The 144,179-nt window shown below is 41.6% G+C and overlaps 3 protein-coding genes across 4 annotated transcripts; 2 read left to right on the top strand and 1 right to left on the bottom strand.

Annotated features, from left to right (window-relative positions):
- Positions 1 to 59,817: 59,817 nt before the first annotated feature.
- On the bottom strand, positions 59,818 to 122,792 carry PI4KA (phosphatidylinositol 4-kinase alpha). The gene is made up of 55 exons (XM_086474342.1): positions 122,571 to 122,792; positions 119,865 to 119,981; positions 118,539 to 118,632; positions 117,807 to 117,895; positions 117,232 to 117,304; positions 116,642 to 116,901; positions 115,882 to 115,948; positions 113,787 to 113,935; positions 113,115 to 113,180; positions 111,995 to 112,091; positions 111,386 to 111,577; positions 110,538 to 110,638; positions 109,811 to 109,940; positions 108,705 to 108,837; positions 107,961 to 108,056; positions 107,055 to 107,238; positions 106,239 to 106,342; positions 105,086 to 105,254; positions 101,587 to 101,637; positions 88,399 to 88,507; positions 87,949 to 88,085; positions 86,877 to 87,010; positions 85,739 to 85,821; positions 85,405 to 85,475; positions 85,163 to 85,287; positions 84,628 to 84,709; positions 83,827 to 83,910; positions 83,390 to 83,479; positions 82,060 to 82,179; positions 80,330 to 80,422; positions 79,821 to 79,977; positions 79,438 to 79,565; positions 78,038 to 78,196; positions 77,628 to 77,779; positions 77,057 to 77,164; positions 76,348 to 76,475; positions 76,147 to 76,266; positions 75,414 to 75,493; positions 75,099 to 75,292; positions 74,267 to 74,357; positions 73,298 to 73,465; positions 72,715 to 72,768; positions 71,350 to 71,470; positions 70,929 to 71,058; positions 68,738 to 68,808; positions 67,841 to 67,913; positions 67,658 to 67,728; positions 66,937 to 67,046; positions 66,242 to 66,346; positions 65,658 to 65,783; positions 65,225 to 65,345; positions 64,396 to 64,555; positions 63,046 to 63,135; positions 62,100 to 62,183; positions 59,818 to 60,222 (listed from the first exon to the last, which is right to left on the bottom strand). Exons 1-55 carry the CDS (start codon positions 122,790 to 122,792, stop codon positions 60,171 to 60,173), a joined length of 6,375 nt encoding a protein of 2,124 aa, XP_086330468.1. The 3' UTR covers positions 59,818 to 60,170.
- Positions 91,262 to 98,303, top strand: SERPIND1 (serpin family D member 1). Its single transcript, XM_009950383.2, has 4 exons — positions 91,262 to 92,117; positions 95,939 to 96,212; positions 97,558 to 97,702; positions 98,112 to 98,303. The coding sequence occupies exons 1-4, from the start codon at positions 91,262 to 91,264 to the stop codon at positions 98,301 to 98,303; spliced, it is 1,467 nt and encodes a 488-aa protein (XP_009948685.2).
- A 531-nt stretch (positions 122,793 to 123,323) lies between the features above and the next one.
- Positions 123,324 to 129,244, top strand: SNAP29 (synaptosome associated protein 29). 2 transcript variants are annotated; one of them, XM_086474337.1, is made up of 5 exons: positions 123,324 to 123,542; positions 125,099 to 125,295; positions 126,039 to 126,124; positions 127,202 to 127,285; positions 128,945 to 129,244. In XM_086474337.1, the coding sequence occupies exons 1-5, from the start codon at positions 123,324 to 123,326 to the stop codon at positions 129,100 to 129,102; spliced, it is 744 nt and encodes a 247-aa protein (XP_086330463.1). In that variant the 3' UTR covers positions 129,103 to 129,244. The 2 variants fall into 2 exon arrangements, with proteins under 2 accessions (XP_086330463.1, XP_086330462.1); XM_086474336.1 differs by having other exon boundaries at positions 127,181 to 127,285.
- Positions 129,245 to 144,179: the final 14,935 nt, after the last annotated feature.

Raw genomic sequence — 144,179 nt, 5'->3', positions numbered from 1 at the left:
AGGGCATGTCAGCCACGTCAGGCATCCATCTGGTATAACAAAAATGATCTCCAACATGTTCTGTCAATCTTTAAACCTACTCACTATGGCACAGCTTAGCCGGATAACCCCCTGAAATGCCAGGTAACATTTTCAGAGACAGACATACATGCAAACTCAAGAGAAAAACAGGGGCTGGAAGGAGTTTCCAAATATAAATCACATTGTTGCTGACCAATAATTGTGCCAGACCACCTTAAACGGACACTGTGCCCATCTGCTCTTCCCCTCTCCTCCCCCACACCTCCTCCCTCAGGGTTGTAAACCATCCTGCAATATTTAAAGTAGCATTGTTCACCTTCTTCTGAAGCCCCTGGACCGTTTGAGTGGCTATATATTCTCTCTGTGCTGTTTGTTATTCCTGAGGACATGCACATTGCTGAACATACTAATAAAAATTTCATAAAAGAGGTTGCCAAAGGGGTGTGTATAAGGGGATTTGTAAAGCTCGCTCACACACACACACACTCACTCACTCTCCATTCACCATTAAGAAACGGCTGCAGCAGGCAAAAGCAAGCACCTCTGTACAACAAAAAGAAACGGCTCTGCTCCTGAATGGGACCAGGCAGTCTTAGGTAACAGAGCAAAGATCTGTATCATCCAGTGATTCAATACAAGCAAACACAGAAGCGTGTTCCTTTGCAATCCCCACCAAGTTAACTGAAAGAGGAGCTAGCAAGAAAATGCCTGTACAAGCCATGCCAGTATAATAGTGCTGTGTCTGCATGTTGGTGTACTGCCTACTTACTCACCCCCAGTGAGCCTGCTTGTGCCTTTCCTGAGTGCAGATTAAAAGGACAAGGAGTAACTGACTAGAAATGTATTTGGGAAGAGTACTTTTTTTTTTTTTTTTTTTTTTTTTTTGGTGCTGAACTGTTGGCTTTAGAGACTGAAATCCCATTCACCCACTACATGCCGCACACAGGCGAGCAGCCCATCTCAGCCACATGCTGCCACCTTCATGGGAGGGATCTGCCTGGGCCTGCTGGGCTCCTCTCTGCGGGGTGTCTCCCGAGACTGCCAACATCAGCCTGGTCTCTCCACAGATCATTGAGATGTCTGAGACCTTCCAAGTTCACTTCCTTTAAGGTGACCAACCATACCGAGGTCTCCGTGGCTTCTTATTGCTAACTACTTTAGCTTAGGATTGTTGATCTTTACTTTATAATGTTCATTGTCTGCAGCCTGGGACTCAGCAGAGTAGCACTGGGGCTGATACTTAACTCTAAGCATGTACAAATTTTAAAAAGAGCTAAATAATAGCTTGAAGCACTGAGCAAAACCACTAGCCTCACAGACTGTCCTGCCTCAAAGCTAACAGAATTAGGCCTCATATGGCTGGAGGCATCTAGGAAAGCTGAGGTGCTATGGAATGCTTTCTGGTGATGCGTTTGATTCCTTTTTCCCTTTGCATCTTTCCCTAGGTGAGCAATGCTTTGCTTAGCAGATTTAACACTCACTTTCAACAACTCTGAATTGTTAGCTCAGATTTTCTATACCGCACATAAGATTTTATGCATCTCTTAAAACTCTGTAAACTGGTCTGTGCACAATATTCAGCAGATGCTGTGCTCCACCTCTGAGTGACTTCCGTGTCGGTGGTAAAATCACACACATTTTATCTGAGCTATATCTCTGCCTCCTGGATGGAAAACACAGTATAAATGTATGTCATTATAATCAAATACAACCAGAAAAGAAACAAAACCCCTACAAATGCATGTTTTGACTGTACTAAAAAGGTAGAGCATTTATAGAATTGTAAATAAATGACCTAGTGAAGTCAGGGTCTTTGTTAAACCAGACAGTAGGAAATCATTGCAGCGCAGGTTATTGCCCTCACAGCGAGTAACAGCCTGTGTGGAATGGTTATGGCAGAGCATTCAGTTACACATTAGGGATGTTTTTATTATAACGCATATTTACAGGCTTCACGATCTGTCTTGTAAATACATATTAAGGAAATGTAAGCAGTCAGCTTTGAGAGCTGGGCCTTAAATATTTGCCAGTTTTACCTCGGATAAACAGGGACAGTCTCACAGGATGGAGAGCTTTCTTTGTAGTTGCCACAATAGGAAACGCCCAGAAAGGATAGCAGGTATTTAAGCAAGCAGCAAGCTTAACAGAACCAACTGTCTTAACGCTTAGGAAAGAGGACTTACACACAAAAAGGCGGATGTTCCAGTGATGAAGCGTACTCCATTCTTTGAAATGCATTTATACAGACATGGGCATTTGGGTGGGCTGGTGGTCGGGTGCCTGAACCTCCAGGGATTCTTGCGTAACACCAGGATGCTATTTCTGCTCAGTTTTCCACCCAAGTCTCATGCACGATCACTCCTGTACCATAGCAAGCATTAGTAATTATTACACAGGCAAGCAGATGCACACTGCGTGTAGTGCCTTGGCCACAATTTTACTAATGTGCAAGAATATATTCACTGAGAAGAACAAATTCTTTTCCAGATTACAATCTGTATGTGCTGAATATTCCATATCCATTCACCAGCCCAGCAAGCTCCACGTGTGTATATTTAAACACAAAATGCACAGATGTTTGCTGTAATTTGCCTCGCTGAACATCATGTCTGTCTAATCCCTTTTGAAGGTCAAATATATTTTAATATTTTGGCAAATGCCTTTGGAACCAACTTAATTAAACATCACAGTTAAATTGGGCAGTAAGTTTTCCTCAAAAATGCTTACAACAACTAGCCTGAACAATTAACTACAGGCTTAGACCGATGCAGCTGGAGAACTGGAGCTGGGGTGACTGTGCTGTGCCAGACCCGTGCTGGTTCTGAGCAAGAGCAGCGTGAGTGCCTGCGCTGCACTCCGGGCAGTGCATCACACAACCGGTGACAAGGAGCAACATCAGAAGGCACTGAGGCAGAGCATGGCAAAAAGAGTAAAAGCTGGAAAATTTAAAAAGTGAACCAGCAAGGAAGCTCAGCAATGCTCTAAGGGCAGCTCATCTACAAAATGTCTGAGAATCAGTCAAGAGCAACACACAAACATTAAGGTCAATGAAGTGTTAGCGCTCCCAGGAAGGGAGCCAAGAGCTGGGACTGGAACTCAGTTGTTCTTAGAAGATAGTGCCTTCATGTGAAATATATACATAGAAAAACGTATGCTCATCTCATGGTATACATATGTAACAGTGCGGATGCACTGCTTCGCTACATGAGTGCTCAAGCAAGACACCTTTTGCATGTCAGCAGGAGTTTATGCAGGGTTTTCACGTGACATGTACATCTTATTTTCACACGTCAGCTCAACAGCGTGCATGAACACCAGATTGCAGGCACATGTGCACATGCATGTGCTCTTCTGAAATATTCTGGCAAGTATGAAAGCTTTAGGAAAACGTTCTGTCAGACATTATGTTCACAGATGTAGATGCAATGCCTCTTCCAACTTAGAGAAACCAGTCCAGACATCATCTTTCCATATAAAAAGCCAAAACTGGAGTGTTAAAAATTCAGCATTAACATCATATCCAGTATTTTAATTGTTATCACTTGACCCTTTGGTCCATGCTTTTTCAAGGCAGCTTCTTTTTTATTAATATCTCAGCACACTGTGCGACACAACTTGAGTGCATCCTAATTTAATTTTAATTAGTGCCAACTTTTGCTTTCCTCACTAATGAAACAGTGCTCATTACAAAGTGTAATTGAAGACCCCTAGAGGGAGGGGCGCCTGGAGACCTCATTGTGTTGGTACCCGGCATCCTGCCCAATAAAATTCCCTTCTGAACGAAAGCAGTTTTATCATTAATTCATACTGCAGGGGGGCTAACTAGTTGCCAGCCGCTGAGTTCATACTGCTCTTAGGAAGAGCCCAAAGCCTGTTTGTTTTCTCCTAAGAAACAATTCCAATTTTCTAATGACTAAAATACTTACATCGTAAATCCTTCTGTCTCGTTGTTAAAAGTATCTTTGAACATCCGCTGTTATGAAAGTATGCCTCTTCATTAGAAGCAGACTATTCATGAACTTTTTTGTGTGTGTTTTTAATTGAGCTTGAATGATACAAATATTGAGTTGTGGTTAACTCCATTAAAAAAAAAAAAAAAGAAAGAGAGAAGGAAACGTGCTCTGTTTACAAGCACTCTAAGACGACCCGGGCAATCACAGTAAGAAACAAATAAACTCAGAAGAGCAGGCCAGGCAGGTGGTTAAGTGACCACCTTTGGATGCGCACGTGGACTGCCACGAGGAAAGAGGTCTGTATGCCCAGAGCACCCCCAGACACTCCGTTTCTTTGCTCCATAGGTGTGTAATCATGGTAACTGAAGAGAAAAATTCTTCAGATGACTGCATGTACATTGCTTATGGTAGACTCAGGACTTTCTGTAATTTTGGCTTCAAAAGTTTCCCCTCTCAGTTACCAGACAGAACACAGAACTGCCATCACAGTCTCTCTGAGTAATGACAGATTATTTACTGAGATTTGTTCAGAAACAGTTACTGCACTTTAGATTCACCTTCTGCTTCATTCCAAGCCTCTACAACAGGACAGGACCAAGCAAAATGGGGCCTCCAAGTTCATCAGAGCTATCACTGGGAACGGTAGAGGAGTTCTGGAACAAAGTCCCTTAATCTGGGCAGCTGGCACCATGTCTTGAAAGAGCTGAGGGTGCATGTGCCAACAGACACACAAATCCATCCAGGAAGGGGATACAGATTTATATACAAAACTGATCTACATTTGCACTAAAACTTTCACTTCACCCGCACAGGATTAAGTTTTACCTATCACGCACTGGGATTAGAGACGTTTATCTAGTGTAACTCAAGCAGTATTTGCGTGAAAAAGGCACCTCCCGCAAACACCCTTTTTGCTGGCACAGATCATAAATTGCTGATTATGATCTTCCCCAAACCAGCAGCAGAGACATACATTTTACCTAGAGCAGTGGGGACTGGAAGGTCTTTTCCCTGTCTGGTTGTAAGCAAAACTACAGCTTGTATTCAAATAAATATCTGAAATGATGGCAAAATGACCTCTTTTGGTTGCTAACCCTACAATGCTTCTCAGAGCAAAGGCCTCCCAGTCAGGTGCATGCATGCTGATTTGTAACACTCCCTGCCATCCCATTTCCAGGGCAACAATTGCCACAAAGGTGACTGTTTACCAAATTAGTGCTGCCTGAGTTGTATGCAACAAGCATCCTCTAGGCTGAGATACAGCTTAATATCACTGAGAATGTGGCCAGAGTGTATGTATAGTGTGCACAAAACATGAAGGAAAATGGCATGTTTACACAAATCCAGTCTATCTCCCTAACCTCAAATTAATGTCTCTTCATTAACTTTCCTGAGATGACCCTGTATAACGCAACAGCAGAATAAGAAGATCCATGGACAATCGTGCATTCAGATGACTCCATTTCCAGTGTAGTCTGGAAGCCTAACTACAATTTAATTGCATCTCATAACAGAAAAATCTCTGTGTTCGTGTGTCCATTATAAACTTGGGCTTTGGTGATAAGAAAGTTGGGGGAGACCCAGGGAAGGGATTTTGCCTACTGACTCACAGCACTCATCACCAGCAAAATACCATTAGCGAAACTCAGTCCCTTTAATAATGAAGTGTCTGATAGACACTGCTGCTGTGGTTCTGCTATTAATCTTGTCCTGACGCTGTTACATTAGGGGGTGTAAACTATCTTTTCTCTCCACTCATTATGGAAACTGTGCAATTCACATCCTCCCAGGAGTGCTCCAATTAGCCAAGCCTGCATCACACTCAGCTTTCCATCAACTCGCTGTATTATGCTGCACTAGAAAAGGGAACCTCCGACTACAGGCATGCACAGAAACAGCCTGCGGTAGCCTATCGCTGCTGACTCTTCACATACATTCTCTCTAAAGCTGCAGGTTTTGGTCTCATCAGCAATTCCTGAATCTTTACACAAGAAAAACGAATCCAACAATAAAATATTTTTAAGTAGCTAAGAAACACACATGATTCTTGATTATAGCAGAACTAGGGGTGAAGGCAAAGGCTGTGTGTGACCTTAACCAGGTTACTTTTACCTATCAAGCAAGATTTTGTACTGTCCAGCACTACTACTGAAAGACACACTCCACAGTCTGATTAATGCCCTCTTCCTTTCATGGCACAGTCAGTCAGCAAATAGTTAACTCGGTGTTTTGTGCCTCTGCCACATTTTGGCAGGTTTTATCTCACCTCTTGGGCTTTCCTAACTTGCACTTCAAAGTACACCTACCCCTGCCGTGGTGTTTTACATGAACAAGTGGGTACTAAGAAGAGATTAGATTTGCTTTTGCTTTGTTTTGCTCCTTCTCAGTCTGAAAGCAAACTATTTCTGCAATGTTTCCATAGTTAATTTAATTCTGGATAGCAAGCACAAAATTATTGTGGCTCTCCTAGGTGAGATCGAGTAGAGGTTATGGATTTAATTCACAAGTGAACTATCCTCTCCATGGGAGCTAAAGCCTGCTTCACCTGAGGATGGTTTCAGTAGCTAGAAACGTCTCTGTTAGTCTCTGGTCACACCTCTTGCTGTGCATGCAGCAGCCAAATGATGATGCTAATTCCCTAGCCCAAGCTCTGCCACTGCCTTTCTGATCTGCTAGGCTAACTACATTTGCAGCTGCTTCCAAACTCAATGCTGCTTGTTGAGGAGCTGGGCTGGGGAGGGCAGAGGCTTATTGCTCCTTCCTGTGGCTCAACTACAGCTCCAGCAGGACATGCAAATGTAAATCACAGCTTCTGGCTGCTCTTCGTTGTTGCCATTGCTTTAGGCTGTTTAGGGGACAGCAGAAGGAAGTATATAAAATAGTATTTACGATTTCAACCTTTAGAAGTTAGTTTCAAGCTATGCTGAAAGTAGGAAGAAACAACTACTGATGCAAAGCAATGCAGAGCTGTTGATTGCAGAGCCTGCACCTCCTGGGCACTGAGCATCCCAGTCACTTCAGCATACGCTGACCGTGGAGCTGGGTCAGTGTCAGCCACATACCCCCCTTCACCCGCTGCGCACACTGCAGCACAGCCGGGGAAGCAGAAAGCATGCTCCAAAGGATGCTCCGGAGACTGAGCAGCCCACAGACATTACTGAACCTGTATCCTCTGGTGCGTGTACTCCAGAAAGATAGCAAGAGGGATTTTATCTATTTATTATTTTTTAAAACAGCCTCTCTCCAACGCATAACTTTTAAAGCAAATTCTAATCCTGGTACCACTTCATATATCCCAGCCACACAGCCTTCCCGAATGGCTGGTGACAAAGCCCAGGTCTGAGACTTTTTTTGTAAGGAATAGCTGTTACTAGCATTCTCTAAGTGCTCAGCTCTCCTTAGTTTGAAATGCAAAGTATGCATATGTGCATTAGCAAAATGGCACATTCCACTGCGTGGGAGTGAACCACTCTGGAGGTGACATTGGGCAGGGGTTACATGTGTATGGAGCAGCCAGCTGATGTGTGAATCCATTACTGTTATCAGCAACGCATTCAAATGACCTACTTTTTAACACTGTCACAACTACCCAACAGAAGGATTCAGTAAACTGCTAGCATGCAATTCTCTATCTACAGTGACAGAATAATAACCCATGCAGATACATAGCAGGCTAATCCTCTTCAGGTATAGCTACATTTTTCTATGTAAAGCTATCAAAGAAAGGTAGAAGCAGCCAAGACAGACCTTTTTAATCCTCTGAGTGCTTTTTTCCAGCATGGAGTCACCAGGTCACCATACAAGATGGTGCTGTAAATGGCAAGTGCCAGAGATCCCAGGTTCTCATACAAGCTGAGGATGTAGAAACTCATTCAGCAGCACCAAAGCACACAGACGGTTTATCACTATTCCTCTGTTTTGCTATTCATTGTGACTTTACATTTCTATGAATGAACTTTCTGCATAAACAGCAACTGTCTTGCTCTCAAGTCAGCATAGCCCGCTGAAAAACATACTACAGAGCTCCAACTCTTACAAGGAGACATTATTGTTTGTCATGTTCCTTACAAGTTCCTATTTGAGACTGAAAGAATGAAGTTGCATTTCACCTGCAGAAATGTATAAATGCAGCCACCACATGCTTTTAAGCATATCTTGACATAATGCCTTTAATGCAACTCTCCCATTTTAATTTAATCCATTAAAAAATATTAAATCATAGCTTTTGGTTATCCTAAAAGTAGAACAATTGTATTGACTGTAGAAGGACGATAAAAAACCAGTAGTTGTATCACAAGTGTGTTGCAAATGCATTAAGAATATGTTAAAAAGACAACTATAAATCTTCAGCATTTGCCAGAGATGGGTTTAAGTAATGAAGTAATCAAATGAAACAATCCCACTGACTTCAATAGGTCCAAGTTTTCAACCCAGGTCTTACTGAGATCAGGTCCTGTATATGTCACACACTGCTGAGCCAGAGCTACAGACAATCCTGATCATCTTCCAGCTACATCTGTAGAAATACAAGTCCTGCCTTCTGTTTAAAGGTACAAGACAACAGGCACTTGGGAGACTGTCACTGAGGGGGGCTGAGCCAAGCTACCCATGGGTTATCAAGGAACTGAGTGCCTGGCACAGATATAGCACCTCTGGATTGAAGTCAAAAAGGGTATGAAAATACAAGAGGAGGAGCAGACTCAAAATTATCTTTTCTTAAGTAATACCATTCTGGGAAGCATCTCCTCTCCTCTGCTCACAGCATTTTGAGGAACAGAGGCCTTTTGGAAATAGAAATCAGTCTGCCCACTACTCATTTAGGAGCGAGGGCAGTGACATAGACTGCAGCACTCAGGCTGCAACAATGGTAAGACAATGATTCATTTGACCCTCCACTTTTGGCCAATAAGCACTAATCAGGGGGTGGGGAATCAAAACATTTCTTCTTTAGAGAAAAAAAAAAAAGACCGAAGCAAGCATTTCCTATGTAGGGTACTGAAAAGTCCTATGTGGTCGTATGGCCCTTGAAGGCTGTAAGCATATAAAGGTGTCTATGTACGACTTACACCAACAATCATGTTTAATGTCATGAAGTATGCACAAAAAGCAAGTAGAGCTAAGAGCAGCATGAGAAAACAAATGTTTAGCTCCAGCATAATAAACACAAATATTCAAACAGACACAATGAAGACCTGTTGCCTTTGTGCACACATGCATCTTCACTGCCACACGCACACATACCACCCCTCCCATTAACAGAAAACCCTCTCTTCTCCATTTGTCCTTTTCTTGCTCTTGTTCTTCCTGGGATTGCAAACATAGTTTATCAAATGGCCATTTCAGGCCAGAACACGCCCCTGCAGTGGGATGTTTTACTCCCTAAAGGTGTTAAAATGTAACACATGCAAGAAGGGGTTCAGCTCACATGGAAACAGGGCACTGGCACCAGCAAATGCTGGTCAAAGGGAAAAAGGGGCTTTCTAGTACCGCACACCCCTGCAGTTACAAGCAAGAGGTGTGGGAAAGCTTGTCACACTGTAATTACGCACAAAATACGTCAGGTACTAGCAGCACGACAGCACCAACTACCTTTGAGTTGATTATCTGAGTGCAAGACTTACTACAACTGCAGTAGGAAAGCAAACCGGTTGAAGTCAGATTACACATTACTCCAAGCTTAGAAATAGCATTCCAGATCCTTCACCTATCAGACCTAAGAGCAGCTTTATTCTACAACCAGAGTGTACAAAGCCCCAAACCTTACAAACCACTTGCACCACATGAAACCTTTGTATGCAGCCTGCTAAACACCCTCCTCAACACAGTGAACTCATCAGATTGCAGTGTCCCTGAAGGGTTTTTTTCATCTGCACCGGGAGCAGGGATTGAATTTCTTTGCCTGTTGGCGGTCAGAGTGGGCCAGCCCAGCCCCTGCAGCTGCCAGCCAGAGCCCAAACACTGCCTGCTCCTCGCACGTTCATGCCAGACCAGAAGCTGCTACTGCACGAAAAGGTGGCAGAGATGCTGTTACTGACACTGACGCTCTTGACACATGCTGTATTCTATCCCCTGCAAATAAAGGGTCTGTTTTGCAGGCTGTTTGTTATCTGCTCCTCCAGACAGCTGTCCACAAACCAAAGTTTGTGAGTCTGTCTTGACCGTGCTGATCAGATTCGAATTAGCAACCTAAGGTTGCAAGGCCAATTACAAAGGGATTTTTCCACAGGGTTTCTTAAAATTAAGTCACAAGCAAAAAATGCAGCTTAGTCCTTCAAAAGCTGCAATTTGCTAAGGCCCTAAGGGCATTTTGGCAAATTCTTCACAACTTTCCTTAAATAATCTACCTCTCTGTGCTGCCAAATCTCAAGGTAAACTTCTGTTCCACAGATGCCTTGTCAGTATAAGCCTGGTATTGTGCAGATTGCAGTCTGCACAGCTAGATGTGCAAACCAGGTCAGACAGCTCAGTTCTCCATACCACAGCCACTAGAACTGCTCAGGTCAGGGCTGGGAAGAAGACAGACTTCTTGGGAGTTGATGGAGGCTGCAGAGCTGGGGTGAGTAGATGCCCAGAGTTAAATGTTCAAATGACGTAAAGCTTGCTTGTCTCTCAGAGCTCTGCCATTTCACCACGTGGTTCTTGCCCTTAGTACTCCCACTAACAGTTAGTTCCAAATTAAAGAGCACTTCTTTGTGTTCTGCATAACAAGGACCTCCCTTTATCAGAAGAGAGACAGGCCCTTGTGCTTTCATTTACGTTTTCCATACAACCCCGTTATGCTTGGGATTTTGGAACTTGGTTTTATGGTAGGAACTTTGGTGCTTCCTACATGCCTGTCATCCTTCTGGGATGCTGGAACTGCCAGGCCTCAGGAAACTCTGGAAACATCATTCTTTACTGTATAACTCTCATATTTCACAATATACATTTTCCCTAAACTTTCTCTTCCCAGAGGCATCACACGCTTTCCAGCTTTATGCCACTTCTCCTTAAGTTCTGTTGTGCAACCTCTAATTTTTGTAGGTACTCAGCATTTGCACAAAATTAATTAATGCTTTCACTATTATAAATATGTCTTCCAAAGTGGTTTTCCTTTCCAAATCTAACTCTCATTTCAAAATGGATCATTTTGATTCAATTTCTGTAAGTTGCATTCCAAACTTCTCATGCCTCTAGTATTATTATCTAATGAATCTGCAATGGTTTTGCACCAAATCCAAGTAGGAATATGTTAAAAGCTTTATGTACAAGCATTTCAGTTCTCAAATTCCCCTTTGTGCTCCCTTTCACTTTTATAATAACTGTAATCATGCTACATGAAAAGGAGACTAAAACGGCCAGTTCACACAGTAGGACTTGCTCTGGCATGAGCCAGCTTTGGAGATGATACGAGCACAGACCAAGAGACAGCTTTGAAGATGACACAAAATGATGAGTCTGTATTAGAAGTAGCTGTATCTTTTTATTGGTAAACCCCACTCCTTTTTTCTTGATAAATGAGGACTGCTTCTTTCTATGAAATCGACACTGCACAACAAAACAGTGGTAGAACAGCTGTGAAGCCTCCTCTGGTTATGCCCCTTAACTTGTCTAAATGTCTCTTTTAAAGCAGAGGGAGGAGATAAAACATCCACATTCCCTAAACACGTGTGTAATACGTAACCCCAAGACATATGCATGCACTCACCTAGCACAGCAACATCCAGAGAACATGTGTTTATTCTCTCCACGACCTATTTTCCAAACGATGGAAGATTTAAAGTTTCTAATTTTTTCCTTTCCCTTGATGAAGGATTTTCACTTTCTTAACCCCCAGGGAAGTACGGTCACAGAAACAGCAGCAGGGCACTGTAAATCTTTGAAACTAATAATTATTAAACACATAAATCTATTTAATGCCTAGAGCCCCTAAACACACTGACTGGATAATATGAGAGCAAGAGAGCCACACACAGCAAAAGGGTCTTGCCATCCTTCCAGACACGAGGCTGGAACTGCATTTCAGCGACTGGGCTTCACTTGCTAGAACAGTTACTGGCCAGGAGCCTTGGGAAACCTTGGGCTTTCAGCTTTTCATTCCACACTACCAGCAGCTCAGCTGGAGTCCCTGGCAGGGAGCTGTTAGCAGAAGCTGGGAACCAGACCTCCTGAGTTGTTTCAATGACCATGATTCCCCATCCATGCCAAGCCCTTAGCAATTCTGGGCCCCTAAACAGGAAACAAAGGAACTGCCACGCCCAAGGCAATAGCAGGGACACCTGACGTGGGGCTCTACAGACTCCCTGCTTCAAACCTGGATCAGATGGTGCCAGTGCCAGTCTCCTGCACTAGTGCTCAGAGGGCTCTGGCCGAAGGAAGTCTCCTCCCTCAGCTTCACAGCACCTGGTTCCCTCTCCATTCTTCAGCACCTAAGACAAAGCTGTGCTAACCTGCTCGATTTTCTACCAGGCCAAAGTGGGTACTTCCCTCTCACCAAAAAATGGCCTGGGTGCCAAGCATGATATTTAGGAGAGGTGGATTTGAGATATAGAGTTTTCCTCCACCAATACTCTGGGAAAATGGGGAACAAGTGCTGCATCCTCTGTCAGGAAGCAGCTTCTGGACTAGGTACAACAATGTGGTAATGTGACCAAAGAACAAGCACCCTGCAGTAGCCATGAGATAATTAAAGTCTCTTTCACTGACCCGAGGCTAGAAGGAAGGGTAATAGACCTTTATAGGTTGTATCTTCCCATCATAGTTCCCCTTTTCAGTCCCCAAGCCTGCACATTTAACTACAGTAGCCTTTTGCCAGAGAATGCAGTTGTTGCATTTCTAATTTATCTGTCTTCACTAGCATGTTACTTGGCTTCCAGCAAGCAGCAGCAGATTTCAGCAAGCACCCTTCCCGTGCAGTAGTCAAAATGGTATCTGGTGTGATGCAGCAACTGTTTACTACGCCAAAAAGCTTGAAAGTAGCATCTCTGCAGATCTCTTCCTCTTCCCCCACCCCTCAAAACACAGAAAAAAGCAAAAGTCTGCTTTCCGGAACAACCTTCCTATTGACTTGGATGGGACATAAACAGATCTGCAAGACTCTAGCTGGAGACAGGGATGAGGTAAGAAAAAGTTTCACACAAGCAAATTCAGTACCTGAACACTGGGGGCATGTCCTGCCTGTGCCTCACACATTCCGATACTAAAAAAATAAAATTAAAGATCACTCTGTGCCTATTCTCAGCTATGAGTAAAGTACTGCCAGGTTCTCATCAGGTCTGTGACCACCACACTTGCAAAACAAATCTCATTACAGACTTTGCTTTTCTCTCCATACATCAATCCACATCCACCCCATTCATGTGCCAGGTACACAAGTCCAGAGCAGAGTCATTGTTAAATAGACTTTCCTAAAAACCAAACAGCTTTGTTTCATAAGAAAAAGTCTGTTATCTTCTTAGAATAAAACATTTGCATTCTGATTTTACAGTAGGAATTACTGGTGAATTTAAAAATATATTTTACTATTTGGCTCACGAAGAAAAATTAAGATTGAGGTGCATTAAGAAACATGATACCTGTCGCTATCATCCCAGTAAAAAAAGATAAAATTCTAATGTGTAAATCTAGTGTGCCTTAACAGCTATTTAATTTTGGACACAACTGCTATGACAGTAACAAATTTGTATACCTAAAAGGTACAGTTAGGTATTTTTGGATGGTTTTCCATTCCTTTCTTTATTTGGATTCCTTTAAAGTTTTACCTCAATTCTGAATTCTCTGGGTATGTAATGCACACTTCTGGAACAACACATACTGCAGCATTTTACTCTTAAATTACTGATACAAAGTCTCAACTTCAGCTCCATTTTAGCACAGACTTCTCCTGCCATTATGATCCTGAATGTTGATAGAATTTTGCAACTGAGGACTGTCTCTTACTATTTGCAATAAAGAGAAACACCAAGAATGAAAGATGCTCTAAGCAGAACTGCACTTAGAAGAAAGCTACCCCTGGCACTTTGGTAAATCTTAAAAAGAAAAAACAACCCAGTGTAGACTTTGACAGCGAGGTCTAGGATATCAAAATTCAAGTGTGTTTCATGAATTTGAGAAGAAGATTGGACAAGATGACCTTCAGTGGTTTCCACTAACTCAAAGTATTCTATGATTTATGAGAATATCTTCTGGTTTGGCCATTGTAGAATTTGTTTCCATCTACTTATTTACTTCTCTGTCTATCAGTCTTCTCATTTCAGCAGAAGGAAACCAAAAAAATGTTCCATGTTGCTCTGAATCCCACCACTGGAGAAGTTCTAGATGGTCTGGAGCGGGTGCTCCTCCCGTCTGTAATGGAAACATGCTGACTGCAACTGACTGCACTTTGAACAGGCAGATCAAACGCTGTGAGTGACAGGTTGAGAAAAGGAAACAATCATCTCCATATTTTGTTGTAGGATTTTTTTCCAAGAAAATATGAAAGTGAAATGTGGTGGACAGGTCCAAGGAGACGGAATTTAATCCGCTTTTGAAGTTGTTTGTGGATGGCAAGAAAAAATGTGAAAAGGATTTTTGGACAGATCTCCTATTTTGCAAGCTAATGGAATTTGCTGAAACAAGACCACCAGCTGCTTTGCTTATAATAGTTTGCACTAGATTTCAATACATTCATTTCCTTCTAATAGATGCCGACTCCATTCCATACTGAAGATGGACCTCGTCCAGTGCTCCAGGTGCAAACATCCCTTTACTCTAATGGGAACTGGAGGCTACATTTTTCAGTATGGAGAGTCTGATGAATCAAACAAACCCCTCAAATCAATGACCTTTACCTTCTGAGTGTGTGCAAGGAGATTGTGATTAGAATTCTGTGACCTGGAATCCTGAAAAATAAATCATGAATTTCCTGTGTAGGAATGGGCAAGATAAAAAAGATATTTGATTTTTTTTTTTTAAAACATTTATAATGTCTATTTTTAAGCAAACATTTCTTGGAAGTCTGAAAATGTTCAGATCTCTCTTTCCAAACCATCCATTACTTATCGGCTGGTTTCCTGAGAAAACAAGTCTTACACAATCCTGCTCTACATGCAAGTGCATGATTGTGCAAGTCTCCCCATTAATAAATGTGTGATTTATTAATATTTATTATTATACCATATACTACATATTGTTTATTAGTAACAACTCATTGGCCAATATCAACTACATTTGACAGATACGGAGATCTCAAAGATACTCAAATCTGGTTCTAGCAAAAACTGGTTTGGCTAATTCTGCAGTTTTGCACATAACTACTCTGCATTTTTTTACACGTCTTTTCTGATCCAAGTCAAGACTGTCCATGAAGACACCTAGAACTGATGGGACTGTCAGTCTACTGGTCTCTGTTGAGCCAGAAAGGCTAGCTAAGTTCTTATGTAAACGTAGCTTAACTAACCCAAATTTTCACATCCATCCTCCTCTGCTAATGAGCCCAGAAGAGAACAGTGAGAATAATGAGAGCTTAAGCAAGTCTCTTTTGCAAGCAAAAATTACAGGAATTGACATTATTCAGTTTATACTCCTCATGAATAAGAAAACCCTACAGAGAATTATGACAGAAGTACTCAAATGCAGAAAAGGATGTGGCAATGGGAGGAGGCATTCTATTCTCCAAGTCCATAGTGGTCATTAGAAAAATGGATGTAAACCAAACCAATGACAATCCAGGTAAGGAAGCCATTTCTTATGGTAAGGAATAATGAAGCAATAGGACTGGACTGTTTGGGAGGCTGCAAAAGCTCTGTCCCTGGAGAGCTCTAAGAACAGGCTGGACATCTCCCAGGAATGGCACCAGGAAAGCTACGCCTGCCCTAAGACAAAAGAGAATCAAAAGTTATTCTTCAGAGTTCCCTTACAGCTCAATTTGTCTATGCTTCTGCGAGCAGCAGAGTGAGTTGGGAAAAGGCACAAAAGGAAAGAAAGAAATAGAATAGTAAAGGCATTTAAAGAAGGAGAAGCAGGCAGAAGACTAGAAAATGAGATACATTAAATGAGTCTAAGCATGATTTGTTCAGTGCTGAAGAGACAACTGAACAAGAGGACTCCCTCAGACCACACCCAACCACAGCTGCAGGCCAGCAAGCCTCTTCCAGTGCAGGATATGGAGCCCAGAGCAAGGGCAAGGCCAGTTCAGAAAACTATCCATCATTCTCTTCGTTGCCCTCCAGCTTTATAGCAAAAGCTTCCAAGGTTCACCTGTCTGTACAGTACAGGGATACCCTGAGAATCTCTGTCATCCTTCATCTGACACATGTCACTGTGTCCCAATGTCACCTTTCCTAGGCTCTGAGCTGGCCTCCCAGCAAGCTGCGAGCAACCCCCCCAGAGAATGTGCTTGTAGTCTCCAGTTGTAACACATGGAGAAAGTAAAGACACAACCTGGGACCTACAGAAACATGGTTTAGGTTCCAATTCTGACACACCTCACTTGTAGCACCATAGAATCACAGAATCATTTAGCCTGGAACAGACCTTTAAGATCATTGCGTTCAACTGTAAATCCAACACTGCCAAGCCCACCACTAAACCATGTCCCTAAGTGCCACATCTATATGTCTTCTGAAAACCTCCAGGGATGGTGACTCAACCACTTCCCCGGACAGCCTGTTCCAATCCTTGATAACTCTTCTGGTGAAGAAATTTTTCCTAATATCCAATCTAAACCTCTCCTGGCGCAACTTGAGGCCATAACCGTGCTGTAACTGCTCTGCGCTCCAGGCCCCCATCGGGAACCCGGGCATAGTATTTCTTGGTGTGAATAGGTGATGTGAGTCCAAACTCACAAACCCCTGGAGATGCCCTTGGGACTCCCGGAGCAAAAGGGCTCTGTAAACGTTCCAGGAGCATGTTTTGCACATCAAGATGCTGCCACCTAATGGCAAGAGAGGACAAGCAGCACCTGGGGAAATCGCCGACTGCCATTTGCAAACTTGCAGAGGCTGGGTTTTCTTTGCCCATAGAGATGCCTTGAATTTAGCTTAACTCTGCCAGAAATCCCATTCGCTCTCCCCTCACTGCTGTACCTTCTAGTGTGCACACAGATCCCTGAATACCATCCTCCCCACAGTGTTATTTACTAGTCACACAGTAAGTCATTGTTACTGCCTCCAACTCCGTCCCTTCCACGCATCCTAGCCAGTAAAACTTCCCCTGCCGTGTCACATACACATTAAATATCCATCCCTGTGATCCACGCATGATCGATCTCCCCATCCCACATTACAGTCATGATTAACCTTCTCCCACTACGTCACATATTCAATACACCTCCTTTGCCTCCTTCACTCAGACAAAATGAATCTCCTTAGTATTGTCAATAATAATTTTCTTTATATCCTGCACAACAACATGAGGCAACCTGACAGAGCATTCGGGCAATAATTCAATCTTAGCTTCCCACCGACGTTCATTAAACTGAATATAACTTCACCAGAGCTGCCACTGAATTATACCCTCATATCCTTGTGGGAATTGTATATTATTCCCTGGGGAATGGCAGCAACGCAGCTGAAGATGAAATAATTCGTTTTAAAAATCCCAGGACTGTATCTGATAGCAGATTATTTCTTCATCTCATTACTCATTTTGTGTATTAGTAATTAGCAGGGGTTATTTCCTCCATTCCCTCCACCTTTTTGTTTCACTTCATGTCTGATAACATTAATCCATGGGAGATAAGATGCTGCAAGATTTTAACACAGCTGAAATGACCGAGATCTTCACTAGAGGAAGGCAAACCCTAGGAAATTCAAATTCATTTCGGCAAAACCCAAAAATCACCCCTCACCACTCACCCCCTGTATTTTGGCACCTGTCCTTTCCCCTAGAGAACAAGCCTCCCCTGGCCCTACAGTGCGGTGCTGCTCCTGCCGCTGCATCTCCGGCCTGAATTTCTCTTGCTTGCTTTTGCAGAGAATCTTATGGTTCACCCAACCCTAATGATAAGCACAAGATTTTTTCCCAGTCCACCGTGGTTTCTTGTGAGGGCTTTGGAAGCTATTCTGTGCTGGGGATGGGCAGAGTTTGCTATGTGCCACAGAGGCAGTACCTGTACACAGTGAAAAGAAATCAAAGAAATGCAACTGAATTTGTCTTCCTGCCTTGTGCTGCTTCGTCCAGTCTCCCTGGCCTTTGAGGAGTTTCCTTTAGCCGGCACATACAACCCCACTTCCTACAACAGGACTACGCTGCCTTCAGCAAGATGGCCACTGGTCACAAAGCAGCTGTGAACCACACTCTAACATGCCAGTATCAACCCTGATCACAAAACTGTTTCCCAGTCTCCACCAAAGCAAACAGGGCTAAAGAGCTGATCGACAGCTCTGCCGGGCTGTGAGCAGCAACTGCCAGGCTCTGCCTTTTGCTTCTTTTTCATGGGCTGTCTCTTCCTGTGGTGTTTGGGGACAGAGCCCAAACATTCCCCCCCACGTCACTCTCCCACTCCAGGACACGTTGCCTGCTGTTAAACCTTATCCTGCTGAATACCATGTGTTTGATATTAATTACATGTCCGAGCCCCATGAAAGTCATTGAAATTTAATGAGATGCAGGGATGGAACCACTGAGCCAATGGCATTCATTAAGGGTTGCCATGGAGATCAGTTTGCCAGGCTTGACCCACATTAAGTGCCACTGGTCACCTCCCAAACAGACAAAAACATGAAATTAAAAAAAAAAATTGGAGCCAATTCCTGAGAGGTTTGAGCACTATGGGCTCTGATGGCCTTCAGTCAGTGCAGCTGAGGCTCAGCAGAGTTCAGCGCATGGCCCATGGCTCTGTCAGGGAATGGGGCTCTAACAGAAGTCAGGAGGTGCTCCTGAGTGGCATCTGCAGAAAGGAGGAAAAAACCCCACAAACTCACTGACACAATGAAGCCAGTGAGCTTTTGCACTTCCCTTCCACAAGTGGTGCAGCTGAACAGGGCTGTCATTTGAAACGCATTTTGTGCTCTATTTCCAAAATGATGGTGTTCCTAGCAAATATTGGTATTGCAGCTCTGAGTCCAGGGAGATGGGGTGAGACAGGGAGAGAGGGGAGTGAAAGAAAAGAGGTTGTAACTCAGCACAGAAACACTAAGATGGAGAAATTTTAAAAGAGAAAGCTTCAGTGAGAACCAAGGATGCCCTGCGACACATGCCCTGCACAGGGGTTGGGGAAAGCTGACGTTTCTTCCTGGCTCAGCCACAGATTCTGCACAGCCTTGGCCAAACCCCTTAATTGCCATGTCCCCCATTCCAAAATCAGGGTCACAACACATCCTTCTTCCCTGTCCTTGGCTACTGAGATAGAAACCAAATCAAAGTAGAAAGAGTCCTGCCTGTGTGCTTTTCTAGCGCCTAGTGAGAGGCAGCCTGACCTCAGGCAGCTCCTTTGTAGTCTCTCAGTATAAATAATAATAATAAACCAGAATTAATTAGGCAGCTCACCAATCTGCCTACTTTCCAGCCCACCACAAAGCTGTAAGAATTGGACTAAGGTGTAGCTGCAGGAGTGGCTGGGTGGTGGGGGCAGCAGAGGAAGCAGCAGAAGGCCAGCTGTGGAGCAGTACACACACAGCCCTGACACCCAGGCAGTGTTTTTATCTCTCAAGTAAATCCGGTGCCACTACAGAGCAGCCCCGTACACAGAGCCTGCTGCAGGTGATACAGCATAGCAGCAGCAGAGCTGTCTTTGATTCCCAAACATATTTTAATATTTTAATTTTTGACCTTAGTCCAGGCACTTACATACCAGAAAACACATACAACTGTCACATCCCAAGTTCTAGAAGAGACCTACAAGAACATGATAGTTTGAGCCAGGCTTCAATGAAATGAAAAACGCCCTCATCACAAAGGCAAAAATCTAAGTTACAATTTATAAGGCAACTAACCCCTAAGCGCAGAGGCCATCCTTTGAAGCACAACCCAAAAACCAGAGAGAAATTGCAACAAACTTATCTGAGTACATCTGGTTCACCTAACCCATCTGCAGCCCTGGGAAAGAACCCCATTGCCAAAAATGGCTGAAACCTTATCCTTACAGCCTACGGGGGTTCAGATAATTATATCTGACATGAAAACTTGTAGCACATACAAAAAAACTGGAGGGGGAAGAAAAGGTCAACTGTATAAAGATGCAATCACTATGGAAGGGGCCAAGTTACAGCATGGTGAGCTCTTTAAACAGCCAAGATAAATAAGATACAATTAGGGTTACATTGGCTCACCCTTTTGAGATCCCATATGTGGGTGTATGAACCTTAAAAAAAAGGGCCAAGTTATCAGGACTTGCTGCTTATTTAACTTGGCCCATTTCAAAGCTCAGCCTGTTCTAACTTCATTCCATTTTTGCAGCAAACATCCCACTTCCAATATTTTTGTACTTGTCAAGTGCTTTCTGATCACATCTCTCTTCTTTTTATTGTTTTCATTAGAAAGAGAAAAGTGCTGAGAAAGGAAAGTGAATCTGAACTCAGGGCCTCCTACACCAAAGTCAGCAAACCTTATCCCTTTGTGCCAGCCAGCCCAGGGTCTTTGGTCAAAAATGAAAGCACAAGAATTTCCAGCATGTTTAATTACCAACCACAGGGAGCCTGGTACAGCCCCACGAATGAAACAACAACATATTGAAACTGGCAAAGGCAAATCAACTGAAAATATTTTGCGGAAGGGCCACAGCGTTGAAGCCCACTTCTGGAATGATGCAGAATTTCATGGGAACACGATGTCGGCATTCAAATCCTGGCTCCTGCAGAGCTCCTCAGACTCATGCCTTGGGATCAGCATTCCCCAGCCTCTGCAGAGATTCAGAGACAAATCTAGTATTTTTACACAGCTACCACACTGAAAGGGGCTTGTGTGCAGCAGCAAGGTTAATACGGAACACTTGTTATAGCTCTGTCCTCTTCAGTGTTCTTCAAAACTTCAAAAAACAGTTAGAAAACTCTAGTTAGACTATATGTAGTTGTTACCAATCAGGCTATTTGAGATGCTTCCTGCTATCTTAGTATCACCAGCACCGCCACTGAAACAGACAGGAGGCTGACTCCATTGCCTGCTTCAGTTCCTATACGACACTCCACCGATGCATCAAGAACCATTTCTGCAAATCTTGGAAGTGTCTTCTTCATTCACGTGTGAAAGAGTACCTGGTTACGTGATGGTGGGAGGACCATGGTGACAACCGTTTGGGGCACAGATCACAGATCAGGAGGGAGGCCATAGTGATACAATGCAAATGTGGTGAGCTCTACCCTAGCTGCAGGGAACAGAGGAATCAGTGGTGCAAATCTTTTGCTCAGCATCTCAGATTTAACAAGTCTGTTAACGTTGCACACCTAGCAATGGCATGGGACTTCCTTGCTACACATACACAGGAAGTCTGCCGTGAGCAGCCCCACAAAGACTTTAGCAACATGCTACTGTGGAGCCCAGGAGGGTATGCAACACCACACATGCTCTCATTTTGATAACTCAAATCCACTAAATTGCATGAGTTCTGGTAGCTCCTCAATGCTTTCATACACAACAGGACAGGCAAACTCACTGGCAAATTCATTCGAGAGTGTTTCGTCTTATCACAGCACAGAAAGCTATGGGATGTGAACCCAGACAAATTCACAGTGCGGCTGGTGGTGAAGAAAGCAGCACAGTCAGCTCACCTGCAGGTTTGCAGTGTGGCTATTTAGAACAGGCCAAGGAGGATGCTAACACAAAAAAAGCCATTAATTCTGCAGCAAAGACATACTATAAGGGCAGTCTGATATGTACGGAGCACTGCATGCAGAATCACACCGTAAGTGTGCTGGCCCTGTCACTGACACAGCAGTGCCCTGCAGGACAGCACGGCCCCTCTGCTGGCTGTCAGTTTGGTAAGGGCCTGCAAATATTACTGCCAGAATCAGAGCCCCAGAACAACAACACTGCATGGTTTTCTGTGCAGGGCTCCAAATTATGAAAACTGGGTGAAAGTACTGCTAAATGCACATTTTATTCATTGCACACTGTCTTTCAGCAGGGTTCATTAATTTATAAAGTTAGCTATGTTTTATGGAAGAGCAGTCTGCATCTTTCTCTAGCATTCTTCGTTACCTGTTCCGCCCTGTGGAGTCTTAGTCCTTTATCAGGTTTGTGTCTCTGCACCTGATTTCAAGAAGCTGCCCGGTGACCGGGTAAGTGCTCTGCCTTCCTTGCCTTAAAAATATGTTGTTTTAACAGTGGCTTTCCTTCTCAATGAAGGGCAAAATTCTCATCCCCTGTGCACCAATGCCACCCCATGGAAGAGAAGGGGGAGTCTGCTCTCAGTAAAGCACAGACAGTAAAGACAGGCAAGCTGGGAAGGGCTAACGGAGCTCTTCGGAAGAAAAGTGTGACCAAGGGCCTCAGCCTGGGCCTAGAGCTAGATATGTACATCTGCTGAACTTCTCTGTACCCAGCACGTCTTCCTGGGCCGCAGGCACACCCAGGCAGGCTGCCCTACTGCAGCAGAGGGCCAAACCCCCTCCACCTCTCTTGGCCTGCGATCACCTGCTCACTCAGTTCAACCCACAGCCCAGCAGGATGAAAAGTGTTCCTGCGTTTTTAATGGCAGTGCCAGGTTCAAGTGGTCCCTGCTACACCAGGTATTGCCCATTGAGCTGGGTGGAGAAAAGCAGAGATAAAGGAGCTGAAAAGGTCTGAGCCAGAGGGCAGCATACAATGAGCCACCCCAGGCTGCTGGAGGCCCTTCAGGGCCATCTGGCCCTCACACCAGCACCAACCTCCCCCTCCTCCCACCACACACTCCCCCCCTCCTTCTCTGGCAAAAAGGCTGGCTGCTTCCAATTGTGGGGAGGAGCAACTGCCATATGGGCTCACGGCTGGGAGACTGGAGGGACACCCAATAGGGCAGACAGATGAAGGTGGAGATAAAGCCAAGCATGCCAGGGAAAAACATATACCCTCCCCACCTCCTTGCCTCTTCTGCCAGATATTTAGGAATCAACATCTCTGCCCTGTTTAATTAAACAAGAGAAGACCTACCCTACTGTCAGCTCTCCCTGTCCCAAGCCAGGCAGGCATTTTTCTTGTTAAGCTCCCCCCTCCTGCCCAGCACTCCCCAGAGCCACCAGCACAGGGACAGGGATGCAGCTCAGACCAACCAGAACAGAAGTACCCAGAGGAGGAGAACCCAGCCATGCAGCCCCTCTTCCCCTCTCCATTCATCACTGTCAAGCTGCAATAATTGACCATTTGCATCCCTGATTTCACACAGCCATACCCCCAACTCCCCACAAATTAGCAGTCCACCTATATTTACAGACTAACATGCCTGCTAGATACCTGCTTGTGATGAAGGCTGAAGGGGGGGGGGGGGGGGGCGGGCAGAAGAATGTAATGTTTCTATCCTGCTGGTGTCTGACAAAAAGTTCTGGCTCTGAAACTGCCAGCAACACTGGGCTTCATTCTTTGTGTTTCCCCCATCCCATAGTGTAAGGCATTCCAAGTGATGCTACTGCTGTTGTTGGGAGTTTGTTCTGCTTGTTTGCATCGTTTACACTTTTATCTCCTTCCCCTGTGAGCACTCATGGAGGTGTCTCCATTTAGTATGCAGGCCTGGTTGGCCAGTTGCCATAGCAATCCATTGCAGTCCTCATAATATTGCAGGAAGCAAGATCAAAAAAGCAGGATTGTAATAAAGCAAAAAAAAACAAAACAAGAAAAAAAAAAGAGGGAAAGAAGAAGGAGGACAGGGATCTCTCCCACTCCTGCCCCACCACACACCCAGGCACTTTGCAAGAGCACATTGTTTTGAGACTGGAGTGAAAGATGAACACAGTTTCAACAGCCGCACTGCCAAAAAGCCAGATACGCACAGGGAAGAAACAGGTGTCACTCATTTAGAAGTGCAGCACCACGCTCAGCATGCACACAGCCTCTGTTCCCTAGAACGCTTTATACACCACTTTTTCTCCCTCTGCTAAATTATGTACTACTTGCCTAGAGACAAGGCTTTACCCAGTACCCCCTTACCACACAGAGGCACAACTTTGCTCTAAGGACAGCTAATGCCTAAGCAGTGTGTTTATTCATATTGTCCACCTCTGCTCAAGAGGGAGCAGCTCACAAGCTACAGTTTGCAAAGGCTGATGTTGGCCTTCAGTGACCGGAGGCCAAGCGAAACAATCTTATCCCTTTATTTCACTACAGCAATCTCATTTGCTGTTTTTCCTGGATGGGCTTCAGATGCCCATTTGAATCAAGTCTATACTGCTGTACAAATAAGAACTAATCGAGCCCTTTACACAGTGGCCTCCAAAGCGGTCCACAGATACATCAGCCAAATCACTACCATGTATAGCTAAGTCCCAGACAAACAAGCCGTTCCTGTGAAGGAGTTCAGCACAGGAATGTAACAAACACACACCAAAACATCCGATTTGACAACAGTTCCAAAACAAAGATTAGCGTGCCTGGCCTTGGGGATGCTGCAGCTGATGCTTATGTCAGCACAAAAGCGGCGTCAGTCAGTGCCGTTTGGTGTCTGCTCCGACATGTACTGCTAACCACATGCATACTGTGGATCTGTGAGGTTACGAGGCACCTAAATGAAAAGAGAATACAGCCAGCGCTACCTGAAAAACAGACCAGGGCTCATCACCAAGACCAGGCTCTCAGCCCTGCCTCCCCTGAGCCCAGAGCCTTCACCCAAGTCTTCCTTCACCTATCTTTCTCTTTCATTTTGAATATTCTGATTTACCTACAAAAATATTAAAAGGAGAATTTTTTTTTTTTTAATTTCACATTATATAAGCAGCTTCAGGAAGCAAGTGGATGAAGACTCCATCCCCAGTGGAGGGCACGTGGCTAACGGGTAGATTTAATTTATATGAAGCTCACCGCTCTGTCGGAAGCCCTGCTTGGCATATTAAACTGGTGTCTTACATCTCCTTCCAGTTCCAGAAATATTCATTTCCCACATCATAAAGACCCATCCATGAATAATAATATTAATAATTAAGCGCCTGACTCTAGGGCTATACTTTGAGCATCATAACACTCTAATCATTTGCTTATCCCATGATAATTACACTCCTCCATCCTATTTCTACATTCTGCCTTATTGGTTAACCATTTATTTGCTAGGGTGTTTTTTTAAGACTCCAGCCAAGTTTTCACACCCCAAGCCTCACCCTCCTAGCAAACTGACGAGGCATGTGCTCCAGATTCAAAATTATTTCTTTTAAAAATGAAAGCTATTTGTGCCACCATGAAAAGCAAGGAGGAAGAAATCTACTTACTCCTGCTACTTTTTAACTGCAGCACAGAAACAGCACTTTGTACTCCTTAGAGTCTAAGTGGCAGCATTCCCAAAGACAGCTGCCCCAAGGCTCTGCTGAAAACTGTCATTGCCGCCAGGCTCACAAAGAGGGGTGGATCAGCAATACAGGGCAGTACAGATGTCCCAACAATGTGCTAGTATAGAAAGAGCCACACTCATTTCAGCTCCTTCCTGTACTGAGGAGAAGTAAGCAAAGCAGTGGGAAGGGAGAAGGATGAGTCTCTGCCATATTGAGCCAGGCAGATAATTCCAGCTAAGCTTGCTCAGCACTAGGGAGGAACTAGAAGCAATACAGCTGTGTTAATATGGCATTCTGCCTGCACTAATTAGGTTTTCTGAGAAGCATGGTCTATCTTGCACAGGCTGACCTGAAAAGGCCATTGGTGAAGTGGTTGCTTAGTTCAGTGTTGTTTTTTTCAAGCCCATTCCTGTAAAAAATATGCAGAACTGGGACCACCTTTCCCATGCTATGGTAAATACACTAGCTACTGCACTGATTTCAACTAAAAATACAGTTACATGCAACTCAGGACAAGAAAAGGCTTACTGCCTGCTTCCACACACACTCCTTTTCTGTGGTACTTAACCTTCCATGTTTTTCCCACCAAAGCCTGCAACTGCAGCACAGAAATCCAAGATTCTCAACTATCTCCTTATCCATGGAATTCCTGCAAGGCCCAGCTCCATAGAGAAAGAAATCTCTCGACAGGCAAAGACTAGACTCCTCATTACATGTAATCTCACAGCAAGTAAGGCATCATTTCTGAAGGAGCTTCAGAAATGGAGAAGGTTCATTAAAAGCAAGTGGATAGCAGTCTGCAAAGCCATCAATACGAAAAAAACAGCAGCAGAGAAGCCAGAACAAAATGGGTAATACTAACTAGTACTTCAAAACCAGAATGTATCAAAAAGTTTAGTGGTCACCAAGAGTGTTTAAGAAAATAACATGAAAGTAGCAAGACCACCAAAAAAGTTCTGATAAGACAAAAAGGCTGGTGTGTCAGGAAGGATCTCTAATGCTGGAAAAAACTACTTTTGTAATTGTTTCCAACTCCACAGAACAAACACGAAAAACACAGACACTGGCTCTTATGACTGAATTAAATCAGAGATTGGTGGTATGGCTTGTTTCTTTCGTCTGTTAAATAAAGTACCAAAAGAAACCTGTTTCTTGCTGATGCTCCCCCAAAACCAGGGAGTAAGAACACTTATTCCAAAAATGATGGGATTCTACATGCTTCCTTGTGTAGAACTTTAATTTATCAAACAATTACTAGTTACATATGGATGAGGACAGGTCAGATCCTGCAAACTTCAGCGATAAAAATAACCTCTTCTGCAAAGCCTGTTGAGATAAAGAACTGATGAAAAGACTGGATGCCAACGCAGGATGACCCATTTGAAGAGACCATGCTTTGGCCAGCACTGAAACAAGGTAAGAAAGGGAAGAAAAACACATTTTTCAAGAAGATGTGAAAATAAGAGAGGCCAGTTTTATAAAACTGTGACCTACAGACTCCAGCACTGACACTAACAGACAAGTATCAGAGCAACTTCTCATCAGATTTCAGCGCCTTGAGGTACTGACATACACAGAGCTACTTCCCAGAAATGATTAACCCTGTTCATTGGTTCCACGTAGAGCACATTAGGTTTTCTAAAGGAAGCAAATGCCTGTATAGCCTCTGGTTCCCCACACCTCTAAAAGCAAGTCACACAATGTCAAACAGCAACACGACTGCTCCTGTCTGGAGCTCTGCCTAGGGCTCGGTCTGCACTAGAAAGCTGCACCCCTTTGTTACACCGACACACACACAAACCTCCCCAGCCAGGCAGACCCTGTCTTAAAGGCATTCTATGCAGATTTCGCTATTCCTATAGGGAAAATAGGACAGTCACCTCTCACAGTGCTGCCCAGAGCACAGTGATATGCAGAGGCATGTTACCCTTCTTTTTTCCTCCTTTGAAACACCATCATGCTGCCCCTCCCCTCTTCTTTTTAGTCAAACAGCTGCACATAAATGCCTGGAAGGACCTCGAAGGGGCTGCTGCTTCCCACAGAAGCAAAACACCACCCATCAGCTGCAGGAAGTCAGAGCCCAGAAGCAGGAGCCGAGCGGCTGCTCACTGGAAGCAGCTGATGGCTGAATTTTGCCTCCCTGCAAGGCAGACATTCTTCCTGACTCCTCCTAAGCTCAGAGAGTATCCTCACCTCCTCCTGCCTGGCTTGGAATACAGCCTGCTAATAACATATATATCATTACACCTGCCTTTGTAGTATGAAGTTTTACCACTGCAACCATACCAGCAAGAAGTCATATTGCCTAACCAGAATTTCAGTTAAATCGTTAAAATTTCAAGCCAAGCCTAAGTAAAACTATTTAAAACCAAACCCAACAGTAATAGATACTTCCAAACATTGTTTTAACAGTGTAACACAGCCTAACAGAGTAACGAGGGGAAGCCAACAGAGGAACTCAAAGATATCATAGGGGTGATATTTTGATAACTCATACCAGATTCTGCAATGAAACTGGGATGGGGCAATGAAAACCATCAACTATCCATCAGTGGCTTTTGTCAGCAGCCATTCAGCTCTATCTGACACAGGACAGTCCTCCCACTAGTTATCCCAGGCTTCGTCTCAAGCTGTGCACTAAAACAATATTTTACATTGTTTAAACACAAACCAAAGTATATACGTTGCATAAATGATACACAAGCAAGCCTGCTCCTTTGCATCCAGGAGAAGGCAAACTTGAACATAAGCAAAAGACCAGCACCTGACAGCCATGAGGACCTGAGGCTAAAACCCAACTGTTGCTTTATACTTTTAATTGTCTGGTAATACGTATTCAATGCAGTCTGCTGTCTCGTTGTATACACAAAACTGTAAGAGCTTCAGGGCAGAGGCCGTAGGTTTTTCTATTTTATACAGTGCCTACAACAACAATACAGTAGTAAGGGAAAACCAAATAATTAAGTTGTTATAGTAATAATGACAGACCTGAGAAGCAGTGATTCTGGCTGTGTCAGAGCTGCATAAATCCATTTAACACTCACACAGATCTTCTAACCTCCCTGGCCTATTACAGAGCCTAGCTCTTGAGGGCAGAAAATTGGGAGATAAACTAATGCGCTGAGGGCTAGCAGTCCTAGTAGGTCGGCACACAGCTGCTAGTCAGGGTGATATGATGGGTCAGTCAAGGACGCAAATGAGTCCACTTCAAAATTCCTACTCTGAATGCTGTGAGTTAAATCCCTCTAACCTACAGAGGGCAGAACTGAGCACCAGAAAGACAAAAGGGATTTTCTTTTCATGAATGGAGGAACTGGTAATAAATTCTCAGACCTGCAAGCTAAGTCAGCCTTGGCACACTCATCACTGACATTGCACAACACAACAGCTTTCCTCTCAATGAAGTTACAGTCTCAACACTTCCTTCGGAGGCTGCTTCCACTCAGACAGTTAATTAAAATCAACAACACAGGGCTCCATGTAGCTGTCTTCCAGAAACCAGAGTGTAAACACCATCAGTTTTCAGACCAAAAAGATGAACAGTCAGTGAGGCAAATTCAGCCACATGTTCAACTCTTGACTCTTTACTACTGGTGCATCAACTCCATTAATAAAAGATCTTCCAGTCTAAGTTACCACAAGACTGTGACCCCATCACTTTCAGTGGAACACAAGCCAGAGAGGACACACCGTGTAATCATCTGTTGAGAATTTTTAAGCAGAGCACAGTTCAGATTCATAGATAATGCAGAGATGAGAGGAAAGAGTAAAAGCTTTTTGTTGTTGTTTCTATCAGCTAATATGTTGTCTGGTAGGCTAGAAATCCTATGAACATTTAAGTCTACTTTGATTTAAGCAACAACTGCTCTGACCTGACCACACTCGGTTAATGACAGGCACAAAAGGTGGGCGGAACAGAAGAAGGAGATAAGACAACAAATAAAATGAGAACCTTTTGCATTCTAAGCAGTTACCACATTTCTCTACACCCCAGGAGTGAAGGGACCCTTTCTGTGGTTGTTCATCTGTGGGACCTGTTCATTGTTTGTATGACAACACCTACAGTCACGTTAGAGAACCACCTGTTGCAGTGCTTGGCACTGCAAGAGATTTGGACTCATGCCTGGACAGGATATAGTGTTTTAAAACAAACTAGATAGGGCAGCAAACACCGATCACAACTGCACCTGCTAAAAACTCCAGCCAAAGACTAAAGCCCTACCTACCTTGTTAGATGTCACACTAACATGCTACAGTCCTTGGCTCTGATATCTTAAGATTTCAACAGATGGGTGGGGAACAGGCATGCAGTTGAGGAGCTAAAGGCACAAGAATAGACCAGAAACAGGGCTGAGAAAGAGCTCAAGCCTTGTGTACTAGCTCAGGGTTTCACCAAGACACTACACTGCCACTGCCTGATTCATGTTTTGCCTTGCAGAGTGCAAGGGTAAGACTGCACCATCACTACTTGCCTGCACTGTTTTCTCCAACCAGTCCAGCCTGTGTTGTGTCAATGAGTGCCTCCAGCAAATAGGAAAACGGGGCAAGTCCTCTCCTGTACAAAGCATCAGGAAAAAATAAGTATCAATTATCAGGTCTGTGACTGTCGTTTCAATAGCTGGTCACCTATGGGAGGACCAAGTTCCCTGGAAGAAGCAGCAACTGACGCAACCCTGAAAGCCAAAGAGCAAAAGATCACAAGGCTCAACGAAAGTCCCTGTCCTGAAGGGGTCTGATACAGGGCCCAGTAGCCACCAATCTCTGGTACACACATTATTTGTCTCATTACTAAGTCAATGGGTGCTGGCCACCCTGGCCTACCCACAGAGCCAACGGCCCCAAAGCAGGATGCAGCCAGGCACACACAAGCCGTGTGCAGAAGTAGCTCTGGGCAGGTGACAAGACCCTGGACCCAGGTTTAGCAGGGGGCTTTGCTCTTTCCTCTGTGAGCCCCAGCCTCCCATGCAGCCGCCCATACTGCCAGTGATGGTGCCCACTTCCAAGGCCAAGAGGGACACTAGTACCTGGCTCCTTCCACTCAGGGAGGCAAAGCACGTAGCAGAGCTGCAGGGCAACAGCAGACAAAGGTTGCTTCCCCCTTGCAAGGAGAAATCTGTCCCACATCCCTACCATGAGCCTCCCTGCAGCATTTGCTGTGCAAGGGAACTGCAAGGTCAGGTGGGAGGTGTGAGAACAAAATTGCTGTTCTTCCTTGGAGAAGCAAGCATCAAAATGCTGCAGCTTGCCAGGGTGGCTGCAGGTGAAGCTGGCTTACCCTTGCCACTCAGAGCTGTTTTAGCTGCTGTGAATTTAACAAGAGTAGTATTAAAATAACTATGCTGATTTATAAAAGCAGGCAGGCTAAGTGACATTTCTATTACAGAGCACACACCACTGGGAGATTCCCTGACGCTGCAGCAAAGCAATGTAATCTGCGTTACGATGCACTGTTCTCTCTGCAGCATGTACAAGACAGCTGTGCTCTACTGTAACAGCGCGGTTTGATTCTCCCCCCTCTAGAGCTGGGGGAAGTTTTGTTACAAGCTTTGGCTGTAATAAGATCAAGCACTAAATCCATGAGCACTTGCATTCACTAGCCTGTTCATCTTGTATAATCAGTGTTATATATCTTGTGCATGATGCTGTCTCTGCAACAGCCTGCAGCACGCTGTTCTTTCTCACAGCTCAGTCTGAAACAAGGGCATTCTCTTTGAAGGATGTTGCATATAACTGCGTTATAACATCATTTCCGTTTTACACTGTACGGCTGAGATTTTCAGCCACTGAAGCATGGGACCACTGAAGTTAACGAAAGGCTCACGTTACAGTTATTTAGACTCCTTCAAAAATCTCAGCAACGTATTGGAATCTCTTCCATCGATTCCTCTCCTACCCATTACAAAGACTGCTGCTGTACAGTATTGTATGTATTAACAAACATAACAAAACAATGAGGTCAGATGCCCTTAATCACACAAGTTTAAATCCAGAGTTACTTTGATAAAATCAATTGGATTATCGATATTTACAATATATACAGGGGAGCAGAATTTGACCCCTAATCTCTATCACATGGGCTGCTGCCCTGCAGCAAACTGCAGGTCCTAGTAATCTGTTCAGATGCCATCAGTGCAATCTGCAGCAAGTGGTCTGCATCTGGCAAATTAGTATAACGATCAAACACCGAGCAGTAAAACCAATTAATGCTCACATCCAAGGCATGCACTGTCCTCTACAGCAATAAAACATGCACAGAACCTCTGCAGTATGTTGCACAAACTCTATGTACATGTCAACTGAAGCCTCAGACTCAGCATACCCTCCCTGCAATACACCACCAGCTTTATTCTGCCTGACTCTTAACATTCACTGGGCCCAATTCTCCCCTTCTCATCTAAGGTATGAGCGTGATGGTGTGCTCACTTCTTCCTAGCTGGACAATCAGGATCATTCTGGATTGAGCTGGTACCCATGGCTGCAGAATCAGATCTGCTAATAGGAATGGAAGTTGTGGAATGCATTCTTCTACCTTTTGTGCCCCTTTCTAGTAATGCTGTGTACCGAGCTTTCTGAAATGTTCCTTGAATGTACATAGGTCTCATCTGTACCAAAACACTTTGTTATTTTTCAATGACTAGAGATTTTGAAAAACAACACTTTCTTGCCTTTTTCCACAAAAAAAAAAAAATCAAAAATTTTAGTCTTTTTCTCACTATGACTCAGAGGGAAAAAATTGTAAATGAAAGCCACAAAGAAAAAAAACTCACATTCTCATAAAGACACTAAGCTCTACTCTAGATGCCTGCGGATTCTGATGGTGCCCATACCAGTACAAAGATGGCAGCAGCACGTGTTCAATCAGACCATACTTTAAAGCTATTCTATCCCACAGTCAAAAGGCATACATGGTGTAAATCATAATCCCAAAGACTGACACTAAAATTGCCTTAGATGTCTCACAACTGGATATAGCTTAGCTTTTACATATTAATTTGGATGAAAAAGCTCTGCTTTTCTAGAATTCAAACTGCAAGAAAAATGCAGGGGCATGACTTTTATGCAGGTAGGTGGGCTCTTTTTCCATCCCAGACCACTGCTGAGTTAAAGGTTTATAAACCACAGCAAGCTCGCCTCTATCACTATTAGAAAATGATGCCATCTTAAAATAGCACAAAGGCAGGTCTCAAAGAAAATAGCATGGTTTCTTCCATATACTCGCCTGTGTATGCGCCATTCTCATATTAAACAGACGGACAGAACAATACTATTATAGCATCACTGTTTGTCTACAGATATAAATGTGGTATCTGAATGCTGATACCACTTGGCTACAGTGCCTCCATTGTATGCGTCTCCTTTTCAGCCCCTGCTCACCACAAATTAATTACTTCCTAAATGACAGTATGTTCATTTAGCTTGTATGTGAGAGGCCTGTGCTTTGAAAGAAATCCTTCTATACGAGATTTTGGTGCTGGGGAAGGCTGCTCTTGGCCAGTGCAGATTTGCTGCACTGACTATTGGAGAAGAAAAGCTTCCGGATACTCAAGTATTTATCACAAAACATGACGAATTAACATCAACATTCAAACAAGTTCAGAAAAACGGTTTCCCCTTCAAGCACGCTCAGGTTTCCTTCCCATTCCAAATTCAACAGAGGTGAGCACCAGGTGGGATGGCCACAGGCAGGCTGCCAGCGCAGCATAGCTCCACCCGCCTGAACAGCAGCGCCTTTGCCCTGCTTTGAGGGACTGAAATTCTGTTCAGGGGCTCAGGATTTCATGCACTCTGGGATTTCAGTGCTTCATAAACCGGAATTTTTTTGCTTGCTTTCCTTTTTGTTAAACAATCCCTTGCGAAGATGTAAACGTGGGGAGCTTCACAGCTGCCAAACTGCAGAACAATCTGCCCAGAGGGAAAGCTCCTTCCTGGCATGCACAACTCAGAGGTTTATGCCTTAGCATATAGGGTTCTTGTAACTTTACCATTTTATTTCGCTTTATCCTTTTTAATTCAACTGTTGAGGTTCTCAGCATTTAGAGACAATGAGGGGGTCTCAAGATCATGAGTGCAGGTTCAGCATTCAATTAATTTCCACAAGGAGTTCAACGCCCAGCTTGGTTTTTCTCCCTTTCAGTTCTTTGAATCCTGCTGAACTCCTGTCCCAGCAGCGTGTGTCAGAACGTCTTCTTTAGCCATTTGAAAAATGTTGCCTTTCAAAGTTATCCAACATCTCCTTTCCTCTTCTACCGTAAAATGCAGAAAGGGGAGTTCCTTACCATCATCGTACTAGTCCTCATTTCACATGCATCTACAACAACTCTCCATTATTACCTCCCTCTCCAACCTAAATAATCTCTCTTTTTCTGCAAAAGCTGCCTCATGTTTCTAAGAATAATCACTTCTCCCTGGAAACTTTCTATTTTTATAATGCTTTTGTGAACACAGAATGACTGAGAACAGACCCAGAGCCCAGGTTAAAGCCGGAAAGGAAATGTCCAGATCTTAAGCAGGAGCAGCTCTGGCTGCTGAGACTGCTGACAGTCTAAATCAACAGTTATCAACCTTTTCCAGGTTGCAGAGCCTAAAAATTTCCCAGTGGCTGTCCTAGGCTTTGTACAGCAAATCTAAGCACACTGACAACAGGCTCACTTTCCTTTGCGCTCTCAGAAGAGCCTCCGGGAGCCTCCAGCCCGCAGATTATAAATCACTAAATCAATTGCCTTAAAAAGAGGTGCAAGCTTCTCATTCAGCTCAACAAGGTGTTAACACTACAGCGCAGCAACAGCAACGTGCGTGTCAGCACTCCTAACCAGCCTGACAGAACGATGACCCAACAGAAACAACAGACAATTTTGCAATTGTGCAAGGATTTGGGGAATGCAGCTGGTGTCAACATCTGTATTTTTCAGCCCAACCTCTGACATTGGAGTCCTAATTCAGAGCAAGGAGTTTAGTGAAATTCTCTTTCTCTTCTCTTCCTATGGCCTATATATGTAAATTTTTATGCAAATACCTGACATTTAAAGGTAAAAATTCCAATCCATATAATAATTATATATACTTTTTTAAAAACAGTTTTTAAAGACCTATAATTACGAGATAAAAGAGAGAGCATATAACTATTATAGTTAATGTCCTACATAAGTTAAAATGGGTATTGTAGTTAAGAAAAGGTTTGTCTTTTCAAGTTCTGATTCAGCAAGATGCTTAAGCATGTAGATAATTTTAAACATATAAATAAAAATGGTTGAGAAATATTGGTTGCTTTTCTAAACAAAATACTGGGCGAGTTTTTAAATTCCATTAAAATGTTTCATTTCACTATCCATAAACCAGATCTTTAAAAAAAAGCATTTTCAAAACTAAAAAGTGTCCTCCCAGCAAACAAAATTTCTATTTTCATTTTTGCCTTCAAAACAGAAGCAACAGAGCAGAAAGTTTCCGTGAATAAAATTCAGCCTAAAAAAAAATAATCTATTTTTCCATTTCTCCCCTGGAAGCTCTTCTGTGAGCATTAACTGTGCTTAAATGCTCTGCTGAAACACAGGCTAGACAGGGTTTCCTCAGGCAGGCATGTTAGGGCCGGTCCCTGTAGCCTCTGTGCTGACCCCATAAGCTGGCTACCCGTCTGCAGCGCAGCGTCCCCAAGGCACTCGGTGATTGCTGAGCGCTGCAGCCCAGCCCCTGCGCGGGGTCCCAGCTGCTGGTCACCTCCAGTTCATGCGTGCCTGGCCTAACCCACGCTGCGGCGCGGGGCTCGCTCTCTTCACTGGTGTGTGCCGCGAGCCAACATCCCGTGTTGGATGTCGCACAGATGAGCAGGAGGCAGCCAAGGGGAGAACGCCAGGCTCCAGCCCAGCCACGAATAACTTACATTTGCCTAGAAGCATGGGTAAATCCATGGGCAAATCAAGTGATATCAACAAGAAGAAACAATGATGAGATGTGCTAAAGGAAACAGACAGTGTGAACGGCCTCCCTCCCATCAGTCCTGGTGAGCCTCTCTACTGGGGCACCAGGCATTCACAGAGCCATCAGGCTGCAGAGGCTTCAGCCAGGTCGCTTGTCTTCCCTTCCCGGATTCACACCTACCACATTGCTTGCCTTTGCTTTGAACTCCAACAGACAATTAGGCTATCCCCTCCTCAAGAATGAGCTAGGGAATGAACACGAAAAACGTACACAAAATTCAGCCAGGCCAGTGACAACCTGAGGATGGGGGGGGAGGGAGAAGGATTTATTCATTTTCATGACAATAGCCACAGAGAAAAGAAATGGTCTCCTGCCTCTCCCCAGGGACTTGAATTGAATTCCCAGGGCTGCCAATCAGATCAAGAATTTAACAGCATTTATTCTGTGGGGAGGCTGTCTGGAGCCAGCGCGTCAGCATCTGGATGATGCCCTGAGCCTGCACAAGCAGAGCAGCCAGAACCATGAATCTGTCTCGCTTGCCGTGCAATGAGAGATTCTGGACACATGCACAGAAAAGCAGTTTCTCTCTCATTTATGGCAACATAAAGCTGGAGAGTCAGGGAAGCCTGTACTATTTCACTAAAACTCAAATGGTAGGACAGAAGCTTCAGAACAGAAATCATTGGCATTTGGACACACGGTGTTGCTGTAGACCCCACTCCCACAAGCCAGGATCTTGACTTAGACTCCATGACTGGCAATAGACTGGTTTAAGTGGTTCCCATTTGGAACAGCGCCTTTGCATCAATGCAGGCAGGGAAAGAGACCCAGCACGTTATGAGGCTGGCTCTTCTCGTGGGATGGTTTGCAAAGAGTTAAATTGCAGCTTACATGACTTTTAGCCCACTGCTTGCAAAATTAATTCATGTTTCAGGCTGTAGAGAACATGAACCATTCAGAGTGCCAGGGGGATGATAAGCTCTTAGGGTCAATTACTGCACAGATGTGTCCCAGTTCGGTTGCCACTGATTTTAATAATAATTCCACATATATATTTCTCTATATTTAGCCTACATAAGCTAGTTGCAGACAAGTCTGTAATCTATGGTAGTTTTCCCCTAAATATCACAGAGCTAGAATATTTATTACTACAAAGTTTGCAAGGCTGTTTCTACAGAAACAAACAGGACTATATGGATATTTCTGATATTCACTAGCAGTTGAATCTCTCCCTTGCTGCAGTCATTTCTTCCACTGTCAGTAAATGCTTCACAAGAAAAAGAAAAATCACAGTGTAAAAAATGCCAAGTGCCCTTTTGTTCTTTACTGGAGCATTTCTAGCAGTGGCATTTTCAGGTGTTGCTTAAGGGGTGGCATAGCTAATGCAAGACGCCATATTCTACTGAAAATCCTGGAAAGTTTTCCTGCCAGTAAGAGACTGTTCCCAATTTCCTCAGAAACTGGAGAGCCACAGGAAAGGATTTCCCACTGCAGACACAAGAACTAGTCTCAGACTGAAAAGAATTCCTGTAGCATTTCAGGAGACAATCAGCTAACAAGAACTGCCAAGTACACATGTAGTGAATTACACAGAGGTATCACAAAGGTATCATTGGTGTTGCCCCATCTTTCCAGTGCACCACCTCTGGACCAGAATGTAAGACAACTTCATATTCCATCTGATGCAGGAAAATTTTCAGCTACTACCAAGGACTCCAACACAGTAGTACTAGTGATGACAATGGATGCCATAACTTACTATGTTGCATATTTCCCTATAATAAACTGAAAATATTTTGATAACATCTATAAATGGGTGCATGCCATCCATTGGACATTCCTCATATTTCTTTTTTAAGGAAAGAATGCTTCTGTATAGAAAGTAAGAGTTGGGGGGGGAGGTTTCATGGAGAGCACCATGGAAAAGGTTATGCAAATAACTGCCAAGAAAGGCAGGCTGTATTTTAGTGCAACTTACAGACTGATCCAAACTGAGAACTCTGTATTATTGTTATTCACCCATTTAAGGTCCTATTTTCACTTCAGTTTCCATAGAAACCTGTTGTCCTAAATCTGCAGCACTTATAGCCTTTTAGTGTCATGGGTTCTTTCTTTACAGCTCTAATTACACCATCATCCACAAGGGGAAATGGCTGGGATGCTTTTCCCACCACAGAAACATTCAGGAAGTGCTGTTCTGTAGACAGAGGGAATATAAAACCTAATCATAAACCTTCAGACATCGTCCTTTTTGGACAATTCCCCTATGTCACAGCTGTATGGTTTATTGTTTGGGTTTTGAACATGGGCCATGGCAGAAATAAGAATGGAATTTGCAGAGGAAAAAAGAATTTTAAGATTTGGGTTAGCTTTTGCCTTTTCTCTGTCTTTTCTGGTCTACGCTAAAGAGTAATTATATATGACTGAAGAAACTGGAAAAATACTTGTAAACTAACTACTCTGGTGTCACATGGATATTAAATACATAAGCTTGAACAAGGCTGTCAAGGCATATGGTCCAGAAAGGCCTCCCACGGCCAAAGGAATGAAGCTTATGTGCCCTTTTATTCATTTAATTCAGCTCCCAGGTCTGCATGCAATTTTCTTCTCAGCATATGAGGGGTTAAGGTTCCCACCTATGCATTCCAGATAGACTCAATAAGACTTTTTCAGTGTGCTAATACAAAACACCCAGAGACCTTTGTCTTTCTACATGCTGGTAAAATGCCTGTTGTGCTATGCAGATTATTATTGTTATTATTATTTCTGGCGCTGTCACTTCTAGCTATGGTGCTTCAAAGCAATGATATTAAAAACATGAAGGCAGGCAGCCCTTTAGAAATGAGGAATTGCAACAGAAACGTCAAGAACTTTTTATAGCACCTCTTATTGAAACATCTGGAGGAAGTATCATCGAATGGTTCATGAAGACAACTAAAAAGCCAGGACACCAACGTTCTGTTTCTAGGTCTGTCACTGCCACTGACTTCACATAACCTTGAGCGAGCACCTCAAAAGTTATATAAAAGTGGTACCTACCCGAGTTTGTCTCTTTATGACAGGTAAAGAAGTCACCTAAGATTTGCTGAAACTTTCCTTTATAAGCCATAACAAAAGACATGCCTACACGCAGACAGGTTTCTGCTATCACTCCAGTGGTACAAAGGTGTTTAAGGACACGGCCAGTCACCAGCACCTACCTCCCCCAGCTGCTCGCTTTCTCCTCCCACCTCTTCTGTCCTTACAGAGGTAGTGTTTCTACCGCTTTGCCAAATGAACACTTCTTGTGAGCACTCCCTAATTTTTTTCAGGCAGAGCCAACAGGTTTGCTGCGGCCAACAACTGGAACTGCTTGACAGTCACTCAGCTTTGCCTGGGGCTCCTCTGGTGATCAGTGTAGAGAGTAACATCAGTTGGTGACTAGCACAGCTGAATCTGGAAGACAATGTTTGCCTCTAATCTGACTGTGATTCAAGTGTTTTCTTCAGGGGAAGAAAATCATGTTAATGAATTTGCATTTGTTAATATGCCCTCATATGTGCATAATTTTATATAGACTAGAGGCTGTCCCAGTGCTTTTGACAAAGAAACCTACTCCTTACCAACATAATTTATGCAGATATAGAAGTACAGATCAAGTTTTGAAGCCTGGTACTCCTCTGTTTTGCTGGCAGACAGATGCCTCCTTGCTCCAGTCCCAAGAATGCTTAAATTGAGGTCAGTTGTACATCCCACAGACAAGCCGTCTCATGGATACCCATAGACAAGCCGTCTCATGGATAGTCCATGATGATGGATATAGTGAGACACAAAGCAGTTACTTAAAGTATTATCAGGTACTTACAGTAAATTTAAAAAAGGAGATGATGAGGAAGAGAAGAATATTTGCTGTTCTCTTAGTCTTAAATCAGATTTGAAACAGGAAGAAAATATTTAAACTGAATTTTCCCCTTTAACTAAGCTTAAAAACCCAAGCCTTCTCCCCCTCTTCGCCTACCCTGAAAAGTCTTCTTGGTAAACCCTGACTCTCAGTAATAGCATCTCCAACATGCAGGTTACTGTGCAGATATAGAACTTCTGCCATGGTCTTCCCAACAAGGTCTTCTGACATTATTCACACTGCATAAAGTGTATCTGATAAAACTAGAGGCTTATAAAACCAGTCTTTCTAGTGGACATCTTATCTAGCAGCAGTTTGGACTGCTCTGCCAAACAGCACCACCCAGGTCCAGGTGACATCATGAGCAACAGCTGGAGCACTGAAGCTCTTCTTTCTTTTTTTGTATTTAGGAGGTGCTCTGTGCTCTAAGTGTGCCCTCTTCAAGTGGGCAGCGCACCTTATTACGAGAGGAGAAAAAAAGATCACCTGTGGCTTTCCCAACATCAAAAATAATAGCATCATGTATGGGGCAACAGCAGTGCTGTTTAATGGTTCCATAATGACCAGAAAAAGACCTAGATCTCCAAATCTACTTCATCTGGCATTTCAACTAAAATGATTAGAAAAAAAAGCTGTTGAGACAATGGTAATCCTAAAGTGGTAGGTGGAGAGGACACAGAACACAACACTGTCTTTTTGCTATATTCACAACACAGTATGGTCCTCGCACCTTAGCATCTCCCTATCACCACACGGATCTCAAGCCAAAATAGCAGGAACATAAAAATCCTGACATCCTGACTATACACACATTCCTCAGAGCAAACGTAGCAAAAGAAACATCACAGTTATTTACTTGGCTATTGGAATCAACCTCTTTGTCATTGCTGCGCTCTTGCCATGATTTCTGTGAATAATGACGCCTCAAAGATGCTTCCCATGATTGTCTGCATCAGCAGAAAGCCAGTTGCCTAAGTCTTTACAGAAATAAAACAACAAAACTAATCCCGGCAAAATCTGCGCATAACTCTTTTCAAGATTAGGGCATGTAAAACATTAGTCATTTAACCACAAACAGTGAGCACAGTTACCAAGTGCAGGCAGCCGTTTAAAAGACAGCCTATAACAACCCAAAAAGCTCATTCCCCACCCTTCAAAGTGGCACAGAACTCCAACAACTTTTGAATAACGAGCAAGTTCAAGAAGAAAATTCCACAAAGAGTAGGGCTACATTTGTCAGGTAAATTATCTTTTCGTTTGGTATCCTACATCCTGACACTCTCCAGAAGCAAGGAGCCGCCATAATTTACCAATATTTCCTGAACACGATGTGCTTCCAAGTCAAAGAGAGATCGTGCTAACCCCACCAGCTAAGGCTTTTAATCCCGAAGAGCCGTGTGCAGTCTGATACAACCTTGCCCTCTGATGAGGCTGTTACCTGTTCCAAGTGTTTGCAGATGTTTTCCAGCTGTGTCTGAGGCTGCCATTATGACTTTGTTGTTAATTACATTTGAAAGGTTTCCTTTAAAAATAGTTCAGGCCCACTTAAGCTACAAGTATCGGGGGCGAGGTAGAATGCAGGCTCAGCATTCACAGCCTGCTCTGCCAGTTGTCGCCATGCAAAACCAGAACAGGTCTCACATATGACAAGCAGGATGTGGGAACCAAATCACTGCTCAGGCACTGGCCACCCTTGCAAAGCTATCTCCAAACTATGCCTTGGGAGAAAAAGAGGTCACTGAATTGCTTGTCTCCAACTAGCATATGCTTCAACATTGAAGCAGCCTGTGCCATGGGGTGCATTATACAGGGACATGGCACTGGCTGGAAACTACTCAGGAACAAAAGGAGAAAATGTGCATGTTCTCAGTGTTGGGAAAAGCAGGAATGTGGCAGTAACCTTTCACGCAGGAGAGGTTATACACAAACCAGCCACTACAGATACAGGCATTAGCTCATCCTACAGGGAAAGGAACGGCACGGGGGGAACCCCTTGTTTCTTATTTCTGGGGTGACTATTAACAACAACACTGTCCTCCTCAGGGCCAATGAACCCCTTTTTCACGCATGCTGGATGGGGAGATTAAATTCCAGAATTAATATAAACATGGGAGACTCCTCTCTGCACCCTCAGCCAACACCTCAGAGTGAGCCTGTGCTCTGCACTGGCAAGAATGCTCAGCCTCACAGATCTTCATACTGCATTTACTGCCTATGTCCACAAAGGCACAGTCATCCTTTTATTTGGTCCCATTTCCTGATATGACGCACTGTGGAGGATGCAACCATGGAGGGGTCTTAGGATGTACAAGAGGGGCTGCGCTGAGTGTTAGGAGCATGTGTGAAAACATTTGAGCTCGCAAGAGAGACCCAGCAGCTCCAAAATGGAGTTTTTCCTTCACCATTCTAGTTAATTATGGCTTACCTCACTTCTCCCCATCAGAAATCCCCTCTGTCCTTTCCACTACTGTGCTATTAAGTGTATCACACTCAGCACTGACAGGTGACAAATGAAGCGTAAGTTGGTTCACCACACTGACCCTTCTTGGCAGGGTTTACCGTGCTGGGCCTGACCTTTTCTTACAGGCTAAGCAAATTTCCCTTCTCTGATATTCACCTCACAGGGTGCTGCTTTGTGGCAAAGCACCGGAGTAGAAGCTTCTCACTTCCCACTATGGGGTTAGGAGTCCTCCTCTCCTGGCACCTCAGCCAAAATCATCAGGAAAGAGCAGATACAGCACAACATGAGGAATATTCTTCTGATAAGGGAATGATAACAATAAGATTTTTTTCTAAACACAGGAGAAAGGGGCTGAGGGGAAATCAGAGCATTGCTGCAACAGCACCCTGCAATGCCACCCATCCCCTCCAAGCAAAGGTACTGTGTCTCATAAAATACTGAATTTTCTGTACAGCTTCCAGCAAACACAAGTTTTCCAAAAGAACTGGTCAGTAATAGCCTGCTTTCATGACAGCTTGCAAAGAAGGGAGTAGGAGACGTGATTTGTGCCTGGTACAAAAACAAACCACAAAGACATCCCATGCAGCAGATGCACACAAAGCTGAGCCCTGCACATCAGAATGCTCCCCAGAGGAGGAGTCAAAGAATCAAAGCAAAGGAGCAGTGATACAAATAGCCTGACTTTTCAAACACATCAAAGGCCATAAACCAAGTCCCTCTCAACCCCAGGGACCAAGATAGAAAAGATCTAATAAAGAATTCAAATGCCATAATCACATAATCCAATAAGCTACAGTTAAACCAAAACACCTCTTTAGCAAACATCCGAGAGTGGGAGAGGAAACAGCTCCAAAGTGCTAGGCATGGATGGCTCCCTTCACTTCTCCCTGTTAACACATCACCTCCTGTCAGTGGGACAGATCCAAAGGTTTGTTCTTGGTATCAAATTCCCACGTGGGGAAAATGGAAAAGGGAGAAGAGCATCTCAACAAAAAGAAACAGCACTGATGGACCAACCAGCCTCTGAGAGCTGAGCAGTGCAGAATGCGTGCTGGACTGACTTGCCATGAAGGAAGCTGGTTAAGATGTCTATGGAGGAAAGGTGAGAAAGGGTAGATGTTGGGAAAGAAAAAGTGAAGAAAAACATCCTCTCCAGACTGCTGCCAAGGTTAAGTCTCTGTCTGTATCCTCCCACAGTACTCCACCCCTTGTTTTCATTTTATTCTGGATACCCTCCTTCCTCTCTTCCAGTCTCATATGATCTTTTCTCCCTTGTCATGTCTGAACCTCTCCCTCTTGTACTATCTGGGACTCCCTCAGTCATTCCACCCAAGTACCTGCTCCCCCAGGTGCATCTCTTCCATCACCTCCCTGCCAAGTCTGCCAAGCAGGAAAATGACCTTTACTTTGCTGTTGTACAGCAGTGGCAGCTGCACTGAGTATTACAAGTCTGAGGCAGGATGACCCTGATGCTCGCGTACGGCTACCTGCTTGGTTACACAAGCCATAGAGACATGATCTCCCTTCGACACTGGTATTGGTATCAGCCAGGAACGTTGTCTCGCCTTTGACACACTAGGTAGGACGATCCCCTTCTCCTTCCAAGCTCAGACATGTGGACAGGAGCAGACGTAGGGGGAAATTCTGACCTCATCTGAGGAAGACAGATCCAGACTTAAAATCCTTCAACAGAAAGACCATCCCTGGTCTACCTTGAGTAATCAGGGAGAAGAAGTTTTGCTGACGTATGCATCCCTTCATTATTTGCTTTTATACCAGCTCTCAAGTACAGTCAGTGAGCAGAGAGCAGTAAATCTCTCTGAAACACAGCAGGGGATGGCAGCACCAGAGCGGGTCATTTCCTCTTGCTGAGACTAGGGGAGGCAAACACCATTCAATAGGTACAAAGGCAAAGGAAGAGGGGCCCTCAGCTCCTCTGATACGTTTGTATATATAGATGCTTCTGCAGAATCCTAATATTGTCCAGTGAATCTGTACATAAGTAGTAGAATTAACATTTGTAAATACCTCAACCTTGTGCTGCCAGAATTCCACCCTTATGACTTTCCGGAATTCCTGTGCAGTCTCCTGTTGTTAGCCCCTCTTCTACTGTACAAGCCATGTACTAATCCCCATTTTTCTCTGAGAGTATAATATTCCCATGAGATACCTTATAAATTGCTTTGCTGAAATCTAGCTAGACGACGTCTGCTGATGATCCAAGACAGTTAAGTCTTCTTATTAAAGAAATACATTAAATTAGTTGTAGACATGAGGACAGTTCAGAACTGGTTGACTCGAATGTTGCTGCAGAGCCTTACAACATGACATGTACGCTCATGCCAGCAACAGTTTTGGATCCAATGCCTTAGTTTTCATAGCAAGTGCAAAGTGTAGGCACCTGCACAAAATGCTGGCAAAGCATGAGGAAGAATACTAGAGTCCAGTGAAAAAACACTTTTTCTTTTCTGTAAGTAATCATTATGGAGGGTTCCACAGCTCAACGCAGCCATTACAATTCTAAGAGTGGGAATTAACTTATTGGAAAAGGTTGGGCAGTAACCCAGACACATGACCCCCAACTGGAATAAAGCCAGAAAGGGTCATCAACTCTTGCTTTATGCAATATGAAATCACTTACTGTTGATGCAAAACATGACAGTACTTGCATAGGTTATTCAAGAAAATTCCATTACCTTGATGTGCCACATACATATCTCTGCAATAGAGCAGTGTGTGTGAGCATGTTCACACCAATTGTACAGTGAATTTCAGAAAGAGGGATATAGCAGAAATGGGAAGGAAATGGTGAATTGTTGTATATGATCTTTTACATGGTGAGTTATCAGTTGATTTATGTAGCAAGAGTCCCACAGAGTTAGTTCATGATAAATTCATGAGGCATGTGCTTTTGATCACGCAGTGCTCTTCTCATGTCTTGCCATTTCCAGCTCCCTCTTTATCCACCTTCTGGAGCCAGTATTCTACCTCAGACGGTAAACTGATGCTATAGACAATAAGGACTAGTCTGCATCAGCTGCCTCTTCTGACATGCCACATTCTGGAAGAGATGCCTCAAGAAGTGAGAAGTGTGGGAGACAGTAGTGCAAGCAGGCTGACTGAAGGGTTAAGTCTCTCCTAATACACTCAAGCATACATATCCTATGTGGAAGAAAGGGCTGGCAGGGACCAGCTTTCAATCAGCCTAAGACAAAATTGCTTTGTACTGTACATGCATGATTAAAGCACTCGCAGGTTCGCAAGTCGCTTAGTGGACGGACGACTTTCCCTGCTAACCAGGCGAGATGAAAACTTCCAGGGAAAAGCCAATACGATAGAAACAGTATAGATTCAAAAGGTGTATCAGCTCCTTGTTTAGGCCTCAGAGGCCATAAATTCAGCAGTCTGAACTCATCCCCAGTTTATAGCTATACTGCATGAGCTTGGCTATGCCTAAGGACTAACTGGAGACATTGCAACCAGCATGGAGCCCAGCACAGGTTAACCACCAGATACCTAACCAGCCTTTTGGAAAGGTCGGGCAGCCCACACACTGGTACTCTACTGCTTTGATAGGCACCTTTCAGATCAGCATTAAGGATGAGTTGGAGCACATCGTGGCATTCCCCAGTTCTCAGCCTCAGTTCTGCTCTCACTGAAGCCAGCAGTAATCTTTGTGAGCATTGCTTGTGAGCAATGGAAGCAGGGAAGATAACCCTTCTCAAAGCCCATACTGCTTTATCGTTTGCAACTGCTCAGTACCCAGAAACAGTGTTCCAAAGCTAGTTTTAGGGCACAAAAGCATCCCTGGGTTATCTTTATTGGGACACCTACACAGTAGGAAGAGCCAGGATGGCATTACTACAGTGGCATGACAAAGTGATGTAACGTAGAGAGCAACCCAAACTGTCATATCTACAAATCAGAATCTGCTTCTGCACCTTGGCAAATAGTGACCCACAGGAAGACTGCTGCTTTTCAGCACAGGCAGAGAGTGATGGGAAGAACGGAGTCTTGGGAAGACCTCTGGCATTTGAGCCAACTGCTACTGCCTGAAGAACTCTGATGAGCGCACGTTCCAGAGTCACAAGTTTGTGCCCGCCACATGGTACGGAACACTGGCTTGGAGAAAACAACCATACTGGAGCATGCATGCTCTAGTAAGAGAGTAACAAGACCAGATATATCACAGAATGATCTATGTCTCATTTTCCCCATCTGTAAGACTTTATACCTGAGAGATGCAGAGACAGGAGAGGAACTGCACGAGCTAAGGACTGTGTGCTAAGCTTCAACGTTCTTGCTGGGAGGGGTATGCCAACCAGGAGACATTTCCTTACATCAAACACCCAGTGCACCACCATTTAGTAAAGAGAGGTCCTTTGGTGTCCAGATACTCAGCTCTGATTTAGTGTGTGGTACAAGAACACCAGTCCTTTTACACGTCCTCAGTAACTGTGGCACTTTGGGAGACACAGTAATTAGCATAATTGCCAATTCAGCCTCTAATAATGTACAATGTGCTCATTAACCCAATTAACCCCACACAGCACAACAACTATCACAAACAACGCAACTGATGTGGTGGAGGGGAATGGCCGCTTGACAGCCCTGCCACATCCCAGCGTGCTGACATGACACTTGCAAGGGCTGAAGGCAACTCCCAGAGGCAGGACCCCCACTCAGCTTGGAGATGGGCCACGCTGCCACCTGAGCTGGTGTTAGCCATGCACTCAGCTTTCTTCAGCCCTGTCTCAGGGCAACAGAGGAGTTTTTCCTCCCACAAGGTTTTGCCTGGAATGGGTGGTATATTTAATTAAGCACTATGCATCAACACCCCCATATGCACACCCCATTTCTCCACCCCCCCGTCTCCCTGGAAGAGTCTCAGGTGGGATTCACTTGCCTGCTTTTGCTGCTGCTTAATTCAGTCAGGCTAGTAAATAATTCAGCAGGCACTCAGCCAACAAACAAACAGGCAGGCAGCACAAATGGCCAGACAGGGAGATGGAAGAATGAGAGACAGAAAGAAAAAACAAATGGGAGAGTAACAGCCTTTGCCGAAGCTCCTTTTCTACAAGGCAGGACTTCAAGCAAGAAGCCATGCCTACTTCTTCATTCCCTGCAGATACACTCTCACCTAAAGAAGTAGGGAGTCTGTCTGTCTGACACTGCCATGACCTACTGACAACTCCCTGGTTGAGGCCCCACTGAATGGCTCCCCAGCCTTTTGATGCACTTTCAGGGAGAGCTTCAGTGCCCTGCTTAAGCTCTTTGGCTTTGAAGTCTCTCTGTGATGTGCACCAGCAGCTCTTGGGCTAGAGCTGGGCACACGGGAGTCTGCATCATTGACTCAAACCTGCTTAGGCCTCTCTTTCCCCAGCTGTAAAAGAGAAGATTACAATCTGTCCCCACTGGGGAAGTTACAGGAGTAATGCTAGGAGCCCAACAGCTCTTCTGATGAAATGCCAAGCCTTGGCACTTCCAGTCCAGGGGTCACAGAGCAATTTCAACATAAGACTCTTCACATCACTCTGCGTTACAAATAGGCAAACAGACCCAGGCTGTTTTGCTGACCTTCCCAACACAATGCAGCCCATCAAGTGACACTACTGAGAAGAGCTTCTCATTTTGGCAGCTCTATGCACCACTCACATCATTTAGGTTATCTGCATGAGCAACCTGCGGGACTCATGCATCCATGAGGAAAGCGAACTTTGTAGAAGCTGGCTGGAGAGTGGATGCAGTATGGTGTTAAAATAGCACCAGTGAAATTTAGCTAGCAAATAAGACACTAACTCCTGATTTTAGCTGGAGGACCCAGTGCAAGGCCAAGCTGTTACCCACTTTGTTATCCTGTGTGTGGGATATCCTAGATGTGGGAACAAACTATCAGGCACAGGCAGCAGAACAAAGGGAAGACCATGTTGATTCTCACAAGTGTTGCCCCTCTTCTCTAAATGAAAAGAGCTCTCTGACTTTCCAACAGATTCCTGCGTTGCTTCTTTATCACATCAGCATGCAGAAAGTGAGCAGGCAGCAAGCACTAACTTGCAGAGTATCAGTTCTCAGGCAAGAGATTCCCTACCCCCAGCCAAACAGAAAGCTACAAGCATTACAGGAATCTGCACCAAAGAGGCTTGCTGTAGTGACATTTCATCCTGCTAAATGGTCTCATTTGGCCTCCCAGACATTCTGCAGGAGTTGGCTTTTCAGAGGGTGTTCAGGCCCATGAGTAAAAGTCAGTCACAGAATAAATCCACATCTATAAGCACTGATGATGCTTCAGTAACACTGCTATTTCCTGCAAGGCGCAAGGTTCTTCATATTCAAGGTGTTCAGTGCTCCCAGCCCAGAGGTTTGGAGTTTCCTCACTCCAGTGTCTGCGCTGGAGACTGTCATTCCTCCACCACTGGGGAAAGCTACTTTGAATACTGTAAACCTGGCAGATCAGGGGTGGGGGCAGGGAAGCTAAGAGATACAGGGATTATTCTTTTCCCTGTCCACACTCTGCACATGGCAGTGGAAGAAGAAAGGTGAGGTGTTAGAAGGGACACCTACAGAATGGTCTCAACATTCACAGAGACCACGGCCCATTAATTCTGGAGCAGAGCTGCACAGAGCCCTGGAGGGTGCTTGTGGCAGCTCCACTCAGCTCCCTCAAACATCTGCTCCAGAGGTACTTTGCAAGCAAAGGAAAGAAGTTGTGCCTGTGGTACATTGGCCCTTTGGAACAGAAGCTCACAGAGGACTTCAGGAAAACATTAAGAGTAGCATAAGTTTAGACAACATAGTGCCGAGTGCTGAATACAGCTGTATCTTATGTCTTTGGACACAGAAAGAAATCTGTGCAGTATGACACACTGCTTGGAAAGTAGTAATTTTCTTCAAGCAACAAAGACTTTCAATCAAAAAAAAATTTCGCAATAAATTTTGGAAAGCTTATCAGGGATGAAAGTTACCTGACTTTCTGCCAGGAGAAGCATCACATGAGACTGACTGCGCTCCTACTTTCTTCCCCTTGTGATAATTCAGTGAACACACCTGAATACCACTCCTGCTGTTCCAGACTTGGACAGGAACAACTTGATACAGACAACACAACCTTACTACAACTGGCATTTTAGGCCATGAGTACCCATTTGTTTTACTTCTATTACCTACCCATACCTTTTGCCTCCCCTGATCTGTCCTCCTCAGTTTTACGTAACACTTGTGGCAGAGAACATTGGGCTGAACTATCTCGATGGAAAGAGGAAAGTTTGCCTCTTATTTCTCCTGCCCAGAGTTCTGCCCCTCCCACCAAACAATGTCTAATCATGTGAAGGGACATAAGAATGAAGTGTCTAAACTGTAGGTAAAAATACGCAATCTCTCCTTAAAATCAGCTACTGTGCTGGAGCCTTGCAAGGTAACGTGTACCTGTATTTCAAAAAGGCCCTCAGGGTTTTCTGGAGATCTAGAGACTCAAACACTGTAAACTGGTAAATTAATTTAAATCCTAATTAAAAATAGGAATAGCGATATCACTGTTCTGTGATGGGCTATGAACAGAGTTCTTGTAAAATGAATCCTTTCGAATTCTCTGACTGCATCAGTGAATATAGCAAAAGACATAGTATCATCAAGCACCAGAAATACAAATTCTAGCCTTACATAAAAGCTAACTTCCACAAAAAACATATTTGGACCACAGCAAAGCTTCAGGCTGATTCAAGGTTAACACTATTCTGTCTACAAAAACAAACAATAAACCAAAACATTTGTAGTAGAGTTTTCTGTGATGCTTAACCTTACAATAGTAATGAAGCTTTTATGAATGTTATTGCAAGAGTTTTCTACATACATAACAACAAATTAGCTTCAGATAAACATATTAATATGGCTGGTTTGTTTTAGCTAGCCACCTGAGCATCCTATGAAAATATCACTGTGTGATGTTAATAACTCAGGAACTCTCACGTACTACAAGTTTGCCAAAATAACACCCAAATCTCCAAGCACTATTGGGAGTCACAGTGTTACCAAAAAGACTCATTTCAAACTGCTGGGATCCCTCTAGGCCAAGATTAGTGTGGGCCACAAGGACAACAGGCACTTCGGGGTAGCTTACACACAATGTGCTTGTTAGGTAAATGCCCTTCCTCTGTGCTGACTCCTTGCTAGAAGGTATTTAACCAGTTTGCGTGTGAGGATTGTTGCTGGGTTGGTAGTGGAAAGACATGAATTTCAAAGGAGGTGACAGAGCATTGTACAAACACCTCTTAGATTATCAATTCCCTGAACCTATCCTTGGAGCCACATAATTACATGATTGTTGCCAAACTTTGAGATGCAGAAATACGCTTTGCATGAGTAGAAGACACGCAAGTTGGTTTATTAACATGCTTCATGTTACCATCCTCTGAGTCTCATTGAAAGTGACAGAAAAAAGCAATGGAAGGGTGACTTGAGTAGGTGTGCATACACAGTAATTACAGGAGAAAGAAGCTTTTTCAGGCTAGGGAACACCTAAGCATTTCCTCTGCCAACAAAAAAAAAAAAAAAAAAGTAGCGGCAACAGGCACTGCTCGATGAACAGCTGCAGAGTTGTACCTGATCGACCCTGTCCAATTTAAAGGGTGAGAGCCCAGAAAGACACTCCAGGAGAAGCAGATACCTTCTGCTGGTGGGTACTGAGTCAGTCAGTTGATCAGAAAGCAAAGTGCTCCTGAAGACAAGGCTGCCCCCGTAGCGGCTGAGCCACCATTACACGATGGTGAGCTGTTAAGCCAGGTGTGGTGTCAGCGTGGCCAGGCAGGCAGGAGGACTCCCTGTCAGGAGGTTAATTACCTGCCACCCACAGTGACAACGGGTTAAAAGGGAAGCGGGGCTACTGCTGACCAGGTCTGGATACTACTTTTGGGTTCGTGCCTGGACCCACCTTGGGTTAGCAATGAAGTCACGTGAAACCTTCTTGCAGCAGTTCTCAGCAGGGTCGTGCAAACCCCTTCTGGTTTTGGCTCAGGCAGGCTCATATTCCCTGAACCTCGGTCTGAGATTTTGTTTCAAATACACACAGGCCCTCCAAGCATAACCACAGCCAAGATCAGCCTGGTTGCAAGTCAAATGTTCGGATGGTTTCCACCCCAAATCATAAATCCCACCCTGTCACCTGGAACTGAGCCCATTCTGCTCAAACCTCAGCCTGCATTTCGGGGAAACTTGACCCCGGTTCACTGAAAGGTTTGCAAATCCAGCCCGTGTTCTGGGTTTGTAACAAACCCTCCGAAACAGGCAAAATGCCCTCGGTTTTAGGGTTTGTCTGGACCTTGTTGCCAGAGTCATGGTGTCATCTAGCGGTGACGTCTTGTATGGGCACACACAGAGTACCCACCTCCACTTCCCAAACTTCCCCTCAGAGTGCAGTGCAATTGCAGCTCCAGCAAATAACTTTCTCCCAAAGTACAGCAACTTTTTGAGAGGCAAAACAGCCCCACCACTTCAGCAAAAGTCATTTGCAGCTCGACGAGAGCTTTTTGCAAAGGCTCCCTAATAAAGCGAAGGGCAAGTTTTCCTACCACTTCTACACAATTAGTAGACACAATCTCCTGAGAAAAGGGCAAATCATGATAACTTTGAAGGACAGCAATCAGCAGCAGGCTCAGTTATAAACAAGTTTTAAATTCGAGAGCCATTCTCAGTGTAAAAGTTGCATCTGCTGAAATGTCACTTTTACCTATACTGTTACCAATAATGCTCAAAAATCCTAGTAATAGATATTAGAGGAAAAAAAGACTATAATTTCAGTTTGTACTTTGAGACTCCCCTTGCATAGGTCTTCAAACATGCTCAGTTTTCAAGAAATGGCAGCTGGTTTTTCAATTCCCGATTTATATCCTATTAGGTTCAAGTTCCCTAAGAATCGGGGAGCCTCAGCAGCTCCCAAATTCAGAGCATATCTTTTGCGAGAAATCAAGCTCCCTATGTCTCACTTCGACCATTTCTAAAGGGATTTGGCCCACCATATGTCCCATGCAACGGGGTTGTGGCAACATGAATTCCTGCTCTTCAGTGAAACTGGGAACTGATGTACCTGCTCTTAAGCCTGCTTTGGTTTTAAGGAATCTTCAGTGAGATATAAGTTTAGGAGTATTACCTTTCAGCTGAGACAAGCTGGAGCACAAATATGACTGGTTTTCCAGGCTCAGCTGATGTGCAGGAAGTCAGTTGCCACTAGCCCTGTTCTCATAGCCTCAGGCACTGCACTGGGTCACTGGTCCACAAGCTCATAAGAGATACATCTCAAAGGAAAGAAAACTCTCTTCAAATTGGAAGAAGGATCACAGTGTCAGCAGAGAGGCAGGGAAAAAATTAATTTCAGCATTGTCCTGGAAACCAACTGGGTTTTCAGGTTCCTGAGGTCTTTCTCAGGTTTCATCACACATCCAGCTCAAGTGTTTCCTTGGCTGGTTCGTTTTCCTACCTACAGCTTAATCCCGCCCTCTGATCTGTCTGCAAGCTAATGAGCTTGAAATTACCGTCTATTTGTGTGCCCCTCTGTTTGAGCTCTGATCTGTGGCACAACCACAGCTGTAGCTGGACTTGCTTCTTTATTGTTTGGGGTTGCAGCCTAAAGGCCAGGCTTGATGCTAAAAACATGGAAATTCAAATCGCAGCTTACATGTGGGGTAAGAGGGAGAAAGCACTTTTCAGAGCCCAGATTTCTGCTGGGATCCCTAGACAGTGATTTTAAGCCTAGTAACAGCACAGACCATGTCTCTCTTCACAGCAGAGGATTCCAAACACCTGATCCCACCTTTGTCACAGACAGCACGGGGAAGACTATTAACTACTACTTGCCTGGACTCAAAATGACCACAAGAATTATTCATAATCAATGAGCTCTTTATAGCTGCACCGAAGTGTCATCTCCTCTTGGACCCATTTTCTGCCTATTCTGTGAGGCTTACAGATTTCACAGTACCATCTACCCACTATGCCTACTGCGAAAGTGAAGCCCAAGGCAATTTGCTCAAAGGTAAGAGAGAATGCTAAACTATTGTTATGTGGGGAGGTTTTTATTTTTTAGTAAGTACTCACGAACTTTAAAACAATGGACAACTTACACCAGAGCCTGCATACAGAGTACCTTTCACCCCAAAGCAGCTCCCCAAAAACGTACATGCACGGAACCACAGAAATGCAGCCGCCTCTGGAGCAGAATACAGCTGCTGCTCATCCAACACAGTGCGATAATATCAAGAACTACTGCACTGCCTACCACAAACCTCTGTTTTTTTTGGTAAATGCACTATGGATTTCTACATGCTTGCTATACCGGAGGAGACCCATATATTTAAAGGCTTCACCTGAGACAACAATGCAGAGTCAGCAAAATGCATTTCCTTTATGTCCCTTAGAAGGTCAAAAACCTCCGCAGCAGAACACGCAGGAATACAAACTGCCAGGCTCTTGAGCAATTTCATATCTGATATTCAGGTACTCGCTAGCTCTACCACTCAGTGCCTGCCGTGATAGATATGTCACAACTAAAGGTCACGGCAAGGTTTTCCCTGCCAGACTTGCTCGCCTTACAGGAGCGGCAGAGTTGTTTCTCCTCCGTTGCTCCGTCCACGTGTCCCAGGCACCATGGCTTGTTTCGGAGTGCCCTCTGCCGCCCAGCCCACAGAGCTGCGAGGCTGCAGCTAATGAGGCCAAGAAAATTAGCGGGATCTCAGTTAAGGACAGACAGCAGCCAGCACCATTCAGCCTCACATGCAGCTCAGAGGCCCCGTGCTAGAGCTGAGACCTGAGCTCAGTAGCTGGCTCTACCTACCAGAGATCTAGAGGCACCAGGTTTGGAAAGCACTGCCACCCACCCAGGCTGCACAGACAGTTGATTTTCAAGTCCGTTTCCTGGGGCAACTGTACCTCAGCTCACCTCCCACACCTCACAAAGCTCTTGCCCAGTTCTTCTCATCTGGGATCCAGGACAGAAAAGGCAGCAGATGCCCCTTGCACTGGCACTGCTGGGATCCTTCCTTTGCAGCCATGGGAGGCAGCTTTACCCTTTACTTCCACCCAGCCCAAATCATCCGGCGATGAGCAACTCCTGTCTCCAAAGGAAAATAGGACTTTCATCCTGCCCTACCCCAAGACATGGAGCCAGGAATCCCTCTGGGCGTCAGGGGGCCTCTGGAAACTGCACAGAAACAGTTTCTATCTAGGTGGTGAGAGATCAGATATTCTAGAAGGTTCTACTAATTTACAACCTCTGATACTTGGCAACATTGTTAAGTCAGTCAATTATCCTCACAGCCCCAAGAATCCTTACCTTACCCTCACCAATACTCTTTCTGTTCAAACTGGTGCAGCCAGCCAGGCCTGACACTAAGATTCAAGTTTCTGACTCTCAGTGCCAGAACATAATGTGTTCCTGCAATTTGTTACTTACCTGGGTTAATAAAGTTCTTTTAAGCACAATACCCATAAGTAGCTTTATTAGATCACTCACTCACTACAGTCAGCTACCAAGCAGGCACAGCACTGTCCTGCACAAGAAACTGCTTTGCAATATGTACAGGATTCTCCGTGCAATGAGGTCGGGTACTGCAAAGCTGTTAGGTCTGTGCTCCGAAGAGTAATGTGACGTTCTCAGCAAGGAAATGGTTTGCAAGTGTGCATGAGGAGATGCACACATACGGACTTCATCTGTATGCACTGTAAAAAAGCTTAGATGCAGCAGTCAAAATAGAACTCACCCAGTCTTGCAGTGGGGGAGAGAACTATGTGATAGCAATATATGATTTTATCTCTCATCTTTTTGTTATCCAGAGGCATATTCCTCCCTGTAAGTTACCTCTTAGAGGTCCTCCCCCTCTACAAGGACGGAATTCTAGGACTCACCACTTCTTACATCATGATCAAAGTCACCACCCGACATGTTCACTCCTCATTAATACACGCAGCTGGGACTGTCTCCTAGATTTGCTACAATTCAGGCATTTTTTTTCCATCCCACAGCGAAGCACAATTTGTTTTGCCAGGCTTGTCACTGCAAAGCAGAGACAACTTGCTTAAGAACAGACCAAGACACATTCCTAGCTCTGTATGTGTCACCAATGAGGGGGTTTTAGTTCCCAAAGGTGTGGCGGGGGTGTCAGGGTATGTGACACAGTCTTTGTGTAGGCACTTAGACCCACACTCCCAACAATCACTCGCAATTCCCTTCCCCTTTTGGCTGCCATGCTTCCCTTGGGAAGAGACACCTCAATGCAGTCAGGGAGGTAACTTCTCCCTTCAGTGAACTGCCAGCTGCCGTTGTCTGCTTGTGTGATGACTGTGATAGCTTATCTATGTCACTGTGTCATCATCATCCCTGCTCTGCTCTTCCCAGGCAGGCAGCAAAGCCACAGATAACGTTCATAAACCTTAACGCAAGCATGTTTGCAGTTTCTTGCTGCTACAGTACGTGCCGAGGCTAACCCTGGCTGTGTTGACCCTGGAGAGGGGCGTGTCAGAATAACAACTCTCACAGCCACACTATCACTGCTATCAGGCAACCGATATTGTACCAGAAACAAACATAAAGGCATTGCCTAGAACTACAAAGCTCTAGTAATAGGGCTGCTGCAGTTGCAACGGCCCATCAGAAAAACAGTCCTTTTGGGGAGGCTGTGCTATTTAATAAGCCAGCTGATGCCAGGACTGCGTGTTATCACAGCTCATCTGCTTTTCCTAGCTAAGTAGCTTATCTAATAAATACACTATGTCACCTTACAAGTCTTGCCTCTTCAGGATTATAACTCCTGTGACCTCCCAAATGCAGAATCCTTATGAAAGCAGACAAGGCACAAGAAACTTCAAACAAACAACCCTCCCCTGACATACTGGAAGTAAGAGCCTGGGGTAAGTATCCTTCACATCAGGCCTGGAAACTGCAGCAGCACCTCAAAAAGTTACTTCAAGGTACTTTCAGTAACAAGGTTCTGTCAGAGAGCCTCTATATAGAAATAACCCCTGTGACGCTGTCTTTGAGTGTGCCATGTGCTGCCCAGCAGATTTTACTCCTTTCTACATGGGACAGGCAAAAATGCCATGTCTTAACAACAAACTGCACAGGCACGGTATGTTTCATAAGGTCAAACACTAGTCATGTTTTTAAGCTGTATCTACATTCAGGACAAATTCTTTTGTTTACTGCTCTTTTTTTTTGACAACACTCATGTGGAAGCAAGTGGAAAGGAGGGACATACTTACACAGAAAAGGAAAAAAAGTCTAATCTAAACTGTTCTGTTGGCTGCGATCCCTTCCCCCTCTCCAGCATTTTCCAAAGAGGACTCCAGCTCCTCTTCCCGTGTTTGCTCATTTCATCGCACTGCTCCTCCAACGAGTTCCCATTCTCTGCCCGTATCAACCCTGATGCTACGCAGCATGTGCTGCGTGTCCGCAGGGGGTACCACGACCCTCCGTACCAGCCAGAACATCACACAGGCACACTGCGCTAATGGAGGCGGATTGCTGCGCTTCAGTCTCGAACACACATAATGAGATTAGCATTTGAATGGCGCTGATCAAGTTACCAGTAGCACTGCACCCTCGGTCCATCAGATGCAAATGAATCACTATAAATTTTGCTCCTTTCTTAAGGGCTCTTTATATGCACGGCCAACACAGAAAGAACTGCAGCGGGTATAGCCAGGGAAGTCTGTCTCTCACCATGACCTGGAATTTCTGAGAGCGGAGAAATGATAGGAGGACCTTTTCTTAGATAATTTTTTTTTTTTTTTTAAAGAACAATTTTTTACCCTCTTTTCGATGCCTCTCTTCTCCCAAGGCTGCAGAGGCATCAGGATGTACTCTGGCATAAGGTTCAGGGACAAAACCCTTCAGAATACTTCTGTGTAGGTCTTAATTCTATCTATCTATTCTTAATTACCTGAGTGACTTCTGAAAGTCCTGCCAGCCTCCTTGTGTAAAGGACGTATCCGTCCCTGGTGGGAGCATGAAGGTGAAATAAGTCTATGCCGTCTTCAACTACACTGATGCAGTATCTTCGAAGTGCTTGCAATATTCTGGAGCATTTTAGTAGCCTCACCTCCTCAGTCTCCCTGGAGGAAGATACAGAACACATCCCATTTACAAATAATCATCTTTAGGGTACTGCCTTGCATGATTAAATGTGAACTGCCTAATCCCCTCTGTATCTCAATGGATGTCCAATTATATGGGAGTTTTCTCCTACCTCTGTGCTGTGGGCAGGAACCCTGAGGGGAGGGGAAGGAGGCACAGTTAGCTTGTGGAAATGAAATCTGCAATGTCAGCAGGTAAGCTTTGGCATACACCATCACCAGAAACAACAGTGAGAAAAGGAGTCACAAGGGCTCATCATTCCTACTAACATGGAATTTTAACACATTCACAACATTCTGCAAGCTTCACAGCAGAAGAACGATAAAATCTCAAATGCAGCCATCTTATAGTTTTTAAGAGCGTACCATAAACAAGCTTGTTTTTGTGGTAACTCCAGCTGACCTCTACATGCAACTGCCTCCAGCTGCTTTAATTTCTCTGAACTTGACAGAAGAAACTAAGACTATGTCAGCCCTCCACACAGCTTGACTAAAGTACGTAAGATGAGCAAGCACTGTGAAGCACACTCAAACTCATTCACTTCCTGATACAAAACCCCAGATGGCTTTAATTGCACTCTAGCAAATTCTATGCATCCTATGCTAGAACACACAGAAATTGCTATGTGGGTTGAGTTTTGCAACTGGGAGCAACTTTCTGAAGCCTAGCATTAGCAGAGCTCCTTTTATTAGTCCAAATATTACTATTCACGAGCTAACAGTCACTTTTAGCCCTAGATATTTCTAACAATACTACCACAAGCATTTGTTACAAGTTTACACCTAACAGAGTTCATTTATCCTGTACTCATTCAAGAGAGCAACTTCTGATGCCATCTCCATTTATGCTAGCTCTTAACTAACCCTCTCATCATAAGGCTGCTTGAGACACTCATTTGGGTTTTCACTTTACACAGTGCATTTACTTTGAGGTGCAGGAAAAGAAAACACATGCACATAAGCATTAACTTGAATTAGCAAAATATTAGAACTTCTCACCACCTGCCCCGAGAGGAGAAGAAGCAGCCTTCATATCTCATCACTCTACCTGCTCCCCATTACAGGAAAGGTGTGAGGAAGAATACCCCATTTGTAGTGTCAATCAGCTCTTCTTCCTATGGAGCCTGAACAGGTACAACTAGCCATAGGCAGAGAGCACAAAAATTACTCCATGTTCCAGTTGCTTCTATAATAAAGCTGAACTAAATCAATAATTAAAGCCAGTTCTTGCACGTCTCCCCAGTGAACCTCTGAACGTTTTTAGAAAGCCAGTCGCATCTCTCCATTCTGTTAATGAAAAAAAGGGGCTGAGAGGCCACCTTGCTGTGAGCCACCCACCACATAGGCAACAGACAGCAGCACAAGACCCATTTTAACACCCGTGGCAAAAGCCTGAACCATTTTTGAATGAAACATGCAGGCTGCAGCCTTCCATACAGGAAAAGGGCCAGGCCTGCCACTGCACCGCACACAAAGACCTCACCTCACAGGCAGAGCCAAAACATGCTGCCCTTGCTGCCCCCTCTCCTGCCCAGCTTCCCTGAGCTGTAAGCACACCAGTGCATCTCCCCACTGCCTCAGCTGCCTTCTCTGGCAGGGATGTCCTTAGCCAGCCCGGCTTTGGGCTGGCTGTCACCCTAAGCAGCTCCAGCTGCCCTGGGCCAAGGGGACACACTGGGAGTTCCCTCAGCAAAGCAGAAACTCACCCTGGGAGACTTCTGTACTGACTCAAAGGTGCCCAAAAGGGCACACTACCAAGGGGAAGACATGGGTGGACCACATCATCGGCCCTACAGGGCAGGCACCCGTCTGCCCCCTCACACTCGGACCACCCTGCGCCCTGGAAGGCTCGGCCTGCCGCCAAGGCCCAGCTCTCAGGCAACCCCAGGGGCCCAGCCTGGGCAGCTACAGCCCACGGCCCTTCCCCTCGGGGCCACGGCTGCCTCTTAGAGGCTGAGGCCCTCGTGTGAACAACCACCTGGTCCTCAGGGCTGACCAGCCCTCAAGACACACCCAGCTTCGCAGGGCCGGGCCCCCTCACGGCTCGGCCCTTCCTCAGGGCTGGACCCACCTCACGGCGCGGCCCCACCTCAGGGCTGAACCACCTCACGGCGCGGCCCCTCCTCAGGGCTCGGTCTCCCTCACGACACCTCCGCCGCTCAGCGTTGAGCCTTCTTCAGGCTCGAGCCCCCTCGGGGCACCACTCCTCCTCGGTAGCTGGGCCCCGGGTGCAGCGCGGCCCCGCCTCAGGGCTGAGCCCGCCTCAGCGCGGCTGCCCCTCAGCGTCGAACCCCCTCCGGGCGCGTGCCCGCCTCGGCGCTGCGCCCCCTCCGGGCGGCCCCCTCGCCGCGCCCCAGCGCCTCGTCAGCGCGGAGGGCCCGGACGGCCCTGGCGGGCGCTACAAGGCCCCGTGCCCCGGTCCCGGTCCCGGTAGCCGCTTCCCTGAGCGGGCAGGGACGGGACCCCTAGGGAAAACGTCCCCAAGGAGGGCACTGCCGTACGTTTTCAAGAGCACATGCCAGAACGACAGGCACGCAGAAAGGGAAAGAAGTTCTCGAAGAGTCGTGGCCCAGCCCAGGGCTCCTTCGCAAGTAGCACCGAGGGAGCTTTACCTTGGTCCTACAGTTCAGCTCCTCGTTACGTAAGTCTTGCATAGAACATTTCTTTTACGAAAAAAATAAATGCCAGTTAAGATGGAGAAAAAGCTGAAGAAGAAATCTGATTTATCCATTAGAAAGAAAGGTCATCGTATAATGAACAGTACGCAAATGTGCAGAATGATGTAGTGTAGAAACTAGAACGCAGCACATGGCAAAAGATTTGCAACAGACACAAAGTCTAAGGTCTTTTATTATATTTTATAGATTAAATATATCTGCAGTAGAGTCTCTTTTTTTAAAACACACAAAAGGAAAAAATACATTCTTCATGTACATATGAAATACTGACCACGTAGCAGGGACCATGTACAGTGCAAAGTACGAACACAGCTACATAGACATCACCACCTTGGATGATTATCTGGCTTTTTCTACAGTAAAATTAGAACAAGTTAACATTTCTGCTTCCAAAGAAAAATCCATACCCTTCCCTTCCATGGCAATTTTGTGGGATTGTGCAGGAAAGGGTGGTTGGTTTTTGTTTTCTTTTTAAAGGTATTATAAAATCCTTGCATTGCATGAGAAATTATCAAACTCCACCAGCTTTACCTCTTTCACACATTCATAATCGTAGTACAATTTTTATTGTGATTGCAGCCCAACTCTAGAAATCCAGGGAAAAACAGACATATATATAACCTGGTAAAGAGAAAGGAATGAATCAGACCAGTTGTTGCAATGTCCAGAAAAAATGTACCCACATGTACACACACATACACGAAAGATGGAAGATAGCGAGGTGTGACTGAGCATCTCCTATTTATTACAAGTTTGGAGCGAGGGCACGGGGTTGCATGTTTCACTTCGGCAGTGAGTCTCTAGTGTCTCTCAGTATGGGATGTCATTCTGGTAGTACTGGATCATGTCATATGTCCTGCTCCTAGAGAAGAAAAGCAACGCCAGAGGTTAAGTAAGAGTTTAAAAAAACACTGCACCCATTGTCACTGAAACAAACATCACAATCCTACACAAACAAAACATGGTAAAGGAAATCAGCTGCTAATCAAAACTAGCCCTATATGCTTTGAAGGCATTGTGAAGGCCCAGTTACTGTTATGAACAGCACAAAACATCCTGCTCTTGTTTAAATTTTTATTTTTTTTTAAAAAAAAAAAGTATTTCCATGCTTCTCTGTGTGGCAACAGCAGCTTGGATCCTGTGTTTGGAGAAGCCTGCAGCACCTCACATTGCATTGGGACTTTATTTCAGGAGAAGGAACCACATAATGAATGAAGCGAGATCATCAGGGCTGCATGAAGACAGGATTATGTGGAAATAAAAGTAACCTTAATTAAGGACAATTCTAGTAACGAAAATAAAAGTGCAGGGGAAATAACAGCATTAATAGCACCATCTCTGACGAGCGAATGAACAAACAAATCTAAGCCTCGTTACAGATAATTCGATTATCCATGGGCAGAGCTTATTCAGGTCACAGACTAACCACGCCACAGGTAGAGAAGCTCAAGCTTGTCAGAACTAAGCTGTCTCTGGGCATTCACAAAACAGTGTGACTGCCTTTGTAACCCTCAATATTAATCTGAGATTCTGAGCAGATGCACCAGGAGGCACTAGAAAATCCAGTTCACTTCTGGCAGGGCTCTATCTGAGCCAGTGAGCCTTACTGGTCTCAAGCTGACCCTGTATGGAACTACACAAGAGTTTGTATTAGACTCTCCAATCTATCCCACAGTCTGTATTATCTGGGTTAACAATAAAACACGCGCTTAAGATGTTTAAGTATTATACTTATTGCATTTAAAGTAGTAAATATAATAAAATTACATTTTACATGTAATTTATTTTCACAAGTTTTACACAAGATACCAAATTATTTGTATACTTGAAGGGAAAACACCTACAGTTGATTGGCTAGCTGGTGATTAAGTTGATTTTTAAATTGCTAATTATTTGATAGAACTGATTGTTACATTCAGCACACTCAACAGTAGATGACAAATAAACATGGCCCAGCTATAAAGATACTCAAAAAACCACACTGCCAGTGTTCTATACTTGAGGCACTTTCCCTAGCCAATATTATACAGTAAGTAACATACGGTCTAACAAAATGATTAATATGTTAATACAGTATCAAGTCATGAAGAAAAAATTAGTAGAAAGATTAGAACTCATTTCTAGAAAAAAGTCAAATACACTTTTGCACAGAATAGCAGCTTTGAATTTCAGGAGAATATTCAGGCAACTTAATGCCTACAAGCAATTATAAAAAAGATTTTGAAAAATCACTGTAGGTCCTTCTCCTTATAAAATAAAAGGGAATAAGCTTCAAGATCAATTCCTCTTCATTCTGACCAGAAGGCATGCTATTCCTGTTGCCATTCAACACCATTTTTTACTATTTATCCCTTTATTCATAGAGGTGACCCTACCAAGGGGAGGTAAAAGGAGGTATCACAAGTAGACATATAACCCTAATAGTACAAGTGGCCATGCTCTAACATAGGAGTCAAAATGCTTAACTTTTGGGCCAGAGATTCACTCTGACAGAAAATCCTCTATTCTTTACACTAGCCAGCCTTGTTATTTGACCAGGCTGGTCTTAAGCCTTCCTTCCCAGTGTAAAAGGCAGGAGATGCAGCATGCTCAGAAGCAAAGCTGCTATCCTCTATGATCTAAATATCGACAACTCAAAAATGTTTGGTCTCTGACTGATAAAACTCTACTTTCTAGCTCTGCTCAAAGCTGGGTGACCTTCCTTTAGCCACAGCGAGAAGACATGCATAGATGCCAAACCTGTTGCTGAGGAAACAATTCTGTATGATCTTGATGATGAAAGTTGCAGCCTCCCGTTCAGTCATATTGGGGCTGAACCTGTTTCTATATGCAGAAAATCACAAAAAGCAAGAGTGAAATTAGCGAGGTTTCCTTTGAGCACATTACAAATGTGTCTTTGCACAAGCTTAGCCAGGTGGTGATTTCACCTGCTGCAAGTACCTACTTCTCGTAAGACTACCTCGTAGAAATTATGTAATGTTTTAATAAGCACTTGCCATTAGTCTTATAGCGGAGACAGAGCCTGTGAGCTTTTCATCAGTCCAGTGGTAACTCCAGGAACAGCAGATCCCTCTTTCTAGGCAGCTGCTGCTTTTAAAATATTTTTGTACCTAGTAGTACCCTTGAGCTCCAGCCCATCATACTTTATGAATCTGAGCTTATCTTTAGGAAACTCTAGGAATTTATATGCAGGAAATGCTGAGGTAACTCTGCTCACTCTGGAGGCATAAGCCTGAAGGGCTGTTTAAAGTGTCACATTAGAATTTGTATTTGCCTGAGCGGTTGGATGTTACAACATAGTCCCATTCAGAACTGCATTATCTGTAGAATGAATTTTAAGATGCTGTTCTTCAGGTCCAACACCATTTCAGAGGGCATCACACTCTGCAACACATTACCTCTCAATTAAAGCAGATCTTTCCTTTAGTCTTATTCTGCTAGTCCTACGAACTTAAAGATAATCCACATACTTGCACAGTCATTGAACAGCTTAAACTTATTTCTATGAAAAGGCCTCTGGAATTCCTACTTTCTGAGATATTCTATAAACACAAGTTACCATTTTTCCAACATCAAGATATACATCTAAGTAGCATGACCCCTATACTCACTGCACAAGTTGTGACAGTACACATTCTGTGAGGAATACATGAACAGTTTCCAGTTCATACATACGCTGACTTACTTCAACAGCTTGATTGTCTGACCGCGGAAACAGGGCAGGCCTGTATCCAACATTAATGTAACCAGTGAGACTACAGCATCCATGTAAGGCCTAGAGAAAAAGAGGACGAAAAGGTTACAGCGCTCAAACTCCCGCAGCCTTAGTAGGTAAAGCAGGCAAGCTAAGGAGTTCCACAAGGTGGATCACACCTTTTTCTGTAATTAAATCAACACATATAATCCTCTTACATTTGCTGGTGGAGCTACACCATTGCTTGCAATCTGTCACTTTAATTAAATTTCACTCCTTTACCTTGGGCTACCAGATACTCAGAATGGTGCAAGATGAATGGTCTCAAGGAAGATTATACAAAGCAATGCCTTAGTAAACAACATTTGTTTGGCATCAGAAAGGTGAATCAGAGCATCAAAACAGTACAAAAAGCTGAAACCAGCAATATCACAATAATAGATTATCTTCTAACGCCTAATTACTCCATGTAATTCTTTATTACATCAGACAGCTTCCTTTCTCCTTCCTCTCCTCCTACTTAGAACATTTATCACCTACCAAGCTATTACTCTACTACTTGGGTGACATTTTTGCCTTGACACAAAACTTTCTCCAGACCATTCCCCCTCAAGAAACCAAGTTGATCTTGACTCCAAGACAGACCCTTCTGGGGCTAATAGCTAAAGATACTTTGATTCTGTAAGATAACATCAATACTACTTGTGATCGAATGAGCATTTATCTGGACTCTACTGTAGTGACCTCCTCCTACCCACATGCAACAGCCTCTTCACATAGATTTATTAGTGCTCCTGCGTGTTAAAGCAAAACCTATTTGCTTGGTATGGCATAAGGTGAAGTTGCAAATCTTTATGGTGACGGGCTGGCAATCACAGCTGAAGAACTGAGCTACCAAAACCCCTGCGTATTTCACAACAGAAAATTGTAGCACGTTTTCACATCTCCTACCTAATTAACTCTAGCCGAAATGGTGATTAATGTGATTGTCCTATTTGGGAAAACAAGAAACATTTTGATTCTCCTGTAGTTTCTAACTACAAAGAATTAACAGCATACTAAATTATGTGAGCAAATGTGTAACAACACAAAAGTTACAAAAGTAACAACACATTCATAAACTGAATATAATATATAAAATTTTCCAATATAACATAAGAACAGAAAAAAAACCCCACAAAGTCAGGCTGTAAAACCGCAGGATTATTAAGTTGTCTCAAAGTTCGCAAGATCTATCAGGACAGGCTCAGACCTCCTACACAGAAATGTTTATTATTATTCTTCTCATCTGATTTTAGGCATGCAAGCACTTCCACTTTTCAGCATTTAAGAACACCTTACCTGACTGCCAGATAGCCTCTGACACACATCTCCATAAACCATTTGAACGGAGTTGCCTCCATTTTTCCTCCCATTATCATCACCATCTCATCAGTCAGCTTAATGTCAGGCTCCCAGCCCAGATTTCCACCAGGTGAGCTTTCAAACATGAATCCAAAATCTGTGGACAAAAGATAAGCTGCCTGATAGACTTTGTTGGTTAACTGTGTGCTGTCAAAGCTTATGGAACAAGAGAGGTGTTTCATGTATTAATACCTACTTTTTCTACCAACATTTCAACTCCAACTGAAAAAAAGCTTTGGTGAAGTGTAAGAACACCAACAAAAGAATCATCACCATGACATTAGACTAGACTTAAGAATGATGACATCAAATAAAAAAAATCCTTGCTGAAACATCTGTGCAGTTCCAGAAAAGCAAAGCTAAAGCAGAGGTTACAGCCTCACATAATTATATAAATTTAGTTGTCAATCTAATTCATACTCATACAGTGATGAAAGGAACCCAAAGATTATTTATATACTTATATATACACACATATGTATATATGCATGCATAAGTATGTATGCATGCAAAATACATACATAGGTGGGTATATTCTTCCCTGAAGCTGGTAAAACTTTGCAAAGCTAAATTTACACAGAAGCGGCCAACACAAATATACATACAATACTGAGCAGGCATGAAAAGATCCCGTGTATGTTTACAAACTGTGAAATCAGTATATAGACTGATCTCAAAAGGGAACTGTCTTACTGTCTTCCATGAGCAATGCTTTATAGCAGAAGGAAAAGGTAACTACTGAAATTTGAATGTGGATATGACTGACCAATATGAATGATGTGTCCCTTTTTGTCCAGCATGATGTTGCCATTATGTCTGTCTTTAATCTGGAGCAGAAACAGGAGAAGACTATACGCAGCCATACTGCGGATGAAATTATAGCGAGCCTGTACAAATCACAAGAACACAGAGAATTTAATAACTCTCCATCCCAGGAGCACATACAGCTGAATAAAGGGGTTTTTTTTCCCATTTTTTCCATTCATGATTAGTTTGAAGCAATGTTCAATGATATTCTCCATACATCTTCAGCTGCAATAACTCCTTTAGCTAACTCACTCATAGCTCAAAATGGACTATCAGCATCAGAAACCAGATACAGCACTATGGTAGTCATTATCCAATTATTTGTCATTATTTCTTACAGCTAGAATGTTTCTCAGTTGAGATTTTGCTGTGCTTGCCAACTGATGCTTTACCTTCTGGAATGCAAGGGTAGACTCATCTCCATATTGCCTTGTAAAGTAATCATACATCCCGGAGTCTGTCTGCCTGCCCAGCTGGTCACGGGATGTGCAGTCAGGAATGCATTCAATAACACCGCACTGAAGGGGAAGAGAAACAGGTCTGTAAAGCACACTCCCAAGATATATTTTGTTCACGGCTCTTGGCAGTCATACAGGTCCCCTGGGAAACGTGGGGCAGCCTATAGATCACTGAATGCAGAATTTCTAGTTTATTCATAAAAAAAGCATATCCAGTTTTTTAGGATTTCCATGCAACATAAGACAAGCTCTGTGACTTTCCACTGACTTGCACAACGTAGTCCCAAATATCAAACACACACAAATAGCCACAGGCAGCAAAATTTCAGAGCCACAAACTTTAGAAAAGCAGGAAGCAGGAGAGGAAAGACTCTTTTTGTCGCTGGTACTCCAAATGTTTGCATAAGTAATGTGGGCAGTATTCCCTTGCGGTATGGAATTTTTACGTGTGCTGGAAGAGAAAGTATTTTTTAATTAAGAACCATTTTCTACAGCACTACAGTTAATTGCCCACTTACCCCAGGAGCTGTGGCCACCACTCTGTATGGAAACACAAAAAGATCCAGGCCTACCAGCTGAAATATGTTCTTGAACAGATCGATGATTTGTAAAGCTAACATGTCCTGTTATACAAGAAAAAAATTGCACAAGCATTACAGGGGTTATAGATCGTAAGTTAGATTACAAAAATGCTCTGAAGAACTCTGAAGTGAACATTAAGTTACCCCAGCAGGTCTGCAGATGTGTGCTTGTGCATGCACTATGGCTCTGGGGGAAATCAAAAAGGGAAAAGATAAATGCTGTTTAAGTGGGTAGCAAGCAACACCGAAGAGTTAACTGCTGACCTATGAAGAACAGATTTTTTCCATCACTCTTTGATAAGCCAGTATTCCCTCTTAATCAAAACCAATCAAACTTTAATGTACAAGATATCACCTCGGAAACTACTGCTATGTCATCAATAGTTCAATCAAAAAATAAATTCTGAAAAAGAATTTTAAGTCACGGCAAACTGTCTTAAAAAATAAAAAAGGCCTTTGTTTCCAAACTAGAATTTCTCTAGGGGTACAACACAGTTCTCTCCCTCAGTCCATAACAGTGGAGATTCTCAAAATTCCAAAGAAAAATATTTATATAAAGAAATTATTTTCTTCTCTGTTGTTGCCACCTACAAATCTATCTTCTGTAACTGCAAAGCCCAATAGCTTTGTACCTGTCTGCAGTCATCGCCCACTTTAAAGATAGCTGCTTGCCAACAGATTTTCTTACTGTCCACCCCTTCTTCTGCACTTTCATCTATGGAATCAGAACGACAACGCAGACCTGCAAGAAGGGTACAAAGCAAAACCCAGACATTTTAATTAGTTACTCTAATTAGTAACTTTCTATCATGTCAAGCCCTCTGCCTTCAAAACCACAACATTTCACTGCAGGTGCACTAGGGATGTTTCTGCCCTGCAAGGTGAATGCCATAAGATAGTTCCCTTTGTCTACTGGAGTGGGAACGTACCAAAATCATGTTCATGATTTACCTGATAAACGCCTGAATTGCATTAAGCTAGTCAGCTAGAGCATCCCACAAAAATTATTATGAGAAAAAACTGCCAAAACCTGGAGTTTGCTACAGTCTAAAAACCAGGGAAAGGCAATGAATTTATATGTTAGTCTAAAATAACTGTTAAAATTTCTTCAAGACACCTATATGGCTTCCTTCCTGGGACTTAAAAAAAATTGCAAAAAAACAGATTTAGGTTTTCAGAATTTTCTTCTCTCTTCCTTTGATCCAGTTTCATTTCTGAGCCGAACGATTGCAGATAAAGTTCAACATGGAAATAATTTTACTGCAGGAGTACAGGTCACTAACAGCAGGCAATTTTAAAGGAACTGCTGACTCTTCAATTGGTAGTGTCAATGATTAAGATGCAGTTACTAACCTTCTTTTTCAAGCTCACTAACTCCACATCGTTTCACTTTAAATTTGGCCAGGTAGGGTGCTTTTGCGGCACTAAATTGTAATAAAAGCAAAGATGATGATGAGTGCAAGTTAGCCAAAAAAGAATTTCTAGAAAAATACGTAAATACAATGAATTAACTTAATGGGAGAATATAACATGTACCTCTGCATAGGAGTTCCTGATTTGTAATCAATGTCCAGAACAATAGCTTCAGGATTGCTGGGCAAGTAACAGCCTGCAAAATGGAGCAGATAGCTGAGAACAAGTCCATTGGCTAGTGTGACAATGCAAGTTTGAGAATAACTGATGTTAGTGTCTGTAACTTCCATACATAGTTTTGAATGAAATAAAAAGTTAGAGACAAACTGAAGATTACAGCCTGTGAGCCACGAAGGATGCAGCAGCCATTGCATCAGTGAGTGACTGCCAGAAACTAACAGAACACAGTTTTGAACTAATACTGCAGAAACAGGACTTCTCTCACAATAGTCCCTAGTAAGATGTGGCAGCATGTCCCGGTGCACTAGTGAGGGCCCTTAGGAACCAACAAGCTGTACCAGAATTGCGACCTGTTAGACAGAGATCAGGAAAAGCTTTCATCGAACTTCATTTTAAAGAGAAGATTCAGATTGGGAAAACATATGTTCAAGACTTGTAAGCACCTTCAGACAATGATGTTTCATGGGAATGTCTGATGGCAGAAAAAGGAGAATGAGATAACGTAACTTCTCAAAAGTGTCTCATCTTTTTAAAAAAGAAGGTGGTCCAAAGAAAAAGAACTTATTTATCTTCCTTCTTCAGACATAAGTTTCCACTTTTATCTATGATGTGTGTTATCTAACTTGTTCTTGGGCAAGTTTTGATGCACCATACAGAAATAGTAAAAAGATTTGAATCGTTTCAAGAGAAAAACAATCCAACTGTAACAGAAGAACAGCCACCAGCATCAGAACTAAGAGCTGCCACTTGCAGAGATTTCAAGATTTGCTTGCAGAAAACAAAAGTACTCATGTTGAATGCAAAAAGCCTACTATATGACACGATTAAGTCACTTCTTACCAGGCTGCACTTTCACCTCAGATAGAGCACTCAAACAAGCTTTTTTCCTTTCATCTCCTTTAGGGAATGGCCTAGAAAGATGAATGATATTTTATTTATCTGCATACTATATATTATTCTATCTACTAACCTCAAATTTGTTTCAAATTTATACAAACTTCACTAAAATGTTTCTTCTTGTAACAACAAAGATCCCTTCCTGCATCACTTCTAGAGCACTTACATACCCAACCAGAACAATGTCTATCTTAATGAAGGTTATAGTCTTTGCTTTGTAGGTTTAACATTGATTTGACATACAGGTTGTTGACACACCCAAACAACATGAGATGTGAATGAAATATATGAAGGTTCCTCCTCATACAGAAATTTGAGCATGATTCTACCTTTGTAAGCACTGTTATAGTTACACCAATATAATTTTCCCTTGTGAACTTATTCTAGAATAAGAACATTGCTAACTGGAAAAGGACAAGCCAGCAAAACGGCTCTGCAATTACATGCCTAATTTGTTCACATACTCAGCATGACTGCAAGTGTCAACTGGATAATTGGTAACATGGTTAACGATCAGTACGTACAATTGCCCAATTTGCACAGGCACTTGCGTTACCCATCTGTTGAAGTCAGTCACACAATTGCATGCTCACCTGGTGTAGCAGAGTGCAACTGAAAGGTATTACTTATGCTCTTCTTTTAACCAGTACAGCAGATTACTGAAGCAGCAACATAACACTTATTGAAACCATCACAGACAATACATTCATTCATTTATGCCACCTACAAAGCAAACGGCATCTCCTCTATGTTGTCTTTACACCAGAGATGCACAAAAGCCAGATTCATTTAAGGCTGGGGTGCAAAACACAAAGCTTGCAAAGCACAATTATTATCTGTTGCTTAGTTATGCCTTCATACTAACAAACAGTGGATTGATTTCATTCTAAGTATCAACATACACAGATCCTAACCTCCCCTTTTAACTCATCCTACTGGGTGAAAACATCTTAACATGCACATAGAAGGCACCTAATATTTGATTGTTTCTGTGATGTCAGTGTCCTTTAGCCTGATGCCCTTATACTGGTGGTTTGCAAAGTTTCATTTTAAAGGAGTTATGTTCCAGGACATACATTTTATATCACTTTCAAATCCTCCCATACAGCAGGAATGTTTTAAAAATATGCAAAGAAACCACACTTACAGATTTAGAGCTTGTGGGCTGAGCTCCTGCCATCCACTGGCAAGCTTTACAAAAGTTAAATTACACATCTTACTGCAGTCTTTACAGTCAACAGAATCTCTCTATGAGGAGGACTTGCAGTTTTAAGAGAAGTTTATGACATCAAATCTTTCTCCATAACCACAATTTAGGAATGAAGGAAAGACTGACATACGCAAAAAGAACAACTGTCTTTGTATTACACTGCACAATGAAATCTCTTTGACAAGAGGAAAAGACAATTTCAAGGAGTTTTAGCAGAAGGTAAACCATTTAACTATGCTTTTTGTTTTGTGGTGTTTTCTGTTTTGTTTCCTTTTTTGTTTTCAAATGCCACAGAAAATGTTGAGAAGTTATAATAAGCAAAAAAAAGAGACAGTCAGTTTGGTAGACTTGAACAGAGAAGTGCTGTCTTTCCTCCCTGAACCAAGCTCTGCTTACTTTTCAGGAGAACATTGGCAGCATATCAAAAACCCCCACATTTATGATGCAGGTGACAACAAGACTGATTGGATTTCAACTAGGACAAGTGCACCAATTGCTTTACCCATTTGATTCCTGTATCAGTGCATTTTTCCATGGAACCTCATTCCACTGTTACCAACCACAAGGTATTTGACAAAATCAATTTAAAAACTAAAGTTCAAGTTTAGAATCATCTGCTTCCGAAGTAAAATGTCACAGCTGTTTTGGACAGACTGCTAGCTCAGAGAAAGAGCACTGAGATCAGGGCAGATATGAATTATCCCTAAAAGTCAAACTAAAATGAGCCTTTGCATACTACTACGACTCTTAAGTTACATTTAAGGAAAAAAATCCATTTCTTACATAATAAGTTATTAATTCTTTTTTTTCCTGAAAACACTATCCCTATACCCCTAAAAGCAACTTGGCCTCTTTACCAGGACACTGGTAATCAAGAGAACAGCAAGCCCCCAAAACCCCACAATTCTGAAGTACAGCACTTACTTGATAATGGCTGAAACATTGGTGATTTTATTGAAGAAATCAAATTCCCGTTGGTAGAACTCCTTGGCTGGGCCAGATAACGAGCCAGTTATCTCCTCTACTAGCTGCTCCAGAAGTTCCCCAATGTCAGCTGCATGTGAAAAAGGAAGCATTTGTGTCAGAAGCTTACTGCAGAAAGCTAGATGATACGGGTGATGGAAATAGTCACCTTCAGACAGTATTTTAGAAAAGGTACTGATGCAAGCATTGCTGCATCCCTTGTGATGCATTCTGTCAGGTAGAATACTTCCACAGAATGGGTCCTACCTCTATAAATGAAAGTTCCCAGGATTCCTCCCACCAAAAGAGAAGCAGGAAGGAGATTCAGTCTGAACTGAGACAAGGAAAGGAGTCAAGATATACCTTATTTTAAAGCACTCACGATCTTTTTGGTGTCCTTCTTCATCCAGGTAGATATTAGTTTTCATGTTCCAGATGAACTGGTGAGCCAAGAGCTGGGATTTGGCAGCTGCCCACAGGATGTATTCTCTGACATAACCCATCTGCAACCATATCCAGTCCAGTAACAATCAAAGACCATTGCAACTCTAGCAGACACAGGTATTACCGCTTCTAACAGCTGTTCTTCAAACTCAAACGTATTTAATGGATGGAAAGAAGACCTCTGCACTCTCAGTCACATTGCTAAAAAGACCTTTGAAGAATGACAGTGTATTTTAACAGGTACTGAATTGACCTAAACTGTTTTCAGCTTTATTACTGACCTATTCTGTTATTCTAACTGACCTTCCCACTTCTGTGCCATTTTCAATCTTTTCGGATTACAAATCTCTTTGAACTTAGGGCATCTCCTAGTATGTGTACAAGGCACAGTGCAACAGAGACACTGGTCTTGCTTGGCATCACTAATAGCTCCTGTAATACCAGAAATCTAGACAGTGTCACATGGACTACACATTTTGGAGGCAAGACCTGCACGTGCTGGCACAATTCCACAGAAATTTCAGAAAGTAAGAACAAACTTACAAAAGAAGTTGAAGTGTACGAGGGAATCCTACTCATTCCAGAAGTTGCATTCCCTTTCCTGTACTTGCAGACACTTCTGTAGTCTGCAGGTGTTTATGTTTGACTGATATTAACAGACAAGATGTCTAATGTTCACGCTCTGCGTTGCAGAGGATACTTATCTACACACAAAGTTCTCACTAACAAATACAGTCACCTACAGTACTGGCTGGGGATGTCTTCACCTGAAAATAATGCACTGACCAGAGATCATATCCCTTGTGGGCGGATAACAATGACCTTACATTAATGAACTCTGAACTTGGTCATCAAGCTTTGCTTATGGCTTCTGCAAGATGAAGCTAAAATGCAATTTCATATACATGACAGAGCACAAGACAACCCTAGATGTCTTCTCTGGTTACCTCCACAGCAAAATGATTAAAGACAGTGATTTAATTTCCTTACTGCTCGTCTCATGCAGACCTTCAAAAGCTTTATTCAGACAAAGTCCTCATCTGGGGTTTCCCACAACAAAATCTCTTTCCTGACAGGTGAGCTACACAGCCTCTGGTTTCTCAAATTTACCTGTCCATAAAAGAGGTGTATCCAAAGCAAGCCAGCCTCTAGAGACAACATGTTTTCTTCTGTGTATTACAGATATAGGACAATAATAAGCAGCATTAGTTTAACCTTAAATTTTGTCTGATTTGCAGCTTTAAGTCTAAAAGTTGCTTTAAAAAATCTGTTTTGTTCATATGCAGCTGTTCCATATCCTCACCTTGTCATAACGAAGCGCCTGCACAATCTGTGGAATGTAGAATAAAATGGCATCCTGAAAGAGAAAAGATGGCAGGGTTTTTACTGTTGTTCTTTTAGTAGTCGGAAGGGAAGACAGGTCACATACACAGAGAAAAGCTCCCTTCAGTTAGGTGATGAACAAAATACCACTGCCTCTCTATCTTATATGTCACCTCCTCAAATCAAAGTATTTTTCTGTCCAGTTACTCCCTTCAAATATATCATTAATCATCATGTATTTTACAGTCCTAATACAAGTCTGACAAGTGTTAAAAATCCAAACACCTTTCCACTAAGGGAAGATTTGGAAGGAACAAATTGAGAACAGCAGCCTGAAGAATTCAGCTTAGTATGATTTATGACAAAAAAAGTTGCAAGTACAAAGCCAGTATCATGCGTGACAATCAACTTTAACTTTTCATGCAATACAGTCACACTCTGCAATGCAGTGTGCCCATTTAGCAGACATGTCTCTCCACGGCATTAAAATGAAGCTTGTGGCCACAATGACTAAGGCTGTAACTTTACATGGGGTGTGAAGGATCTCTTGGAACTCATCTTACCGGAGGAAAAGATCGCAGGACTTTAACCCCGTACTGAGCTGTAAGAGGATGAGGTGGATACATGCTTGAAAAATAGGAGAGGCCAGTTGGCGGATCTGTTGGTGCCCAGCACAGAACATGGCTGAGCTCAGGCGCATCAGCATCAATTGTATGCCAGGTAACCAGGTACTGGAAAAGCAGGTCAGACACGTTAGGAGTCTATAGCACCCAATAACATCTGGGTAATACACATCCAACAGGAATGCTATAACCTAGCTTCCTATAGCAGAGAAGTGAAACACGCCACGTTTTATTTTACAAAACCACAGCTGTTTTATCTAAAACATTTTTTTCTCATGGAAATCTAACTATTGGAATTGTCTCACCTCCCAGATCACCAGATAAAGTTAGTGAAGTCAAGTTACTAAAAGCACAATACAGGAGTTCTAGCATAGGGAGAAAGAAGAAAGGATGAGCCCTTTCGTAAGAGTCAAAGAAGGTTCAGTTTTGCTGTCATCTGTTTCACAGGTGGTGTACAGAACGCAGCTCGGACAAGACTGGCCCTCACTGACTAGTGCTTCACTGCAGATCAGCACGAAGAGTCTCCTCCATTTTAAGAGGCTTGGCCTCTTGACACACAGAATGGGTTAAGCTTGAGGTAATTTCTACAGCAGCACTCACAAGTGGTCTTTTTACATATTATGCAAAAGGAACAGAAATGGTGGCTGTACTGCAAGTGATGAGTTTTGAGACATTTTGTGTAGAGTGAGAATATACTCAGGAGCAAGATGTACCATTAGCTAACTATCCACCTGCTGTCACTACTGCGATTCTTGCCTCAGCACCCTATTTCCACAGCTGTTCTGTCGTTCTTTCCTACAGAGCTATGGTTAGCACTAGAACATACGTAAGTAAAGACTGTATTTTCCAGTATATCTGGATGAAACAGGCATATTGGGGCCCTGTAACAGTATAAATAATCACAAGTACCTTTATTGCTTCAGGAACATCACTAACAGCTCCTGGGTCCAACCGAACCAGACGGGTCACTTCTGTCCCAATAGCTTCAGTGTTCTTAAACCTAAGTATAACCAGGAATACAACAACTTTATTAGAAAATTTTGACAGCCTCTTCTATTTATGTGAAGATGAGGACAGCAAAAGGCAGAAAAGTATATGTTTAATAAACAAATAGTCCAACTATGAAATAATGTGCAGAGGAACCAATATGCTGTCAAAAGAGGAATGAGGAACAACTGGTCCTCATTCAATGCTTTTGTATAAACCACTAGTCTTTTAGCCTGCTCTTGGATTCTTGGCTGAAATATACTGTCTGGAATTCTACAGAAACCAGTGTGCAGAACTCTACTTGGCAAAAAGTATCACTGTTGTAAGGGGGAAAGAATTTCCTTTCCCTTCTGGAGTCAACTATGCTAATTCTCCTATACTACTTATTAAAACGCAAGCCAATATATAGCTAAAACACTTCATTCAAAGATACTTTTAGTACTTTTTAAATGCTATGCCTGCTAATGGGTTAAATACAATTAAAAACCGAACATGATTTCTTCTGAACAAAACATCGTCTTAGTACTAGTGAAGAATAGGTGGCAGGAAAGGAAGCTGGATTCCATGAGAGCCTGAGCCAAATGATTATATTAAGTGATCTATTTCTTTTCATTTCAAAAGTCTCAACAAACTGTGAAAGCACGCAAGGGGCCTGTAAACAGGAGCAAGTGCCATCAGTACTTGCAGTGTAAGTACCCACTCAACTTCTAAGGCAGCAGGAATTACATCAGTTCTTTCTTTTGAAATACGTCACCTGGTAGGCAGCTGTACAGCAAGATGAGGAGAAATGCTCCAAGCCAGATTCACATTATCCTTCCATTGCTTCTCACTAAGACTGATATACTTAGACCTCCAGTTTGCTACACTGCTCTCTCCAGTTTGATCCAATTCTAGCTCAGGGGAAGACAGTGGATTGTACCATGTGATTAAGCGTTCAATCTCAGTAGCCTGAGGGAAACAGAAAAAAAATAATGTGTTTTCTGGAAGAAAATTTCATACTTTATGTGTCCTGCAACAACAACAGGGTCTTAGATATTCATGCAGTTTCCCCATTGTTCTGATGACTCACCAGCAACGAAAGCAGTAATGTTCTTCGCTTCATATAGTACTTGTGCAGCTGCGTACCTCTGTTAGTCTTCTTAGACATTCCTTGAGAAAAGGATAAAAAAAAGTTTTCCGTGGCTTTTGTTCAGCATGTTAAATGGTACTTTCAAACCGTCCGCATCTGGCAACAGTAACACCTAACAACTGAATATAGGAGACTCGTGAAGTTAGATCAGAGGGACTTCAGAAAGTCAGCACTGCAGCTACACATCGTACAGTTGTTCTCTGAACGTATGGAGTACAACAGGCTACAGGGATATCGATTTAGCCAGTATTACATTTGCTTTAGAAACCTGACAGCCTACTAAAAGAAAGAGCACATAGTTTACAACTGTACAAAAACACAGCCCACAATCTAATGTCACTCTGCTGCCCCCAAAAAGCATTAGGTGGATGTTTGCACAAACAAAGCAATTTCCTTACAGGATTTCAATACATCTTGACCTCCAGTCTTATTTCTTCTGCACTACAGAACTGAAGATTCTATCAAAACACCCAGGTAATTTCAAAATTTTGCTGCCTGCTACCAGTGAGATTTTTTTTTTTGCCCCCTCTGCAAAGTTTAGCACTGGTAATTATATACCCTGCCAGAAGAACAAGAGCCAAATATTAAAGGTAAATATTGACTTTAAGCAATATCTGCATATAAAATATGCTGTAAAGGTGCCTGCAATTAGCTGGTTATAACAAAAAGATACCTGATTTTTTAGATATGGTTGACATGCCACTGGACAAAGGGTAGGTATTTATCCACCCTTGTGTGGCTTGTTGCCGAGATCCAACGTTGATATCCAGATTGCTCCTCGTGTCTTGATTATCTAATAATAGAGCACAGGTCTAATGTAGAACCCAACCAGAGAAACAACAGGCTATTGAAACAGCACATAAAAGGAACTCACCAGGTGGCACGAGTTGGCTGGCAGTCAGATACTTCTTGTCGGAGAACATCGCTGTCCAAAACTTGATCAATATGCTGATATCCTCACGAAGCCTCTTTTCCCCTTGTGTAGGGAACTTTGAGGGACAACTTAAAGAAATCACACAAATAATGTGAAGTTGAACGTATTAGAAAAAAAACCAATCCCCACACAAATCTAATCAAGTCGTATTTCTTATTCTGACAAGAACTGACAAGGATGAGACTACATATCACTACTTTTTATCCTTATTGCTTTACTCTGACTGAAGAGTACAAACTTCCTATTATAACTGAAAATTAAGCATCTGTGTCAGCATTTTGGATTCATGCAAAACTTATTATGACTGACTGACCTCCTCACAATTCAGACACTCCTATCAACCCCATTACTTTTTGTTGTGCCCATGTCAAACGTTGAAATCATTAGATTCAGTGTGCGTGTGTCTTCAAAACATTGAAACTATATTTCAGTCACACACGCTGTAACAGGTACTACTTTATAAACCACACATAAAAACTGGAACTTATACCTAAGCCTCTTTGAGATGGTTTATGAACTACACAAAGGCACAAGGAAAAGTATTTGATAAAATGCGTGAAAGAGGAAAGGAAGAAGTTAAATCACTAGAAGAGAAAAGCAACTACTGCTTTGAAGTATCAGGAAATCACACACACAAATAAAAAAGTACCTGAAATAATCAAAGGCAGTTGAATAAATCTTTTCTCTCAAAACGTTTCGAATAGTTGCATTTGGAACGACATCAGCATGCAGCAAAGACAACCCCAGAGTCAGTAACCTAATAAGCAAAAAGTTAGAGAATGAAGATTTTGGCATTCCCAAAATGGTGACCAACCCAACACCACACAAACCACAGCTACAGCTGTAACTCCAGTCAATTCATCGAAAAGTGTCTGTTTCAGAGGTCTTGGCAAACATGTTTTCATTATCAGGTGACTACTGAACCATAAAAAGTTAAAGCCTTCAAGTCACAAAAAGTGAAAACAGTTGATGGAGCAAAATTATTGCTAACCGATACATTGACTGGATTCATGATGCAGGCAATTCACTATGTGAAATTATCCCTTGAAGTCAAAAATTACTTTCAAGATCAAGTTAGCTGCATCTACTTTGAAAGCAGAGCTTAGAATTTTTACCACTTGAAGCAAAGGACAAGTTATACATTTAGTGTTTTGGGTTTTTTCCTCACACTCCGCTATAACTTTATTTCTTCCACCAAGGAAAAAAAGAAACATACTCACTTAAATCGGGGTCCAATTGCTGCCACATGCCGATTCAAACTGCCTTTTGCCCCTCCAATATTCAATGAAAGAGATCGCTGGAGCAGGCTGGAGAAGATCTCGATTTGGTCAGAACTGCAGTATTTGGCTATTTCAAATCTCTGCACCAGAAACTGAGAAAGAGAGACAGACATGCTGTGCTTCCTTTGACCTTTTTTCATCTAAAAAAACCCCAACCCTGTCTTTTCTGTTTCCAACACCTTCCCCCCCCCTCAGTTATTATGCTCATCTACAAAGAGCGTGTCTCCTGCTTTGAGACAGAAGTAGCACTCACGACTCAAATCCCTTCCTGAATCATGAGAACAAATAGTGCAGAGTAGCTTAATCACTGCACCACCACCATATGCAGGATGTTCAGAAGAAACACACACCTCAATCCAGATGTAATGTGGAGTCACCTCTGGTGGACAAGGCCTTGGCTGGCTCTCTTCTGAGGCTGCTAATGGATCTGCTTCTTTCTGCTCAGCAGAAAACAGGCCAACCTTCTGCTCCACTGTCATTTGCCAGGCTCCTGCCATTTCCCGCATGAACTGAAAAAAGGAAGAGAACGGTGTTTCTTGTTTCAAGAGCATCTTATATGCAAAGCACAATCTCTCTCCATAGCACACTCAAGAATCTAATATGTCAATTAAAATTCACTGCAGTGTTAATGGAGAGACAGACAAATCTATGCATCCCACCTGAAATAAAGTGTTTCTTTCACATCCTAAATTACGAAGGGAAGAAAGACTCCCCCAGAAGTTCAGCTAGTGACAGAAAGACTAAGGGCAACAGCAGACAAGTGCTGTATTTTGTTGAGGAGACTAAACTGTTAGATCAGCTGGTGCTGTCCATCCTCCTGCTCTACTAAAAGACACTGCCTCCAACACCAGGACAGCAGAGACAAGTGTATGCCAGGCTCTCGTGTATTGCAGGACAGTTTGGCCCATGAGCACACACACCCGATGAATCACACAACAGAGACGGCACATAATTCACTCTTGCTGGACCTGCTCTAGGGAGCAGTATCCTCTGGTAGAAAGGAGGCCCAGCAACCAAGGGTGCTTATCTGATCTACTCAATAAGATACAAAGAAATTCCTCATAAGCCTAGGAGAAAAAAATGAAACTGATGCTTAATAAGTTAAATGCTTAAATATGCATGTAAACTGACCTAAGTAAATTTAGGTTGATGGTTATCTCCAGCAAGTGAAACACTTAGTGCTCACTAGCTGGAGCAATTACCAGAGGCCGCTTTCTCAGCTGTGTGTGGGCTGTCACTACACCATGCTGAGTTGCTTTATTACTGCTAAGATTCATCCCCACCTCACAGAAGACAGCTAGTCTAGCCTGTTACAGGATTAGGACACTTGCAAGCCTGTTTTTCATGCAAGGGTGCAATGCCAGATATCAGAGGCTCCTAGCGATGAGTAGGGACATCGATTTCTATTTATTTTAAAACACCGTTCTCTGAATTGTGGTACTTTAGAACCTGATTCATGAGCAGCTCAGGCATCTCAGCAGCAAAGCAAATTGTACAGCTGAGATGCTAACAGATTTCCTCTGCTATATCATTCCTGCTGCTGAGAAAGATCCGTTTCCCACAGTCCACTTTGTGAGGGGTCTCAGACTCTCAACAATACATGAACAGAGATTTCCTGGCAGGCTAAAGTAATTAACAATGCATTTAACATCCTCACTTGACACAGATTCACAATAGCTGTGAATCTCTCAAAATTTTCTCTCTTCCCCCCTTGCAGGGGCAGAGAAAGAGTTGTTAAACAGCTTCCTACCGGCACTTCTATCCCATTCTTGGCAGCAAGCAGCCACTCCCAGCAAGCAATTGCTGTTTCCATGCCGTGTTCATTGAACATTCGCAGGGGTCCCCAACACAGATGATGGAGGAGTTGGGGATCACAGTCTGAAAACAAACATTCACTCAGATTTCTCCAACAAAATAAATAAATGCTTTTCACATCAGCACGAAATCGGTGTGCACTAATAAACAGTTTCTAGTTTAAGAAGGCTTTTCCCCAATATAAGCCTAATTGAAAAAACTCCAAACACAGCTTTGCTTTGAGCTGATCCATACTGGGTTTGTATACGGACAGTTTTTGTAGTTTATTACTCCTGGCATTCACAGCCAGAAAGCAGAATGCCATTTGTTTTTCATTACCTTTGCTGCTTATTAGCAGTGCAGTCAACTTAAACATGGCCTGGGTGTAGAATTCAGTGTGGCCTGATTCAAGAGCATCATTCAGCTCTTTGACCATCAGTTTATTCAGGTCAGATGTTCGCCCTGTAGCATTTGAGAACTGAATCATTCCAGAAACCTGTAAAATACAATGTTTTTTTCAACAGAGAACAGTACTTTTAGGAATCTAGTTTGGTATTGGTCATGTGCTGAGTAAGTAACTCCAAAAACAGAGACATCTTTTGTTAATACTATGTTAAATCTTTACCTTTATCTGCAATCCAAGAACTTCCTACAAGACCAACAGTAAAATGATCTGTTTAATAATGTAGGAAAATTATACCCTTTGTCTTGAAGGAATTTAACTTTAGAGTCTGTGCTTAAAATAACATAGAACCATACAATAGTGTAGGTTGGAAGGGACATCATCCCCTGGAAAGCCACGCCAGAGCTTGTGGACACTCCACACTCACGAGAAATCCTGTCCTTACCTCTCCCGCATAGCGATTGCGCAAGTTAAGAGATGCCATGAAGTTGGAGTAGTCCTTCTTCACACAGGTTGGTCTTTCAGTTAGCTGGGTTGCCTATGACCAGACCACATATAGCTGTTTATACTGTTCATATCCAACCATTTGTCTTTTTTTTTTTTTCTATTTATACATTCACATAAAACAGTTTTAAGTTTAGTTTTCTTTATGGTAATAAACAGAACAGTATGATGACTATTAGGTGCAACACTAACAGGACTGATAAAAATGAAAAAAGACACGTGCATTAAATTCCGTGTATACAGTCTGAAATACATACATATTTGTATATACTTTTTGAAAGACCAAAAAAAGCAGAAAAAGGGTAGAATCTGTGGGACTGCTGCTCCCTTTTGATGAACAGGTAAGGAAGAATGCAGAAGAGTAGATGTGATCTTGGGTCTGCCCTCTCCACACAACAGCTTGCTGAACTGACAGTAATGTAGAGAGTATTTTGTTCCTGTCTTTAAAAAGAGCACTAGTATTCCATGCTTCCCTTTGCAGAAGCACTTAGGAATTTGTGACACGGAAGTTTCTGCTCAAAAACAAGCAAAACAAAGAATGGTTCTTTATACTGTAAAATGAATTTTTTATATTGTGGATTTAATACTAAAATACAAGGCCAGCAAAACCATCAAAAATTCAACACTCCTGCAATGCTTTGCTTCAGTACTGCTAATGGCTAGCTTGGCTCAGCAATGGATAAACTTTGGAGAACTATTCTTATTGCACATCTTGGATACAAAATTTGCGTACTATCATCTTCGCATTAGCAATGTCCAGTCCACAGGAATAAAGTAGGAGGAAAAACAAACTGCTAGCAATCTGAAAGCTCTCCGAAAGAGCTTTTGTCATTTCATTGACATGCAGGAAGGCCCCCAATCAAAACAAATACTGTTAACGTTTTATGAAAATGAGAAAGTTGTTTCTCTTATTTCCTTTCCAGTTGTAAAGTTTCTAGTGTCTTCCAGCATAGTCTTTATTCTATCAAGTTTTTCAACCTTGCCCCTTTAGGGAAGTATGTGACTGCACTCCTGAGTCCTGGGATTTCTTTATCCTATTTATATTTAGTGACTAGCGCTGTCAAGGAGGACGACTGTAACAGAGAACCAAAAGGAACTCCTGCTAAAGGTGGGTGTAGCAGCAGTTTCAGAGCTGCTTCTAGAAAACAAGCTGGCTGATGATACAAAAGATTCTACTGGATGTTTCTCCAGGAGATCAGAAGTTACAGCCACAAATGAGAAAAAACAAACCGTAAAAAACTGCATGAAATGTAAAATGCAAAAGCATGTTTTGAGCGATCCTTTGTAAAACTCAGAGCAAATGGGTGTCACCCAACACTCACCTACGTGACTATTCTAAAAAGCAGCCACTTCAGTCTTACACAAAGATACTACTTTCAAATCATTAAAAATCATGTACAGAAACCTCTTAAACAGCATCAGATACAGTTATTTTCTCGCTTGTTACCATCTCACTTTCCAGTATTTTACAGAACAACACAACTGGAAGATACCTTGATCTGAGATAGAAAGACATAAGGTATCTTTCTCAGTAATGTTCAAGCGCTAGGACAATGGTGATTTAGAAAATCGGTATTACATGGCTACACTGAATGTCAGAAAATTAACATGAAAGCTATCTAGCTGCACAAACAAACAAACAAACAAACAAGAACTGTGCCAAATACTCACGCCCAGAGTAGTGTTCTGTCTGTTGTAGCCTGCGAAGTGTAAAACGCTTTCTGTAGCCATAGCCAGTCCTGTGTGCTGGGACAAACCTGATACCCAGTTCTGATGTTTGTTTAGGTACTCCTGACAAAAAACCAAACCCAAACAAAAAGGGTTTGCTGGAAAACCACTGTGTTTTTCAAAACAAGGCAGCTCATAAGCAAGTGTTGCATCATTGCAAATTACCAGAAAACTCGATTACACACATACCTGACAATAACTAGACTGTCTCTACTACCTCTTAGGCATTGCTCCTTTGGCAACAAGAAACTCTGAATGTCCTCCTAAATAGGTAAAGAGTAAGACTCATTCCATTTTGTAAAAGGATGAAGTGATTAAGATAGGTACTTGAAGGCTGAGGTTGTCTTTAAAACGAATCACTTTTCACAAAAAGAATCTTAAGAAAGGAAATGCTTTGGACTCCATGGAAGAAGGGAATACAATTAGTTATGTTTTTACATAAGGATAGAATCCCTTGAGTTTTTTTTAGGGAAGGAAATATAAACTTTAGGTAGAGTTGCAGTGTCCAAGATCTTGTACACACACACCCCCTCCCCCCCAAATTCTGTTCTCAGCACTAAGTTTGGCACCTCTAGACAGAACACTAGTCTAACCCGGACTAAGTAGTTTCTTCAGCTACTCACCACGGATTAACAGAGATCTGCATTTTGCTATAGCAAGACTTCTTGTTTATATAAAAGATATTTTATTTATTTTATTAGTACTTCATAAATAGTCTTTCATAGTCTTTGCTTGTGGTCTTGTGACAGCTTTCTACTGAACTCTGCCACATGTAAGCATTTACTACACCCATGCTCAAACTAAAGTCTGTAGTTTACAGTGTTTTCATACATTAGCAGGGTTACTCCATATTAAAAAAAAAAATTTCAAAGACAGAAAAAAATCCTCCCAAGAGCGAAACAAAAACCAGGTTTTACATCCTAATCACACATTTCAGTCCAGCTGATACTTTCAGCTAATGCACCAGCATTAAACAAACCTTGCAAGGCAGAGCATTCTACTACACAAAATTCTGACTTCTGAAGTAAATCCAGGATGATCAACTGCTTACAAAACTGTTATTTTCAAGATTCACAGGTTTGGACTACATTAAAAGTCACATCAAATCAAAACTTCTAATCATTCTCTGCCAATGCTAAAAGGAAATCTTAGAGCAACAGAAAAAATTAAAATGATGCTTGAATAGCCTGAAAAACCAAAAACATTACATAATTCAATTCTCATTTTGAAGATCTGCAAAGACCAAATTCTTTCAGAGAAGCAGGCTGATTACCTGTAGATGAGATTTTGTAACTGAGGGAGCCCATTTCATTGCTTCTTGAAGAATCATCCCACAGCGTGCAGCAAAATCTTTGACTATACTCTAGAATAAGAAAGCACCAAAACAATCAGTAAAATACAGGACATTTAATGAGAGGCCCTGGTTTCAACAGTATCAGAGTAAGACAGGTTGCAGCAACATCATATGGTTAAAAGTTTCTGTAATAATTAAATATACCCCTGGTAAGCAAAGAACTGTCACATTTCAAGTCAAATAAAATAATATTCAGAAAAACATAATTACCAAGTGTCATATTGTATTAGAAAAACCTTACCTAGGGATGTATTATTAAAAAAAGGACCATTGAGAGTAGCTCATTAATTACCTCCTTGGCATTAAAAAAATCAGGCATTATTTTTTTGTTTGATAAATCAAGGAGGATCGCCTACCTCTCTGGCTTCATGTGTGTCAGGAACAGTTATTCTATATGGAGCATCAGGAATGTCATAGTATGGTTGGTCCTTGTGAATGTCCTGAAGAAAACAACGATCAATTCTCAGTAAGATAAAATTCATCATCACTTAACTTGAACATTACAGGTAGTACTCCACTCAAACAAAAAGTCTGATTTACCGAATCCTTTTGCTAGAATTTGCTCTCAATCTGAACAGCTCCAAGAAACACTTTTTCTTTCAGTTTGGCTTTCAGTATATATAAACCTAAAAATCCAATGCCCTTTCCTCAACATTTAGTACAAAAATAAAGCTCTATAAAGCATTCCCATCTTAAAAAAGATGAATATGTAATAAATCCAAGGAATATGGATACACATACACAGACCGGAAAAAATATAAGATAACAATCATAACACATAAAAGAACACAAAGCAAAAAAAACCCACCAAATTTTTATTTCAAATAAGACAGTTCAACAGTTACAACCCATAATTGGTATTCCTGTGTTTTACTCTTGATGCTAAATTTGACTTTATGAATCATGTTTGACAACAACCTTCTAGCACTAGTTTTACTATCTATGAAATAGGGGTACAAATGCACTCCTTATTTCACAGAAATTAAGATTAAGATTTTATCCATCTTAGTGATGAAAGCAAAAACAAAGAACTCAAATAAGTATCAATTAAATGCAAAACAAAGCAAAAAAACCTGATCAATTCTACAAAATAAAAAGAAAAATGGAAACATATTTTATTTCCCTAATAGCATTACTAAAAAAAAAAAAGCACTTACTGCGCTGAGAGACAGTGACAGTGTCTGCAGGATATCCAGCATAGTCTTCAGCACAGTTCCACTCCACAGCAAGTGAGGAAATCTAGAGGAGGACAGGATTCAGAAACACAATAACCATGGAGAGCTGAGGAAGAAAATGACTTTATCAAGAAACAGAGCTGCTCAAAGAGCTAGCTATGTCCATCGCTAAGCAAGCTCACACTCAGAGAAGTCACAACGCCTGCCGTGGCTCACCACAGCCTAGCTCAACACAGTCAAAAGCTCTCAGAGCAAGCTAAGCACTGCTAAGCTGAGATTGCGTTTATTTCACGGGTGCTTTGCTTTGCTCCATCCATGGGAACACTAAGCAGACACAGACATTTTCAGCAGGGGTTTCAGAGCCCAGGTTAAAAATATTATCGAATGTTAATTTTCGAGGAGATGTTTTAGCAGAAGTACGACGCAAGAAATCCACTTGACTTTTATCATCAACTGGGCAAGCAATCACTAAGCAGTCAATGTGAAAAGAGAACAGGAAAATGAAATCTATACTCACTTGTCTACCAGACCAGATAAGTATTTGTCTGCAACTCTCCTGATCCTCTTATGAATGTGGTTAAAATTAACCAGCAAGAACTGAGCATGTCTCTCCAGCTCTTCTTCGTTCTCTTTAGTTTTAGGCTAAAAAGCATGCCAAAGAGAAGTATAAAGCTCTTAAGGAAAAAGACAAGCACGCTTTCATAAACTAAAATGAGAACATTTATACAAATTTAAGATTTTAGTTTCCATGTCACCTACTTTATCAGCCATCATTGTCAGGAAAGCTTCAAACACCTTATCAGCAACAGCTATCACACACTGCATCATGCCTGAGGAATTGAGAGAAGTGACAAGTTTGATTATCAGAATTATGTTTGCTTTATAAACCATGTTTAACAGTTAGTGTTTATGTTTACTCAGCCAACACTGAATCAAGCTGTTTCAAAACAAAACCAGTGTTCTTGACAAGAACAAAGCAACACAAACGTGATTAATTTTGTTATATAGTTGCTTGATTTGTTTTAGTTTTGCATGCCTGGAGGTAACTTCCTAGTACCTGAAGTTGCAGGATAACCTAGACAGGTAATCTTACCAGATTTGTCTTTTTGAATTGCTTTATCCTCAAAATAGCAAAACATGACTTGGAAGCGATCTTGGTCAGTTGAACGCAAGACCCTAGGAGAAAGAGAGTTTTGTGGGTTGGTTTGTTTTGGGTTTTTTTAGTTTGTTTTTTTTTTTTTTCTTTTTCTTCTAAAACTCCTTCAACACAAATCTATGTACTTTAACATCACAGTACACACCACACACATAAAGTAATCATTCATTTTGTGATAATTTTAAGTCTCTAGTAAGTGTGATGCTGCTATTTACTTCTACATTCAACTAACAGGGCTCAGATTTAAAATGCTTGTTTGTCACCCGAGAGAATAACTTTCACACCTCAGGAGTGGAAAATCTGATGATGATGCAATTATCCAATCACCACAAACATACAAACACAGTACAACCTTCGGCATTTCTATAGCCTTTGCGTTTCCTGAATCTGCACATGATGGAAATACCACTTATTAAAAAATAGTTTCTAAAATACAGCTAAGAGGTTTCTGGAAATGGTTGTCTCTGTTGCCAGTTATTGTCAAACTAAAAATGTGATGGAGAAGTTTCTTCCTATTTTGCTCACTGCAAGACCTCCACCTCAGCTTTCAGCTACATGCTGCTTTGAACAGCAGTAACAAATACACTTTTAAAACAAAAAAACCCAAAACAGTCTGTGAATTCAGTATGTTTGATTAGTACAACCTAATATACACTACCGAGGGGAAAAATGTACACTACAAAAAAAATTTTCTCAGCTCCTACACTACACCTATCCCACAGAATAGGCAAGTGTCGACACTGTCCTTTCGAGGTGCAAGCACAAGACTCTGCAGAGGATACATTATGCTTGCAAGACATTCCTTTAAAGAACCCTTTTGACCATCTTCTACTAGTTCTTGTACAGAGTAGATACCATTTTTTGGGTCCTACTATATTACTCCATCCTTTTTATCTACCCTAAAGGCACTTTTGCACAGATGAATTTCCAGTCTCGGAATCTTCAACAGAGCTAATGTGACTCAAAATATGGATTCTCATTTATCTTTGTGTCTGGCAATTCTGACTTGAACATATACAGTTTTTAATCTTGATGTTTTTTTAAATTCATCAGTGAAAAAAGTACATATATATACCTCATATACTCTAGGCGGTAAACAGAAAGGAGATAAGTAGACATGGCAAAGTCCAACTTATTGATCAACGCTGACACTTCTGGAGGAGGATCCAAGAGATTTATTATGGTACTCCGCAACTCATTTAATTCAGCCTAGAGATGAATACATGAAGTTATCTGAAGTGGGAGTACTATACTAGTTCATGTTCTGAAAACATTTGCTTTCAGCTATTACTCTTACTTTTTAACCTTCACAACAATATGTCAGGATGCCTCTGTCTGCAGACTAAGACCAACCTGCTCTGACTCAGCAAGTCACCATTCTTCAAATATAGAGTTAAACAGAATTAAATACTGGAGTCAAGCTCCCTGCTGAAAGAACTGCTAGTTTCCAGGCAGTTATACCAATGAAGAAATAAAGTTCCTACACTAAATGCATGTAATTTTGATCACCAGCAATCTTGTCCAGCTGCTTAAACTTCATGGGTCTGCTGTGCTGTTCTTTGATGTACCAAAGCACAATGCAGACTTCTGTATGATTTGGGAGCCAAAGACATTTCATACACTGCAGCTCTTCGATCCACTTTACACTGCTACCCCTAATAGTCCTCAGGCTAAATTTATCCTGCAAACACTAGGGAGAGAGAACTCTACCAGTAACAAGTCAGAGGATAAATAGGGAAAAAACTCCACTTAACATTTCTTTGAATATTTCTTTGAAAGACTGAATGTGTTATTTCCTTACAAAGTTTGTTGTTTTGTTTTGTTTTGTTTTTTAACAGTGCAAGTTTTGTCTGTCTGATACAAAATGGATGAAAAACTATTAAAAGGCTTCCATCTCCACAAAGACTTTGTTTCTATACCTAATCAAAACAGTGTAGCTACCACCCTAAACACTTGTATTAACACTCAGTAAAACTAAACCCAAGTCACTTACGTACACTCCTGTCATAACGGTAGTGCAGAAAAGCTGTTTTTCACTAATAGGAGGTAGGCTGAATGGTTATTGTGCTATTTCAATAAATCCTGGTTACTATATCATTTAACACTGATGGACATTATGGAAGGAGATAATAGAAGTTAATTCTTACAGAAGTCACGGTATCATTCTTCATGGCAGAATTGTACTGAAGAACAGATCGAAGTGGTTCTTTGCTGGGAAATGTGAGTAATGGAGACTTGGTGGCAATTTCACATACACCTTCATACCACTCTTCTGGCCAGAGACCTGGGGCACAAGTATAAAGACAAAGGTGGGGTGGGGGAGAAAAACAGTATTAAGATTCAGAAAGTTAACTAACATGATCAAGCTTTGTACTACTTCCTAGGGCAAATTTTTCATGCACTTAAGCACAAGCAAGTAATGTATGTTCCAAACACAATAAACATGCTTAGGTAATTTTAAATGAAGTTTCTCAATGGGTAATTAGTTTCTACCTGATTACCATTGTTCCCCATGTGTCTGATCTTCCACTTCAGGAACTCAGCTATCAAAACTCATACTTAACTAAGGCTAGCCATGTTGCTCTCTTAGAATTTACCTGATCCTTCCACAGCAAATCCCATCAGCACCGAATACAACCAGAAGTCACGGAACAGCTTTTGCAACCTGGGCTTGGCCTCTTTGATGGGTGGCAAGCGTCTAGTGAGCTACCAAAGAAATAAAAATTAACATCAGAAAATGATGGGAGTTACAATAACTTAATTCCATGCTAAGGAATCAATTAATGTACCTTCTTTACTATGATTTATGAAGGTAATATTCCTTGTCACCTATGAAAAATAGTATTACATTACTACCATTATGTTGAAGAAAATTAGATCTTGTTAGAATATCTGAAATGCTAATACTTGAGATGCCTGAAGTAAGAATCTCCTTTGTTTTACACAGGAATAATACTTTGCTGACACAGTAACATCTGAAGAGAATACATAATCACAGTACACTATCAACTGTGGAGAGGAAGAGACCACATGGTCTTTTAAACTGTTGGAAGACAATGCCATGCAGCTTTGCTTCAGTGCAAAGGAACTCAAAACCAAATAAATATTAGTCAAACATACTTCTGGTTGCTATTGTTTATTGGCTTTGTGGAAATACATTGAGGCACCGATCGGGGATCTTTCATTGTTTGCACCCACGCACACAATGACATCAGTTCTGGAGAATTTACTATCTAAACAAGCAAGTGAAAGAGCATTATTTTCAACACATTTATTAAAATTCTCTGATACTTTTTGCACGAACAGCTGCTACCACTGGAGGAACACAGTTTATACTCCCAGCCAACATAATAGGCAATTTTAGATTAATTTATATAACAAAGCTCATCATGTGTTATCTTAAAAGCTGTCAAAAGCACAAGCAGTGTTTAAAAAGTGAAAGAAATGGCCCATTAAATTGCAAGCTTTATTCAATATGACTGTGCATTATTGCTGTAAACTTTATTAAGAAAATACTAGATTCTAATATATCTTGAAGAAGTTTTCTCTAACTGGACAGTAATTCCCTTGAGGTACGAAAGCCAGCAGTATTTCAGTGAAAGAAAACTTATACAAAACAAACTTTAGACATACTTGTAAATTGTGAGGCACTGGGGTTTTTTTAAATTAACAAAGGAAAAAATCCTTCCATTACAGTAAAATTAATCTGAGTTTAAGCTGGTGAATGGCACCACAGTAAAAAGTTACTTGTGCAACGCAAATGCTCGTGCCAGTATAACACCGATTGAAGAAGCCTGACCATCACAACCACACTGGCCTCCACCATACGTGCAGTAAGATGCACAAAATAGCAGTGCATGGTTTTTACTACTCATTAACAGTCAAGTTTATGTGCATGCTTGACTTTGAAACTTTACATACACACCAATTTTTGCCCAAAGATCTTCCTCAAAAGTGCACAAGTACCTGCAAAGCCATAAAAGTAGTTCAACAAACAACATACAATTCAGCAGAGATCACTAGGCAAGGGAGGGATTTTGGCTGACGAAGTAAGTTTAGCAGTGTTTGGTTTAGAGAATGTTTACTTTGGGAGATACACAAAAAACTAGCGTCAAAGTTCAGATTTAAGCCCTGCCATTCGCCTTACTTGAGCTATTCAACACATCCTTTCCGTACAGTGGCTTAAAGGTAAGCTTCATTTACATCTTACATTATTTTAGGTAGATCTGACCAAAGACATATCTATTTCAGACCGGGGGAATGTTTTGCCTGTGTAACTGCAGCTAAGCAATAATTGAACATTGGTGAAGAAAAGAATGTAAAGCTGGGAACTACAGACTGCAAATTCTTCTATGCCAAAAGCAGAAAACATTTATCAACAGTTACTGGACAGAATATCTCAGCCCTAAGGGCCTGACTTCTGGGGGTGGGGAAATGAATTTATGAAGAAACAGTAAGAAAAAAGACTGACTCGAGCCATCCACAGTGTAAAAACCACATTAAAAGCATCTTCTGTGGATCCTTCTCTGTTGCAAAAGAATTTATTTTTTGTATGGTATAATCACCTTAAATACTTTTAGGATTTCAGGCTAATTAGTTCAGGGGGAAGTTTCAAAAATTAAACTGCTCATTCAGTTACTTCAGTCCTGCCACAACATGTTTGAAAACATTTTCCTTCAAGTGCTGGTTTTATTCACAGACATACAGGTATGTATAGCTATATGTTTTACTTCTACAGAACAGCTTTTGGACTATTTGCTAATTTAAAAAACATTCTAATCAACATCATAGTAAGATTTTTGTTTTAACAGTGCAGTCCCACTAATGGTATTTAATGCAAATGCACATCTTTCTCCAGGTTTGTTGCTAAATCTCTAGATATCCTTTATTCCACCAAATTTCAGCTTTGCTCTTCCAAAAATACTCCCATAATACTCCCATTTTTTGTTGTAGCTACAGAACATCTGTTTTTCAAATTCTTCAGTACATCTCAGCCTTCTGGTATGCTCCTTTAGTGGATGCCTAGTCCCTCCTCCTACCAAGCTCAAATCTTCAAACTTATCTTCATGTGCTATTTTTAGCATACACTAGTAGCACAGAAAGTACACATTCGAAGTGTTACAGGTTTATAATTAGAGTCCCACATATTTTAGGTAAAGAGTTTGTTACTGCTGAAATATGCCAATAATGATGACTTCCAGGTGAGGAGGTCAACCAACTCTTTGGCAGGCTGGAGGCATTATGTAAGTAAAACTGATTACCAGCAAAACAGATTTATCCATCTAATTAAGCTCTGTTCCACTAGAAAAAAAAAAATGCCGTTGAATAATGTAACTATAGACCTTCTGCTGTGACAAGAATTCAGCTTGGACCTAAAATTAGGGAATAGATAACTAAAATTCAATTACTCTATGCTCTCTCAACTGTGTTATGTTGTCTTCCAGGTTTTGACCTGTCAGAATGAAGTTCTTATTTCATTTGCTTGCCCTTGCCCTCATCATAACCTCCACATTTTGTGGAGTCAAGGACTTCACCGACCATTTTGAAAGCCTTAAAGATGCACAGCCACATGAAAATGGGACCTATAATATGCCAAATTTACCACCAGAGTTCCACAGAGAAAACACTATTACTAATGACTTGATTCCTGAAGAGGAGGAGGAAGAGGACTACCTAGATCTCGACAAGATACTGGGTGAAGATGACTACAGTGACATTATTGATGCTGGCCCATACATGGTTTCTGAAATTCAGCAAGGAAATATTCTTGAACTATTCCAAGGCAAAACCAGAATCCAGCGCCTCAATATCCTCAACGCAAACTTTGGCTTTAACCTTTACCGCAGCGTGGCAGACAAAGCCAACTCTTCTGATAATATTCTCATGGCTCCTGTTGGCATTTCCACTGCAATGGCTATGATTTCTCTGGGTCTGAAAGGTCAAACTCAGCAGGAAGTATTATCCGTTCTTGGCTTTCAAGACTTTGTTAACGCCAGCACCAAATACGAGCTCATGACTGTTCATAACCTCTTCCGCAAACTCACTCATCGGCTATTCAGGCGCAATTTTGGTTACACACTGAGGTCTGTCAATGATCTTTACATTCAGAAGGACTTTTCTATTCTGAATGATTTCAGAAACAATACAAAAACATACTACTTTGCTGAGGCCCAACCAGCCGATTTTTCGGATCCCAACTTCATAACTAAAACCAATGAACGCATCTTGAAGCTGACCAAAGGATTAATAAAGGAAGCTCTTGTGAATGTAAACCCCACAACACTGATGATGATTCTTAACTGTCTTTACTTTAAAGGTAAGAATTGTAATTTCATTCTCAGCAATGGATTTTCTCAGCTTGCAATTCACTGCATACTTCATTAGAAATCCCAGACTGAACTTCAGTTTACAGTTCAAAAAAGCCTATCAACTCCCTCATTAAGAAAAATCTCTATTATTAGCCTATCTTTGCATGTTTCTGTAGCACACAGATGTTCCAGCCATTCCTTGAAGTTAGTGGGTATTGTACAAATACAGTGAATGCTTATAACATCCAAAACCATATCGTCTAAGAATGAGACTAAAAAACAACATATGAATGCAGAATAGCCTCAGAAGGCATAAGCTTTGTAGGAGTCTCAGAGAGTGAGGTATTAATTAATGTGCAAATTATTAGTCACATTCAGTCCTGCTTCAAGTTACTGACTTCATTGAAACGGTTCAGGTTGATTTCAGTTAGAACACTTAACACTTCTGAAGTATTTAGGATTCATAGGAATAACTATAAAGAATTCGGGCTTAAAGTATGTATTTTTTTAAATGATCAGAGCACAATCCTTGTCAACAAGCCTATGCCGGGGACTGAAGAGAATAACCAAAACAGTATTCTTCCATAACTGAACACATTCACTGCTTGGAATATTTCAGTTCATTCAGCATGAACTGTCTGCCGATATGGGCTCCTACATGTATCACTGTAGCCTGAACAGTTAAAGAGGCTTCAAGTAAAGAGCGTACAACATATTCTCATCGCAAATCCTTATTTTCAATTTCTTTACATTTAAACTAAGAGTCTGTGGTGAGATTTTCAACATTCGGTACCTGCCTCAGGTTGAAAGTTTGCTAATTTTTCAACAAACATTTAAAATAGTATTAAATGAGCAAGAGGTGAGAGGTGCCAATGAAAGAGGAAATGAGGAAAAAGGAAATCCGTAACTGACTGTTTAAGATGCAAATCAGATTAAGGTTACTTAAAACACTGGTAAGGAAAGACAGATTAGCACAAGAGGATAACGATGTTTGGAACTACAACATACTCCTTTCCATAACTTATACAGGAGTGTCTTTTTTTCCCAATTATGTCCCTGCTTCCAGGTAACAAATGCTCAAGGGCTCTCTTACACCTGCCTTCTCAGCATTTGCTTATAAAACTTACGGGAACATCATTTCTGTAAGCTTATGAAATGTACCTGTTTGCACTCGCTTGCAAGGTGTTAATTCCTTGAATAATGCCACTTGTCTCTTTAAAAAAGATCTGAAGCAGTCATTAGCACAACATCCAAATAATCGCCTATTTTGCAGTACCATCCAAAAGGAACCTACATGTATACTTAAGTACATCTCTGATGATCATATAATATTAAATACATGGCTTTACTGCCCATTACACCATCCTAAGAGAAGCATTATGCAAAGCGAACCAGATACCTCTTTCTTTTCCCCCCCACAATTTGGTCAAATTTAAAATACCTTTTTGTTTTACTCTTAAATTATGAAATACTTGTGCTATCTCAGAATAACAAAAACATCACCAAAAATTAAATTGCTTTAGTATTGTAACTCTTGAGTCATCAAGATGAAAAATACTGCTGGCTTTTTCTTTTCCCTGTGGAGTCCTCTTAGTCCACACTGCCACGGTGCTGTCTGCTGAAAGCTGTCACTTCTAACCCTCAAAACCAAAGAGATCAATTCTGTATTACTGCCTCCGACTCTTTCATCTTACAGTGATGGCCTCCTGGTAATTCCATTTTGAGTGGAACTGAACTTTTTTAAAGCAAGTTCTGCTCCTTGTTTCCTAGTTTCCCCACCAGTCCTTCTAGACATGCTAATTTTTGTCCACATCTTTCTATTACAGTATTACACTGTCTGTACCATCACAGACAAGCTCTGTTAAGCCCTCAGACCTAAGAAACCTATGAGTATTCTCAGGTACTGAGACTGAAGTCAGAAATGCTCAGTACAAGTAATACTGAGTAATGGGATACTTGCCGAACACCATGAAGTCCCAAGCTCCTTTTATATTAAATGCCATCAAGAAACTGTGGAAACTGTTCACATTGGTAAGAAGCAAGTTTTATCTTGTATAAGTGTCCAGTCTACCTCAAATTGATACCTGCCCTCCAACCTGCAGAGGTCTGAACAATCATTTATGAGCTTCCTATCAGGTAGGAGCTGGTCATTTTAGCCATGGTAGATCACGACAGCTTTTGATAACTGACAAATTTTCACAGATCCAAAATTGCTTGTATGAGATTCTAGTCACGAATACAAGTGAGAAACCAATCAGTAGAGACAGCTTCCACCACCACAGATGGGATCTAAAAGACATCTTGGTAGGAAGATTCAAAAGAGTAAGTCACAAAAGTCAAAGTGCCAACTGGTTTCAGCAAACCCCAGAAGACCACATGCCTCCTGCTTGAGAATAGTATTTTACCCCAAGACACACACATCTGTAAAAGTGAATTCAAGAAAAAAAGTTACCCAGCTCCTGTCTTTTACTAGGAAGAGCTAATAAATTTTGTCTCCCGTTCCTCAGATGACAACAGTGCTGCTGAAGGTCCCCCAACCCACAGCAGCTTCGTGTCTTTAGCCAGCTAGAGTCCTATGCCTGTGAATTCCACTCCCTGATGAACAGCCAGCTGTTTATTTTTCCCGAGAAGTGAGACAATTTGTTTGGGAATAAGCATCATCCATTTTATACCCCATTCCCTTCACAATATTAACCACCGTCTGATCGCTTCTCAAACTGCTCCCCATCAGCCTGACCTACAAAGAAACTATGAAAATGAAAGTTGGACTAAGGCTTTTTTTGTTACTTCACAGTCACTTTGGCAAAGTCAGATTAAGGATCTCAGAATCACTTGCAACCTCTTTTAAAAAGGTTACTGATTAAGGTTAAATTTGTAGTCTCTCCACACAGTTACAGCTACACTCCCCAGGTACTGGCTTGCCAAAAGTGACCTAAAATCCAAAGTTTTAACAGGAAATACCAGTAACTCATTTTCCACTAAAATTCTAGCTTTATCTGCCCATTAGAAAAAAAAATAATGTTTTTTCCAGAGCCTCAGTTCTGAAAAGATATCAAAAGGAACACTGCTTTAAAAAGACCACCTTCTTTTACACAGTTGATAAATATTTCGAGTACCCAAAGAATCTTCACATAGAAAGATTCAAACCCTAGTGGCAAAGCTTTCTGGGCTGCAAAATACACTGAATTATATTCTTTGGGCATAAACCTGTCAGATGACAGGCTTGCGTAGGTGTGCTGAAATCACATCAAAATGGGTCACGGAATTAAGCAGTCAACACCCAAACTCTTCAGGATGTCGTAAGACAGAAAGTTACCTGGCTTGAATGGACTAAGTCAGGGTAATGCCTTCAGCATAGTATCTCTTAGGCAAAATGAAAGCAGCCGTTACTTAGCCTGACATTTCTGGTGCTTGAAACAGTCTGGTTTCAAGTATCAGATCTCTCAGAAAATACAGCTGTGTCAGTCATTTCACTAGGTGCAAACCCTGTCAAATATTCTGCATCTGTTTGAACTTTGTAATTTCTAGGTTCCTTGTAGAAAAAAATAGTACACACCAAGCCTTTTCAAATCTCCAGTTTGTGTTTACCTGCTTTTGTAATTCAGAACATTCAAATCAGGCAAATGTTAAGTTAGAAAGAAAGCCAGGAATTTTAAAGTCACTTTAAAACTTATCTTCTTATTCAGGCCTAATTGAAATGAACAGTCTCCTACAGTAATACCTAATTCATCTGAATTCAAACCTAATGTAAACTGTTACTCTGTGAGTACTTTATTAAACAAAAATCTTGAGGTTTTTCATTTATTTGTCTTCTGCATTGTATTAACAGGAACTTGGGAGAATAAGTTTCCAGTGGAAATGACAACAAAGAGAAGTTTCCGACTAAATGAGAAGCAAACAATAAAGGTTCCTATGATGCAGACTAAAGGGAACTTCCTAGCTGCTGCAGACCCCGAGCTAGACTGTGGTGTGATCCAGCTCCCGTTCGTGGGGAACATCAGTATGCTGATTGTATTTCCACACAAACTCTCTGGCATGAAAGCCCTAGAAAAGCAGATAACACCTCAAGTGGTGGAGAAATGGCAGAAAAGCATGACAAACAGGTATCTGCTGAAAAGTCCATCTTATTTAATGTATTTTCTTGATGAAATTGGCAGGGTAAGTAAAGAGCACAGAAAATACCATAGGATATTTTGATTAAACTCATTAAATCAAAATAAAAAACCCCAAAAGATGGATTTATTGAATCAAAAATGAGGACCAGTGATCTCTCAAAATTTAAATGCTGTCAAGAAATCAAGGATGATTGAGGTGGAAAATTCTAATGCAGTTCCAAAATCCTTTCCATTAAGTCCTTCCTATTAAGGACCAGTGCTGTTTGATATCTCCAGCAAGACCCTACAGCAGCCTTTCAGTACTTGAAGGGGACCTACAAGAAAGATGGGAGCAAACTTTTTAGCAGTGCCTGTTGTGATAGGACAAGGAGCAACGGTTTTAAACTAAAGGAGGGTGGATTCAGACTAGATATAAGGAAAAAATTTTTTACAATGCGGGTGGCAAGACACTGGCACAGGCTGCCCAGGGAGGCGGTAGAAGCCCCATCCCTGGAAATATCCAAGGTCAGGTTGGACGGGGCTCTGAGCAACCTGACCCAGCTAAAGATGTCCCTGCTCACTGCAGGGGGTTGGACTAGATGGCCTTGAAAGGTCCCTGCCAACTCGAACCATTCTACAATTCTGTAAGTATTTAATTTTGTAGATTTAAAGAAACAGTTCTTACTGATAAAGGTTACAATGAAGAAGAACACAGCAGTATGATAATAACAAGTTATTTGTGCAGAATAATCCCAATCAGAGGGAAAGCAGCCTATGTTCATTTCAGTACTGTGCATTTCAACATATCTGTTGTGTAAAGGCACACATTCAGTAACCAACAATGGACATCACAATTATGGGAGAGAAAAAATTATATAGCCTCTCTTGTGCAAGATGACAGACTAGGTGGTATCTGTCTTCAGATTTGATAAAAAGAGCCGAGTTGATGTGCTATTCAGGAAGCCAAGCTATTTCTACTGTATACAATAAATGACAAATCTCTAATTTAGTACTCCAGAAAATCTGTCAGTTCAACATTTACTACAAGCGTATCCAATCATGTACTGAACAGCTCAAAACCATATATCTTATAAATAATATAAATCATCATAAGTGAAATATTAAACTGACAAACTAAAAGTTTTTGGGAACGGAATTAATTTTTTAAAACCGTTAAATGTTAACGGTGCTCAGGTTTTGAAAGTAAAAGTACAGTAAAACAGTCCTGTATATTTATGTGCCCTGCTTGCCAAAGATAGCAAAAAGCCAAACCACAACAGATATGTAAACCAAAGGAGTCATGCAAATATGTATCTCCTGAATGATTTTTCATTTCTGTTTTTATTTTTACTAGAACAAGAGAAGTGGTTCTGCCTAAATTTAAGCTGGAGAAGAGTTATAACTTGATTGGTTATCTGAGATCCATGGGAATAGAAGAACTGTTCAATGAAAAAGGCGACTACTCTGGCATATCTGATGAGAAAGTCACCATTGACAGGGTATTTACCCCGCTTTTCATTCCCTTTCTGATTAAACTATATCACCTGAAAACATGGCAACACAGTAAAAATAAATCACAGTAAGCCAAAATAACGTTTTTTCCTCATCTTTCCTGGAGGACAAAGGAGGATGTGCGTTTCACTGCATGTCCTTGTCTACTCATATAATGAGGAACGTGTTTAATCAGCTGTCAAAGGCGTTGTGGTCAGGTCAGAAACAGGCTTATTCACAAACCAAAACCAAAGGATTGCTGCTGCAGAGGCGTTACCAGCAAGAATGTCACAAGGGAGCCACGTGTGGGACATGGGACAGGGAGGGGGGGAAGGCTATGACCATATGATTTGAGTATACTTAGGAGATGCTAAATGTCTTTTTTGTTCGTTTCCCTTTCTTTGTTTGTTTAAACAGTTCAATCATCAAGGCACAATTACTGTGAATGAGGAAGGGACAGAGGCTGGAGCAATAACCAACGTCGGGTTCATGCCTCTTTCTACTCAGATTCGCTTTATTGTCGACCGCCCCTTTTTATTTCTGATCTATGAACATCGTACCAGTTGCCTTCTGTTCATGGGTAGAGTTGTCAACCCAGCCAAGTCTTAAAAGCAGCGACGACCTCCAACACGTTGTTATACATGGGCTGTATAATTACATGTTAATATACAGTATCATAAAGGAAATCTTATTGTCATATTAGCTAATACAAAAGCCACTGGTATCAAGAGAAAATATGTTATCTACAAGTAGTTTCACATGAATGGACTCATAGCAGTAGAAAATTTGACTGCAATTTAAAATGGTTAGTGCCATGTATTGATACAAGTGTATTAAAAAAATAAATCACAAAGTAACTTACAGTTTGTGTTCTACTTCAGTATATAAAATGTAATCAATAAAATATTTAGACTATCTGGGTTCTTGAAGTTTAGCTCCAAATTTGTGCTAGGATGCCTATTTATAACATATGGGAAATAAGGAAATGCCCAATACTTGATGAGTCTTAGAAGCCCAGGTCTCTCCTGGCTATTTTACATAATCTAACTTTAAAAAAAGTGAGGGTCTACGCGCTTTCTTTGCTTGCATCATTTAACATTCAGCAGACTTACACACCATGAACCTTATGGATCGGTGTACCAAAAAAGAGGAGATAAAAATCTCTTGGAGGAACGAAATACTTATGGATCCGGTACTTTTCCCCAACTTGACTTATATGGTTTCAACAGTTCTCTCATCTTCATCAGCACAAGCAGTATCAGAATTAGGCCAAACAGGTAAATTATATAAAGATCCTTAGAATATCTTTTACAGTGAAAGCAGCTAGCAAAATGCTCTTTTCACCGGCTCAGTGTCACCCAATGCCCTCCACAAATAACTGTCATTTATAGCAATCACAACATCTGACAAGAATTCAAATGCACGCTCCATACTTGATTCAATAGGCAAACCCTTTCAAGACAAACTAAGACTGTAAACCTTCTGAATCATTCTGGTAACAACATGAATGCTGCCGAAATGCATGAAAGCCTGTTTCCAACCTGAAAAAGTGAAAATTTACCTGCCCTCTGCAGCATATTACTACCTACCCGGCACAAGGAACAGAGTGGCATCTCACATTCAAGTTATTAAAGCCAATGAACATACCTTTGCACACCTTCCTTTGCATCATACCTTCTAAACAAATGTGTGAGGGTATTTTTATTATTATTTGCTGTATCAAATATTGTATCCATCTAAATATATTTATGTCATAAATTTGTCTTATGTCAAAAATACACGAACTAAGCTATAAACCAATAGTTATTTTAAGGAATTCTCTTAAAAAGGGAGGTACTAAGTTTAACTTAGCAATTTCAATTTGCTTTTACATACTACCAGTAATTTTGCATCTACTACAATTGTTTGCCCCATACACAAAGCTTTTTAGCATGACAGCCAGTGAATTATCAGTATTAGATGATGAAGGATGATGAAGAACTGATATCAAATAGGAAGCTCAGATGTTTCTCTATTCCTGTTTCACATTGTGCTTACTTATAAGCCCACTACAAGCCCCAAATGTGGGGGACAATTTTCAGTATTGAAGGTTCAGAACAGCCATTATTAACATTCATATACACATTTTATTGCTTTATCTAGATTCAAAAAGAAAGGCATATTCAAAAGATTAAATATTCATGCCCCAGATTTAATTAGTTTATCAATGATTAAATGAGTTGGAGCATCTGAAATACGTTTTTTTTGAGACCTAAGTAACAGGAACTGTTCAAGAGAAAGAGCTCAAGCAGAAAAGCAAATCAGCTACTGCTCAAAACTCATGATCTTCATACATTGTGCAAGAAGGCCAAATATTTGCTTCAGCAACCATAATGTAACCATTAACTCTTGCTTCAGATTCTGGCACTATCTGACTGCATTTAAAGGTCACATTGGTTAAGAAAAATGCAGTTATCACCAGCTATTCAGAACAAATACATCATCAATAAAAATTTGAAGCAGAAAAGTACTTCCATAACTTTTACATTAAGTCTCTAACAAGCACTGATCTCTTCTCAGTATGCAAGGAATGATCTTGTTTTCACTCACACCAGTGCTGGTACTACTGACACCTGAAAAATACTACCCACTATAAAACACCTCTCTCAACACAGGACTAGCTAGCTCATGCAAAAAACTGAGCACCTATCAAATAACAGCGATCCAAGACATTTATAAACACATTTTGTAAAGCTAGGACCTGGCCCTTGTGATTGCTGCTGAATTCAGGAAGAGCTTATGTTGGAAATGGTGGAAGAGACAGTGGAAGGAAAGGAACAGTTCTTTGATCTTTAACTGGTGCTAATTTTAGGCTCTTCTTTTTGAAATGCTTCAGTAAACAGGTCTGTGAGGGCAGAGTATGAAATGAATGAATTTTTTTTCTGCTTGTTAAGGGATGTGCAGTATGAGCAAGTTGCAAGCAGGCATGCCTACCGCAAGTATGGGATACATTTCCCCTTCTGTCCCACTAACTGTGCAGGAAAAGTTTCACAGAATTCAGCTTCAGGAGGGGAGAAAGTGAAATGGAGTTTTGTTCTCCAGTAAGTTTAAGTTTGTCTGTGGATCTTTTTGACATTCTTTGTAGAAGGTATAGCAGTTAGGCAACTAGTCCTACTGACTTGGAGATCCAGCTTGGACATACTGAATTTTCTGTTGGCAATCTGAAATGGTTACATACCAATTTTTCACTGAATTAGCAATTAGACTTGGTTTAAAAAAATTCTTTTACTCACAGGAAAAGTTGTCATCCAAGACCAAACCAGATATACATCAAAATAAATGAGTCTGGAACGGGCATCAGTGTACTTGACATTTCCTAAAATGCTTTCAGCACGATAGCAATTCTAGTTTCAGAAGGCAGAGGACACTTTCTCCACTTCCTCCCTCCTTTCTCAATGATTATTTTTGGGGTTTTTTCTTCCTTTTAAGAAGCAGAATTCACTTGCTGCCAAAATAAGATTTGTTTTTAACTCTGCTTCTATTAAGTTTTCCACTTTTCTCCTCAGGCCACACATCTGCTGTTTATCACACTGCATGACAAACACTATTCAAAGAAACATCCCCTGTGGTATTATTTACCTCATGAATCTCTTGAATTCATGACTAGCAACAATCTAACTCTCAATCACATAGGATTAATTATTGCAAAATAAATATAATTATTAAACAAATGTGTGTGTGTCCCCCGCCATAAAGCAAGAAATATTATTTTACAAGACTACTATATTTCTCTTGGATGCTTACTTCTGCACTAGTTGTTAATCAAACCATTTGACCATGAAATAGCACTGAAAATTGATATACGTGAGAAAAATTACTCTGGTTTGCAACAACCCAACCATTGGATACTCACCACAGCAATAACAGGAATAAGCACACCCAGATTCCCTGCACTACTGGAGGCCTGAAAAGGAAAAAAGAAGTTACCAAAGCATCTACAAAAACATTTCTAAAACACCTGCTACAAGATGTATTTCAAGCATCAAACATTGCTACTGCCTACGCAAATGAAAACACACGTTGCCAATTACAGCTCTGTATCTTGCAAACAGACGTGCATGAGGTGGCCAAGAGAGCACCCCAGAAATCCAAATGTCTGGGACACACAGGAGTCTTTCAACAAAGTTTTTCCCAGACTAGTGAGGGGATTTTTTTCCCCCTTTCAGCACAGGGTCTTCTAGATTTGAAAGTCAGATATTATGCCTTGAGCTAAAGTTGGGGAGGAAATATTCACTGATACCATGTCTGCTGACATCCAACAACTACAAGAAAAATGCTCACATTAAATGGGTGGCCACAGACAAGTATCAAATATTTACCAAAAGCCTAATTTTACTACAAATATGAAGCCAAAAATAACAGGTCTGTAAAAAGACATCATATTCAAGAACTTATTTAAGCAGGGTGAACAACCTTTTCCACTGAAATGTAAGAGGCATAAGGAAAAAAATACTTCCTTTGACTTATTAGGATGTTTTTAATTGCACTCTATGCAACAAGTGCATATGCTCTCGGCCAAATACAGTGTTTAAAACCCAAAAACATTCACTGCACACAGCACATTGTCCCTCACCTCCTTACAAAAGAGAGACCAGGTACAGAGACCACTAGTCCCAAAGGGAGCAGGCAAGGCAGACATGCTAATAGGGTACAGCTTTGCATGAAGTGGAGTAAACCAAAAGGAAGCAATTGAAGAAAAAAAAAGAAAGAAGAAAAGGAGGAGAGCATGCACAAGAGAGAGCATGAGTGCCAAATAGTCTTCAGATGAAACAATAATGATACAGCCCAACGAAAACACATTTCAGTTATCTTTCCTGTAGTGTCCAAGCAAAACAAAAGATACATTAAATATTTTTGAAGGGAATAAAATAACACCACTCAAGTCACTCTAAGGGGTAGGAACGATTGGAAAAAGTCACTGGAAAAAGTGACTTCCATCCCTCGGCATACTTAGGGGAGATTCCTGTCAACTATCAGCCACAGGGGGGGAAAAAAAAAAAAAAAAGAAAAAAAAGTGTTCTTTCTCTTCTTTTTCTTCCTCTCACAGAAGCCACTTTTAAATCATTAAAGATCTGGTTTAAAACAGAATAGATAAGCCACTGAAGCATTTTAATGGTTAGTGAGCAAATTTAAGTCCATGAAAAGGTATGCTGAGAAGCAGAGGACACAGGCAAACTACCTGGCAGCTTTCAAAGAAAAAACTGGCTTTTGTCTGGGAGCACAGCACGTGCAGTGCTTTACCTACTTTAACTCTTCTCGAAAAGGAAGTAACCCAGTCTTCAGAATACCTTTTGTAACTTCTACTCTACATTGAATAAAGGGTGTTCTAATAAAAACCACTATCAGTATCTTCATAAAAAAGAAACACTGCCTCCTAGCTCAAATCCATGTTAAATCAATCACATTTTTCCGTTTGCAGGCAGCTTTAAGTCAGCGCAGCAGTTTTGTCTCCCATACAGATTCCAAAACTGAAACAGTGGAAAAACATCCCTGAAAGGAGGAGGGTGGAACCTAATTGAGAAGTCTCCTTTTAGAGCAATGTTTACAATGTTTTTCACCATTTCAGCTCACTTATCTGTGGTTCAAAGAACCTATGAAACCCAAGGAGAGATATTTTCTACCACTAACTTCATGAAAAGCAGATTCTAGACATGTCCTAGTCCCCGTTTAAAAGAGTTGGCATCCCTGATTAAATTCAGTCTGTCTTCAAAGCAAACATTCATTTCAGAGGGACTTACTAAGAGACTTCACCCAGCCCATAAAAGGATAAAGACAGAACTTAGTACTACTGAAGTGTAGCATGCACAGGGCCGGGGGGAAGAAGTTAGAAAGAAAAAAAAAAAAAAAAAAAAAACCAACACACACACCACCAAAAACACCCCCACACTGTTACCCTTAGTACTAGGAAAATGTGCCTATTTCAAAATGAAAAGTAACCTATCTGCCCTAAAAAGCAAAGAACAGCTCCCAAACTACATCTCCAAGAAAACCTTAACTTTCCACTATGAACACATTTGAATTATTAAAACATACAAGTGTATTTTTTGTATATAAAATCACTATCAAACACCATGAGTTTTAAAAAGTTGTCCTAAGGAACCGTTTAGAATGCCAAGAGGTTCCAGCATTTGAACACTAGGGAGGAACATAACCAGAGGAAGGCTCTGATTTTGATGAGTAGGAAGCAACCACATTTTGCTTTTCAACTCTCAAGAGCAACAGTCAAGCTTAACAGCTTGTTTATGAGCGTATTTTAGAGCAAAGGAAGGTATTGTGGGAAAGGCTGAGATTTTTGTTTACTGCTCAAATAGAACAGGCACATCAAGCAGTCTGGATTCTTTACTGAAATGGGAAGAACAGCTAGCATTAAGTGAGCTGAACAAGTCTTCACGTAAGAAAAAAAGCAGAGAATTCTGAGTAAATAAAGTAACCGCATATGAACTGCCCCTGCAGAAATCTAGCTAGCATTTAAAGACATTCCTCTTCCAGACCTTCTCATAGACTTTTAAAGGCCAGTATGCATTAAATTTTACAAATCACAATTAAAACCTGCATTTTAAAAGAACTCTATTTCAAAGCAAAACCACTCAAATTTACTCTTCTGCAAAGTATTCCTATCACACAAATCAATCTAAGAGACAAGTCTCCTCTTTCTTAGGCAAGCTTTCTGAATAAACTTGCTCTCTAAATAAAGCACTCCTAGAAATCAGAAGAGATTTTTATTAAACGTTTCATTTTCACTTCACTGCACTGTTTCCATCATAAGCCTAGACAGAGGCCTGCATCAGCTTGGATCTTGGAAAAAAACAAGATGCACCCACTTGTAACAGCAGTTCAGGATTAATCAGGACAACATAAACTGGCTACTTCAAGCTGAAGGCTGGACTAGAGGACTTCCTGAGGTTCCTTCCAATCCAAGTTTTCCTATGATCCTATGACACCACTAAAATTATAAGTACAATACTGTCACATCTAAAGACACTTCAAGAATTACTAAGAGGAGTTCAACAGCCAGCATTCTGTATTCCTCTTTGCAGCTCTGCCTCTAACAGCTGAACACTCCAGACAGTTTACTCAGTCTCACACAAAATCAGACTCAGCTGAACAACAGATACACCACTGCTTTATCTCACATACTACACACAGATTCATTAGGTGTTTGAAAGGCATTATAGGATCTGCACTATAGATGTATTCCACCATCAGAATACATTCTCAGGTTTAAGGAAGTGTCATTTTTTTCTTTGTAAGGGCATGGTTTTGGTTCAAAACACGCACAGAAGACTACGTTTAGTAGTGCCACCTGTATAAATGCATGGCTGAACACAATTAAAAAACATTGACTCTCTGACCTTCAGTGCCGGTCCTTTTTCACTTGCTCTCTCACTAGCTCTCTTGCCTTCCAGCCCAAGCTGAACGAACAGTTCCAGCAAGTTCATCAGTAGCTCATCCACAAGGTGTTCTCCTTGAATGTTAGCAGCAATGTTAGCTAGCGCATTAATGACCGCTAAGGAACAGTGTCTGAGAAGAAACGACAGTTATGAACAAGCAATTCCTCAAAGCTTTATATTTTCAGTACTTCCTTCGTGATGCTGATAGTAACTCTTGCAATAAGGCTCCCGGCGTTTTTTCACTCAGTTTTTTTTGGGGGGTGATATTTTTTTTGTTTTTACGAATAGTGGCACATCACTTTACTGATAAATGAAAAGCAATTCGTATTTAATGAAAAACTATTTGTAAACTTTGCTCTGGAGGACATTTCATTTTCGATGCTGCAACGGCCAAAAGGAAATTATTTTCCTGTATCAGATACGGCTACAGACAAGAAGCAGCAAGGGCTGTGCTTCTGGATTGGGAAAGCTCTTGAGCTGAATCAGAACTAGTTATCAGTTACTGTCAAAGCCGAGATTGCTTTGGGTCAGACAGTATGTTAAAACACACTGACAGGAATAGTCTTCTCGGTTACTCATGTACTAGGTTAAAAGGTATCCAGCCTAACCCAACTACCAACAAAGCCAGTGATAATCTTTAATTATAACAGGGACTAAACCACATGCTTACATACTAAGAATTAAACTGTTAATGGCTTGCATTTAATCCATAACAAGTACTGGGACCACGTTTAAAACAAAACAAAACAAAAAACCACACATGCAAACAAAATCCAATGGAACTTAATTAGCTTTTCTAGGCTACGAGATTGCTCTAATAGATAATAGAAGTCATCAATGTCAATTATAATTTACAAACATTAACCCCTTACAGAGGGAAGAAAAAACAAAAATCAGTACTACCTGCAGTGAAAAATATTTTTAGGAATCTCTACCTTATGAAGTGCTACTGTTTTTAAACTAATATATTGCTTTTTAACATCAAAGAAAAAAGAACAGTACTATTTATAAACTTGTTATAAAACTTATACTGGGAAAAACTGAAAATCCCTGATGTAGCAAAAGGATATTCGATATAGAATTCATCAATTTAAGTGACATAGTGAAGTGTTACCTGTATCCATGATCCTTATAATCTTTTGTGGCAGAGTAGACAACTGAGCTTGCTTTAACACTGATTTGCTGAAACAGATTCCACACCTCCTGGTATATATATTGCTGTAAACAAACAAAAAAACTACTAAGTAGAGCTTATTGAATACAATCTCTCTAAAGAACAGCCCTGTAAAATATACTAAGTATTACAAAGTTCTTCAGATAGATCTCTGGTCACAGCCTGAGCAACAGTTTCAGCTTCCATAAGGCACACAGTGGAAGTGCTTTCATTATACAAAATTTATCAAGTTCTTTAACTCAACCTTCCTGATGGAAAACTTTTTTTCAGGCTTCTGAGTTCTGGCCATTAATTGCTCAGAGGCACAAATTACATTTGGAAAACGTAGGTCAGTTAATCCTTGGATGACTGAAGATGGCAGTCTACACTTTTAAATGCATGGCCCTACAAGACTTTGACATTTAATTACTGATATGAAAAAAGATAACGTGTGCCTATTTGGGACATAGGCCAAGTTTATAAACTTATTAATAACTTTTGAAAACATTGAGTTTAGTGGGGTTTTTATAGCTTGTTTTTTTTAAAAAAAACTTTTATTATTTTCCATGGGGACTAATCTTTACAGGGACAGCATCTTACACATTATTAATTAGCTTTTGTTTTCTGGCATCACAGAGACGAGGACTGGACAAAGTCATACCTGTGTGCACAAAAACCTTAAAAAACTTCTGCAAATGCCGTTTCTAAAATACATTTCCTTTCAACTAAAGGAAATGGATCATGAGCTGGCACTCTCTTGGCCAGTTCTTTCCTTACGTTTCCAGTGATGACCAAGCAGCCCAGCTGATCAATGATGAGTACATCAAGATGAGAAGGTGGCTGGCAAAACTTCTGCTGTAAGATCTGTAGGATGGGTTCCATCATTTTTGGGGTGTCCCTCAGTGCCACTGCAATGTGCCCTAGAGCACGAATTGTGTGGTCAGGAATCAAATGAGCTTCTCTGTTATAAAAAACAAACAAAAAAACCCCAAAATCATACATGTAAATGTTCAACAGTCATCAAGACCTCCAAGCATGGTTATATTTAATGTAAGAAACAGTTCACATGCTGAACTTAAACATCACTAACAGCTTTAATATTGCCACTCTATATACCCATCTACTCCCAACATTAACATTAGCAATACACTTGCACAAGTCTGTTTCCAAAATAAAAAACAAACAAAAAACCCCCACAAAGGCACTATCCAAGAAACCCACACTAATCCATGAATAAACTGTTCTATGAACGACAGTGAAAAGAGGTAAAAGTGATCTGCAAAACATTAAGACATGGCAGTCAGACAAGCTCCAATAGGACCTCCTCTTGGAGGTTTCTTGGTTGGTGAGTCTTTTAAAAACTAAGTCAAACACCAGAAGAGACAAGCTGTGTCAAGCCATAAAAGACAGCTGAAGCCTGAAGGATATAGTCAATCTAGGACTCAAAATTGGCTAATACTCACCAAAGATTTGCTAATTCAATCAGATAAAAATGAATCCATACCTCTCAGTATGAAAACTAAGGCTCAGCTCTGCAAAGATTGTCATGGGAAGATCTCGACCCTGCATGCAGGCTCACTAATCTCAGAAATAATTAAAATAAAGCTGCCTGTATTTATATATTAGAATAAGCTTCAGGTTCACTGAATGCAAGAAAAATTGACTTGATGACTAACAACTTACTTATCACTTTCTTGAGATATGTACAGACGGTTAGACAGACTGGCAAGAAAGGCCTCAACAATCACCGAATCTATAGTCAAGCCAGCTTTCAAGCACCTGGAATAACAACAAGCAGAAAATTTGCCAGAACAGCCAGAGGGAAAAAAAATAATGCATGAATTAAACATTTCACTTTTTACTACTGTAAATGCACACCAGGCATAAGAGAAAAGTGTAAGAACTGATTGCCTGGTAACACTGCAGATGTATTTTAAAAAATGAGCAGAGTTTCTACTGCTTTCTCCAGCAACAATAAAGATGGGGATATGCAATAAAGCATATTCAGAATCCACTGCTTTAGAAACTTCAATCCCTTGTCTCTAGTCACTATTTGTCTCGCCTCCAGCTCTCTGTAGCTGTCTAGAAGGGAAGAATAATCATTACACTGCCCACATTTGAGAGTGTAACAATCCTTCTGTTACAGAAGGTTCACTCAACCTAAGCAGAAAACAAAAACCCTGCTGAGTATCAAAATGGTGACTAGCATAAATTACATATGGGGGAAGCAAAACAATAAGACTGAATTATTATTTTACAATCAGGACATAAACAGAACCAAGAGACGTCTGAAGAAAAACGAAGTCATGATCAAAAAAGGCAAAAAGCCTTTATAGTAGCGCAGAGCAGCACCTTCTAAATGGTCACAATACTTTTCCAGTAGGGAAACAGAATACAGGTTCCCACACGTGCAAGACCCTCTCTTACCTGCAGATGTTGTCTATGGCAATGTCACGCAGCTGCTCATACATGGATGGTTGACTTTTCTTGCCAGGCATGACATTTAGAGTGGACTCTGAATGCTCATTGGTTACACTAATCTTGATGTCGTTACCACCTACTAAGAACACAAAGTACAGAAATCAACACCATCTGCAACAGCTTTTTCCCAAAGATGAGAGCACACAGGCAGAGCAATATCTGGTGAGTGGAAAACTGCCTACTACAGCTCGGACAGTTGAGCTGAAGAACTTCGGAAGTGCGTGCGTCGCCACTAGTAATGCAAGATATTACTGCATTTAACTATTCCTAAATTTAGTCACCTTCAGTTCTCATTTTACCTGTTCTGCTTTAGCATTACGATACTCCTTTTGCATTACCAAGTGATTTAATTTGAACATTTTCTTTTTAGAAATCATAACTTGCTATTACAATTTTAAAAACAACGACAAAAAATGTGACAAATGCCAGCACGATGGTCATGGGGCTGGAGCACAGGAGCCGTACAGAGAGCCTGAGGAACATGGCCTCATCCAGCCTGGAGGTGAGGCAGCTCTGGACAGACCTATGGCTGCCTTCAAAGCATAAAGTAGGTTACCAAGAAGACAGACACAGGCTTCATGGGAGAATGAGACCCAACAGCCATAACTTGAAACAAGGGATGTTCCAACCAGATACATGATCCCTCCCCACCCCCCCACTATAAGCACAATTATGCATTGGCTCAGCTTATAGCATCTCTGTCCTTGGAGGCTTCTGAAGCCCTAAGTAAACTGCTCTGAATTGAGTGTAGGAGGTTGACACACATAAAACATAAAACCTTCAATACTGCAGTATCACCCTACAGTTGCTGGTGATCTCAAACAGGACAAAAGTCCTTGAGGTAAGATTATCTTGGTTTCAGCAGGAGGCACAGCAATATTGCTGCTAGGATAAAATGTAGTTCTATATATACTGCTTGCCCTTAAATACACTTCTAGCAGAATTTGATTCCCATTCCAAAAAAAAAAAAAAAAAAAAATCACAAACAAAGCCATACAGGTTGGAAAACAATCACTAGCATATCCTTTGGAACATGGCCTTTTTTGCTTTACCTGTGTGATACTGGCTATGATACTTGTAAAGTTTTACAAGCACTGGGGAAGGTATCACAAGAAAGTCTCTCAAGGATGGATTGACAGAATGAACCACAACAGGGAACCTCTCACACAAACGACCTAGACCCTAAAAAAAAAAAAAAAGTAACATAGCTTTAGAATGCAATAGCACAATTTTTATTCCAACTGTGAGCTTGTAGCTTCATCTCAATACAAAAAACCTAAACCATACATAGTTTTAAGAGATTAAATTTTTAGCAGAAGATTCAGACATTTCAAGCCTCTCATTCTTTTAGGTTACCCTAGAGTGCTTCATGCCAGTCAAGCCTTGGAAAACACCACATTTGTAAGACTATCAGTAAGTTCCCAATAAGAAGACATAACAATACAGAATAATCAAGCCTTAGTCCTAAAACTCAGTGATCTGCCAGTCCCAGTATTTTAACTGTTTATGTAATGGACTAAGAAGCTAAATATTTCAGAAATGAAACAGTGGTTAAAAAAACCCCATCAATATTATTCCTCAAGAAGTAGCTGAGCTAAGAAAATTTTGAAAGCACTATGCTACTGCAGTTCTAGTTTCCACAACAGACTTCTAAAATCCAAATGCAGAACACACTAGATGGAAAGTAATACAAATAGTAGATAAAAAGTGTTCTTCTAGCAACCTGTTGAACTCCCCAAACTCACTGATACAGTAATGTTAAGTACTCTAAAGACAGACCTGCAAACAGCAAATTAGCAGTGGCAAGTGAGCAATGATGACTTTGCTTGAGGTTTTCGACTGCAGCTTCTCTGATAACTTGATGCACAAGTTTTCTGCACCTTAAATGAAAAACCCAACAGAAAAATTTATGTTTATCAGATTTGTTATTAGGCCATACACAACCCAACTCTTGCTGGAATTTCTAAAACAACACAGAAAAATCTATCAGCTTCACTCTCCTGGTGCTACAATTCCTCAAAGAGATTTAGTGCTGTTTCTGCAAAAAACAGTTTTGGAAACTTAGTATCTGCATCAAACAGCTTCGTCAAACACTACGACTGAAAGACAGCACTTAAAGTTGATTTTGAGCGTACTTCACATTTGACAGAAATTAAGTATTGCAAGGTCCAAAGGAAAAAAATCTATCACACACTCAGAGGATGTGTAAGAATCACAACAAGAAAGAAAATTGAGAAAAAGTAAGAAAGAGCTTCCCAATCCTATTAGCAATGAAGAAAAAACATTTTCTTTAAAAGAATGACTGAGAAACATTTAAGACACTAAGAGCAGTAATTAAAAGCATAAACTAGAAAATAAGCAGCTGCAACGTAATGCAGCAATCCTACCATCTCTTGTAGATAACCCAATAGGATGTATCTGTTTCCATCTCTACGAAGAGACTTCTAACTACTCAGCCAAATAATCTGACAACTTTTTGATGGAAGTTTTACTCTTGTATTCTAATAGCAAAGAATATTCCACAGAAATTTCTATTTCTCTGAGCGTCATCTACTCTCAGAGAACTTACTAGTATTTCTACAACTTAAAAAAGACAAACATTCCAGAGACTGAAGAGAATTTTTTACCTTGTTCATCTTTCACAGCCCACACCATGAGATCCACACAGGCAGCATTAGCCTGACAACGCAGTTTTAAAGGACTCAGTTCATTGTGAAGTCTATCCACATCATGAAGGATTTTCTGAAGTTCTGATTGACTACTGTTGAATTGCTCCAGCACAAAATCATGGATTTCCTTTACAAATGAGTTGGGAAGGTCTAAAGAAATAAAAGGAAACTAGCATTACACTAGAAGGACGGGAGTCAGCGTATCAGAATGACAGCATATATAAAACTCATTGCTGCATTATAAATGAAATGATTTCATAAAGCTTATCCCCTACCTAAAAAATAAATTTCATAGCAAAGTCCACCAGTAAGCAGAGAATTGAAATGCCATCTATTAATCCTTTTAGTGGTGCTCAAAATACTTCTTTTTCCTATTTCCATAGCACCTCTTTTATATGGAAACGTTTCAAAATACAAATTTTATAGCATACATGGAGTTCCCAGGAAATGCAAACCCCAGTGTTCAAGCACTCAGTACAATGCAGACAACCCTTTGGATCCTAAACATAACGAAGGAAAAATTTAAAAAAAAAACAACAAACCCAAACCCAAACCCAAATACTGTACCTTTCATATAGTATAATGTGTCTCTCAGCATTTTAAATTGAGCAAGATAAAGAGGGTCACTGAATGTTTTATAATAGAGATCTGTATTAGCACCCATCTGAAAGAGAAAAGAAGCAACCTGATAGATTCACAACTAAGTATTTTCCATTACATGGATAAACAAATCTTATTCCAGTCACATAATTGTTTTCCTCCACAAGCACTTAAAATGGGTACCAGAAGTAATCTCACAGCCTTCCCCCCTACTTTTATCAAAACAAGAAGTACAGTCATTCAGTGCATTAAATAAGATTTAAAGACCACATATATGTTCTCTCTAACAGTGGTGTTAAAACAAACAAACAAACAAAACAACAAAAAACAAGAGGGGGATTTAAACCTATCATTTCACTGAGACAGCAAAAAGAGAACTGAAGCTATCTCCACTCAGGCCTACATTTCAAATACAGCGGTACTCGCAGGAAGGCTGGAGAGAACAGCAAAGTCATTTTCCCAGACAACTGAACTCATACTGTTTCCAACCCAGCTTTATGGCCCCAGGAGATGAGGGTGTAACTCCGCAAAACGTGATGGAGGCTGTTACAGAACTGCACCCAGGGAAGGGGAGAACGAGGACTCACACACCTACAGAAAGGAGAACGCCACCTCTGACAGTAAAGGCCTGTAACACTACTAAACTTGTAGAAATGACACCTAAAAGAGCAGCATCATTTCCAAGCCAGAAAGAGAAAACAACCAACACATTTTAATTATGTGAAAAAAAGAGACAACATTACTGTAACATGCGATATAGACCTTAGTCTACAGTAAACCAGTTTTGGGCAACCAATGCCATAATTTAGTAGCGTAACAGAGCCAAAGTAAGAAAATTGTTCATTTTTCAACAGAACAACTATTTCCTTCTATGTTGGTGAAAACCATTCCTCCTTCATTCCCCAATTTTTACACAGTCCAAGGCTAGATTTAAACCACTGAAAGAACAGTTCAAAGAGGAAATGTCTATCATTTTGCAAAGGGAAGGCATACCTTACATAGGTAAGAGACTAATTTTCCAAGCATTAATTATTAAGACAAAAAAATAAAGTATTCTAGTCATTAGAAAAGGAATTTAAAACCATACCTCTGCAACTTCAGCTACAACTGCATCTAAGGTCTTTAGCAGAGAATCCCCAACGATCTGTTTCACCTACGAAAGAAAAAAAAAATAAAAAAGGATGTTTCCTGTTGATGACTCTAGATCGGAAGACAACACAATTTTGCCTGTGCACAGAAAACACAAGTCACTTCACTGCAAAGTGTCAGGTAAAATTAAGGCTACAATAATGTCTGGCTGCAGCAAGAATAAATACATTTCAGCCTCTGTGTGCCGTTCCAAAACAGATGGTGCAGGAAGCAGGCAGGGACTGTAGTTTCTGTCACTTGTGTGAATTCCCAGCAACTAAACCCTTCTAGAAAAGGGTCTCATTCTCACAGCAAAAATCAATCTTCTATTTCAGCAGCTACCAGTACATAAGTTACCTCAGACCAAGTGGTCTGCAAGAGTCAAACTAGAAGAAGTTGATATAAACTTATTTGATTGCCCAAATTCTTCATGGTTCATGTAAAAGCTCTTTAGGAATACTATTGAAGTGTGATGTTAAATGCCATAAAAATAACATTACACAAAGCTTGAGAGACAAACACCACTGTTTTATTTGCAATTCTAAAAGCTTAAACTTAAACCGTATCTACTTCTAGCATGAATATCTAGAATGCAGTCTCACTGCAGCCTTCATAAGAATGCAGCACATACCATGTTTAACAGCTGGCGGAGCATTTCCAGTGGGATGTTAAACTCTTTATTGTTAATGCCATTGAAGAGAGGAGAAACTGAAAAGCTGGAGCTGATTGTAGAAAAGTAATAATCAGGATCCAGTGCGCTCCCATCAGGAAGGTATGAACCTGATCAGAAAAAATAATAGAAATAAAAGTTTAGAGGGAGTGAGGGGATATATAAACTTTGTTTATTGGTAACATTTAGTCACTATTTAAGAGTTATTTCCACCACAGATACAGTCCTTAACTCACACGCTATCAAGAGGCACATTTCAGCTAATCTACGGGTAAATGAAGACAGAAAACTATGACGAAAAATACATTTGTTCATTAAACGTTTACAATCACAACAGAAGAATTAATTTCAATGACTTGTGTTCATGTTAGAGACACCGCTGACAAGAAATCTTCCCACACTACAGAAGTACATTTACCTGAAAACATCTGTAAATGCCATTTTGCTCAAAAGCATAAAGGTACAAAGAACAGATTAAGTCAAAACTATCTTGCAAGGTTTTCCCCTACATTAGATCAAATAAACCCACGGCACACCTTTCACCTTCGAAGAGACACCAAGTCACTACTGCAATTTGAAGGTAAAGAGAAAAATTATTTTTCACATTGAAGTATTCTAGTAAGCAAACAACTTGCTTAGCATACTGCTTTTGGCACTGTTTCCACTTTAGACATTACATATTTGCCTTTTTAAAGCACTCAGCTGCCTGTGCCAAAGCAGTATTCTTGTGATTAACAGGCTTTCAAGCAACACTATTTATTGACAACAACAACAATGTTTTCAGTCCTATTTCCTAAATGGTTAGCCTTGGCCAAAATAAAAACAAGATCATTACTCATCTTCTCCAGAAAATAAGACTGTCACAAACTATATTACTGGAAATAATACAAGGGCTACCGGTATCTGAAGTATCTGGTTGAAGTTTGTATTGAAAATAAAATCCTGATTAGAATAATCATAACTCTGCTAGCAACACAATAAAAATGATTCTGAAATTTTTACGAAGTTGTCAACTATCCACCTATAGTTTTAATCAAGATGATTTTTGACCTACTACTGTAGCCTCTCTCTAACCTGCAGCCTTTATTTTAAAAATTCAAAACATGAAGACCATAAAATTGAAGAAGTACAGGTTGGTTCAACAGGGTAGACAGACAACAAACAGAAAGATACTTGAACTACCCTGCAATCCCATGATATGACTGAGGAAGACAGATGCCTCCACAAACAGTATCATGAAGCAAAAACGAAAATAACGTGGAAGAAATTAATTTAAGCCAGAGCTCTGGAGAGGGGAATGACCCAGAAACAGAGAATGCCCAAACTGTTAAAAATCTCAAAGGGCCAGACAAAACCAGATACCGAAACACCTCAGACGCAGAGCTAGTTCTCCACTTAATTCCTTAATTTTAAGCCTTGCTTTGACACAGAACTCAAGCTAGAGCTCTACCAAAACTCAGTGGTTAAGAGTTCGTCATTAACTCATGAAAATTTTTTTCTCATTTCTGCCTTTAAGGATACAGTAAGTAACACACATTAGTAAGCACTCGACTTCAGTGCCTCCTTTATTATTTCTCACTTCAGCAAATTTTTAGGTTACACAATGACCCATATCACGTTTACTTCAAATGGAGCAGTTGGTTTAGATTTATACAGTGTGCCACAAAGGTCTCAAAATTCCAGACTCTAGCCCAACAATTTAGCTGAAGCACAATATTAACACTTCCTCAAAGTTACTTGACCTAATCTCCTGAAATATTTTTGGCCTAGTTGAATTAGGCTCTTCAGTACCAGGCACCGCCCAGCAGTTAGGAAATCGCATCTCTCAGAAGCCTGCCAGAAACAACTCAGCCTGGAAACCACTGGTGTTAATAACAACTTCCTACCATCTTTATATCCCCAAATTTTTCAGAATACTAGCAGCTTTGTGCCAGATAATTACTATTTAGAATTCTAGAGGGCAGAAAAAGGGGTCAAAAGGATTTTGGTTTTCAATTTCCTATAAATAGCAACAAAAGTCCCAAATCACACAGTGTTTCTTTGAAAAATAATTTACCTTCAAAGTAATGAATTGCAGATCCTCCAGGAGAGCTGGGAGGGGGAATTCCACGTTCAGGACTAACCTGAAGCACCACATAAAAGCCATAATTTAAAAACAATTTATAAAACATTAAAAAAAATCTTCCAAAGAATGGTTCATACACTTTTCAGTGAAGCACAGCTTCAAGCAAAACTAACAGGAACTACATACTGCCAGGCCTAATAGCTCCATTCCAACCAAAAATGGGAAGTTAAAAAAAAAATCTAGTTCAGTGCTTTTGACTAAAGGGAAGAAATCAGAACGATGACTCCTGTACTATATGAAACTATGCTAATAACAATCTGTGGTTTCAAAACCAGCATCTGAATCCATTCCTCTCTAAGGCAACAAACACCCACAGCTCCTGGTGAAACCAGCGAGTGCTCATGTACCCTCAGCACTTCTGAAAACTTTAGCCATTAAGTGCCAGCTTCCCAAACTCTCAGATATACATTGCAATGCTTTTTCGTCAGAATAACAAGCACCATGATTTGCAAATTGTTCCATGTGAAGACTTACTAGTACAGTTCTTAGTTTAACTGTCACTGATTATTCTGTAGCTTAGAAACTACAGAATCATTTTAAAATTCAGCTGCAGAACCAAAATGAAGATCTCTGTATCTGGCCAAATAATGTATTAAGAGACTGTGTGCATATCCAAGCTTAATGCTATCTTAACTCAGCAAGACCATGAAATCATCTAAGCACTGACTCCAACAGAGCAAGTCATACAAACCTGTGAGATGCTAGACACACTGCTCGCCTTTCTCTTTAGTGTTCCTTCTTGGCAAACAGTGAGTAGAGAACTGGGAAGAATCGATCTGAAATCGTTAAAGGATCGTCGGCGAATTCCTTCCAGCTCTTCTGGAACTCTCAGAGAATGTGGGGGAATTTTTGGGAAAAGCTTTGAAAGGAGAGCCTCCTCTGAATTGCTGTACCGACCAAAGGCTCGAGAAATTCCTATCAGGCAGGGTACTGCATACTTGCATAAATATTCTGGAAAAGAAAAACACATATAACAGCATATTAACAGTAACCCAGAACCTTCTCTTCACGGTTTTGCTACCACTTCACTAAACTGTTTCAGCCTAACGTGCTCTACAAAGACTTATTTGTGCAAGCAGAAGAAAAACCATGATGGTATCATAAATTAATACACTTCCCCTGCTTCCATATTGACCAGTCAGCAACAAATGGAATAAGTATGTGCTAAGGGAAGTTGAAAGAAAAAGCTGCTCATTTTTCCAGAGTGATCCTGATAATCAGAAAAGACAAGAGAAGTTCACAGGACAGAAGTCACAAATACAGTAACAATTTTAATAGTACCTTTATCATGCATTTGCGGGGTCTGGCACATTCCCAACAGGAACTGCATTACTTGTAGAATTGTATCCAAAATCTAAAGTAATCAAGACAGACACACAAAAATATCTCTTGGTAAAGAGATACCATTATCTTATACTAGATTGCTACAACAAATGAAACTAGCAAATATTAACATAAGCACCTCTGTAAACAAGATTTTTTTAATGCTGTGTGACTAAATTATATCGCCCTCCCTCAGCTTACAGAGCTTCTTTTGTGAAGTCTGCAGTTATCCGGTATGTACTAGGAGAGTAAAATCTCAGCAGTCCTAATCTCAGTATCAAAACTTAAATTCTAAAACTCCAGGCTCAGCAACTGACATCCTTTGACACCTAGAAGTAACAGCAGACTTAGGAATACCTTCTAGATACTTGACTATTAATTAACACAAGCAAAATAATGCAACAGTACACGTGCTAAAGCAATCAATCTCTTTGCAAGAAAGCAAGCAGCTGTGGTACACTCTAGACATTTGTCAGTACTGCAGCATTGGACAGTTGGGTACTACATGGGCACAAACTTAAAATAAACTCTACCTGCTCTCTGAGAGATGCATCCCTGTAAGCCACATCTGACAACAACGTTACCAAGCAGAAGCTGAAGTTTTCTGCCACTGGAAGCAAGCCTGCAAAGTAACAGACAGAAATAAGCCACTTAAGCATTGTTAGAGAAAATTAACATAGAAAGAGCAAATAATAAAAAAGCAAGACGACGCAAGTGATTCTCATGTCATATAGTTCCAAGACAGACCGTAGAAAAACACAGTATTACACACAAAATTTAGAAGTACACTCTCACCATCATAATTTCAGCATGAAATGTTAAAAGAATAATTTTACTAATTAAATTTTTTACAGACTTTCATGTAATTGAAAAAAAAAAATTTATAATATCCCTTGTGAAAAAAAGCAAGAAATTAAGTGGTTTAAATCGCAACTAAACATCAAAGCTAAAAGTAGAGCATACAAATCTCAAGTTCCAGTCTCCTGCTCTACTACACAATCTTCTTCATTTAAGTAACAAAATATATTGAGTGTAGAATTATTTGAAAGTGCAATTTATCACAAAGCAGTCAAGCAAGAAATCTGGGAGCTATTCAACCTCCTCTTTGCTTCTAAAGAAAATCAGTATTAAAGGCTGTTGAGTCAGGAGCTAAGAACCTATAGTAGGACCTATCACTTGCCCTTGTACGATGTCCTGAACAACCTTTCTTATTTTTATTTCCTGGCTGGCATTCCATGAGAACGATCAAAAAAGCCAAACATCACCTCTGCCTTTCCGTGCATTGCTTTCTTCTATCCATTGGACTTTGGGAAGACCCTTCAGAAGTCGGAGGAGGTAAGGAACCACGTTATCTTTGTGCTAAAGAGAAAAATATTTAAAATGGAGAAGAAAAGCTGAACCATATAATCTCAAGATATTTTAGAGGTACGGAGAGACTACATTAACCACGCAGCGAACTCGCACTATTACTCCGCAGACTTCTTGAATACTGCAAAATTGATTCCAACATAGGCAAATGAAAGAAAACCAATTCTGTGCTACAAATCAAATCCTTTCATTCTAGGCAACAGTTCATTCTCCATAGAAGTTGGAGAAAAAAGTTCCAGAACAGTCACTGACCCCAAACAATTTATTAGCTTACAGAGCAGGGTCACAAAATAATTTTAAGGCAGCCAGAAATTCAGTGCCAGTCCCAGCTCAGCCCATGTGCTCCACTCCCAAGGCCTTAGGCAAGCCACTTAATACATCTGTGCAACACTTTAGCTTCTAATCTGCAAACCAAAGGACAGCACTCAGAGCTGGATTAACTAATACTAACTGCTGGCTTTGAAAATATTAAACATGAATACAGCTGCCTTATTCAAACTTTATACTACCAAAAAAAACCCCACCAAAACGCAAAAAAGGACAACGTTAATAATACACATGCAAGCCATCTCACAGTAAATAGATACTAAATAGGAGGAAACTCATGCCTGATGCAAACACTAGCAACAGTAAATGACTTAAAGTGAGGTCTAACGACTTTGGACTCCTAGGACTCCTCCTAGGGTATATCATTCCTTTCCTCTGCTCCAAACAATACCACGCCCAGAGTTCGAAGGGAAGAGAACCAGCTCGTCATAAACAGGCTGACAGATACGAAAGGGATGTTTGCATACAGTGCAGCCTATGGGCACTGTCTGTCTTTTTATCCTGGCTAGTGCCAGGCACGGAAAGGCCTATTAGAAACCTGATGTTCGTGAGTATGTTGGGACATACCTGTCATTCAAAACCATGTGGGATAGAATATCCAAGAACATACGGTTTGAGCAAATCCTCCTACAGCCTTTCCTTTCTCTCCTTAAGCTATGACGACCAAAAAACATGACAGCAGTTTGGCTGTGGCTGTGCCGTGACTACGGTCTATCACACTCGTCAGTACTGTCCTTGCCTCCTTGTGCTCTCCTGCCTGCATCCATCTGTTATCTCTCATCTTTTTATTTATTTCAATGGATAGTATATATCAACTTCTCATTCATTGAACAACTACATTTGAATCAATCCAAAATCTTCAAGTTAGACACAGTCAGCTTAAGTGGAAAAAATACCTGAAGGTCAGATTCAATTAGAAAGATTCCTAAGGCAATAACAGCATCTCTGCGACGTTCATCTAACTGGAAAACCCCATGGAAATCCACTGGACACATACAGAGCAGTTTTTGTACCTGAAAGAAAGCGGAGGGGAAGACGACTGAAAGTGTCAAAACAACCCAAGAGAACAACAGTACATGCGTCAGAACTGTCTTTCAAAAATCCACCAGCAGACCTCAGGAAAGCATCACAAATAGCTCGACGAGGTAACCGTCATGCCCATGCCCTAGAGCACACCAACCAACGGGCCTGGGTGGCACCAATACAACAGCAAATATTTTCACATCAAAGAACCAAGCTGACAGGCTGTGGTTTTTAAGACTCATTCAGACCTCCTGTGTTTCAGTTGGACAGCACTCCTTCCATCTTCTGGAAGACAGTACCCTCCCTTGGTCATCAATCTTAATGACAGCATCTAAGGGCTAGGAAGGAGCGAAGAATGACAGAAACTAGCAAAAGACAGAAAAATCTCAAGTAGATGTCAAACATTTTTACCACAACACAGGTCAATTTAAAACTTTTCTTCAACGCTTGACCAAGCTGTTTGTTTGTTTTCACATCTCAAGAGAATTTCTGAAACTTTTCAGAGCATCGCATTTACAGAGCTCATTCCTGCATCCCTAGTACAACAAAGCCTTCCTTCCACTCATTCATTGAGCATTTTGGATGTGCAAGAAATATGCAGCAGGCACATATATCATATTTATCAATTCCTGTGAACAAAAACTGGGTAGATAGAACTCAGTTATAGCCGCACCAATGCCTTCTTCATATACAGCACTGAACAATAAACTGTTACCTAGCTGAGTATAGCTTTTGCTCAAATCCTTTTACTATAACAGATCAAGTTTCCAGACCTACTGTTTTCTCACCACTTACCTATTGCTTCACCCCATACCCAGCAAACACAGATCTAAAAGAATGCAACAGAGCCCCCCAAACACTTTGTTTTCCTATGGAACTGTTAAGAAAGCAAAAACGCAACAAGCATATTGCCTTTTTATAAATCTCCTTGATGTTAATAAATATTGCCTAAAACCAACTGTCATAAATACCTATGTTACAATGTCAAGTTACTTCCTATTTACATAAGTCTTTAAACACCCTGCCTTGAAATTTCTGAACCAAGAAACTATTTCCCTAGAGGAGTAGAAGAATCTACTGGATGCTCACTGGAATTTAAGATTCTGGCCTGTAAACTGCCAGACCTCATAATTACAAAACCTGTTAACACAACACAAATAATCCTCTTTCTCAACGTAAAATACAGCAGAGGAAATACGACCTTTGAAAAATAAGTTCTGATGCATGTGTCCCACATCAGGTTAATATTTGCAGTAACACGAGCGAATAACTTTGGCAAGATTTTAACTGCTAATATCATTTAACTCCTATTGTAGTCTCCCAAAACGGGGGCAGGGGGAGGAGCGGGGAAATCCCAGGATATTAGTGAACCAGCCACAAGGCTTACAAAAATCATTCACAGTTGGCTGTCAAACCTATGGTAGATTTCCAGAACAAGCACTAAGAAAAGAAGCCTGCAACAGCTGGCCAAGAACAAGCACCATAGTTTTCATCACCACAGAGCTGTGCTTTTCAACAAATTAGTCATCTTTCGTTATTGCATGAGGCAATTTAGATGTTCAATCACTTCGTGCTCAGAGAAGGCAACTCCCGAAGCACGGGGCTATCCACCTCTCCTCCCCACAGCAGCACACCACTTCACCACGCCAGCCGCTCCACACCAGCGGGGCAGACCCACAAGGGGAGCTGCTCAGATGAAGACCCCCTGTCTAGTGTCGTGTTCAGGACAGGTTTATCTCAATCAGGCAGACTTTACCTCGAGCCGAGCATCGCTCAGATTCAACCACAGACGTGGAATAAAGCAACCAGCCCTAATTAGGCTGAGACTAATTACGCCTACAAGCCAGCTTTCCACAAGCTTCGGGGACTCGCAGCCGCTGCGACGCCCCACGCTCCTGGCGAGGACACAGGGGGCTCTCGAAGGGCTCCGGCCGTGGCTGCCGCGCCGCCGCCTCCCACCGCGACGGTATTTTTGGGTCAAGACGGGCCACGCGAGCAGCCCGCAGGCCCAGCAGCCCCCACCCACGCGCGGCCGCGGCTGACGAGCCGGAGCCCACTCCGCGGCCGCGGAGCAGCCCCCACCCGAGGAGGGCGGCATCCCCCGGGCGCAGGCGAGCTCGCCAGGCCCGGCCTCCCACGGGCGCGGTCTCGGGGACAAACCCCCCCGGGGGCTCTGACCCGCTTTCCTGCGCCCGACAGGGACAAGCGAGGCGGCCCGGACCCCCCACCTCACACACGGCCGCGACCCGCCACCCTCCCGGCCGCGGGGCACGAATATTCCCCACAGGAAGGGCCCCGCGCCCGCCTGCCACAGCGCCCATGATGCCGACCCTTCCACGCAGACTCCACTCGCGTGACGTACACAGACAAACGCAACTCCCACTTGCATGACGCCCCTCCACACACGGCTCCCACGCGTGACACCCCAAGCCCCCACAGACGCCGCCCCCCACCCATGACGCCCCGAGCCCCCTCAGACGCCGCCCCCCAGCCGTGACACCCCGAGCCCCCTCAGACGCCGCACCCCACCCGTGACACCCCAAGCCCCCCCAGACGCAGCCGCGCGGGACGCCCCTCACCTTCTCCAGCGGCGCCGGGCTCTGCACCGCCAGCGACCGCGCCAGCGACAGCACCGTGTTGAAGTAGAAGCCGCGCGCGGTGCCCGTGCTGCTCCCCCGCCCCGCGCCCGCGGAGGGAGCCGCGGCGGCCGCCGCCGCTGCCGCCGCAGTGGTGGTCGCCGCAGCCGCCGTCGCCGCCGTCGCAGCAGCCGCCGCTGCAGCCGCGACCGCCGCGGCCGCCATGTTGTGAGGGAATGCAAGGGGCCGCTCTCCAGCCGTCCCGCCCGCCCCCTCTCGCGATATTACCACTTCCCGCGGGATCACAGAACACCAATCACGCCACAAAGATGGCAGCACCCGCAGAGGCTTCACCAACGGCGGGTTTCCTGCCCCTGCCCCTGCCCCCGCCCCTCGCCGGTGCCCCGTCCTCCCTGCCGCACCGCCCGCCCCCAGGCCCCACTCTACAAATGGGCGCGCCCAGCTCACCCCCTCTCCCCCCTCTACCGCAGTGGTCCCTCCCAGCAACTGCCTATCCCTAGTGGCGCTCCGGTGCGCTCGCCCCGCCCTGGGGGTGGGGGCGCGAGGTGGTTCCGCCCGTCGCGCGGTGGCGGGCGGAAGGAGCAGAGCGGAGCGGGCCGCGGCCTGAGGTGGGGGCTGGGGGGCGAGCGGCGGTGCAGGCCTGGCCCGGCACGGTCTGTGAGGGCTGAGGGTGCCACCGCCCCCCTGAGGCGCTCGCCGCGGACGCTCCCTTCGTGACCCGCTGCTGGCGGCACCATGTCGGCCCTCCCGAAGAGCTACAACCCCTTCGCCGACGAGGAGGAGGAGGAGGCGGTGGCGTGGCCGGCGAGGGGCAGCGGGGAAGCGGGCGGCGCCGAGCGGCAGCGGTACCTGCAGCAGGAGGTGCTGCGTCGCTCCGCCGCCACCGCCGACAGCACCGCCCGCTCCCTCTCGCTGATCTACGAGTCGGAGCGGATCGGCGTGGCCGCCTCCGAGGTGGGTCGGGGCCCCGCGGGGCAGCGCAGCGCCGGGGAGGGGGACGAACCGAGAACAGAGCCTTCTCCCCCCGGGCGGTTGCGATGTACCCGGGGTACATCTACTCCTGCGGGGCGCGTCTGGCTTAAGCCTCCTGCTGCGTGTGTGTGTGTCTTGGTTTCCCTTTTTCCCTCGAAGGCCTCTGGAAACGTCTCTTTTTGGAGCGGTTCAGTGTTTCGGAGACAGCGCATCCGTCCGTGTTACTGCAGGTTGATCTTCTGCGTGGAGGCGTTTTGGGTTTTGAGGAAAAAGTCCCCAGTTAGATTCTCTCTGCCTCTGTAATACTGAGACTAGGACTCGGCTGTGTTTTCAGCTGCTTTGAACAATTCTTGCGAAGTCTTATTAATTACATTTATGCCTATTTTAATCTGACTAAAAAGTTTTCAGCAGTTTTGTTGACTAAATGAAAAGCCTGCCCTGGAAGTTGTTTGTGATGTGTTCACTTCATCCCGATTAATCACTTCCTTCATTCTTCTGGCCTAGGTTCAGAATAGAGTTTATGCTCGGAGACATCACTCATGGAGGTCTTGTCCATTGTGTCACCTGCTAATGGGATGTTTCCCTGAGTGTTAGTGATGTGGTTGCCTAAACTGACCCAAGAGCATCCACCAACTGCAGCAGAGGCTTATGCTGAAGAGGGTTCTTGGTGGCACTTTTGCAGACTTGCAGTCTCGTGATTTGCTTGTCCGGAAAAGCACAAATGAGGAATCAAGAACTTAGGCTTAACACAGGGCTCGTGGCAAAACTTGAATTGTATGTGTTTGCTGCTTTATTGAGAGGGGAAAAAAGAATTTTCAACTAGAATTCCCCAAAGTTTAGAGAGAATATGAACAAAAGTTCTTTGTTTTGCACTAGTGTTAGCTGCAGGCAGCTCTCCTGCCAGAATTAATCTTTGGATTGTTTTGGAATAGTGTTTGTGCTGCTGAATTAGAAAATAACATAATTGTGAATATTAAAACTTCTAAATTCCGCATGGTTAGTGCTAGCTAAAAGATTATTCCTGCAGTATGAAAAAATTCTCTTTGCATTAATTTCCTTTCATTGTTCTGTTTCTAAATTATCAGGAACATCCCAGTAACATGAAAATGGTCTCCCTTCCCAATGGTGTCTTTCACACTAGAAATAGTTCTGCTTACCCATTTCCCTGCAGTAAACCTTTGTGTTTTCACTACATCACCCATGTGGTGCCATGCGTGTTCCATCAGGAAGAAATACAAATGTCAACTTGACAAAAGGCCAGTACAGAAGATTCCTGGATGCTGTTTGTAGTAGGTGTCAGGAACCTGGTCTTGCGTAGTGATGAGGATTTTATAGCTGGTTAATGCTATGCCTGACTAGCAAGTCTTGATTGAAATGCCCTGGAGGAAGAGGAGTGAGTGAAAAAGCCGTATGCCTTTAGAAATGATCTACATGGATGAAGACACTGTTATTTTTCTTTAGAGTATGTGTTAAATATGTTTGATGCTTCAGTTTATCTTGGCTTTACTAGCTTCTCTTTTTCTGTGAATATCTGTTAGGAGCTTGTACGTCAAGGAGAGGCACTGAAGCGCACAGAACAGATGGTAGATAAAATGGACCAGGACTTGAAGACTAGTCAAAGGCACATAAATAGCATTAAGAGTGTTTGGGGGGGCTTGGTAAACTACTTCAAAGCCAAACCTCCAGAGAGTAAGCCAGAGCAGAATGGAACCCCTGAATATTATGCCAACAGTAGGTAAGTAAAATGAATGTTTTACTTGTTACTTATATCCCACAGCGTCTCTGAAATATCACCAGAAAATCAGAACTTAAAAGATCTGTTGATTCTGCCCACTAAACTTGTGAGATGGTGTCTAGCTCCCTTTTCCCTTTAACTCTGAGAAAAATACTTTTATTTATATTTGTAGCAGTAAGAATAACTTTGTGGGAAATTAATTCAAACAATTACACAAAATCGCACAAGCAATTCAGTCTTCTGAGTTATGCTTATTTCAGTCTTATCAGGAAATCACTATTTTTAGCATTGACATGCTTCATATTAAATATTATATGTATTTCTCTGGCTTCTGTTAAAAGCTGTGAACAAGAATTAGTTGCTGTGAAATTACTGTGTCTTACAGTACTTATTTCTTCAGATGAGAAATTTATGTAAAGCGTGGTAATGCTGCATGGGTTGATTTCCCCGTTCCCTTCCCACTGTATCCTCCACTAGAGGAAAGGAATAGGTTGTCTCCATGATGGGAGATACAGTTTTGGTTTTGATGTCAAAATTTCCCTATGCTATTTTCAGCACTAAAGAGATCGGTTCTGCTTTCACTGAAAACAAATGCTAATAGTTTGTTATAAAGGCACATTTTTGGATCAGGTCTAACAAATTTGCTGCTCTTCTATAAATTTGATACCTGTTCTTGCTTGACAAATTCAGAATGAGGCCTGTGGTCTGTAGGAATGTTTTCTTTTTATTCTCTTTATTACTAGGTTAAAAGAAGCCATGATATCTAGTAAAGAACAAGAGTCAAAATACCAGGAAAGTCATCCAAATTTAAGGAAGCTGGATAATTCAGGTTTGTTAACTTTGTTTTACACTGAATGACTGACATCAACATGGGGCACAAACTTGCACGGTGGGGAAGGCAGAGACTGCTGACCTGTGTTGCTGCCTAACATCTGGAGATTTGTATCCCAGCCATTGTGGCTTTGAGTTCTAGGGAATTGTTTGCCCTAAAACTCCTTATACCTGTGCTGAAGATACGAAATTTTTACTTGGGTACATATTTTATTTAGCCCTTCCTGGGGGGGGGGGTTATGCTTTATCCACTACAGACTTTAAAAGCATCTGGTGCCTATATTTGCTCAGAGGAGACTGTAGCCAAGAATCCACACAATGTGCAGGCAGCCTTGTCCTCTGTTTGCCAAAATGTTAACTTATATGCTCAGAGGCTTTTAACCATCATTTGTCATAGTTTTAAGATAGGTTTTCCTTGTGATTTCAAATGTGGACTATAACCCTTCATACTAAAATCTTACTTGATTCATGCAAGGAAATGCGCAAGGTTTAGTCTTGTTCCCCCCTTTCACAACGTGGTAACTTCTGTGATGACTTCTATGGACAAAGTGACTGTTCCCTCTTGAAGTGAGGTTCAATTATTTAGTTTTGTAAGAGTGAAAAAATCAGCAGGGTATCTTTATAGTTGTAGTTCTGTAAGTAAAGAAAAGCTGTTTGGTAACCTTAATCTCCGTTCTGCTCCAGTCTGTCCAATAGAGGGCAGAAATAACTCTCTAGTGGCTTGACCTGGGGGAGCCCTAACTACTGGTGAGAGTTACCAGCCTACCTGCTTTGGGTGGCTGGCTCAGGGGGGTTTTTTCACTTTTTTTTCTCTCAACTACCTACCAGAACTACAAAAGGCAGCCCAAGAGTGACTTATTGTAGCTTAATAACTGTTCATCTTGAGTGCCCTATGGATAGTGGTGTTGGACTGCTTTTGATACTCCTGCTAACAGGTTATGTGATTACATGGCAGCTGTGGTCAGACTAATTTTTAATAGCCCTTCTAAAACTTTAAAGCCTCTTCTTGCTAGCTTTTTATTATATAATAGTCTGTATTTTATACCCTTAACAGACAATGATTTCAGCAAAGCAGATTTAGTTTCTTCAGTGCAAAGGGATTCCTATCCGAAGAACCAACACCTGCGAGCTTACCACCAGAAAATAGATAACAACTTAGGTGAGTAAGAAAATTGAAGCTGGCTGATGTAATACAATTTTCAAGTTTTGGTTCTTAAGCCAGAGAAAATTACTAAGTAATACATTGCCAACAAACACTTTTTTGTGTAGTTCGCATGTGAAATTTGATAATAAAGAAAAACAATGTGCGTGTGCTTGTATTCAGCGTTCCAAAACTGTCTACGTGGCAGAATCCAAAGGTTGATTGAAATACACATTATTTGAATGGTAGAATGCTGTTGGATATCTGTGGGTCAACTACTTGCAAATATTAATAACAAATCTGAGTTAGAAATGCATTTTGTGTGAAACCAGCTAGAAACAAACTGGCTAGGATGCCTGGAATAGTATAAAAACCATTATTGGATCAATACTTCAACTCTTCTGCAACATGCTTGTGCTTTAGAAGTAGTTAGGTATTAACTGTCCCTGAGGAAAGAGACCAGGGGAAGAAAAACCACACCAAAAGCATGAGTCCTCTTAGATCAGATATTGACAATAAGAAAAACACTTACCAAATGCGAATATGCTAGCACACCTGGCATTTGAGTGAGGAAGTGGTGCTGAAGTATCCCATAACACTTGTATTCAGTTTCTTTGAATTGTCTGCAAGTTGACTGGAATATCCTGGGGACAAGCAGGCTTATTCATCCATTCTGAAAATACCTGAAACACAGACTAGTAATATTAATGCTGCTTCAAATTGACATCCAGATTATACCCATATGGGTACTCACTACCCCTTTGTCTAAAGCTTGCCACTTACATGAAAGATGCATTCACCTTGCCTAACTGACAGTTACTAAATTGTACATCAGTTTCCACCCAGAGAATTTACAACTTGTGCAGCTTTTGAAATAAACAAGTTTTGCAGAAAATAGAAGAATTGAAAGGCACTAAATATTTAATATGTGAATTTGCTGTGTTTCTTTTATTGCTTCCCAAAGCCATTCAGCTGACTTTCTTTTCCTTTGTTCTGTAGGATATATACAAAGTGCCTCTTTGCTTACATGTGTCTCTGTTTAGCTGACCTAGAAAGAAGAGATTGGAAAGAAATCAGAAAGGAATAGATCAAAGAGAAATAGTCGAGCATAAAGAGTTAGTGGAAGCACATTTGTTCTAATCCTAAGCTGTGCAAAACTTACTAGCCTTAGAAGCATTTAAACTAATCAACTTACAACAATTGCAATATTTGTCTTTGTAGCCAAATTAGAAAATCTAGAAATTGGATTTTTCCATCTAACTGATTAAGTCTTCAGTGTATTGTTGATATCTCTGCATGAAGTTTAATGAAAAACAATTGAGGTAGTGAGCATATTGTGTATATGGAGCTGAGAAAAGATGTACCCGGTTTTCTATAAAATACATTTAAAAAAGTAAAAACTGCACTACAGGGTATGTAATTTTATAAAGATACAATTTAGTTTTAAACATTTGTAATGATAGAAGAAAGAAGGAAGTGATTATTTCTGGTGGTAATGCGGCAAAAGTATTAAAATATCAGTGTTTCCACTATTGGAGAAGAATGCTCAGACCAGAGCAGTTGTAACTAACGTTTTCTAACCCTGGGTTTTGCAGAAGAGGGCATCCTGACAGTGTCAGTTTAAACAGTATGCTTTGTGCTGCTTTGATTCCTTATGGTCCCTCTCCTCGTTGACAGATGAGATGTCTTCTGGGTTGAGTCGTCTGAAGAACCTAGCTCTTGGCCTGCAGACAGAAATAGATGAGCAAGATGATATGCTGGATCGGCTAACAAAAAAAGTAGAGACATTGGATGTCAATATTAAAAACACTGATAAAAAAGTCCGACAACTGTAAAGGATTTCTAGATATTTTTTTTTTGTCCAGCGTCAGGTCTTCTTGGACATCTCAACCGATCTCTTAAAAAATCGTGGACAGTATATTTCTTTTTTCTGATAAGTTATTGATTTTGTTGTCATTAAAATTGCCTAATCTTAAATGCAGCGTAATACCTTAAATTTCTTCTTAATGTACATGGGAAAAGTGCATGTTGAGGAAAATCTCTCAGCACTTAGTAAATGCTTTTGTGCGGGATACCCTGCTCAATTGTATAACTGCGTGTCATGTGCGTGGAGGAATTTGCAATCTACAAAGCTTCAGTGTCCTTGGCCTGGGAGCTGTGATGAGAAAAGTAACTGCATTTTGCCTCTGTTTTGGGGAGCGGGCAGGGGGAACAGAATGTGCTTCTTTGTTCAGAACAAACGTTGCTAATTCTGTTTACCTACAGCTATTTTAAATTCTGAGAAAATGGCGATTTCCAGCTGTAAAAATAATTCAAAGTGACTGTTCTCTGGCATTTCTGGGGCTTAAGGAATGAACTGTTCTGTGGAAGCTGTAAAACATCGAGGGTGTCGTGCAGTAATGGTGATATCCTGCACGTGTTCCCTTTCCTAAGATGACTTTTGCTAAATGGTCAAGCCACAAACTTTTTACGGTTTTTATGTTTGGGTCACCAAATGCTATCACCTTTACAGTATTTTCAGTAAAGATCTCTATGGGTATCTTATGGTCTGCAAGAAATACTGATTGACAGTGACCCAAAAAGTTTGGGTAACAAAATCAGGACTTAAACATATGTGCTCTTAAAGATTCTTTTCTAGATATTGTCACCATCTGCTTTTTTCCCTGCTCTTTCTCAGCTTATTTGGTTAGGTGATTGTTTGAAAAGTAGCTTCCATTTTAGAAATGCAGAGTTGGTCTGATATTGCAGATAGGTCATAGGAGATTGTTCCTTAAGTTAACATTTATTTCAAATGTGATTAGGGATTGAGCAGATGCTGTGTTTTCCTGAGTAATGTGACTGTTTTTAAGAAAATCAGTTATGGTTCATGTACTTCTGCACTGGCTTGGCAGGTATGAAAAGTTCCTGCAAATGAAGAAAAGCTCAGAAATGTTTTTGAGTCTTCCCAGGTACAAGTTGAGCCTTCCAATTTGTTTATTTTTTAAGTATCACTGTAGAACAAAATTACAATTCCACTCCAGCCTGAAGAGGTGACAATGAGAACTTGCTGGCCAACTTGAAAACAAGTTATTTTGGTTTGGAGAGGCTGAGTGCCTTGTGTCAGTATTGCAAAAATCACTGTCACGAATGACAATGAGTGGCTAAGAAGAGATAGTTACTTTTTTGAGCTGGTACCACTTTCTTAGGAATTAAAGGAAGACTGTGGTGTTTAAGGCCATCAAGCTTGTATCCTTCATGAACATCACGTTCATACCCTCCCCTTTCTTTTTTTTTTTTTCCAAGGGATTTGTTATCTTGAGCTCGCTTGCTAAAAGTGCGCCCAATTGTTAAACTTGAGCCTTTCTTGTTTGACTGTGTCTCCTGAAAGTTCACTTGTAGAAAAATAACATCACTAAAAAGCTACAGTTCTTGGACATAGTATTATTGTAAAAAATAATATTCCTGGTTTTACTAGCAGAGTTGTGAGTTAGATTTAAGGTGAGCCTCTGTTTCTCCTTGTTAGTGATGTCATTGATTTCAGTCCCTAAAAAAGTTTCATGGGGACAGAAAACTTAAAGCTATTGAGTACCTTTAATTGCTCTTTAATTTTCACTTTGTCATTTGTGCTCATTTGGAACCATAAAAACCCCTTATTAATAATGATGTATCATCTAACTTTTGGGGTGTATACCAGGATTAATTCTCTCACGTTCTTAGAATATTGATGAATGATATGATTTAATGTCTCAAGATGGTTGATACATTTATTTAGTAAATGATACAATCATTAGTTCTCAAAATGTTAAATACCTCAGTGGAGGAAGATTGAAATTTTGATTATACCTGGTTTAGTTTTATTTGACTTTCTCCTTTTAATAAAAAGGGTGAAAAGACTTGTATTTTTTCTTATGCCAGTGCCAGTTATCAGAAACACTTGCATCTTAGAAAGGATGGATGCATTCTCTCCAGAACAGAAAATACCAAAAAATTGCCTAGTAATCAATAGCACTCCTTTTAGTGTGAAACTGCCTTCAGCTGTGTGCAGCTGCTTCACCACTACATTTTTTCCAAAGTAAGACTTTGGTAGCTAGAATGTACGCTGAGACTTTCTCCGCTAAGTTGTGGCTAATGGAGGAAAAATGTAGCTGGAGGATCTAGTTGTGTTACGTGTAATAAGAAATGTGGAGCTTGAATCCAAGCAAAAGATTTTTGTTGATTTAAGAGTGAAGTGTGTTGCCTTTCTGATGGAAGCTATTCCATTTTTTTACTCTATTTCACAAAATGAACTCAAGTTCTTGGTCAACTGTTTAGTTTATTAGCCTTATGAGATATTTACTCCATCCTGGATATCTTTGATGCCTTTAAAAACAGGCAGGGAAGGGGAATAAAAAAAAAAAATTAGTTTCTCCTTTGAGAACCTCGCAATCCAAGCAGCCTAGAAAACCAGGTTCTCGGCCATGTGGAAGCTATACAGAGGTCTAACTTCTTGTTTCTTCTAATGATCCTGTTCACTGTCTCAGTGATGTATGTCTTTGCTTAGGCTTTCCTGCTCTATTTATTATTTTTGTTCTGATTTTTTTAGTGGCCTTGTTTTAAAGGATTATTTTCCACATTGGATTTCTGTTGTGGGGAAAAAAGATTGTGCATGAGTTTAAATTAATTTCTGCTGCAAACGGAATTCCCTTTCTCAGCTTTCAAACAGATCCTTTACACTGATAAAGAACGGAAGTCTGACTGACATGAGGAGGCAACACTGTTTTGTAATAGTGATTAATTTTTTTTTGCTTGTTAGAATAACTTTCCATCCTGCAGAAAGGGGAAATTTAAAGGAAAACCAGCAACGCACATGATTTTTACCTTTCCAGGAAATGTCATTTTGCATGTGTTATGAAGGACTTATTTTGGTAGCTTTTATTACTGCCTCCTGAGATAAGAGGTTTTTTTCTTCTTGGATACTGTTGAAAGACTTACTTTGTGTAGGGTATAGAACTTCCAGAAGAAATTTAATTTGCACTGAAGCGCTAACTTGGTAAGTTAAATGATTTTGTCTAAATATTCATGTTGGCATAGGAATTGATGTCCTTGCAGCAAAATAGCTCAGGCTAATTTTATTCTTATTGGCTTGAGTAGGAGTTTAATGTTAAGGTCAGAAGAAGATTTAAAAAAAAAAAATTAAAAAAATTTAAGTCTTCTTTATAAAAGGTGATTTTCTTTCTTAAAGTTTGCTAATAAATTCTGAAGAGATTTTAAACACTGGGAAGTAGCATACCCTTTGTAACATAGATAAAAGAAGACATACTCTAAAAACAGCAAAGAAAAAAGAATGGGAATAACCAGTATCTGACTACTAGATTCCTAGGTGTACTTGCTTTTTAAATTTCCTGAGCATTGAATTAAATATTGTAACAAATGTTGCATAGCTGATTTTTAGTCTGTACTACAAAGATTTGTTGCTGTGCTGAACTCTATTGGCCTGTGGAAATTGTTGAGACACTGTGGTGGTGGGGTTTTTTTCAATGTGCGAAATTAATCTGAAATATTTTGCTACCTAGTAGTTTTTGTGATGTTGTTTGAGTGGTGAACTAGAAAATACTTTCCAACCACTCTGCCTTCTGAACAAACAGATTTTTGTAGGCGTTTTTACAAGCATAACATCATGTGGAGAATATGTGTTAATTTTGACTTTGAAATATATGGGGCTTAATTTTCAAAATCCCAGGGAGTGATTATTTGTGTCTATGGCTTTTTTAAATAGTACTTTAATTCTATGCCACCCAGGTGTACCACTTTTTATACAAGTCAAATTGAAATAGCTTTTTCTTTTATTCAATGCTAAACTGGACTGTAGTTCGACAATTTAGGAGATTGAATTAAATGAGTGTTGAATGGTCAGACGGTCAATAAAGGTGCTTACTATTAATGGAGAGTTTTTGCATTTATTTCACAAATTCTTTGATTACAACTTCTTTGACACTTCTTTACCCGTAATAAGGTCTGTTAAAATGCTGGATCGACTCTGTTAAAGTTGTGCCAGAATGGAAATAAGTTTGCAGCTGGTGGGTTTTGTTTTCTGAGAATAAAAAGAGGGTATTACCTTTCTACTTAAGTCTTGAGTGGATTCATTTAGATCCTGAAAGAGGAACGCAAACAGGCATTTATTTTTGCAAAACTTTAACTTGTGTTGATAAAATAATTCAAGATATTGCTTGAAAAGTAATCTTGCCATAGTGCTTGGTATTCTCAGGAATATCATAAACCGGAGGTATACGTGAACAAGGCAGGCAGAAGAGGAGTAGGGCAAACCAAAATGTACCATCTTGAAAACTTAAAACCAGCAGGTATGTAACACTCCTGTGTGGTCCCAAATTTGGTGATGGCAGAAAACTTCCAAATGTCCTGACCGTCAGTTAGGTTCTTATCTGTATATGAAGGGAGGAACTCGATGTCTGGAAATTTTTTTGTAGTAGAGTTTGATTTTGTTTGATACCATAAAGCAGAGATTCAGAAGTGCTGTTACAAAAGCTCTGAAAAGGGAAAGTCAATATGCTAGAGAGATTGACAGGTTTTTAAAAATTCAGATCACTTTGTTTTGCTGCCTTGTGCTAAGCATTCTTCAACAAACGGGAACTGAGAGCTCTTCATCTCTGCACTTTATTGTTGCATATAGAAAAAGCAAAATAATGCCGACACATCAGTGGAAGATGGTAGAGAATGGAGCAGTGCAGTGGATTCTGGATCTCTGCCAGAACACTCTTGGCTTGCTCTGCTTGCATAGAGAATCGGTTTCTGAGTCTTAGAAGAGAGTATTTCTCACAAATCTGTTTGTGGCTGGTCAGGCATTTCAACCCTTTTGTGTTTTCTCAAGGGCTTCCTCGCTTACAAGGCGGTCCCTGCCTTTCTGCGAAATGAGGCAGGGAAGGGGAGGTAAAAGGTGCTCGTGCAAGTCTGTAAAACCAAGCCGAGCAGGTGCTGTTGGACTAAAGGACCCCCATGCTGCTGCCTGCCTCTTTCCTTCTTCCCTGCTTCTGAAAAGAGGTTTGGTTCTAGGAGGGACTTCTACAATTTTCATTTTGTTTTTGTAGGTTGTTGGTTGGTTTGTTTCGTTCCAGATAAATATATTACATATTCCCCAAATGGGAAAATATGAAGAACAGCTGTATTGGGGCCAGAACTGAAGGCTTGCTTGGTAAGGCTGACTTGGAAGAAAGGAGGGAGGTGTCCCCAGAATAAACAGGCTGCCAAACTGGGAAAATCCCTGAATGCCAGGCAAGGTTTTCTAAATAGAGTGACTTTGGAGCCCTGCCTCAGCTATAAAAAGTCTAGATGGATTGTGACTTTGCTGTTGGTGAGGCAGAACCTTCTAGAAAATGGGCTTTGAGCTTTAGATGTTGCTATTTTGGGGGAAACTGGACCTCTGGCATCTTCATTCTAGAGGATCCTTCTTTTTCCTCCACATTGATTGTAAATCTGTTCTTTCTGTTAATGGTTTGCAGTCATTTACCAACGGTGAGCTCTGCCTGCAGATCAGCACTCTGAAAAGCCTCTACAATTTCTGTCGCTTGGAAGAAGAAACCTTTGCCCAGCTCTAGCGCATCTCTCAGCCTTCCAGGGTCAGCTAGGGCAGCAAGAGTACGAAGTGTGCCACCAAGGCCATGCTGTATGTGTTAACACTTCGGTGCAGAAAGCAAATGATAGTTTGGAATGTGTATGTCAGGTGCTGGCAGGCCTAGAGAGTGGCAGACACTGCCCCAAACACTTTATAATTTAAGAACAGGCATGTTAGAGCTGTTGGGAAAAATTCTACAGTTTAATTATTTTCCTTTGGTTTTACTTAACAAAATTTCTTACTGATATTATGTATTTTGTAAAATAGGTAAAGTCTGGGCTCTTTATTCCTGATTTAGTCTCTTCCTACATTCAATGGAGTTATTAATCAACCAGCTTGTTTTGTCTCACTGAACATTTCCTATGTCTTTCCCAATTTCTTCCTTGTTCTGTCATCCTTTAAATTCACCCACTCTCCATCCTATCAGAAAGAAATAGCTAACAGGAGAGCTTTTCTTCAATATGCTGTCATCAGCGTATTAATTTTGCCAGTCCTGATTGAGTTCAAATTATGTAGGTACTAAAATTGATTTGCTTGCCATAAGATTTGAGCCCCAGATTTCTCTTAGAATTCCTTTGCAGCCCCAGTGTGTGTTTACACCTGAGGTTTGTTGGCTAGGTGGTGTTTACTGGCTAGCGTGCTTGGGTGCAGGAATTTCCTTGTGTGAAGTAACTGAAAAGTGTGGTGATACAGTCTGCTCTTGGCTTCCAGTAAGATCCACAGTAAGTTACTGCATACCAACACTCATAACATCAGGTCTTGATAGTCTTAACTTTATTGCCCTATTTTCACCATTGCCTTGTGTCAGGATTGGCCAGTCTGTTTACATCTCTGCCCTCTGGTCCTCTCGGATGATGATGACAGGATGTTCCGTCCCTCTCTGAGTGAAGTCTAGGCACAGAGGCAGCCAAGAAATCCAGCAGGATGATACAAATGGTGAGGTTACAAAATAGTTGTGTAAGAAAGCAAAGATTAAAACCCACTTGTATCCACCTGCCCGTGGAGAAAGCTTTGTGAGGGAGGGACAGCATCAGCCTGGGGTTTTTTTTTCTCCTGGAATAATGCATGCAGGATGACCAGGACTGAATGTCCAAGCACTGGTTACTTGTAATTTGACTTTTGTGGAAAGCCAAGAACTTTTAAAGGCAGGAATTTGATGGAGACTGAGACAATTCCAGATTCAAAGTTCCGCAGCCTTCTGCCCTGAAAATATTTACGCTGCTAACCATGCTGCAGAGGAGACCTGTGAGTCATTTTATTTGCTTCATTGTACATTGTTGTGGTACAGGCTGTTGACATTTCTGGGATTTATTTTTATTCCCAAAGCTACACACAGCACTATAGTATAGATAGGAGCTAGCAGCATTTGTCAGTGCTAATCCTTAGTCCCTGCCTTTGGGATTCTCCCCATCTCACCACTCAGAATGGCAATACAAGCACAGCCCCTGACAATGCAGCAGCCTGCTTTGCTATGGCCAGCCTGCCAGCTGCCACCTCCCACCTCTTCTCCACATCCTCCATGTTCGGTTGTGACTGAGCCAGATGGAAAACATTAATTAAAACCTACTGTATTGTGATACGGAGAGAAGGACGTTCTTTCCTAAATGACATAGTTGCGGTAACTCCATGATGGGTCGCTTCTTGTTGGTACGTGTTTAGCAAGATCTAATGAACTAAAACTGAACTGCAACATTAAGCAAAGTGCAGGTGTGAATACTACCTTGTCGGGTCCTGTTCTCAATGCACTGACCTGATTAAGCCACTGAACAACTCTAGTGTGCTACGAACTGGCATTTGTGGCGCAGCAAAAGTAGCCTTGTTCTCAAAGGCGTCAAAATGGCCTTTGAGACACAGAAGTGCTTCAGTGAGTCTTCTTTCTCCCTCTCCGAATTAGGTGGCAGAGTCTTCCCAGTTGAGCAAAAATATCATGGGGAACCTTTGTGCTGAATTACAGCAGAAAATACTAAACAGATTTCTCTGCTTTTTATGCACATGCTTCCTCCTAATGCTCACTTGTGCCGATCGGGAATATCCTCCCATACCAGTACAGCTTTCAGAAGTGCATGTAAGTTGTAGTGTAGCTCCTCTATCTGATCTTTCGTCACTATGGACATTGAAAATTTTTATTTTCCTTAGCCATATCCCTCGGCAATTTTATGTGCCATCCAAGCAATGCATTCATTGAAATTTGTGTGATTTAATAATTTCCTGGCACAATGATTCCAAAACATGTGGGAGGAAAACAGAGAAGGATTTTTTTCAATCTCCAGGTGTTTATTGCCCAAATCCTTGCTCTTGGCCCTTCTGTTGGGCTGCATTTCAACTGCTGCTTCAGTGTGGCGTCTGAGAGACAATGTGGTCAGACTGTCATTGTTGCAGCTGGAGGCAGTGGGAGGGAAGCTCATTCTTAGGAATCTGATGCCCCTGACTGCTCTAGCATTTCTAGTTTTGAATTTCTGGAGCTGTTTTCCTTTTCATAATCTCCATAAGCTAAATAAACACTCTTTTCAATTGCCTACTTTACTAATCACTGTTTGAAATGCAATATTGAGGCCTTATTCCCCACTCAAGCAAACATGTGCTATGCTGAGTTTACAGTGGCAGCCTGCCAGAAGCCTGAGGGCTTCACCTGTGTCCCAGTGAGGTAAGATGAAGAGCACCACCAAAGCAGCTCTTCACCGTGGGATACAGCCAGTTTCCGTGTATCACTGGACACCAGCAGGTGGTGGCAATGACAGAGCAGTGGGGTTTGGGTGTGTTAGAAGGCAAGAAGCTAGAGCCTTGATTCAAGAATGTACCCACTTAAACAGACACATATTTGGGTGTCACGTTAAAACCATTAAACTTTCTTCTGCCTTTGGAGTTAGGCACATGTAGATGTATTGCTGAGTCAGTCCGGCTGTGTTAATGATCTGTGTGAATTTCCAGGGAATGTCTCTCCTTCTCCAGGGGTCTCAATGTCAGGGTGGTGAAGCCAGGTCCTGTAAGAAGAATTTTCATTTGGTATTTGAAAGAATCATTAATTCCAACTTACTATTCCTTGCAGTAGTGATAACATTTGAAGTGACATGTAACCTTGTTACATACCTGCCCAAAAGTACTTAAGATGAACAGTCTTAAGAAAAGGAAGAAAACTTCTGATGACAATCTCAGATGCTCTGTTGTTTGTGTTCAGTCATCTGTAGGCCATGTAGAATAACATAACCTAGTTTTATTTTGACTCTCATCAACTGCTCTGCTGCTTTAGTACCTCTGTCTGTAGTACGGAGTGACTGGAAGATTGCCAAGTAAAGGAAGTCTGTGTGTGAACAGCCGGGAGGGATAATATGGAAATCTGGTGGAAAGAGGCAATTAAAGGCAGTGTTGAGATATAATGGAAAATAGACAATATTGAGCCTCATCAGAAATAAACAGCAGCTACTGTACAATGTCTCTGAAGTGAACTTTGTTACTTTAAATAACCACATTCTACAGAAAACAGATGGATTATGAAATCTGTGAGCAGACTTCCAGAAAACAGTTTGGTCTTTGGGAACATGTCCATGTTGATGTTCAGCGTATCCTCCTGGCACAAGGGGACAAAAGGCTGCTTCTCCCTGCTGTTGTATTTACATAATACAGAGAGGAGCTGGAAAGTTGGATAACTTGCAAGCCAAATATAACTGAAAATAATACTGCATGTCATATGTAACTATGAATGGAGATGAATAGAGAGGAAGTGATACCCAAGATAAGCAGTATAATAAATGCTGCCTTGTTGCTTCGTAACCCAACAGCTGAGGAGGTAACACACCAGTGAAACAAATCAGGAAGCCCTGCCTAATCAAAGGGACCATGCCGATAGCTCACCAGAACCTTGGTATCACCAGCAAATCCAACTGCATCATGTTTTGACAAGAGTAGGTAGACTGGGAAGAGACAGAGCATTCCGAAATGTTTAACTTTATATTAGAAGTGAGGATGGGTTCAGGCTGTATTTTAATCCTACGGCCTAGATTTAACCACTCTTGTTTTCAAACAAATGATCAAAAACCTCCACGCAGTTTCCTGTACTCTGCCAGACATTTATACAGGCATTTGTTCGCTCGCTTTGTGAATGAGTAGGATCGGTCACAGCCCAGACATAGCAAATCAAGCGCCTGTTCGCAGACACAAACTTGGCAATATGCATTAACTGAACATAGTTCTTGCATCAGGCAACACACGTGGTGTCTCAGTCATATTCTGAGCTAGAAGAGAAACATGCAGATACTTAAGGATCTTTGGGAGGCCCTTGAAAGCGGTTATTTCTTAGCACTTAACTTGTTTCTTTCAATTCTTTAGTTCTCCTCTTCCAGCATAACCAAAGAAACAAAAGAAGAGCTGCTTATTCTTAAGAGTTACATTTCAGGCTTAGTGAAACGGATAGAAACACAAAGACTCTGGTTGAGTTGGAGCAAATGACTTGTGGAGAGCTAGGATGAAAGGGAAAACTCTGACACTGGGACTAGAAATCATTCCGTTGCTTCCTGGCTGCAGTATTGCATGGTGCAGAAAGAGGGAGGCAACTAAAAGCTACTGCATAACTGGACCTCCACACATTCTTTTTGAAATTAGTACTTTATTAGATCACATTTTTCCATGATGAGGACCAAAAATCTGCAAAGAAATGCAACCACAAAATGCTAAATAAATGGTTTAACTAGTACTTTGTATGCTTTCCCTTTAATTTTTGTGTTTGCTAAAGATATTCAACATATCTGGAAAAGCACAGTTTGCCAAAAATTGATGTAACTTTTTTTATGTTGCAGGGCACCTTTCCAGCCCTTAGAAAAGCAGGAGGTACCAAATACTCTTTAAATTCAGGAAGATCTTTCTAAAAAGATAGGTATTTCTAGAAAGATTAACTATACTGTAAAAAGATAGGATTGTAGATTCCCTCTGGTGCTTGTTAAGACTGTCTCTGCACAAGAGGTTTTCTCCCTTTATTTAACGTCCCTCATACAAGTAGTATCAGTTACACGGAAAGCACTGGCACAAAGGGGCACAGCTGTTTTAATCTTGTGTCACCTAAATTTATTCTAGTGACAGGGTAGCAAAAGTGCTTGTATGTTGCTTCTGCTAGCACTGGCAGGAATTTTTTTTAAAGGTAATTTAGACATTTCATTGTGAGGACTTTGAGCATGTAAGTCTGTGCTTACCTTCATTTTATTCTAGCTCAGCCGTCTTGCTTGTTATTTTCTCAAAACTCTAAAGGGTAGCGAACATGTATGGTTGTTGAACCTCTCCAGGAAACTTTTTTGTGTTGTGTTCATGTCTTGAAAATTCTAGTTAAGACTGAAGTTCCAGAAAAGCCAGTCTATTGCGTTCAGGTTATATATGTCATTAAGAACCGTGAAATGCAGAGAACTTCCATTAGAACCTGTTCCACAAACAATTCAAGACAGAGAAAGCAAGGAGTGAGTAAGAAAATGAGGGTGACTTTTATCTTCAGCTTCCTGAAATCCTACAAGCTGATTGAAAAAACCCCAGGGCCATTGTGTTACATAGAATAGCATTACATGGTTTAATAAAAACCTGGTTTTGAAGGGGAGAACATAGTTCAGGAAATAATGGTGGTTTTGGGAGGGGATTTCTGAACGTACCTTGAAAATTAATGCAAAGGTACGCAGAAAAGCAGGAATTCGGGCATAAAGAAAGGAAACAAAAATATTTAATGAACAATAAAAGTAATTCAAGAAGGTGCAGATCTTGGTCAAAGATTTTTTTTCCATGATTTAGGTTGACTGCTTCATACATTTGCCAGTAAGGGCTGAACTCCCACTTCAGCCATTCCTTCTCAACAGAAGTATCTCTCTGCTCTCTGGCTGACTATTTTCATGAAACTTGCAGAAATCTAGTATCTTTGAGCCTGTTCCTCTCCACCACATGGGGCTAACCCTAATCCTAATTTGGCCAATGGTCTCAAAACTTGCTATGGTGGGGAAAAGGAAACAGGCAAACATAGAGGAAGCACAGTCATAGAAGACTTGTTTCCTTATGGATATGGGGAAATTCATAGCTTATGGATTTAGAGAGTGCTTCTTTCCAGGATTAAGAAAGGGGAAATATATTGTAAAGGCCCTATAGAAAATTAAAAGTCCCTTTACCATCTGCAAGGTTTGCTACTGTAAGATGTACTGGGGTTTCTGCTTTTCTTGGCTTTATTCTATTTCCTGAATAGTAGAATAATGCTAAGAAAATGAACACTGAGGTTTCCCTGTCAAGGGTCTATTTCGAAGGAAATAGCTAAAAGGCCCTAACAGTCAATATATTCAGCATTTCCTGAATCACCCTATTACTCTACAATTAGAAAACATTAGCTCATTCAGTCTTGTTGTAGGACAGAGGTAATAACCAGAAGACCCCTCCAGGTCTTTTGTTCTCATATCCTATTTATGCACACTTACTAGTTATGCTCCTAAATGGTATTTAGCCACCCAGACCACTTAGGCTAAGATTTTACTTGGTCTATTGATAATTGTAGCTTGGTTTCTGTCATTCCAGAAACAGTGAAATTAGCAATAGATGCGCACTTGGTTTATCTGAGCTACCTCACTTCTTTCCATTAGTTATATTTTCAAAGAACATGTTCACCCTCTATCCACTTGATGGATGAGCTGCCAGAGAAAACACTCTGGAGGAATTCGGCTCCTAAAAAGGTTGACGTAGCAAGCAGCCCTGACCCATCTGTCATGATTTGGAAGACAGGCGCTGACTCCCGTGCCCTTTATTTGGCTTTACGTCACTGACCAGCAGACCTCTGTTTTACAAGGCTGGGCTGGAGGAGCTGCAATTTCAGCTAAGATACTGCCAGGCAGGTAATTCGGCAGCTGCGCCGCAAACCCTGAAGAACGCAAGTGCCCAGAGAAGAACCAAACGACTCCATGAGTGCACCGAGAGCATGAACGTCAGCGTGCTGCACAAAGACAGACAGCAATGGCTTCTTTAAATGGAAATGCTTCGGGGAGGAAAGACAGGCATATTGTTTGCAAGTTACAAGTAAATTATGTATCATCATGGTATTAGCCCTGTGGGGAATCTAAAGACCTCCAGCCTGCACTGCTACTGCCTCTAGACACTTCTGTTCGTTTTGACATTAAATGCCATCAGAATCTATCATCTCCAGCAGAGCTTTTCATGCACCAGGAATACATGATGGGGCTTCATATACCAAACTAAATTCATAAAGTGACCTTTATCAAGAACGTGTCAGGAGTTAAATCCACCATAACAGGGGATTTCCTTTAAATGCTAAGCATGTACAGCATTCTCCTACCAGAGAATGAAGTAGAGGGAATTTAAACATTAAACAGTTATGTATTAAACAACTCTGCAACAGAATCTTTACATGTCAAATAATTTCTTCCAAAACATTACATTTACAATTTTTACCAGTCTGCTCTCAGGAGCTTGCGCAATGACTTACAAAAACCACAGAAGAAACTCATCCAGAGCCTCAGAGTGCTGTGTATGACCCAGAGTTATGTGTTCAATAAGAAGAACAGATGGGGAAAGGAGAACTGAATTCCAAGGGAAAACAACATTACTTGAATGGAATTTTGCACCAAAATGGAGAATGACTGCGGGACATGTACAAGGAGTCAGTTCTGGATGGGAGGTGATGAGAGGAGACAGTTCTTGACTCAGCAGTGAGGAGCCTGTTGGAAGGGGAGAGCGGAGACAGACAGGAGGAAAGGGGAGGGCTCCACTGTCTCCAGGCGACAAGCTGGAAAGAAGTCCAAGGAGTGAGGGTGTGGTTTGAAAAACAAGGAATACAATTTCAAACTGGATGCTGAAGCAAACAGGGCAGTTAGCGAGGGCCTTGAGACGCACAAAACGTCTGTTTTGTCTGTGAGAGACCAAATCAGAATTTTTGGAGTTGTTGTGATGCTCTGTCTTTGCTGCACCACAACATCTTCGTGCTGTGACTGCTGATACAGCCTTCCTAAGGTTTGCATTTATCTGTCAGGCAAAACATTGACACTCGGACAGCGCCAGTCAGCGTACAGCTGGGAACAGAGGCAGATCAGACATTGTGTTCAGTGCTGTGCCGCGCACATCAGCTCTCCAGGAGTTTGTAGTGGTCAGCTGCAAGGATCTGCACATCCAGCCCACAGACTCCAGGTCACTTGGAGCTTTACTTGTTCACACTCAGGCAGTTCTCCCGCTGTCAGCAAGTAGACGCTCCCTCATATAGGCCAGAATATGTGCTAGTGCCTTTTCATTTTTTTAATCAAGACAGTAAAGTGGCCAAACATTTGCAAATTGAACACTTTTGTACTTAAACAGTGGTTTGAACTGATGTTGTGGAGCAAGACTCCAAGAGAAATGCACATTGCTTTTCCAGTGAGCCATCCTTGGCTGATTTTTTGGGAAGGAAACAAGGAACATGCACAATACATACAACATTTTTCCATATAAATAACAGCCTCTCCAAGGCAAAAATGCAGCTCTTCTCAGGACTGTTCTCAGAGACTGAAAGAGAGTATCAGTCTGTCATCCATAGCAGGAGCCAGAAAACTGAACATCTGGAGGAGAGCAGCCTCTGAAAAAATAGAGAAACATTGACTAGGAGCTTTTCCATTTGCGTTGTTAAAGGATTGCTAGGGATTACACCCTTCTCAACTGCTAAGTGCTGTGGCCCTGCGTTTTATAAAGGAGGCAGAGAGCAGCAGTTAGCTAATCAGAGATAGTAAACAGAGACCTGAGACCCTTTCCTTCTAATAAACTACAGACTGTAGGAGAAATACCTTAAATAAGGCCAGTAGTGCCTTTCCATTGAGAGATCCCAAACTAAATATAGAAAACGAGGTTAAAAGACTCAGTTAAAAAAGCCATGCACACAGCTGACTGTACAGAGGTCAGTTTCTTTAGCTATGGAAGCTTGGCTAGTTGCAAAGTGCAGAGGAGATGGCAAAATACTTTTCCTATTTTTTTGATTTGTGTCAAAATCTCCGGCACTATCAGCTAGTTCTTCAGAGCTGACCACGCTTGCGAGGAATCTAACCCTTGTGATCAGCAAAGCCAGGTGTTAAAAAGAACAGGTGTTTAACCACAGGACAGCGTAAAGAAGGTACAAATGAGAAAGACATCAGCAGGCAAAAGTGTGGCAAAGCACTTTTACATAAAGCGAGATGCTTTTTTTTCCTACGGAAATTATGGGACGTTGTAATCAGGATTTGGCCAGCTGGGAGTGGGCATGAAGCATTATATTATTAAAACTGGACTGAAGAAATATAAGAGACCTTTAATTTTAATTATACTTTTCAAAAGCCTTGATTTCCTTAGCCAGTGATCTCTCTAGTT

This window comes from Leptosomus discolor, chromosome 16, assembly GCF_034619465.1.
Source record: "Leptosomus discolor isolate bLepDis1 chromosome 16, bLepDis1.hap2, whole genome shotgun sequence".
Lineage (NCBI taxonomy): Eukaryota > Metazoa > Chordata > Aves > Leptosomiformes > Leptosomidae > Leptosomus > Leptosomus discolor.
The sequence above is the reverse complement of the archived record's forward strand: the minus strand, read 5'-3'. Positions and strand labels throughout refer to the sequence as shown.

What these genes read in the sequence shown, in the direction of transcription:
- SERPIND1 (XM_009950383.2), top strand. Translation starts at nt 91,262, where the DNA reads ATGAAGTTCTTATTTCATTTGCTTGCCCTTGCCCTCATCATAACCTCC. An exon ending in TAACTGTCTTTACTTTAAAG is followed by an intron (nt 92,118 to 95,938) that starts GTAAGAATTGTA and finishes TTGTATTAACAG; the next exon opens with GAACTTGGGAGAATAAGTTT. An exon ending in CAGAAAAGCATGACAAACAG is followed by an intron (nt 96,213 to 97,557) that starts GTATCTGCTGAA and finishes TATTTTTACTAG; the next exon opens with AACAAGAGAAGTGGTTCTGC.
- SNAP29 (XM_086474336.1), top strand. Translation starts at nt 123,324, where the DNA reads ATGTCGGCCCTCCCGAAGAGCTACAACCCCTTCGCCGACGAGGAGGAG. An exon ending in TCGGCGTGGCCGCCTCCGAG is followed by an intron (nt 123,543 to 125,098) that starts GTGGGTCGGGGC and finishes AATATCTGTTAG; the next exon opens with GAGCTTGTACGTCAAGGAGA. An exon ending in GAATATTATGCCAACAGTAG is followed by an intron (nt 125,296 to 126,038) that starts GTAAGTAAAATG and finishes CTTTATTACTAG; the next exon opens with GTTAAAAGAAGCCATGATAT.
- PI4KA (XM_086474342.1), bottom strand. Translation starts at nt 122,792, where the DNA reads ATGGCGGCCGCGGCGGTCGCGGCTGCAGCGGCGGCTGCTGCGACGGCG. An exon ending in ATGCATCTCTCAGAGAGCAG is followed by an intron (nt 117,305 to 117,806) that starts GTAGAGTTTATT and finishes TGATTACTTTAG; the next exon opens with ATTTTGGATACAATTCTACA. An exon ending in TGCTAATTTGCTGTTTGCAG is followed by an intron (nt 109,941 to 110,537) that starts GTCTGTCTTTAG and finishes TTTTTTTTTTAG; the next exon opens with GGTCTAGGTCGTTTGTGTGA.